This window comes from Epinephelus moara, chromosome 16, assembly GCF_006386435.1.
Source record: "Epinephelus moara isolate mb chromosome 16, YSFRI_EMoa_1.0, whole genome shotgun sequence".
NCBI lineage: Eukaryota > Metazoa > Chordata > Actinopteri > Perciformes > Serranidae > Epinephelus > Epinephelus moara.
Window position 1 is genome coordinate 10759008 of NC_065521.1, and position 135111 is coordinate 10894118.

Below are 135111 nucleotides of genomic sequence, written 5' to 3' on the forward strand. Positions count from 1 at the left end.
GGAGGTGGAGGGGGGGCTAAAGAAAGGCCTTGCAGACTGCGGGGGAGACAAGAGGCCTCTTCTGCAGTGCTGGGTGATGGAGTGGGGGCTGGGGGGGGGGGGGCACAGACACAGCAGAGGGGGAGGATTGAGAGGGGTGGACTTGAGAGGGAGACTGAGAACAGAGAGATGGTTGCAGACCTATGCCACCACTAGCGCCTCCTGCAGTTAGAATGGCCTTGCTACACACATGTGCACGCTGCAAATGATTCATGGGATGCATATGATGAAATTGAATGATTCAGTGGGAAGTGAAAAGCAAGGCACTGAAAAGAAAGGGGGGGGGGGGAGAAAAAGAGCAAAAACCTGTGGCCAATTGTAAAAGAGAATTTGTGATGGCGGTGAGACAGGGGGTCAAGACAAGAAGACGAGAGGTGAGATGGCTCAAGCATAAGGATGAGACATGAAGGAGGAGAGGAAGTCACAAAAGGGAGAGAGAGGTCAGGGTTGGGGGTCAGAACAATCAGTTTGGAGTGATTACTTGCACCCTCTGAAGTTAACTCTGATTAACACCATCCATCCATCATCTATAACCGCTTATCCTAAGAGAGAGGGTCATGGGAGCCAATTCCAGCTGACATCGGGCAAGAGGGGGGACCCTGGACAGTCAACTGCATGTGTTTGGACTGTGGGAGGACCCACACAGCATGCAAATTTCTCATAGAAGGACCATGAGGCAACTGCTAACCACTGTACCACTAGGCCGCCCAAATATTTTGGCTTGTGACACCTAAAAATGAGGCGATAGCCACTTGTGACACCTCACTACAGGTTATAGACTGGTGTGGTCAAGGACATTTAGAGGTTAAAGTACCCAGTATCACTTATTTCAGAGGTTCTGTATGTGACATTTAGAGCATTAATATAGCAGCAAACCAGTATTTGGTATATGGAGTAATGGCATCCTGAGCAGAGAATGAACTCACTCTACCTCTACGAGTTGTAATCCAAGGCTCTCTGTTCTTTGTTGTGGTAGCTGGTCCGGCCGCTCATGCATGTTAGGGCATGTGAGTCCATGCATGTGTATCCCACTGACTAGCTCATTGCCCCCGCTTTCCACTGCACTCATACGGCCATTACTGCTGATATCACGATGGCGTCATCCCAGAAGCCTAGTGCTGACCCTTTAGTTCTATGGTGAACATCATAGACTATATATAAAGATGGCTGACGCATCTCCACTTAACCCCACTGTACAAAAATTAAGCCATGATATCCCGGATACGGCAGCTGTCATCTTGCGCTCATTTGGAGTCAGAGTCTGAGAAAAATAATTTGAGGCGTACTTTGAGTTTTTAATTGGCCCAAGTCCCATCCACAAACATGGAGGGGGTGGGGGTTTATGACCTATACTGCAGCCAGCCACCAGGGGAGCTGTTATGTTATCCATCTTTTTTTATACAGTCTGTGGTTAACACTGTTATCTCTGTTAGCACTTGTCATTGTTTAGTGCTGTTTTTGAATTTAAGCTGCGTTACATTTACCTCAGAAGTTGGAGGTCATTGCTGGGAATGGCATCACATCTGAGTTGATCGCTTTCCAGCACAACAACTTTGAAAACCAAGCCAGGCTAGCCATTGTTAGCAATACCAGTTGTTATGTCAATGTGCTGCAATGTGGCAGCATGTCCACAGATTGAAGTTGGACACATTAAAGTGCTAATTAATAGTATATTATGGCAACTCTCACTGCTGGTGATGTGTGGTGCAGACATGGTGGATTTTGAGGTCAGGGGTTTCAGAGTCCGACTTCAAGGGGGTGTTCCAGTTGAAATTTCCAACTGGAAACTCGGAAATTTCGACTTCCCAGTGCAAATGGAATACACCATTAGCACCGTTAGTTGTTAGCCATCTGGTCAGCCACCTCCATGTTGAAAACCACGTTCAGACAACTCATATGTGCTGAATTTCTCATAGAGCCCCTTTAAAAGAATAGTTTGACATTTTAAGAAATGTGGTTATTCACTTTCTCGCTGAGTGTTAAATGAGAAACATTTGCTACACATATGAAGCTACCACCAGCAGCTGGTTAACTTAGCTTAGGACAAAGACTGGAAGCAGGTGGAAACAGCTAGAAAAGCTGGAAAATGCAACCTAGTTCTGCCAGCCAGCACCTAAAAACATGCTTTCAGACAGTGAGCGGCTGCCCCCTTGGCCTCTGCAAAGCAAGTTTTGCTAACTACGGTATTAGCCTGAACTGGATAATCAATCTTTGAAGCTGATGCCTTGGTTAGATTGAAAAAAATGGAGGTGGCAACGGTAACAACTGTCACAAACTGGCTCAGTGAATGTGACAAGAAGGGGGTCCACACAAAAGACTTACTTAAAACAAGACAAATTTATTAAACTAAAATGAACTTAAATGATCAATGGACTGTGTAGGTCAGCAAAGTCAGTTATGAAAGCCATGCATGGGTGTGTGTCAGGAGCGCTGTGGAAGTGTTGAAGGTGCAAACCAAAACCAATGATGCTAAGTGGATGTCAGCTGAAGGAAGGGAGAGACCAAGTGAACAGAGGAGGCAGCTTTTATAGCCTGGAAGCCCGGATGAGCCTAATCAAGGCAACGACCCTTCCATGTCAGCCAACTTCCTGATGAGGCTGGCTGGAACATTGTCCCAGACAGTGGGAGGGGCATCACACCACTCACAAAAAGACAAGTTGTACTTCTGTAAAATAATTTTTCTTTATATTTTGACCTCGCAGTTTTATCTTGAGACCTCATGGGGGGTCCCAACACCTAGGTATGGACCCACTGATCTACATCATCACAGTCATTTTATAAAGATGAAACCAGTTCACAGTGCATAGTGAAAACTGTGCCCAAAGGTTACACTTTTTCACTCATGATGGAGAACACAAAAGACTAAAAACTTATTTTACATTGGATCCATCTAGATCCTCCAACCTAAAAAAGTAGCCGCAATGTTACATTACAGACACACACATATCCTGCATCAGAACTGCAGACAGCTCTGCAGATAAACTTCCAGCCCAGTTAGTTCAATGTGACTTGATTAGAGTGAATGATTTTTTTCTCCATATCAGGGATGGAGGAAATGCTCTGCTGTAGGCAGCTGGGCAGATTAGGGTGGCTAATTTTTTTCTTACCTTAACTAAGAGCCGACACATGTTGCAAGTAGATTTCAATTTGCCTTTCAAAATGTGAATCAAACTTTCCAGGATGCTGCATGAATAGAGCTGCAGAAACTCAGCTGGTGACATCATCATCATCTCACTGGAGAGAGAGACAGAGAGCGATCCAAAGAGACTGAGGGCCTCTGCAACAGTGAGTGCACTGAAGGTAGGAGGAGGAAAGAGAGTAAGAATATGTCCAGAATAAGTGTGTGTGTGCGTGTGTCTCAATGGGGGACCTACAGTAATATTTCCATGGAGAGGACAAGGCAGCTACTGGCACCCCTTGTAGGTGGAAAGAGGACGATTGCTGCATCACATCTCACATATTGCAGAGGGGTTGGTGGGAGGGAGTGAGACACAGGGGAGGGAGGAAGTCCGCTGGGAGGTCAGACATTTTATCTATAGAGCTGTTTACACAGCAGGTGGGGGAGAGGGAGACCAAAAATGAGGGGGGTGAGAAGGAATGTGGTAAATAACAACAACTACTGGTGAGTGTGTAGGAAGTGATGTGTCCATCATTAGTTGGTGAATATAAAAAAATAAAAGTTTTTCTGGAATTGTAAAGATTAGACATTCATTTTTTGGCTTGATAAAAAAAAACATGTATTTACTGTAGTTTAAATACATGGATTTTAAAAAGTACCAGCAGTCAGAGGTCATGTTTTGATACAAAACAGCAGCTTGAGTGCAGAGTCTTCTTCAAGAACATTTCAGGTAGATAAATGTCTGCAACCATTGCACCTGAGCCTGTCCTGTCCAGTTTAAGGACAGCATCCTTAGTCATCATATGACCCTGCTGCTATGAAAATATATTTTTAGTACAAAAGGAATCTGTTCTTTGCCCTTGGTTTTGTTTTCTGAGCTCTTTCAGGGTAACTGGGAATTCTGTATCACAGCCTCAATCTCCTGAACAACCTGTACTTTGTGATATTTATACATTTAGTGATTTGTATTCCAAATGTTCGCAAAGTACACACTAAATTACTACAGTATAATGCAACTTTGACAAGAATTAAAGCAGATGTGATGTTTTCTGTGTTGGATCTCAAGCAACATTCGAATCTTAAGAGCCTCTAGGCTTCAGGGCTTTGCAATTTGATTCACATATTTATGGAAAGCAGTGTCTGTTGTCTGGGAAGGGGAAAAACAACAACAAAAAATCTTATTCAAAAGTAAAATGAAATGAACTATATGGTGTGCTTTAGAATGTAGTTGAGAGTGATCTAATGCAGCGAGTACATTGTTGTGATGGATTTGAAGTCACATTTGGAAGAACAAAAGAATATTACTTTGCTCTCCTGCAAAATTATTTTTGCTTTAAACCAGACTTACAGCTCATTGTTTTGGTTTTCCGTTGTGCAACGTTACTATTTTGGTTCACTCTCACTGCTTTCATATTATTGTCTTTGGCAGCAGCAGGCAGCAGAAAGTGAAAACCCCATTGCATGCTACCTGTTTAGCACCAAACAGCAGACACAGGTGGTAACTAGCTGGTGAAGAAAGCGGAGCATTTAGCAGTGAAAGAGTTGCTGGAATGCTAATGTTGCTCCCTCTCTGCTGGACGTGTAAATTAGAAATTGTTTGCTATGCTAAGTTTTCCATGTCAGCCTAAAAAGTGAGATTAATTGTGTGTCTTTGTTTTTTTCACAGCTTGTTTCTGCTGTCCCCAAGTGGCCAAAAAAAGTGTGTGTTAGTGAAGGTATAGAACGGTGTGTAAGGCTGGGGGGATTTAGTGGCATCTAGCAGTGAGGACTGCAGATTGCAACCAGCTGAAACTTTTCCCAGTTAAAATTCCCTCAGTGTTTGTTGTTCAGGAGGTTTTTACTGGGAGCCAAATTATCCGCAGAGGTCTCTTCCTCTTTAAACTCTGGTAGAAACACTCTAAACAGCAGTTTCATGTAAAAAAAAAAACAAAAAACAAAAAAAACCCAGTGTTTTTTGGACACATATTGCTGCGTAGAGGTTTCTAACTACGGCGACCGATGTGAAAACATAAATGACCCTATTTAGAGCCAGTGTTTGGTTTGTCCATTCTGGGCTACTGTAGAAACATGGTGGTGCAAAATAGTGATGTCCACAGACAAGGACCCACTCCCTATGTAGATATGAACAGCTCATTCTATGGTAACAAAAACACAACAATTCTATACTCTGATTATATACCAAAGAAAATATACTTATTAAATTATATTGCATTTCTGCCAATATATCCCCCTAAATCATACACACTGGACCCACTTGTGCTCTACAGCAGCTGACTCAAGAGAATCTTGGGAAATTAAGGCAAATTTCAGTGTGCCATTATCTTGTAATCTCCACTTGCAGCTACAGAAACAAAGGTTAAATAGTCATCTGTTAATGGAAATAGCATTTTTCACTGTTTCTGTGCTAGTCTTAATATAGCATTGTTTTCTGCTAGCATGCTTTATTAGCATATGCGACTGAAATCTGGGTAGGATTAAGACTTCAGAGAATCATATGACCCTGAAAACCATTCTCTTCCTGCTCTTTTTACTGAGGAACCCTTAATCCTCTCTAATACTCTTCCAGAGTCCTAAATGGATATTATTAAATATGTATGATTTGGCTTTCTAATAATATTACCTACCTGGCCTTTCATTGTCCTAAAAAAGTGACTATAATTACCATGCAGCTTTGCTCAGACTTAATGTGGCATTTGATAGTGAGTTATTGATTGTTTTATCTTCTGTGTTAACCAATCTTTTAGAAGTAGTTTTGCGGTGATATTTGTAAAATGTTGTGTTACGTGGTGAAACCATGTGTACTTTATTTTTAGGTGGCTCAGAGGAGATGGTGGACACAAACTGGAAGACATCACTGTACTTTGTATGCTACTGCAGAGAGGCCAGCACAGATGTACCCACTGATTGACCTTCACATGTGAATCTCCCTTGGGCTGGCTCCTCCTTACCAGTGTACATATATATGTGGAAATCAAGACCAATATGCCCTGCATCCTTACATTGTTATACAAGTATTGCTACCCCAAGTGCATTTAGCAACTTTTTTTTTTTAATTTGCTGCCCTTCTTTCTCTTAGCCTGTTTATTTATTGCTGTAACAGTGTTTTAATGCTGCTCTCTTGACCGTGTGTCTCATGAAATATATATATTCATCTCAGACCCTTACCCTTTTGAGTGACTAAAAAAGGAAATTAAAACATTTCTGGTGGAGGAGTTCAATAGGCCAGAGACAGACCTTTTTCACAGCAGCCATTTTGTCTTGTCATAGTATGAAAAGCACAGTTGTTACTAACAACATTAACAATGGCTCTGTTCTTCAAGTGTCCCAGTAAGCCATGACAATGTAACAGCGAGCCAGCCTGCACAACACCAGGAGCCTTAAATCAAAGCAACTCAATGGAACTCAGCCATTGGTAATTTAATTTTATTACATTTATTTTGTTGTACTGGAGCAAGTCAAAATGCCCTCTGTGAAAACAGTCTATGACTCCTGGTGATTCAGTTGGAGCAAATATTACAGAAACGGTGCACTAACTCCATCAAGAACTTAATGCCATCATGTTTTTTCACAAAACTGTTGGTTTCAGCTTTTCGCCAAGTATATGACCTGTTATTAAGTTGTCACTTAACAACAAGCTCTGTTAGCTTGGAGGATCCACCATGTTAACGGTTTCTTTCCACTGTGGAACAATGCTAATAACACAGTTCATAATAAGTAAAAATAAAGGAGCGGCTGTGACTCAGGAGGTAGATTAGGTCATCCATTAATCACGAGGTTGGCTTGATCATCAGCAAAACAAGACACTGAGCTTCAAGTTGCTCCAGATGGGCAGGCTTGCACCTTGCATGGCAGCTCTGCCACCATCAGTGTGTGCGCATGGGTGCATTATGAGACAATGGAGACCTGGGCACAGTTATGCAGAGGGCCTCACCACCTCCTCTACAAAGGAGCAAGACATGCAGATTTGTGGTAGTTTTGCATCTTTTCGTTGTTGTTTTGCATCTCTTTTTAGTTATGCATTTTTGAGGTTTTCTTTCTCTTTTTGGTAGTTTTATGTCTTCGTGTGGTTGTTTAGCCCCTTTTGTAGTTATTTTATGTCTCTTTGCAGCTTTGCATGTCTTTGTCATCATTTTGAGTCTCTTCCTAGTTGGTAGGTGTTCATTTGACTGACATTTTGCATATTTTTGTAATGTTATGATTCAGGTTATTTATATGCATCATATCAATACATACACATTTGAATTACCCATTTCTTTTAGAGAATTTAAGTGGTTTGTGGTACCTTGTTGAATCCTATCTTTGATTTAAAGAGACATGTTCACTAAACCAATTTAAGGAAGTGTTCACCTAACCCATAGGAAATACAGCAATATATTTGGACGTGACCTTTGTTAGAATCAAACCAAAGTTGTTCCAAAAGGGAATTTTACTTCGTCTCACTCACTAATAAGATATATTGTAAAAATGCTGAGTGTGTGGACCCTTGATCGTGTGAACACTGACTTTTGCATTTAGCCTACTGTAATCAGCAAAGAGTTCATTTGCTTAGTTCTGTATGTGGTACAGATGTTCTGACAAGGGCTTGCTTCCCACATTTTTAGTTTCATAAATGCTTCTTTTACCTTTTCTTTAAATTACAACATAGTATTTTTAATGATTATTTTCTACATATGTTTATTGTGGGTTTTTTTCTCTATCTCTGTCTCTCTCTGATCAACTGTATGTCCTTTCATTGTAATTCCTGGATTACTGTAATGTCAAGCTCTTGTTGTCTTTTCTATACTGTATTCAATATTTTATTTTATTTTTTTGTTCTCAATATTAGGTTTTACAGATAAAACTGATAAAAGAAGACAGCGAGGGAGATGTCAGTCAAGCACAGTTTGAGGTCTAATCAGGCAGATAAGTGAAAACAACTGTGGGTTGACTCTTAATTCACTTTCCTACGATGTTGCCTAATAAAACAAGAATAGCCTTTCATCATATGTCTCTGTGCCTGAGTATCACGCTCGATGAAATGTTACAAATTAGGCTGTGTTCAGTAGATAACCAGGTTTGAACCCAGCTGCACGACTCAGAGACAAGCATGTGATGTAAAGGTTGATGTGGTCAATAACAGTACAAAGTCAAAACCAGGCAGGCAGATCAAAACAGGCAAATTTCTCTGAAAAGGGGTCAGGCAGAGAGGCACGAGTCCAAGGGACAGGTAGGAAGAACAAAAGGCTGGAAAGCAATCTGTCAGAGAATGAGTGAAAATGGGCTGGTGTATATACTGCAGGGCTGGTGGGGGAAAGTGGGACAGGTGAGACGAAGGTCAGGGGAAAGGGGTTACTGCAGGGCAGGAGGGAGTGGCTGGGTCTGAAATGAGAGGAGAGTTTGTATGTGGCAGGGGAAAACAGAGCAGACGAGAATGAATTACGAGGAGTTGGCTGGAGTGTCATCCTCATAATGTTACTGGCCCTGACGTGACTTTTGGGAACGCTGGCTGCCAAAATAAATAGGTTATGATAATCATCTTGTTTTAACCATAAACCTATTCACCTGCTTTTGACTAGCTGGCATCAATCTAAGTCATTTTACAGTAAGATATGAAACACTGGTCTAATTTACTGTGGTATTTTGTTGAAGGAAAATAAGACATTCATCCACTGAACTGATTTTTATTGATACTGGTGTTTTTTGATGACCACTGACTGGAGGACATATCTACATATCTAAAACATCTTTAGGTGTGCCACTGTATCACTTAATATAATGCTGGGACATAGGCTAGTGTATTAGTAACGTTATTGTATATTCAGTATGAGTCTGTGCAGCTACAGCAGCAGTCGGCCTGTATGGCTTTTGGCCAGAAGATGTCACTATACAATAAGAAATACATTGCAGTCATCTATAACATTTACTACCTCATAAATATTATTTCTGTATCTTACATCATAAAGATTAATGGATACCACACAGGGTATAATATAATGCCATATTAATTTTTGTTGCAATGTTAAATTTTTTTTTTTTACACGACTACTGCTATAGTTTGTTGTGAGCCCAAACAACTTTCTGGGGGAGATCATAGTATTTACACATGCCCACACACACACACACACACACACACACACACATTTTCTTACTGATATATATTTTTAATCGCAGCCCAGGAGGTAATAATTTTTATTATTGTAATTATTATTTTTGGGATATTTTCCCTTTATTGATTGTACAGCTTAAGACAGAAAGAAGAGGTCTGAGAGAGAGGGGGTTCATATACAGCAAAGGGCCACAGGTCGGACTCGAGCCCCAGCTGCTGCAACGCATTTGGGGCACACACTCTACTAGGTGAGCTTGAGGACGCCCCAGAGGGTAATACTTTAACTGTTTGGGGAATGTTTTCTACCAGGGACATCAAAAGGGGTCTTCAGGTTCTCCAGTAAAACAGGGATTGCTCAGTTTTCATCATGTCATAATCATTTTGCTAACGCTTAAAGGTCCAGTGTGCAGAATTTAGTGGCATCTAGCGGTGAGGTTGCGGAACTGAAGCTCGTGTTCTCTCGTGTACCAAGTGTGTAGGAGAACTACGGTGAATGAAACGCAAAAAATGCCAATGGCCGTATTCAGAGCCAGTGTCTGGTTTGTCTGTTCTGGCCTACTGTAGGACAGTAGTCCATGGGAGAAGACCTGCTCCATATGTAGAAACAGCTCATTCTAAGATAATGAAAATACCACGATTCCTATTTTCAGGTGATTATAGACTAATGAAAACATAGATCTGAATATTATATTCCATTTCTGCCAAGAGATGCCCCTAAATCCTACACACGGGACCTTCAACACAGTGACGACATATCACTGATGGAGGTATTATTATTTCCCACTCAGATGAGGTTTGCTGGATAAATTATTATTAATGTAAAACATTTAAATTAGGGTTTCCTGGTGCTGATCTGGTAATCTGAAGCTAGGTGGAGACCCTCTGCCAGGACAATAGAGGGCTCTTATTGTGAAGTCAAGGTTGAGCGAGAGACGGTCTTTTATTTTGAAGTCTCATGTCTCCAGCTCTCCAGGCACACACACACACACACACACATAGAAAGAGGTAGTCATTAGGCTGAGGTAGCCCCATAGACACAGTGTATAATAGTGGTGTAGCTACATTGGCAGCAGCAACTATGAGAGGAGATAAGTTTACAGGTTGAGCTAGGCTGGTTGGCAGCCTTTGTCGCATTCTTGGAGGAACAACACGAACCGTGGGACGTCGAAGAGTCGTGGGACAGTCCGTGTAACTGGAACAATAAGTGGTGGATACATACGGTTTTTGGACGGAGAGCAGCGGCGGCGGCAGCAGGAGCAGGGCGAGTGTGTGAGTGCTTTGGCGGCGGTCCCGCTGCTAGCGAAACATGAACAAAAACCACCGAGTGCCGAGCAACCGTTCTCTGAGTGCCGTGGAGGTGAAGAGCAAGGTACATATAGAGACTCCTCTGTCTGTTTGTTTACCCGCTATTTGTACTCTTAGCTCTCTTCGTGATGATTACTGAGGCTAATTTACGCTAGCCTGCTAACGTTAAGTGGCTTGATAGCAAGTTATGATGTCGCTCAAATTACACAGATAGAAGCTAAAGCTAAACTCGCCAACACAGGTTTTATCACTCTGACTAGCTCGCTATACATAAAAATGTGACGTTAACCGTGTCGCAGTTTGATTGTAAGTTAATTTGAGTAAGTTTGAAGGTGGAGGTTATCGTCAGCTGACGCCGCAGTGAGCCAGTGTCACCTGTCACAGCCTCCTCCGCCGCTCCTCCCTGCTCATGTACCAAATATTGACTTAAAGTTTGAGGCAAGTTTTCGTTTCAGAATAACCCCATGGGAAGTTTACACAAGTTGCAAGACGTTTATGTGAATTTAGCCCGGTATGAAATGCTAATACCTGGTTGTTATGTCATTCACCTGCGCGTATAGGTGTCATACGGCCTGCGACAGGCTCATTGCTCCTACCGCGACAGTCAGTGTCCTCAGTCTTCCAGCCTGTGGCATGATGACACACACATGCAGAGGAATGGGACCTCAGGGCGCTTTTTACTGCTCAAAACTAGTTTTTAGGAACTGCGTATGTTGACACAGACTGTGAACTATTTGTGTGTGTCACTACCTGTATAGTTAACAATAACAAAGTACGTTTCCCCACGTAGCTACACAAAGTAATAAAATACTTTTTTCAGCTCCTTCCCAAAGCGAGGAGTCCAGGGTCAATTAAAATGTTTTGTCTACTGTTATCCTAATGTGGCTACTTACCAGAAACAGGCCTGGGACCTGTTTAGTCTCCCAGCCTATAGTTAATATAATTCTGCTGATGCATAAGATGACAAGTGTCCAGATTGGCAGTGAGTTGTAGATCATCTTTTGTCAGCGCTGGGCAACAGTAACCACAACACTTGGTACTTCTCATCAACACCACCGATGGGACATTGGACTCTATCTCAGCCAAACAGTTGCCTTAAGATCAGGCACCTGCAGCCATCTTCTGTCAGATGGCTTGACTAGACAGGCAGTCTTGAATATACTGCATACATAAACACAGATACATAGAGATACGCACACATCAGAGTCCACATTAATAATTCATCACATGTGGTGTGTTAGCATGTCCACATGGATAACAGACTCTTGCATACAGCCTACGGTGGTTTTGAAATAAGCTAGGCTACCAGAACAGTGTGTGCTTATCAGACACAGCCCCAAATCTCAGACCCTTAAAGGAAATGGTTGCTAGCATTTTAGATTTCAGCTATCTTCCTGTTTATTTGCCCCTTAATTAATCAGTTCCTCAATCTCTCGCATGTGTGTTTGTATAATTGTGTTCATGCTCCATCCCAGTTTGGTGCAGAGTTTCGTCGGTTCTCGCTGGATCGGTCGAAGCCGGGCCGCTTTGATGAGTTCTATGGCCTCCTGCAGCACGTGCATCGCATCCCCAATGTGGAGTTGTTGGTGGGCTATGCTGACATTCACGGCGACCTACTGCCCATCAACAATGATGATAACTACCACAAAGCCATCTCCACTGCCAGCCCTCTACTCAGACTGTTCCTGCAGAGGAAAGGTAAGCACAGAAGAAGTGTTTGATCAAAGAGTCTCAGTTTCCACCTGTTTGTTGGGTCATATCTTCGGAGTCCATCTTTCCTATGGAAATACAAACACAATGTGAGAGCTGTAAATATTAGAAATATGGGATATACTGTTGAACAGAAACAGACAGTTATAACAGCCAACAGTATCACCTTACCTTGTCAGTTTTTCCGGCTGTATGGTGCTTAAGTATTTGTCCTGATTGAACTGTCAGTTCAAGCAAACAGCTCAACTCCCTTGTTCTCGAGCTATGTCCTTTAGTGTCCCTTTCTGACCCACATAGCTAAAGGTCAGTGACCTTGCTGAGAAGCAGTGTGTTCCCAAAGGCAATCTGTCTGCAAGGGCTGAACAAAGCTAAAAAAAAAGGTCAACATAAAGAGCAATGAAGGGTAGATTATTTGCTGTTTTTTCCACTTCTCTCAAACCATCATCTGTCAAACTGCCCAGGGGTAACTTGTTCGATTAGGATATCCTGTTTCTTTGGCACGGCAGTCACACACAGTAAAAACACACTGTGAACGTGTGACTGCCGACAAGTTCAACACAAACACTTTTTGTCTACAATACTGCTGCTGATTATTACTTCCTTGCTGGCTCTGGTGTAACCACTACCAATAACTATTATAATTCTTGTCCTGTTAATACAGTAGGCTATAGGGTATCACAGGCAATTCCTTTGTGTTTTCAGATGCTGGGGGAAGTAGTTAGTTGTAGCTCCGAGAAGTTTCTGTAATGTTTGCTCATGAATGTAGTTTGCACATGTCTAGGGATTAGCATAAAGCAGTTTTTGTCAGACTACATGTATAAAATCTTGATTGGATTAATTTTTAAAGTGCATCCTTGCTAATGAGTAGCTGAGTGTGACCTGTTGCATGCAGGGAGGAACCCCGGGGTCTGTGGGCCGGGGTAGGTCGGGCCGCGCGCTCTGTTGTGTTTAAGCTGTCTCGCTGTGCCATATGACCCTATAGAAGCTAAGCCACTTTGTCAGGAGGAGATTAGTGGGGTCACTGTGTAGCGCTGCATGGGACTGTGTTTCAATTACACGCCCCAGACACTAGCCCCACGCTGAGCTTACTGCTGCTCACACACACAAAAACACAGGAAAACACAGTCATGCAGGCAAGCAGGCATCACGCATCACGCATCAGTCATGCACTCACACGCGCACACTGCCTTGAAAAAAAGACAAGGCTAAGACACACTAATGCAGCCACAACCCCCTGTAGACCCCGGGTTTCCCTCCTAATTTTGTCTACCCCCCTTCACCTTACTGCTAAGCACCAGTTGGTTCCAGCTTAAAAGGCTCTGCAGTGTGTGGATGCAGCAAATTTCCAGATATAGATCATTTATTATATATCTGCAGACAGTAGTTATTATCTCTAGTGATGGCTCTACAGTGAGTATAGGCTTCTCAGTGTTGAGGAGGAGAGGTATGTCAGGCCAAGGGCCAACTCAGAACCTTTTAAACACTGAATGCTGTGCCCTGTTTGTTTATGTGGAAGTATCTCACATCTTTGAAAGCTGCTCTCTTGGCAACATGATGCCAAACTGACAGAGGATGACAAAGGATTTTTGGAGTTTTTGAGAAATTGTTGTAATGATAATAAGTCCTTCATGGTCCTGTATGTTGTTATGGTGGTATCAGCACAAATGACCCCACACCTGAAGGAGATGATCCTTTTCTAAGATCCTCCTTTAATCAGGCGAGTCAAGTCCAAACTCTTTAATGTTATCAGCAGCACAGGTGGAAGGTCATAGTGCAAGTGCATGGGGTCATAGTGGGAGGGTCACACTTAGGCTGCATCCACACTTATATGTTTTCGTTTTAAACACATGACTTTTGTCACCTTTACACTTAGTGTCCACTAGGCTTCAGCGGTATCTGTTTTTTCATACCTTCCTGAAATTTCACCTGAGTATCCAGTATATAATGGTATTTGTGTGTGGCGCTACCCTCCCATTAATAAATAAACAATATAAACTCACAAAATGTTGAGAACGGTTATACCCTTACACCAGTTTCAGAGAGATACAACCATGCACCTTCTGACAACCATGCACCTTCTGACAACCATGCACCTTCTGAATACAAGTTTCTCTCTTAAACTGAACTGAACTGAAGACCAATGTTAACATAAGTGACTTGTTAACTTATCATAAACCAGACAATATTTAAACTCGCCAGAAACAAAATTAAACTCACCAAAGCCCTCTGTTTTCTTGTTTGTCCTTTAGTTAGTTAGTCCAATGATTCAACAATCACCAACCATCAGAGTTAGATGTGATGATATGCTGTTTTTCCCCACGGTCTCTCTCTGTTGTTGCTCGGTGACTGAATGTCCCACCTGTGGAGAATGACCTCTGACGACGAGTGACGTTCACTATGCAAGCCTAGTGTCCACACAACTCTGACTTTTAAAAAACTCTCAAAAGGAGACCTTTGAAAATGCTGCTGAACCAGTTGTAGTGGGAAAATTTGGGGTTTGCTTTTTTCAGTTGGATGGGTAGAAAGCGAGACTTTTGAAAATAATAATGCAGGCACCCATGTTCGCTTTCTGATTGGGTCTCATCAGTCACAGTGTGTCAAGAAAAATCGTTAGAGCTAGGCTTAACATCATATACCTTTCGGGATTTTGTCTATGATGGATAATGCCCCCGGTACCACTCTAATATCTCGCCCAATTTGCTTTGCAACGACTGCCAATCTATTTTCTGCCGCCTTGACTGCCTTTGACTTATGTGTGACTTTCAGTAACGGCTCCACACTATTGTGGGTCCAAGCAAAGAAATCTCTCGTCTTACTTTTCGTCATTGCTGTTCTTCCTATTTTTTTTGTAACTAAGCACCCAACCACAGAGTAGACAATCTGCTTCCTGTTTACACCAGCACAAACATGCCCAGTGTAAGTGAATGGTCATGTGATATGCATTTGCAGTGTTAGTATGGATGGAGATTATTTCTGAAACATGCTAAAATGCTCAAGTGTGAGGAGATTGTTTTATTTAAAGTGCTGTTTTAAACTGAAAAAGTTTTAGTCATACAGTCACAAAGTGGCTTATAATGCCATTCGACTGCTACTTTGTCCTTTGAAACTGTGACTGAGCGATTATGTAAATGTCTTAGATGGTCAGTGGTCAGACGTGATGTGATTGGTCATTATTGCATAAGAGCAGGACTTCAGACAAGGCAGCAGTATGTGAGCTAAAGTTTGTCACAACTTGGCCTTCATGGAATACAGCAGTGAAAGCTTATAACAGATATCTGAGAAATTTGTTCACAGCTAATGAAAACAACACTTAATCTCCTGTCTCATTGATTGTAAACAGGTTTCCGACAGACAATTTCCGTTAACATAATTTGTGTGTGTCTTGTCGCGGCACAGTTCAGACCATGTGTGTCATTTGAGTTTATTTTTGGCGGAGTGTTTTATTTGTCTGGAAGACTAAATCCTACATGTATCCAAGGCTAGGTGCTCTGAGTGTTGTTCATTCATTGATGGGCAGATGGTTTGATGGATGGATAGAGGGGCGGATGTTAAGCTGTGAGTGTCTGTTGTTGTATTGTTGTGGTCTGGTTCTTGAATAATGCTCACATTGTTGTTGTTTATGCATCAACGCTACATCACTGACCAGCCATTAACGTCGTATTGTTTCACTGCTGAAAAATGGGCTAAGTGTTTGTGTCTGTGTGTGGACGACTGGACTCTTGTCTATGCCGGTCATTTTTAAAACTGCTTCAACACACACCAATATAACTCAACAGCACCAGGGATCCCCTACACCCCGCCCCCCTAACCCTGAACAATGTGTTGATGATTATTGAGCTGGCAGTGAGGTGTCCACTGTTTACTGGTTGTCATGGCAGCAATGAAGAGGCCCGTTCATAGGTGGATTAACAGAGCTTGAGTCTCTATAAGCTCTGTGTAAATGGGCAGTGTTGTGGTCATTTAGTAATGTTGAAGACAAAACAGTCCACTCAGTAATACGTATGACATAGTAATATTTTTTGTGCTTGTTGTCATATCAGTGGCTGTTGTTTTAGGTGCTGACAAAGAGCAGCTTTTGCCAACTTTGGAGACGAGGCTGTTTCACATCTGTTTTTTTGCAAGCCCTCAGTCAGTCTGTCAGTTGATGTTTGTCAGAAATCCTTGTCGAGAGCTGCAATGATAAGGTAAATGAAGCTGTGGCTGATAGTTTTATAAAGTGCTTTTTGTAATATTTGTAATGTCACACAGAACTACATGATAGATGATCTGTGAAAAAATCATGTTCCTTTGCCCTCTTGAACTACTTCTTATGACCTTACTACACATGAATGAAAACAACCAACCAGAGCCGAGGAGTCTCTAATGCAGCTGTCAATCATGTCAATCACTGCTCGTCAACTGTGGTCAAACTAGACAGCACTGATCAAATATGAATCAAGATTCTGTCACTGTCTATTTCTCGCCTCAGATGTTTTCACAAACATATTTTAGTGTACTGTTTAGCTGTAAAATGAAAAAGTTTGTGACCCAGCTGCTATGTTTAAAACAAACTGGCCCACCAGCCAGAGCAAATATTCTCATTTTACAGCTAATCAGTGCACTAAAATATGTTTGTGAAAATCTTGATTAATGTTTGATCAGGGCTGCCCAGTTTGACAGTTTGACTGCAGTTTACAGGCAGTGATTGACATGATTGACAACTGCGTTAGAACCTTGGCTCTGATTGGTTCATCTCTGTGAGCCACGGTAGATTATATCAAATGCCATTAGAGGAAATATGAAGAGGAGGATCGGCATGTTTTTTTTCCACACACTATTTACCTCATATAATACTGTGTGGATGTAGTGACACTTTAAGCAAAAAATTGGCAACTTTTAATCGATTGTTTTAGTAAACAAATAAAGCCAAACATTTGCTGGTTTCATGCTTCTTAATTGTGAGGATTTGATACTTTTCTTTGACAGACATGTAGCTTTGGATAAAACATATCATTTGAAGATGTCACTGTGGGTTTTAGGAAATTACACAGGGCATGTTTCACTAATTTGTGACAATGTATTGACCAAAAGATTCATCAAGAAAATAATGAATAGATTAATCGATAAACAGAATAATTGTTAGCTGCAGCTGTATATATGTTAATGAAAACCAAACACAAATAGTTATAGTTTATGATCCAAGCAAAACTGACACTGGAGAAACTGTGAGTCACACCCAGGTTTATGTTGATTGGCTGTACTCATGGTAGTCAGAAGAGATTGAGTGACGCCATGTTTGCTGGTATCAGTCATCCAGAACGTTTGCACACACACAACATACACAGCGTTTCTAGGTTGTCATCATTGTAGTGGGAGCAGGTATCCCTTTCAGGGCGTGGGTTTGTTTGATGACGTTGCTCATAACTCACACAGTTTCAGTCCTGAATGGCCTGTAACTCTTATCCAGTAAGGTAGAGGACAAAGGTATGAAGGGGGGCAGGAATGCTTGTATTTGCGTATCCCAGCTGGGACTGCCTTAGCAATTAGTAACCAGTGGCCCATGAATCATCCCGTCAGAGAAAAGGAAATGTACAGTGTGAAAGTACAACATGGACAAAGTCTACCCACCCTGCAAAGCAAGCGTTATAGCAGGATAACAACAGCAGCTCTGAGTGTGATAAGCAATGCACCGAGTCTAGTATGTGAGCCGCAGTAGCTCAGTCCAGGGATTTGGGTTGGGAACCAGAGGGTCGCCTGTTCCAGTCCCCGTCCGGACCAGATATGGAGCGTGGACTGGTGGCTCCTGCCAGTTCACCTCCTGGGCACTGCCGAGGTGCCCTTGAGCAAGGCACCGAACCCCATAACCGCCCAGGGTGCCTGACCAAGGCAGCCCCCTCACTCTGACATCTCTCCACTTTGTGCATGTATAGGGCCTGTTTGTGCATGTGTGTGTCTTTCGGACCTGTGTGTTAATGTCAAAAAAAGTTAAAAAATTGAATTTCCCCTCAGGGGGATTAATAAAGTATATAAAATAAAAAAAAAAAAAAAAAAAAAAAATTAATTAATGAAAGAGAGACGCTGTAGGTGCATGGTGGAAGAGATGGGGCGAGAATGTGACAGTCACACAGAGCCAGATAGAACAAGGAAGACAGTGTGGTGGAGAAAACGATTTGGGCGAAAGAGACATAGCATAAAAAGTCAGAGTAAGTGAAGACACCACAGCATGTAAGGAGGGAGAGAGTTATACTGTGAGCTTGAGATGAAAGGATTAAAGTGAGAGAGACAAAGCGCTGGCAGGTGTAATGGATAAAACACAGGAGAGGGGCAGCTGTAAAAAATAATAGAAATCAGCCACCCCTGCTTTGGATCTCAAGTTTGCCACAGAGCATTAATTATTCCCCAGGATGCTGCATGTAATGAGTGAGAGAATGATGGATTCACTGGAGGAGGAATGCGTGGAGGAGGGACATATCTTAGACCTAATAAGAGAGATGGAAGGATGAAAGGGAGACAGAGTAAACAGTATTAAAGAGGGAGTAATGTATAAGGCATTGTTTAGGCAAGGCATGTAATTAGAGATGTGGGGAAAGGAGAGGGAGTAGTGTAAGTGTGATAGGAATGCAGCAAGAGGGAGAGAGAGAGGAGGATAGTGGGAATAGTATTAGTGAGGGAGGAATGCAGAGTGAGGCCCAAGCTGGGGAGGGTGGGAGAGAGAGAAAGAAATAAAGAGGGAGAGAGATGGAGGAAGAAAGAAGGGAGGGAGGGGGGCATTTTGGGTGGAATGTGGCCAGCCTCTGATCACGTCTGCTGGCTAGATTAGTCAGGACAGGAGGCCAGACTGGACCCTCGGCTCCAGAGCCTGGCTCCGTCAACAGGGGGTAAAGATGGACAGAGAAAGAGATGGTGAACAGTCCAAGGAGAATGAGGGAAAGAAAGCGGAGAGCCAGAGAACATTTTGAAACAAGAGAGAGCGCACAGCCTGGCACGCTAAAACCTTACTCTGTACCCTTTGAAACCTGGCTGGATGAGACTTTATGCAGGCTGCAATACGATGGAGGGAGGGTGGCTGAGATGGAAGAAGAGAGGGGGGAGACAATGGGAGCCCAGGCTCTCTGTTATAGAGACTGTCAGAATTTCTCAGCTCAGAGTTGGTAAGGGAAGATGAATGAATAGACGGAGGGAAGGAAACAGGGGCAGCCTCAGACTGGATGAGAAAGGAAGGAAAAGCAGCACTTTGGACCAATGCGACAGGGAGAGGTGAAAGGGAGGGTGAGGGTGAGGCAGTGGGCAAACTGGCAAAATGTAAGCAAGAAAGAAAGTGGACTCTTAACCACTGCATAGCACCATAAGAGAGAGACTGAAAAACAAGAAAGACGGTGGGGGGATGGAGGGTGGGAAAGGTAGGGAGTGAGCTGTACAAATGCAGCTATGGAACAGGAAGGAGTGTATACCCCGGGCTCCAGGCTAGGACCTGTTAAAATTTCATGTGGTTGGCTTCATGCAAGTGCATGATCATCATTATCATTGGTGCCCCTCTGGCACTTTGCGTCCTGTGCACAGTGTGTGATGTGCATGTACATGGTGGTGGCAAACTTTAAGAAGCAAGAAAGGAGAAAGCTGGTGAAAAGGGAGAGACAACATCAAGTTCTGATTCAGATGCCACTGCAGGCAGGGAGAGACTGACTGAGCCAGTGAAGAAGAAAAATGATCAATGTCAACCACAGTGGCTAAACGTGATTGTGGTACGAGGGGTGGGATGTTAGGACAGGTCTGCACACTGATACTGTGGAGGACCTCATTCAAATCAGTGCTGAGGGACAGAGCTGATGAACTATGATGCAAGGCAGGATGTTGAGCTGTGGCTCTTCCAGGGAAAGAGGGTCAGGGGTCCCAAATTTAAGCGCTGGCCCCTCTGCTTTGCATTGCAGGGGGTGAAGGAATGCTGCTGCTTTTGCTTTCATTAGATATGGATTAACCAGCTGCGACAGTGTCACACGACTAACTTGTTTTTACTTAGTGTATCTGCGTGTGTGTGCATGTGTATGACATCATGTGACAATGTGGTTCTTGTGGCAGCTATTGTAGCGGGAACTACCATGGAAACCGTTTAGAGTATTTTGCCAGGTGTTAATATGCCTGTCTGTTGGTCTGTCTGTGGACAGATTCTGTCAAGATTTTGAGTTGCAACTGTGCCAAATACAGTCACGAAACATTACAGGTGTGTGGTTGAGATCAAAGTGAAAGTCAAGTTTGAAAGTGGGTGTGGTCTGAGCAAGGGGGCTGGAAGTAGGGGGGTAGGAAGTAGAGAAGGGACTATTGCCCCCTAGCCCACATTTGTTTTAAGTTGCTGATCACTGTTGCAAGATGGTCTATAGTTATGTTTTCTTTAAAAAAATTATATAATAGAACATAACCTATTATGTCAGCCGCTGCTCATGACAGAAAAAACTTGAAACTTAGATTGAATTATTTACAAATACTAAGTCAAGTCATGTTGTACCAAAAGGGCTGCGACCAAATCAAGTGCTGGTGTGACTAACTGAAGAGTTGGTTGCCTTGATACTGATTGTGTCAGGTGAATGTGTGACGTGCTGTTACAGAGATTGTTGAACTTTGTCAGCTTGGGCCTCTGTCATAAATGCCAGCCAATATATTGCTCTTTATACTTCCTCATAGCTGAAACAAAGAGCCTTATGTCACTGGGTTTGAAATTGCTGTGCAAGAACAAGGATGGTAGATTTTTCTGAACAAAGAAAGGAGTCCTGTATTTGTATTTAAAATGAAAATCCTGAAGACCTAGACTGAAAGGTGTTCATACAAATGAAAATCACCAGAGACTGGTGTTGGTTTCCACCCACACGTGAAGTTGCATTAGATATACATCAGTAATTAGAGGTATCTTTTCATTTTGGCTTGCGAGCAGGCAGACGTATTTCTTCCTGATTTTTAATTAAAAAGCGTTCTTTCTGTCCCCTGGGCTTGGTGCTACAGCGATATTGATATGAAGTGAGATAACTGATATGCTTATCTGTGAATTTCTTTCAGCACACCATTCCAGCATATTTGCCCTGGCTAGCTGAGCACCACAGTCAGCAGGCTCTGACATGCAGCTCCCAAACACTGCTGCCTAACTACTGTCACTGTTTGGAGTTTATTTGCTCGTTTACCATTTTATATTAAAACTGTTCGTATGGTTTTTTACACTGGTGTATTTTCTCAAATGTGCAACATCGCTTTAGCTACAGTGCGGCTCAAAGTTTATCTGGGCACTGAGGGATCTGCCTCAGTGGCCTGATCTAACTGCAGGTTGGCTGTGTTGTCTTGCAGAGCCAGATGTTGGAGGCAGGACAGAGCCAGAAGCACACAGTCCACCTGCTTGTCCCTCCCCTGTAAAGTCCCTATTTAGACAAATGAGCGACAGGGTTCTGAGACTAGACTTGGGTCCCCCCTGCCCACGTGCCTGCTCCTCCCTCCCGTCCTCTCCTCTATCCTCCCCAACATCTAGTCCTTCCTCTCCCTTGTCCTCCTGGAGGCGACATATAGCTGGACTGCGTAGAAGGCTGGGTTTATCAGACACAGATCTAGCCACCTCATCCGAGACTCACCCCCCTCCCTGTAACACGGTTCTGAAACATACACCCCAAAGTGACCTGCCCCTGACCTCGACCCCACCCTGTCCAAAGCTCAAATACAGCCTCAGCCCGCGGCACATCCCTGCTTCAGTCTACATGCCCCACGCTGACTCCTAGCATGTCTCAGTCCCTCATCAAATCCATACTTGTCCTACCAGTCCTGGTCATCCAGCCACAGTCCTAGACTAACCCTCATGTCCAGATGCTACATCTACTGTCCCAACACTAGCCTCAAAGGGTCACTGAGTCCTGTGCTTGATATACCATCATTAGTAGCAGCAGTAGCTTTAATAATGACAGCTTTAAGAGAGAGAAGATTTCAGCTGGACAGCTATAAAGAAAGGGAATGATAACAGAGGCAGAAAGAGGAGAATCTGCAAGACCAAGAGGGATGGACAGCTCCTAAGAGATGGACAACACAGACTGAGGGACAGATTGAGTGAAGGACACAGGGGAGAAAAGTGGGAGGGTGAGGAGGAGAGGAGGCACTGCAGGAAGGAGAGAGGTGTCTATGTCAGCACAAAAGAAACTGATGGAATTGCTTCATAATGCAGACGAGAAGCAAACACACACACACACACACAGAAAAGTGCTGTACATGAGTGTAGACTGGCAAATAAAATGTATTAATTCTGCATCAACCCCAATCGTAAGCTGTGTTTTGTAAACAGCAAACTGCTACATTAAAGCTGGTTTCCTTCTACAGTGTAGATTTTAGTTTCGGTATGTTTTGATAAATGGCTGCTGTCAAGACAGAGGAATAAAGCAGTACTGATGAGCGTAATAGAGAATTCATGAGTTAGATTATATGAGGAGGCCTAGAAGCAGGCTAATGTTCATGACTGAAGTCTTTTGAATTATGGATTTAATAAGTAATTCCTCAAACTGTCAGCTCAGTTACATATCAAGTCTTCGCTCCAGCTTGCCTCACACCTCTGCAGGACTCGACAGCATCTTTCTTCCCCAAACACCTCGACATGTCTGTGTAGTCTTCTTCTCTGTTTCCTTGCCTGTTACTGTTGCGTCCTTTCCTCTCAGCACTCTCCCTTTGACCTGCCTCCTTCTATTTCTTTCTCTCTGTCTTATCAGCAGCATTAAGGCACTTTTATCTGGGCTGTGCCAGGGAGGTATGCTCACCGCACCAGGAATAGTAACCCTCCGGGAATTTACTCCTTTGAAAGTTTCTTATCACCTCCTCCTCCTCCTCCTCTTTTCCTTTCTTCTCTCTCTCTCTCTCTCTCTTTCTCTCTCTCTCTCTCTCTCTCTCTCTCTCTCTCTCTTTCTCTCTCTCTTTTTCTGCAGTGTGTATTTGCTGTATTTCTCTCTCTCCTGCCTGTTTTCAGTCTTCTATTTTACACCACCCCTGGTTTTTCTCTTCAACACAAGTTCACTTTGACACACACGTACACTCCCCCTCCTCCTCCTCCTCCTCTTGTATCGTTCTGTGTCAGGAACACCGTGGCACCGGCTGTGTGGTGAACGTCCAGGCTTGTCATCAACAAACCTGACTGTTTCCAGCACAGCACAACCTTCAACGGCTTGATGTTTTCTCTGTGTTTTACATTCTGAGATTCTTGAGATATGTGTTATGTTTGGATACAGAAGATGGGTTTCATGGACAGCACTTATTCATTTTAAACAGATAAAGACTCGTCCTTTGCTTCTATCTAGAGTATAAGTTATGCATAGGGCTGTGTAGCATTTTAAAATTACAATACCACTACCAATATCTGTACTCTTAAAGTGATACCAATAGCGTACTTCATTTGATACCTTTTTTTTCTACTTCATTCGGTACCCATCATGTGAATGGAAGAATTCAGTCAACTACTTTAATTACTTTAATTTATTTCAAATGTTTTGGTTGCATCTCGGCATGCTGAACCGCCAGCCGTTAAATACACTGCACTCAACTTCACCACACTACAGACTGTATGAACTGTAGCTGCTGCTGCAGTGGGTAACCACTCGTCACATTAAATGGAAGAAGGCCTGCAGTGATTGGCTGCGAGCAAAACCATACAAATAATGTAGAAGTTACATTTCGACTGGTCAAATCTGATTTATAGATATTTGATTTAATTATAGGTAGCAATAATGATTACAGATATCTTCAATTAAATTTCCACGTGTTGAAAAAGGATTGGGGCTATTGGAAAAGTAGATTTCCCATTTCAGATATCAACATTTGCATTCGATATGTTCAACATATCACCAAACCATTTTGGATATGTGGGCATCATATCATCAAAGTACTTCAAAGTACATTTCACATATGTAGACCAAATTAGCATATTCATTTTGGATATGTACGTACGTCATTGACGATCTCTAAAATGACATTTTGACAGGTGGGAATTCCTGTTTTGATATCTGAAATTCAATTCTGACTAGAAAAGGAACCTCAAATTTAATTGTAACTAGTATTAATATAATTTTCAGTGGTTAAAATTGTATTTCAGATTTCTCAAATGTAATTCTAGATACATTCTTACTAGTTTCAGTTCTATGCCCACATATCAATGATTTGATTTTGCTTAGTCAGAATTTCATTTTAGGTAACTAGAATTCCATGTATAATATCTTAAATGTAAGAACATTGCCAGTAAGAATTAAATTGTTGATATCAACAATTGACATTTCCACCAGTGAGAATTGAGTTGTAGATATCATTAATTAGAACTGCAACTAGTCAAAATGACATTATGGATATGTGAACTTGAAATTATAACATGTCAAAATTAAATCATACATATCTGTAATTGAGTTTGTCAGTGGTTAAAGTTGAAAAAGTGTAATTAAGTTACAGATATCTACAAAGAACATTTCCACTTGTAAGAACTGAATTGTTGATATCAAGAATTACCATTTTGACAAGTGAGATATGAATTGTAGATATCTTTCATTAGAATTGCTACTAGTCTGAATAAAATTATGGATGTATAGGCTTGAAATTCTAATTCCAATTCTAATTCTTCTTGTCTAAAAGCAATTGTTGATATGTACAATTAGTACTGTCACTACTGATTAAATGTCCAAAGGGCTTCCCATATTGTTTGACTGGAGAAGTTTCGACACTACTTGGTACTGGGTTATGTTGGTTGATACCTTAGTGGTATCAAGTACCGAGTACCCAGCCCTATTTATGCATGTCTCTGGTCAAAATATTAAACCATTTATTTCAGAGATGAATGTATCAGTATGTGCTGAGACCTTGTTCGTAGTGCTCCACAAGCACTATTGTTTATTATACAGGTTTAATAATAACTACAGTAGTGGTGAGTTATGTGCCATAAAATGAAAGGTTGTACTACTTAGTCAGAGAACTAGTAGCATTCGTAGTAGTGATGGTGGTAGTACCTAATGCCTGTCATGTAGCTCCTTCCTGATTGTGTTGTCTCATCTGGACACGGTATCAGGTTTCCCTGACGCAGCGCCGGGCGACAAGTACCAGGAAGTAATGGGTTGTTGGTGTCACTGTTGTCGTCAGGAAGATTATGTTACGAGGAAAGCCAAGGCCTTGTCATCCTGCATCATCGTAATTGTAATGCTAGGTAACCATGAATGTAGCTGTCACTGAAGAAGTGGGTGTAATGAGAGTGTAAGAGCAGGTGCATGCATGAGTGGTTCTAGAGAAGGAACTGATGTCCACTGAAAAAAGTGTGGCTCAAAAGATGCACACTTGTGCCATGTTATATATTTGATTTTTAAAGCATACACAAATTATTCTTATGAGTAAGAAAACATGTCTGTAATATTTTCTTGTTCAAGATAAGTAGTTAGTGTCACAGACAGAGATAATAGTGTGGTTAGCTGTGGCGTGTTCCGAATGGCTGCAAATACCACTTATTCTGAGCCATTTACGTTGGCTCCTTTAAAGCCAAAGTCTAGAGTTGAAGCATGATGCATCCAGAGAGTGTGAAGAATAAAGCACTGAGGAAGATGACGCGTTCAACCAATGAATGCCATTTCGCACAAGTGCTTTCCTCTCCTTAGGCTGAGTTGTCGCAGTCTCTTCAATGTCAGGATAGAGATGCATTAGTTGTTCACTCTGTGTGTGCTTGTGCGTGTGTGTTCGTTACATACTACAGAGAGGAATGACTAAGCATCACTGCATGTGTCCTCGCTTGTGACGGTGCGTGTTGGGTTGTCATTTTCTCCTCCATTGCTTTGCTTCCTTTGCTCCTCACTGACTCCATTCAAAGTGTGGGAAATCAAAGCAGCCCCTGCATAGTTGGAATACCTAACCTGTGCCGAGCCATGGCAAGCGCAGGGCTGGGGATTATGTTTTTATTCAGGGTTTGTGAATCATGCCTTAAGTATGATGCTGACTGATACACTGCAGCTGTACCTTCTATCATAGTTATGGTCTGAGGAGATAAGCTTTGACAGAGGTAACTAACAGAGCTACTTTAAGGCATATTTAACGTGGGTTGGTGACCAAAAAAGACCAAAATCAAGGCAGCAGAGGCTGAGATACACAGACTTTGCAGTATGGGTCAACTCTAAAAACACTAAATCCTACATTTCCCCCATCTTTTTATCAGACACTCTTTGTATGGTAAAACTCCCATGCCTTTCAGGTAGCATGCCCCCAGTTTATATCACACACTTTGCGTGAGATTTTCTAGTCTCCAAGCCCAAACTGAGTTTAAGCAGAGGTCATCACTGTGACATAATCGGGTCATTTTCTCAGACTCGACAGAGCTCCTCCAACGCCACAGGGCTACAAACAGTAGCATAGCGCAGTTTACCTCCTACAGTAGTCACCTCACCCAGTGTTACTTACAAAGCCAACAAGCATTTATACTACATCATAATACTTCAGTACAGGCTACATAAAAAAATCCTGCCATAATAGCACATCCACTGTGTATTTGCACACTGTGTCAAAGCTTGGATGCTACTATATCAGAGTCTAGGGTGACTTAAAAGAAGAATTAAAGAGTCACTCAATCAGTCAGCTGATGTTAGGTTAATAAGCTAGCTACCCACAGCAGGTAAAATTTGTTCGTGACAGTTGTAGTTTCAGTGATCAAACCAATGGTTGCAAGCTAGAAATAAGAAGCCTGCTTTTGTTTACTTTTGTTTGAAATCAAGCACCAATTATTCAAAAAAACTATGTATTTTTTTTATTTGCCTTTGTTATTATTATAACCTGTATATGGCAAGTGAGAATGGGGAGCTTTGCAGGTGAAGCAACAGTAACTAAGGGTGGGTGGAGCTAAACAAATGGTCAACTGATCTGTATCTCTTAAATGGGTGGAGTACCCCTTTATTGGACAGAGAAATGGCATCTTTGTTTGCTAAGGAAAAGTGGAACTAGTGCATGGTGAAAGAGGACACTATAACAAGTTCTTCATGCCTGCAATGATTTGTTGCAAACTTGTCCATAAACAGCCCTCTCAAATCTTAGCATTATGAAACCCTCATAGTTGGTCTCTGATTTCATTCAATTAATCATTAGCTAAACCACCTGCAGCATACCTCAGTCATGCCTCATGTATTTACAGAACACAAGGGATTAAAGGTGAAGTTATATGTGCAGTACAGATGCAACCTTTCAACTGCCTAAATAATGACATTAGCCAAACAGCTTTCTCAGTGGCTCATGTTCAGATATGTTGGCTTGCTAAGATCAGGGTTGTCCAGTTAAAACCCACATTCCAAAGTCTGGTAGCGGGTTGTTGCCTGTTTGCTATAATCGACCACAAGCACCATTCTGTGCTAGCCAACTGTGATTATTGCACTGTTGGCTTTATTGATAGACCACTGATGGTGCTCAGATATTCCTATAATGCAGCGGAGGTCAAGCAGTTGTGTATGTATCAGTACAATGATGTCAAATATAATATATTTTTATAAATAATAAGTGCCATCCATGATAAGATATATCATGGATGGCACGGTGGTGTAGTTGTTTGCACTGTCGCCTAACAGCAATTTCAAACCTGTCGGCAAACTCCTACGTGGAGTATTGGTGTTCTCCCTGTGTCTGCGATGTTTTTTTTTTTCCATTGTGCATGTCAGCCTTGTGATAGTCAGACATCCTTTCCAGGGTGTGCCCCAACCCTCGTCCAAAGTGAACTGGGATAGGCTCCAACACCTCTGCGACCCTCAATAGGATAAGTGGCTGTGGATAGTGACTGAATAAAAACAAACATATATAGGTTACCCATTTACTGTATGTACATATATATATATATATTTGAAGTAAATTTAAAAAAAAAAAAGGAACAAGTGAGTGGAGACACATGCAAAATGATAATGTAGGTGACCACCATCATATTTCCAAAAATAGATTTATATGAAATTAAATGTTACGGTTATTTGACTGCAAAGATTAACAGGGTAAGCAGCCGAGAGAATGGATGGAGGTCAATTACATGACTCCGAAGTTTACTGTTGATGGTTTTTGGTGGCTTTCCCTTCTTAATATAATATTAAATTAGAAATTTGAAACATTTGATGGTAGATTTTCACACAACATGTTTTGGAGCTTTGTATGGATTATATCAGTCAGCAATTAATACCATTAATTACTTCAGTGCTTGCTAGCTAAATTAGTTCATTTTCTATGATATATGAGTTCCAAGTCTTAAGGCCAAAACACACCGGCGGCGTCATTGACGCGAGTCAAGTGCCGCCCCAAACACACACAAAAAGCATCGCGCTGCGGGGCGTCAACCGGATTTCTATTGCACTCTCCAGTCCGCTAGGCTGGGAAGTACAAAATATCGCTTTTTCAAGGGCAGTGACGCTGGAAAAATAGGACAAGTGTAATGTTACTGGTCCAGAAGTTCTCTGTTAAGTATTTGTGTGTGCCATGTACCAGCCATTTACTGCTCATTTAGTTGTCTTTATGCAAACAAAAGTTTGAGAGTTTGTTATATCATCCAGCATTTTATTTTTAGTGTCACTGGGACAACTGGGAAAGTATTATTCTCAGCTCTGTGTGTAAATAAAACAGTGGAAACAAAATCAGGTCATTTGTTCTTTAACAAATGAGAAACATTGAGTATTTATATTGTGCCTTGCCTATAGGCCTCTGTAGCCAATTAGACGAGAAAGATAGAGAGCTGTGCGTCTGTGCTCTAATGAGCTATAATGTAGCTAGGGTTTTTCTGGGTATTGGGTCTCACAGTGCTGCTGTTCATTAGTATGAACTAATTTCATACTAACTTAGGCATCATCACTAACCATGGATAATCCTTATAGATGCATTTGTAATTTGTGTGTAAATGAACACCTGCTCCTGTGTGCTTACATATGTTGTTTTGCTGAGTGGGCTCGTAAACGCTGTGGTCAGGAAGCTGCATGCTTATACCATTTGCCACCAGAACAGCATCTCTTTGTGGTGTGTGTGCGCCTGTGAGTGGCCCTGAGGGACCGTCTTGTTCTCTTTGCTCAACTATAACTCGGTTGTCGTGTCTGGCCTTTCATATGCTGGAGATGGAGGGATGGTTTAGGTGAAAAGAGGTCTAGAAAGAGTGAAATAAGATGTAGAGCATCGCTTCCTCCTATGCGAGACTGCACTGCAAGAACAACCCTTGTGTCAGCGATAGAGGCGTGTGTGTGTGTGTGTGTGTGTGTGTGTGTGTGAGAAAGTGCTTTGAAGCATCCACCTGTATGCCCTTTTTGCATAATGTTCCTCTTTATGGCAGTGTTTATGTGCATGGCAGGAGCAAGGCATTCAGAAAGTGCAGTTTGAACATGAACAGATTCTGAAACTTTTGTTAGCATTTTGACCTCACAGACTCTTACTAAAGCTATTGTTGATTAGATTTTCTCATTGGGAGTTGGCCCCTAAATTCAGAGCTGGCAAAGATAGAGAAAGTGTGTATACACTAGACTCGTGCCTCATGGGAGCTGAAACGCGAGACTGCCGCTCTTTCTCGAGACAGTTGATCCTTTGTTTTGGTTTTAGAGATGGAGAGGGGAGTGGTGGGGTGCGTACCTGTCAGAACCTGAGAGCCTGAATCTTTATCAGCCACCTGAATGGATATTTGCCCAGATTACTCTCTCACACACACACACACACACACACACACACACACACAAACACACATTCATACTCAAAGAAAGAGACACACAGGCAGGGGAGAAGTATTCAGTGTAAGAATGCCAGCGCTTTATTTATAGAGCACTTTCATCTAAAAACAGAGTTTTACAAAGTGCTGTAAAAACATCAGAAAGTGAGGAATGCAATAAAGGTGAAAAAGTTGAAGACATATTCAAAAGAAAGATGTTGAAAAATAACACCGCAAATAGACAAAAACCTGGATAAGGGACTGACAAGAAAGAGAATGAAAGTCACAAAGATGTTAATGTTTAGCTGTTTGTATTATGCTGGTTAACTATTAGGGAGCCAAGGTCTAGTTTTTCCCTCCCTTACCTGGCCAGCCCTTGGTCTCTAGTGTTACAATCCGCCATATCAGGTTAAAGTCTATAGCAGTGTACACACTTCCTCCAAAAAATGTACATAAAAAAGGCCGGGTTTCAAGGCATCCCGGTGACTCATGCACCTAAAATGTGACCATTATATGCTTCAATCAATTGCAAGTCAGAAGTTGATCATTCCAAGTCAGTATTCCCGACTTCTGATCTAAATGCATCCCAGTGCATTTCATTCAAATTCTCATTCAAATAACATACAACAACTCACAATTGTGTAAACGGGTGCCGAGTGTAATAGTGTTAACCACCACAACCAGTAGCATCAGACATCAGGTGTGTTTATGCCAATGAACTCTGGTTAGATGGACCTTGCCCGAGTTTCCGACTTGAATGACCGCTCCGTTTCACTTTTACATGTTCAAGGTAGTTTTTTCCAAGTTCTGGGTACAATGCATTAAACCATGGATTGGTTCATCATGTGACATTTTTTTGTTATTTCAAACCTACTCTGTTTCTTATTTGAAACAGAAATGCCAAAAAAACTTAACAGGAAGTTTGACTTTTTGAGAAATATGCAAATTTGCCTTCTAGCTGAGCATTAGATGAGAAGATCAGTACCACTCTCACATCTGTCTGTTAGATATAAAGCTACACCCGGGAGATGGTTAGCTTAGCTTAGCATAAGGACTGAAACAAGGAAACAGTTAGTCTAACTCCCTCCTCTCCTCTCCTCTCAACTAACACATTACCATATGTTAGTTATTTGTCAAAAAGTGCCGATGAAGGGCTGTGAGTAAGACTGAGCATCCGTCTGGCTGCTGTGGCATTTTGCATCAGTAAGACCTGAGGGGAGTTCTGAGGATCAGCGTCTTGTGTGTGTTCAGCACAGACACCCTGCAGCGGTGCCTCAGGCTAAGAGCTGCTCTGTTACAAAGCATTATTCACTCCTGAAGCTACGTGATGCAACAGAGTGTCAGCCTGAATACCCTGATGTGTAATTAGCGTAGTATGATGATAATGGAAAATTAATCAGATTTTGTTAATGTTTGTCCTCTTTGTTTCTCTCTTCCCTTTCTTTCTTCTCCATGCCACATCTTCCTCCTCTGTACTTCTCTGTCTCCACTTCCTCTATCTTTTGTTTTGCAGAGGAAGCTGATTACACAACGTTTGGTACGGACTCGCTGACCAGGAAGAAGAACACAGTGCTTTCAGCGGTTCTTCTACGGCCTGACACCAACAGGAAAAAACCACCAGTGATCATCAGCCTGCCAAGGGACTTCCGCCCCGTCTCCTCCATCATCGATGTGGACATCCTTCCTGAGACACACCGACGCGTTCGCCTGTACAAACATGGTCAGGAAAAACCGTTGGGCTTCTACATCCGTGATGGCTCCAGTGTGCGGGTCACTCCACAGGGCCTGGAGAAGGTCCCAGGCATATTCATCTCTCGCATGGTGCCTGGTGGGCTCGCGGAGAGCACTGGCCTATTGGCAGTCAACGATGAGGTGCTGGAAGTTAACGGTATCGAGGTAGCTGGAAAATCTTTGGACCAGGTGACGGACATGATGATTGCTAACAGTCACAACCTCATCATCACCGTCAAGCCTGCCAACCAGCGGAACAATGTTGTTCGCAGTGGAGGAGGAGGAGGAGGCACGGCATCCGGTAGCTCGGGACGCTCGTCAGACAGCGGTGCCAGCTACTACGGCTACTCATCGCACAGTGGGGTTGGTGCTGCGGCCTCCATGCCATCACACATCATCCAGAACTTCCCAGTTGGGGAGTTGGAGAGCGACGAGGACGACGAGGACCTGGTGATCGAGGCAGGGGGTGAGGCTGAGCCCATCAGACGCGCCCCCTCCAACTATAGCATGCCCTCGCTGCCTCGCTACGAGCCGCACCTCAACCTCCGCACTGCCACCACCTCAGCCTCTGCCCTCTCTTTCAACGCCAATGGAACCCTGCCAGCCAGCGGCAGCAGCGGATCACTAAGCAACGCCAATGCCACTTCGACCACACCGTCCCCAGACAGAGCAAATGAGAGGCGGAGTCTTGAGGAGGAGGGCACTGTTATAACTCTGTAGGCATTCACACGCTAAACACTGGAAACCAGAGAGAGACAAAAAACTCATACTTTTATTCACACTTGTGGGAGTCATGGATCAGCTGATCAAACACGGGAATATCCTGCACCATCATACAGCGACTGTACCTGAGAAGCACAATGAAAAGTGTACATATTAAATCACAATGTACATCCTAACATTTACCCATCAAACACTGCACTCCATACTTTACATGCCAATGACCACGTGTGTGTGCCATAGTGGTGACGCCCCCCTCCCACCTCGCCAGTACACAGAAAGTGTAGTATGATTTTTATGCCTTCCACTTCATCTCTAAACCACTACATGCACCTGTTTTAAACCTGGAAAATGTTTTTACGCTGAGCTTCCACAAGAGAGCAGAGATGAGACTCCCAATCATCAATCCCATGAATAGATGAAGATTGAAGTCCTGTGAACAAGTTAATTCCACCCAGTGGCGTCCTCAAGGGGGGCCATGGCCCCCCAATATAGTTGCTCCTCCCCCTCACTGGCCCCCCTGTGAAAATAATTGGAGGCCAACACTACTGTCTTAAAGAAGCTGTGGAAGCTGCGTGAAGGTAGTACTATCTTGTAGGCAAAGAGCCAGTATACTTCAACAGCATAATTGCATTTCTGACTTTCAGGCTTTTGGTTTTAGTTTGCCACCCCAATATTTTCAGTGGCCCCATCTGGCCGGCCCTATGAAAAATTTTTGGGGGTGCCACTTAGTCCACCCCACCATTACAAACAGACATTGAAGCTCAAGCATTTGTTGACAATCTGTGGTTGTTTTTTGCCTCGTCACCCCACCCCTGCACCACACTCTGACCGCCTCCCTTTCCCCAGGTGACCACAGCATTCTTTTAGTAAACGGTTGCGGTACTTTCCACACAATTCAATACTGCAACAGTCGACCAAGTGCTGAGATCTGCAATAATACTGTATTTTTTTTTTTTTTAATTGAGGAGAAACCACCGAAAAAACAAGTCTGGGTTCTTTGTGTTGACTCAGATGCTTTTAACCATGGTTGTTAGCGGTTCTTCTTCTTTTTACCTGCTGTGTTAATGACTGATAATGAAAGATTGATGAATTTGGTAATTTTTGGGAGCAAGTTTTAAATATCCCTTTACCACCAGGCCTGTGTTTTATATTATTTGAATGTTTCGGTTTCTTTTTTTAACAGTACTTGTACCTCACAGATGACTGTATGACCAGTTTCCATCCGACCTATTGGAGGTTTCGAGTCACTCCAGAAAAATTGCTCCTAACAGGAAATGAAACATACTAGAATTAATTTCGTATTTCCTTCATATTGCACTCCCTCTCCCTTCCATGACAAGGGCTATTTCCCCTGCTGCATGTGTACAAATGACAAAATGTGAATGTGATTTAATATGTTTTGTTTGTTTATTTTCTCCCTCTTCATTCTTTCTGGACCGTGACTCAATATATCGTATCTCAGTGCTGTACAATATATTCATCTCTGTAGTTTTCTAGCCAGAAGTTCACTTGGATGTGTCCTGAGACATTCACATATGAAAAGTGTTCTCTCCAGTATTTCTGCACCATTAACTTTTTTGTATTTTCATTCTCATTGAATTAAATTAATGGTGTACTAGGAGAGAATATAATGCAACAACTGTGTTCAGAATGCTACCAAATGACTTTGGGCCTAAATGGCAGATTGATAGCTGGACTGTAACACTGTTAGCAAGTAGAGCTGCAAAAAAAGAGTTTAAATGAGTGATACAGTTACGAGAGAGAAACCACCTGTATCTCAAAAATAAGCCCTGGTTAGATTGAGTCATATTTAAACAAACACACATTGCAGGTACACTGGGCACAAACTGATTCACGTAGTGTATTTAATAAAGGTGAGGCAGGTCTGTGTTATGTACAGTATGTTGGCATTTCCATTGCAGCTGTTCCCCTGAGCAAAAAAAAAAAAAAAGACTGCCTGATTAGGCCTAAATTTGAAAATTCAAATATCCATTTTTGTGTTTTCTTGAAAGCTGCACTTAAGAAAAAAAAAACCTCATAAGCCTTTTGACACTTATTTGTGACTCTGGGCAGTATAAATATGATTGACTTTGCTTAAATGATTTTTTGGCTGTGGACCTAGTCAACCTGGACCCTTTTTTCCCACGTTTGTGTTTTTAAATTGTCAACATGGGCGGATTATGACACAATGGGCCCCTGGGCCTGGACACGTAAAAGGCCCCCCTACACTCCCCCAGGCAGGCACAACATGCTGTTGTTTGTCCCTGCAAAGTCCAAGTCCTTTTGATGAACTGCAGGGATTTACACTCACTTGAAATGTATCATGATGGGGTTTTTTTTCTTGTGACATTTTTCAAGTAAATGTATAGACTATTCCTTCATCATTTTTGGGACTTTTGGGGCTCTGTTATTGAATGACCAAGCCATTTGACAAGAAATGCAAAGTTAATAACAGTGACTTTTTGCAGAAGCTACACCCATGACTATCAAGAGAGACCGCTCCAGTCACAGCAGCAAAACAGGCTGCAATGTAATTCCTATGGACAATTGTGTGCTCAATTTACATAGATTAAAGTGCTTGTTTTTGGCACTGACAGGTTCAGATTGTTATAATAAGTGTCTGACAACATTACGGGAAAGTCCTTACAAGTCCTTTTGCCGGTCTGTGTGTTAGTGGGTGCGGTTACGTGATGGCTTCTCATTCGGAAATAAAGTTTTTCAAGGTAGTTTACATGGGAAATATCCATTCGGAATGAGGGTTTACATGGGAGATCAGTTTAATCGCCTTCATTTGGGTCTGCGCAAGGTTTGGGGCAGGGAAGGTTTCTGATTGGATAGGGGCGGGGCGGATGTTACGTGTACCGGAAGAAAACACTGTAGTCCTTGCTCTGGATAACAAGATGCTTGACGACGCTATTCTTAGTGCCTTTTTCGGGCTTGTTTTGCTTATATTCTTGAAGCAGCAGTACGACAACAACCATGTTCTGCTAATACGTCGTTTGTTAAGGAGGAGAAGAGAGGTAGAAGGTCAAAGAAGGGAGATAGAGGACCGTGCTGTGGCGAATGGAAACCAGTGAGTGCAACGAGTCCGACTGCTCAATCTCAGCCCGTTGCTATGCGCGCTGTATACATCATCGCGCCAGAAGGGCAAGGAAACGAGCATGCGCAGAAAGAACGGAATGGCCGGAATCGGGTAGGAGGTGTATACAAGACAGAAAAATTCTTCCATTCGGGTTCTGAAAAGGAATATTCCACCCCTGTGCACCCGATTTAGATTTTCTTTAGGGTTGGCTGTTTTCATTCGGGTTGAGGTGTTTACAAGGAGCATTTCTATTCGGGTAGGGCTTCCAACCTGAATGCAAAAGGAATACATGGCTCCATGTAAACGCACGTATTGTGACCAAGTCTTGCTCAAGAAGATTCCTTGTTCTGAAATCTTGCGAGAGGTGGCGTTTTGCAAGAAACACAACAGTGGAAATGTTAGTGAGAGCTGGAGAGAAACAGCAGTTTCTTGTGTTGGAGAACAGAAAGTGTAGGTTAGTATTATCTACAAGATGTTCATTGTCATGGCTGAATATTTGACTGGACAACATGAAAAAATCCCTGAGATTTCAGAACAAGAATTCTTGAGCGAGACTTGGTAACGCACACCAACAAACAGACCGAATCATTGAAAGGTAAAGAAAAACATTTCATTCCTCTCTAATAATAACAGTCACATCCTGTCAGTGGCAAAACAAGCACTGTTGATGGACTTAAATTGATGGTGCACAAATGCCTGTAGGGATTACATTGCAGCCTGTTTAGCTGCTGTGGCTGCAGCTGTGTCTCTCAATACTGCACCAATTTTGAAAAATAGTTGTTTCCATTAGTCATTTAAACCCTGTTCCCCTGGGACTAGTATTACCTGGGGACCTCTGCTAACTTCTAATAATTGCGGAGGTTATCTGTAATCTTAATCCCGTGTGAATCTGCCATGTCTGTAAATTGTCAAGTAAAAATTCCACTGCAAATTATCTACCATATTTTGCCAAACACAGAGGTCATGTGATGCTGTTATTCCTGTGCGAATGCCCCACACCAAACACGGATGTAGGGGGGTGTAATCTCTAAATCTCATGTGGTCCCCAGGTAATACTAGTCCCATGCAATTATTGCTTTAGACACAAAAACATGGGAAAATAAGGTCCAGGTTCAAAAATAACGTTTTCATTTGATCTGAATTCACCAACAAGTTTTCATAGAGCAGCTTTAAATTGTAGTTGAGGGTTTTTGCGCTTAAATCCAATTAATTTGCTGATGAAATCCCTCAGAAAGGTGTGCTCTGATCACATGCCATGAAAACTTTGTCCACAGAAAGAAGTAAATCTGGTACTTTCAGTACCTGTTCTTGAAGCGGATCCATAACATTTATTCGAAGTATGTACATGCTGCTGCTAACCGCCTCCCTGAAGTGAGAGCACATGTCTGTTATTTCTCTTATTGATTTTCAGCATTTGCTCTCTTGCTAAAAGTGATACCACTGACTTCAGCACAGATTTTATCTCACTGGCGAAAACATGGTGGACACACACACACACACACACACACACAAAGGCACTCTCAGTAATGTCTAATGGCTTCATCGGAACCTACATGCACTTGTTATGAAATACAGTACATTCATACAGCTCACCATCACACTAATGTTCATCCTTTGTAGTTCTATTTGTTTGAATATCTGATGAGCCTATCAGGCAGTGAATATCTATGACTGGAAACCAACACACAGGTCATGTGTGTACATCCACTGTTGTATTTCAAGCTCTATGTATAAGGTACTGTCTTTTTGGCCTTTTATGGTACACAGAGTGCTGGTGGGATCCTGTCGTCTTTCATTCCCAACATGAAACAGTAATGAATGGTACTCTGAATGGAAGACTTTTAGAAATCAATGTTAATTTATTTTCTTAATTTCTAACTTTACCACAGGACACTGGGATTGTAACCACAGCGACATTATTTATTCTCTAATCATGTGTCTGCATATTTTCTTCCTTTGTACACATTTTATGACTTTATTTTTTATAACTGATATGTTTTTGTTTATCCGTGATTGTTGTTTTGGTCCTAAATCTCATGGTAGATGTTTTTGCCCAATAGGAGATGATTTCAGTGATTTTACTGTTCTGGCTGAAGCAACAGGAGAATCTGTGCAAGACGTGACACTATTATTTTTTTTTTCATACTGTGAATTATCAATATTATTTTGTGGAAGAGGAACAGTTGTGTTGGCACAACCTCAAAACATGCTACTTTGCTTTGAGTCAGATTTTTTTTTAAGTGATCGAGCAATGATTTTTGCTTGCCAGATAAATCTTATCGTATAGATTTGTAATGCAGATTGTCAGTATTTTCATATCGATGCTATATATGATGTACATTTTTATCACATTTAATGAAAAATGTTTTAAGATTCAACTGGAGATGTATGAGTAAATAGATGTAAACCTGTAATTGCTGATTGGAAGAGCTGGATAAAATAAACTAATATGTAGCAATCTTCATTATTTGTTGTCTGTCAATGTATAGAAACAGCTGAGAATGAAAATGTCAGTGCTGAACCTGCTCTTCGGTAGCACATGAAGTATTATAGGAAAAACGGGGTTGGTCGTCAAGCTCTTTATTTTTATTTGAACCCCTCAGGTGGGAGTGGAGTGGCCTTTTTCTCCTTAAAAGCTTATTCTGATTAAAATATATGAACTGTCAAATATGTCTTGTACACTTGTGACATTATCTAGTCTTTAAAACGAATTTAAGAATTTTATTTTGTCAAAATGTTATATTGCATTGCAGCAATCTAACCAACTCATGCATCAGGAGACATTAGCAGGAAAAATCCCCCCTATAAGTGCATTTGTCATCCTGCATTAATAACAAATGAAACAATACATGTGACGACTAATGCTGAAGAGAAATTATGACAAGCACCCCTACCTGTGATTTTTTTTTTTTTTTTTTTTGCCAGCAGCTAAGCTAACAACCACATGTTGTAGCCTAAGAAATTATAGCTCTCCCTTCATATTGTTTAATGGTAATGATTATTTTATGATAAACCCATTGTGTAAAAACCTAGAGGAGAAACACAGAGGAGCTGGATATTAGCATTTTGACATAAAAAACACTTAAGATATTTGTTCCAACACCCATACTACCATACTATATAGTATCCCAGAAAAAGACTTTTGGAGTATGCAAGCCAGCATGCTTTTCTGGCTATTCTGACCCACAATCCTCTGCACAACAGATGATGCATCACATCGACTGAGCTGCAAACAGCTGTTCCACATGTTAGAATCTACAATCTATGCAGTTCTGACTTTAAAGTTAAACTACATAAATTGCAAAGTAACAACAGCAGAGCTCTCCTGGTTGATCTCCGTCTCTCTCTCTCACTCAGTAAGTGGCATTTGTTTTATCTCCAAGGTAATGAATATAAAAGCAAGAGGGCAAGAAGTTCAGGGTGTAATGTTATGAGAAAGAAGTATGTCCAGATTGTGTGTGTACATAGGGTAGCTGCAGCACCTACTGAAAGTAAAAAAGTATGGGATGCGAAATGCACCCTATAAGTCCTCTCACCTCAATGTCATGTGTCCTACTCCTGAAATGATCCTGTAGGTGACCTCTGACGCCACTTTTGAAAATTTCAGTACCAACATTTTTTAACAGTATCCTCTAGGAAGTGAGCTTTAATGAATGTGACAACCAACCCCGTTCTCCCCTACAGACGTGGTAGATAAACTGGCCAGTTGTTCCTGTAACTTCATTGTGGTGTTTTAGTGCCACCTGCAGGACATGTCAGAGACAGCGTTTCTCTTCTTAGGGAGCGCTTGATTTGCCACAGCGGTGAAAACTGCGAACTTTTGCTCAACTCACGTAACGTGGGCACGTTTGCGCACTTCTACGCTATATTTAAGCGGACACGTTTTTACAATGTTGAGTTGAGACGGTGTATACATTTTCCATGAGTTCACTGCGGGACCCTTGAACCCCAATTTGGAGGTAACCCACTGCTCGGGGTGCTGTTGTCAAACCCCAGACAGCTGAGAATCACGTGACATGACGTGTCGACAGCATGGCGGCGCTGAGCTGAGGTAGCGACTCGACTGGACTGACACCGATAGCCTGGCTTTCGTTAGCTTTCCTTGACACCTGCTCACTCGCAGGGCCAGGCCGAAAATGACGGCCTGAGAGAGAAGCTGTAACAAGACCAAGAGATGCAGCAGCAACAACAACAGCGGCCACCACAGCAGCAGCAGCACTCACAGTCGAAGGCAGAAAACAGTAAAACCAAGAGCATGTTTCTGTCCAGGGCGCTGGAGAAAATCCTCTCGGATAAGGAGGTGAAGAGGAGCCAGAACAGCCAGCTGCGCAAAGCCTGTCAGGTGGCGCTCGGTACGTGGGTTTGTTTTGTGTACTGGTTTGCCTTGCCCCGTGTTTTATGCAGTGCTTCACTGAAACATTTCGGTCGTGTCTGGCTAATTTGAGTGACAGGGGGAGCTACCCAGTTAGCTAGCGCTAGCGTTAGCATCTGAATGGCCTTCATCGTCTTTTCAGCTGTCGGTTGACGTTTAGAGGTAGCGTCAGTTAATTGTGTGTTGGCGTCGCTTTCACATTATATTGTTAAGTCAGTTAACATCCTGCCTTCACGCTGCACCATCACCACTGTCAACGTCGGCAGGTAAACAAGCTAATAGGTAGCTGTGGTTAGCTAGTTGAAGCTAGGTTAGCTAGCTAAACAGACCAATCCCTGTGTTGTACGTAGCACTGTCACCCAGCCAGACAACCCAGTCCTGCTCTGCACCCAGACACACAGGCTACCTAACTCCAGGATCCTCTGACGCCCGTGCTTTTCCATTCAACACAATCACGGATAGTGTTACACACAGCAGGCTCCTCACTTCATTGTGATATTGCTGTTTTTATTTCAGCTCAAGCTGCACCCACCTTCCTGTCATACTGTTGTTGTAACAACTCAAGATAATTGGTACAAAGCTTGTGATTCTCAGACAGTGGACCGGTACCGAACAGATACAATTACTTTGTATTTCAGGGTTGTTTTTGCCCAGTGCTTCTCATGGGCTCAGTGCAGGTGGTTGCATGCAATAAGTAGTTTACAGGAAGGTACTGTGCAGCACCACAGGGTTGACTGCAAAGAAATAAATGTCACTGAGAGGTGGGCAAACAGGTTGGTGTGTTTGAGCTGCTTTGTCTGCTCTCTGTCCCTGTCTGCCTGTGACACTCTCTCATTATTCATGATACAACACACCTATTGGACTCCTCACACTGCTGATGTCGGCTGTGTTGCTTGGTCATTCTGACTGTTTGGTGTTTTGGTGAACTCTGTGCAAGCATCACAAACATATCATCTCTTCCAGTGCTCTTCTGTTTAACTATCGAAGTTGTAATGCTGTGGATTGCAGGCCTTTGCATCTATTGCTTCCATGATTAAATAGGTGCACTGCAGAAAGAGAGATTAGTTGTTAATGGCTGTTTTTAAGTGAAACACCAGAGCTCAGCCAGATGACTAAATAAAAAGAGTGTGAGTGTTACGAATAACTTGTCTATATTTAGGTCCAGCACTAATTTGTACGCCATGGAGAAAGGGGCTGAGCTCACATTTTTATCACATGAAATGACAGGTCATGCATTTCTGGTAGTTAATTGAAAAATATCTTTACCACAAAAACGGTTGTGACATTTGTGGTGAGTGTTGCTCGAGCTAACTTCCTTTGTGTAGGTCTGTGAGTTTGGTAGTATTCGCCACTACAGTGTTTTGTAATTGATTTGGTTGCTCACAGTCTGGCCAATTGCACCCAGTTACTTGCTGTTCACAGCTGCAACACAGGGTAGCTGAGTAGAGCTGCAACAATGAATGGATTAGTTGTTAGCTATTAAATAAATTGCCAGCTAATTTGATAATAGATTCAATGGTTTGAGTGGGTTGTTGTTGTTTTTTTAAGAAAAAAAAGTTAAAATTCTCTCGTTCCAGCTTCTTAAATGTGAATTCTTTCAGGTTTCTTTACTCCTCTGTGACAGTAAACTGAATAGCTGTGGGTTGTGGGCAAAACAAGACATTTGAGGAGGAAGTCATCTTGTGCTTTGGGAAACACTAATCGACAATTTTCACCATTTTCTGATATCTTTAAGATCAAACAACTAATCAGTTAATTCAGAAAATAATTGACAGATAAGTCAGCAATGAAATTAATAATTAGTTTTAGCCCTGTAGCTGAGTAATGTGTGTGAAATGCGTCTGTAAAAGTATGAGGAAGAGAAAATGGATTTAAGGAGAGAGGATAGCAACAGATGGTGATGCAAGGGTTAAGAGAAAGACCAAAGATCTGATAGAGGCTGGTCAGTTGAATCAAATGTGATTGGCAGTAAAATATAGGGGCACTCTCAAATTAAATCCTGCTTAATACACAATAGTGTATTTTGACCAAACACATTTGTTGTCTACCAGTTAATATGCAACAAAACAAAATGTGCCCTGCTGCAGTCAGATTTGTGACTGGCTCAGTGACCCCCAGATCTAGATGTGACGCTCAAAGGGTCAAAGTTGAGACATTAGTAACATTTAATCTCCTGTGTCTCCCTCCACAGATGAAATCAAGGCAGAGCTTGAAAAACAAAAGTAAGTATCGTTATGCATCCTTCTCCCTAAATGAATGAATGAATGAATGAAAGCACAGCAGCAGTGGGCTCTTTTCCTTTCCTTCTTGTCACGTGAGACAAGAAGAAGTCGAGTGAAGGTTTGCCCTGAAGCAGTCTGCAGTAAACCCCACTGCTCACTGTGATTTGTGACTAAGGTGATTTGCTGCTTTTCTAACTGCTACTTTGGAGTATATCAGCAGCACTTCAGACAGCCTTCAGGTAATATATCCGCTGCTAAAGGCAAGCCGTTATTTAACAATATGCCGTTATGCTTTTTTTAGAGGTTTAAATGCTCTACAAAATTCTACACCATGAAAGTATAAATGTACAGTTTAATGTTTTACACCGCACTTTATCTGTTCACATCATCTACAGAAGGTGCCATTAAGTGTCAGTGGGACTGTGTTTGTAGCTCACACTGCTGTTTGCTGTCCTCTTCCCTGTAGGGATGGCACAGTGGTTCCACCCAGAGCCAACTACATCGAGGCTGACAAATATGTGCTGCCCTTTGAGTTGGCCTGTCAGTCAAAGTCCCCCCGGATAGTTAGCACCTCTTTGGACTGTCTGCAGGTTAATATTCACTGCCACACACACATACACACACACACACACACACACACACACTGGCCTGTGCACATAAATACAGTTAAACATTTCTGCTCCCTTCTTGACTCTTTCACTTTCTCACAGCAGGTATTTATTGGTTGTATTACCCATCTGGTGGCTGCAGGGGGGTGAAATCTTGTTCCACCTGTTTTATACCTCTGACGTTCACTTGGAACAATGGCTCTACATTCCACATTTCATACAAGCACACAATCCATCCTTTAATGTGTGCTAGCTTTTCATAGTAGCTACACTCTGTGTATTTATGGGTTTTTTTTCTGCATATGAGTTTGAAAGACGTGGGCATTTATAGTACCAGGCAGGGAGCATCTAGTGAAGGATGCTAGAGGATCAGCAATGTACTGCTGTGCACCTAAAAAAATTAATTTTAGTTTAAGTGTATGCTATATTATATTTTTTTTCACTGCTTTATCTTGCCATCAATCACGTTTTTTTGATATGGAACTGAAACGAATATCACTCTCTTCAAAGCCAGTCTCCACTGAGAAAAACAGTAATTTAACGTCACTGAACACAGGAATTGCTGCTCTGCTGCTGCTTCGATCAGTTAGTTTGTTTATTTTTATGTGGTACTTTGGTGTTTAAAAATGTCAGTTTGAATTCCCCAATAATAGGAACTAGCTAACTGACAGAAGCAACAGTAGACCATTAGACCTCTGGAGTTCAGCTAGCCAAAGTTGCTGTTTTTATCAATGGAGTCCGGTGTCTTCGAAAAGAGCATAGATGTCTGAAGGTAAGGTAAACTATTCTAAAGTATTCTTAATATAGTGTCTGTTTGAACTGATGTTGATTTTTCTAGGTGGAACTTCTTTCAGGTGGCTGAAATTCATTTTGTTGCTGCCCCCTGTCACAGCAGTACATTGCTTAGCTCCTGTCAGCAATCCTGCTGCCTCTCTACACTGGGGGCAACTTACTGCATCAGCTGGGCATCAACTGTATGTAATACACTGACTGTGGATAGGTACCTCATGCAACCCCACTTCAAAAGATCCAAACTATCCCTATAAGACCAAAGACACACAAAAATGAACCCTGAATTTCTCTGTTTCTCACAAGCTCACAATTGAGCAAAACAAACATACAAGTGCCACTAAAATAAACACTAAACTCACACACGTACACCTCAGTACAAACGCAGAGTCACACGCTTGCAGGAAATTTTGTGCAGCACACCCCACAAAATCACTTTTGAATAACACAGAGACACCAAGTTACTCCTAACCTAACCCGTGCACTGTTACCACACTGTAGAAGCTGATCGCGTACGGCCACATCACAGGCAATGCCCCGGACAGCCGAACCCCAGGCAAGAGGCTGATCGACCGGCTGATGGAAACCGTCTGCAACTGCTTCCAGGGCCCGCAGACCGATGAGGGAGTCCAGCTACAGATCATTAAGGTATACCCAGAGCCTCTCTGCACATCTGGCAGCCTTCAGATCCTCCAGCTGTCACTGTTGTTGTTTATTTGAGACCCAGTCAAAGCTGTCAGGACTGAGGCACTTAAGTCCTCCATTCTAAAGAGTTTAATCATTAATACTTGTTTCCTATAATCACACAACAAATCCAGTCAAAGAGTTTCATGTTGCAGTATTTTCCTTAGAATAGATTTGAAGGGTTTATAGACCGACAACCTTCATTTGTTATACCTTTAAATGAATCTGAAGAGCAGAACAGCTGCATGTGTTTATTTAACTCTTCCTCGAAGTTTCTGAACAGGTTACTCTGTTTTTAAGTGTCCATCATCCACTGTTGTCATTTTTGGATTTGTGAGAAGGGACCAAAGTTTAGTTTGTAATGTTGTGTTGTGATACATCCTAATTAGTGCATACTTTGCCATCTTTGTCAGACTTTTTATCACATTTATTTTCATTTGCTTGTCCCTGCTTTGGCTTGATAACCTGCCTTGTGTTTGCACAGTAGGTATGATTCATAACTGCCGCTGACTGAAATTTCCTCCTACTGAATGAAATACACATCCTGGTTGTTTGGAAAGGGCAAAGTCTCTCCTGTTGTACGAAGCACACAGTTTAATCACTGTTGACAAAAGATTTACAGCAGATTATCCGTAACCGTTTGGCTTAAATTCACCACTGAATGAGACCTGAGTGTCAGTGCAGTCTATCTAGATGGACTAAAACAAGCTTGAATATGTTTTCTAGATTTTAAAAAAAAGTATCTCTTGAGTAACATCAAAATGAAAACAAACTTGAGCCATATTCTGCACCAACCATATTGTAGTATGACAACTATGTGGTTTTAACATGCTACACAAGTAGGGAAGTCAAGTGGTGATTCAGCAGGTGTAACAGCAGCATCTTCTGAACAAGACATCCTGTCTGATAACTCTTCACTTCCTTTTTTCTGCGTCCAGGCCCTGCTGACGGCAGTGACCTCCCCGCACATAGAGATTCACGAGGGTACCGTGCTCCTTACCGTCAGAACCTGCTACAACATCTACCTGGCCAGCCGCAACCTCATCAACCAGACCACCGCTAAGGCCACACTCACACAGATGCTCAATGTTATCTTCACACGCATGGAAAACCAGGCTGTGAGTGCATTTAACACGTTTACTCAGTCCATACAACTGATGACACTTTTTGGCAACACATGGGAAAATTATTGTGTTCTCCTTTGCACTCTCTTTTTAAAATGACACTGTAAAAAGGGACTTAAGTGCATTAGAACTTTGTTTAAAGTGATTTAAAAAAAACAGCATTTCTTGTAACCAAAACAAAGAGATATCTTGGTTGCATAGAAGTAGCAACAACAGGAGGAGGAGGGCCAGGCATTGACTGTAGCTGTGGTTACTGCTGTGGATGTGACTGTAACCGGCTGGCTGCTCTTTACACCACCTAAGATAGTAACATTTACCAGCAGCCTTTGGGGCTGCTATCAGATATGACGGATGTGTTACAGTTTACACTACAGTTCTCCACAATGCTCAACTCAGCCTTTGCAAATTATCTTAAAGGGACAGTTCAGATTTTTTGAAGTGGAGTTGTATGGGGTACATATCCACAGTCAATGGCAGTCGGCACACCCTCAGTTTGGAAAAGTGGCAGAAGTACCAACACGGAAGTTTTAATTAAAATGTTGTGGAATCACAGGCTGGTTTTGATGTGAATCAGCTGGTCACACCTAAGCAATAATCTGTTCAATAATTTGCATTTCATTTTTTTTTTTTAATCCAACAGTGATTTAAATCCTGCCTCATTTGTGTTAGTAATGGTCACATCCACATTCCCTTGTATTAAACAATTCCCTAACATGGCTCCTCTCCTCCTTCCACTGCCTCCACAGGCTCTGGAGGCTCAGGAGCAGGAGAAGGAACGGCTTCGTCTGCCTCAGCAGAACCCGTCCCCAGTCCCAGGTAATCGGAGGTCCGGCTCCCCCCGGTCTGACCGGACACCCACTCCGGAACCCCAGAACTCCCCGTCCCCAGCAGCCAGTTCTCCAGACCTCACTACCACCAACACCACCAGCTCCACGCCCCCACCTCCAGCCCCTGACGTGGACCAGGACCAAGCACCAGACACACCATCAATCAATGGAGAACCTGAGGGCGGCAACGCTCCGATGAATGGAGGAGAGGAACAGATCACACCATCAAGAGGTGTGTGTCAGCTTTCAGTTTGAAGTTTCAGTTCATTTGAAGTTTGAAAATATTTGTAGTTGTTTTTCCTTTACCTCTTTTAGGGAAATCCGCAGCTTTTCTATACTGTTTACCTTAATCCTCATGACTCTTCATACTCTTTGTTATTTGTTCACATCAGATTCTGTTTTTGAAGATGAAGGTGTAGAGACACCTCCTACAGCAGCTGAGCCAGCTGAGGAAGGGGACAAACCAGAGAGCAATCCAAATCCAGCAGCAACTGAAGGGGAGGAGGGAGAACAACAAGGAACAGGTCAGAACTTACTGTGCTATTTTTATTTTGGTTATCCCCTCTTATGTCTTATGTTTCCTTTGTTCTTGATAAATGTAGATACACTTGTCAGAGTCAGTGTTTTTCCTTCCTGGTCATGACCTGAAAATGTCCATTTGGGCCTCTCTTCCAGGAGGTGAGCACCACCCTGTTGATGAGCAGACTGAAGTGGCTCCCCCCAGAGTCAGAACAGAGGGTCAGCAGATGAACGGCATCATTGAGGACCGCTCTTCTGTTTCCTCCACAGATATGCTGGTGAGCAGTGTTAATACACTTAGTTATTAATCAGTAGTGTGCTGAGAGGAAACACATTAAAAGTAACAACCTCTAAAAAGATTAAGTTCATCTTGAAGTGAGTGTGGATTATTTGTTCTGCTGTTGTAAATAAATTGTTTATTTGATGGTTAAACGTGTGTATGGCATTTCTACATTAGCGCCCTGATGTGACTGTGTCATGCCTTCACCTCAGCTAAAAGAGTAAGGAAAAATAAAGGTAGTTAGCCACAGCAAAGTAATGACGTAGAGACCAAGTCTCAGAATCATACTGATCATATTGTTTATCCTAAACTGCTGTAATGATATCCACTTAAGTTTCAGAGTAAAGTTGAGGAATATGACTCAGGATTGGGAGTGTTTTATGCTTGTATGTTGTATGCATGCAGACCCGCCTACAGAAAGTGTGTCTCGCGCATGTGAAATATTGCCAGAAAATGTATTTCCTCTATTTAAAAATGTTTTACTCCTTTGATTTTTATCAAGCAAAATGGAGCAGCAGCAGCACTTTCGTTCCTCTCATCAGTCACACTTGTGCAAGATGAATATTTGTAATGGTTTGAGAGAATGCCAACTCCAGTTCTGTGAATATGATGAAAAGAAGTAGTGAAATGTATCTCTGCCAGAACAGCTACCAGAATTTGATAAGTAAAAGTAAAATGAGAAATGTTTTAAGGCAGCATGTTTGCCCTGTTGGTAAGATTCTCGACTCCAACCTCAGGACACAAATCAGAGCTGTTGCTTTCCTTTGTTTTGATGTAGACGTGTTGTTTGCGTTAACAGATTTTTTTTATCTGTCTCAGGATGCTGAGACTCTGCAGGGACCCCACAGTGCCGCCCGATTCTCTCACATCCTGCAGAAAGATGCCTTTCTGGTGTTCCGCTCTCTGTGCAAACTCTCCATGAAGCCTCTTGCTGATGGACCTCCAGACCCAAAGTCAGTGTTTTTTTTTTATATGATGATTCCTAACCTCTAAAAACATAAAACTGGTATAACCAGACTCCTTAAAGGCCCAGACACACCAAACCGACCACAAAGAACTAGTGGTGACGAAAACCGACTGTTGCAACACCTGAAGTGGCCTTTGTCTTGGCCAAAAAGTTGCACTTGAACACACATCAAAGACTACAGCTATTGGCCAGCTAGCATATACATGCTGTGCTTTTGTGAGAGGAGACAGTCAGCTTGGTGTGTCAGCGTCCTAAGTCTTAACTTGTCTCAGTTGGCTACATTTCTATTTACGTCACAACATGAACATGTCTTTTATACATTTAAAGTAACATCCTGATTTAGAATCATTTCATATGATGACTACCTCTGTGGTAACACTGAACATGCATCTTAAAGATGCAATAATATTTCAACATTAAAATGTCTAAAATAACTAGACCTAGTTTGTCAAGTTGAGATCTTAGATTATCCTGAATGTTTCCAGTGATGTTCACGTCAGATAGATTTCAGCAGTGGTGGTTATTTAACAATGAATAATCTCACCTTACAACGTCAAAGTCTGTCTTTTGTTATTGTTTTGATAGAGAAAACCCTAGTGGCAGAAATTACATACAGTGTGTTTAAATCTTTTAAGTCTTTTATGTGGCAACTTTTTTTTGTCATGATACAGTTTGCCAAATGAATATAGATGCCTTTGGCTTCCACGCACCGCTTCATCTCAGTCTCCACAGGTTAACTTGCCCTTTTCCATCCTTGTGTGGCCCTGCCATCTCTAGTTACTGTAACATTAGACCCTGAGCCAGTCAGTGTGAATAGGCCAGAGTAAACTGAGCCCGGAAGGAACTCACAAAGAAGTCAGTCTGGCCTACATTTAATAAATACTGTGATGAAACACTATTATATCTCAGTATCTTGTGTTACCTTCAATTTGGAGTAAAATGGAACACCATTTATTGATGGGACATAAAAGCACATCTGTGTCTACTGAGCAGGTTGCTGTATGTGTCTTTTCAGTGTCTGTGTCTGTTTCCTTAATATGTAAACTTAAAGAATACAGTATAACACTCCCTCTCCGCTGCAGGTCCCATGAGTTGCGGTCCAAGATCGTCTCCCTGCAGCTGCTGCTCTCTGTGCTGCAGGGCGCCGGGCCCGTGTTCCGCACTCACGAGATGTTCGTCAACGCTATCAAACAGTATCTGTGTGTGGCACTGTCCAAAAATGGCGTCTCCTCTGTGCCTGAGGTCTTTGAGCTTTCACTGGCAATCTTCCTCACCTTGCTCTCCCACTTCAAGGTCCACCTGAAGATGCAGATTGAGGTACCGTTGCAGCGTGACAGTAATAGACATTTGTGCCGCGTTAGCTTGTCTGGCATGCCTTAGATTGAGGAGTGAAATGTACCTGTTGTTATATTAAACTTTTTAACTTTCATGTTGGTGCAGTTTGTGTGATCACAGAGTCACACTGAAGCTTACTCTCCTGACTTCTGTCTCCTCTTGTCCACGTTGCCTCAGGTGTTTTTCCGGGAGATTTTCCTGACCATCCTGGAGACATCGACCAGCTCCTTCGAGCACAAGTGGATGGTTATCCAGACACTAACACGCATCTGTGCAGGTGCAAATCCACTGACACAAGCTTTTCTCATCCTATAACCAAAAATGGGGCGGGGCAGGGCGGCGGGGCGGCGAGCGGCTAGCGGCTGAGGGGGCAGAGTGAAGATTGTCCCTCGCTGCGGGGAGAGGAGAGAGGGCTTTTCATTGTGCCGATGGTGGCTTGGAAACCCCCCCCCTAACTGTGTCACACGGGCAGAAGGGAAGGCAGCCTGAGCTCAGCCGGTCCCCTTCTCCACACTTTGACTTATTTTATCCTACTTGGTTCTATTTCTCCCTCTCTGGGAGCCTGGGCTCACCGCGCAGTAGCCCACCGCATCCATCCACCCCTCCCTCCCTCGCGGCCCCGCACATATACTCCCGAGCCTCTGCGCCTCTCCTTGACCAACTAACCTAAATCCTATAAACACACTACTAACTGTAAACCTACACTAAAATACACTATGCTAACAATACAATTCGACAAATTACTAGCTATTCTCTCTGCTCCGATCCAACCTACTCGCTATCAGTTTGATAACTGCGGACAGAATGGTTTTATAGTAAGGGGAGGAGTAAAGGGAGGGGGGCAGGCTTTAGCGTGGACGGTTAGTAACGTCATTCGCCCCGAAAAAGAGTCATTCACCTCCAATGTAATGTAATGTAAATTCAAATGTAGTAACCAAGTTTCAAGCTGTAGAGGGCACTCCATACCACATTTTTAAAATAAAATGTAGATTTTCAACAGTTTTACAACCAGAAACAATGATTATCAGCTGAAAAAAATGGTTTTAGGGTTTAGTTACTCTTTAATGTTACTTATGGCCTTATTTAGACATGACATTTATGGAAAAAGCCAAATGCTTGTGTGATATTTGGCATCAGGGGCCTCATTACAGAAAAATATCCTCACTGCTTGTCCTATTTTAACTTAAATTTCAAAGATAGAAAGAAATCCTATCTTCCCATAATAGAAGCAATTCCTTAACTTATGGCTAAGTCCTGTCCCATCTCAGACCTCCTATCTTATTTGAACTTAAGAAATCCTCACTATAACTGTAAATTCTTCAATCGGCACTCATCCTGTCATGCCTGTATCTATGTTTAGAACGTACACAGACTGCCTGTACATTTGATTATAATATACTGGTCAGCTATTAGAGGTCAACACGGCTCTCACTTAGCACTGGCGAGCTAGCTTGCGTCGTGGTACACAAGAGACAGGCATTCAGTTTTAGCTTTGAGTTGGAGGCACTAATTGTGAAGTTTTCTTCAAAATTATTTGAATTACGTATTAATTCAAATGAATTAATTAATCAATTAATTTGAAATTTTTATTGAAATTTAAAGCATCATCACACGATTTCAGCAGCCTTTCAGTCATTAAATTTTGATGTTCATGTTGTTCCCCATTGTCATTGTCATTGCTGTAGATACACATTTTTGTCAGTTATTTTGAATTATTGACGGGGTCCATACCCTATATCCTAACTGAGGATTCCTACCTTGGTAAATAACTAAGTTAGAATGGTTCTGTAATAGCTAAATCCTTATGCTAAGGTAGGATTTCTTTTTCTAAATGCAGTTCGGATACATGTTTCTGTAATACCAAAAATCCTCAATGTCATTCTAAACTAAGATGAAATAGGATTTCTGACTTAAGAAGTTTCTCTAAGGAGGCCCCTGGTGTGCGAGAGGAGCCGAAATTTTGTGATGTGATGGAAGAAAGCTGATTTTGTTTTTAAGCTTGCCTCTTCTGTGAATCAAAAAATGTTTCATGTCAGTTTATCATTACGTACTGTAGATAGAGAAATCTGCTGCCTGTGTTATAATGTCCGACAGTGCACACGTTTAGAATACTGTGACGCTGGGACTCATTTATTCATCCATGCAATTTGCATGACTCCAAGTTGTAAACATGAGGGGGGAGACATCTGGTCTGATGATTACTGTGTTTGTACACAAGTGCTATTTTTAACATCCCCCCCCCTTACACGGCAGGAGTTAATGACTCTTTTTATACACTGATCTGACATGAACATAATCTCAACAGCTTAAAATTTGCTCATTCGGTTGTTTTTAATACTTAATTAAACAGATTTTGTTTTCTTTCAGCAAAGGAGATGATAGTTATGTAAGAATTTTATTCCAATTTCTTAACAAGGTGGAACAAGGTATGCATTTAATCTAATTCTATAAACTTGTTCTACTTCAGCTTTTATGTGAATCAGACAGCATTAGATTCAGACTTAATGGTAGTTGAAGTCTAAGAGGAATTACAGGACAGACATACTTCAAGTGCTGTTGGATCTTTAACATTGAAGTGACTTGGGCATTTATTCAGACATGTAACATGTTAAATTGCCATGCCATTTACATAACAAGGTGCATGACTGACAGGGTCTTGACCCTCCTGGTTGTGACTGCTTCTCATATCATCCCATGACTTCGCTGTAGTTGCCGTCATTGCTAGAATTGATTAAAAATTCTTGTGCTCGGGTAGCATGAGCCATATTCACACCACCAGCACAGCAGTGTTGGTAGTTGTTTGTGAGCATCATCCAATGTTGTCATCTTTTCTTCTCATGCAGCTCTAGAGTGATTCTACTGTTACCTCATTTGGCACAGATGCACTTAACACAAAGACCTTGAAATAAAATTTATTGTCAGGTTTTGGTTAAAGGGGCCCAGCGTTCCAGTCATTACAGTTTTCACTGATCACTTCAGCCAACAGTGCAGTATCTCCATGTTGACTCTTAAGAAAGGTATTTAATTGATATAAATTAAAAGTTTTTGTAAAACATTTCTTTCCCCTGCAGATGCCCAGTGCGTGGTTGACATTTACGTGAACTATGACTGTGACTTGAATGCAGCCAACATCTTTGAGCGCCTTGTCAATGACCTGTCTAAGATCGCTCAGGGCAGAAGTGGTCAGGAGCTCGGGATGACTCCACTGCAGGTACACTATTATCTATTATCTATTAATGTATTAAAAGCAGGCACACAAACAAACACCCCAAACTGATCAACCATGCCCACCAGTTAAACATCCATCATTGTATTGAGTTCACATCAAAAATGGAGAGAGATTGTCCAGCAGGGTCTATCATCTTGAGGTGGTTCGGTTTAGGAGGGCAGATGTAAAACTCAAACTAGCCTCGACCTTGTTTTGTGGTACGTTAATATACAAGGCATTACAGTGAGAGAGTTTAAGAACAGACTTCAAAATAAAAGCCACCTTCTGGTGAACATGTTAGGCAATTTCACATTCAGTCAATAAGTCAGTCAGTCTATCTATCAATAATAAAAAGAAATAAAAAAATACTAATGCATACATGTATACATAATAAATAAACACAATTAATAAACATAAATTAATTGAATGATCATTTAAAAGGACAATTACTGCCTGCAAACTATATTTTAGAAAAAAAAAAATAGAATTTTAATTGTGTGAATAATTGGTGAAACTTAACAATAAACAATAGATTTCCAAAGACCTAGACTTCAGAATGATAGCAGACCACCTCTGCGTGTCACTCAGACGATAACTGGACATTCTGTTGTGGAATTTCAAAATTAAAGCCCTTTGTGTTTCCTCAAAATTCGGATTAGTTTACTTGAATGTTCACAGTGGTATGATCATATAATTTAAAGGTTTAAATCAAACTGATATGTAAATGTAGAGAAAATATGAAAAACAAACAAGAAATAAATTGCATAACGCGACATACCCTAAAAATATCAAGATATTATTTTTTAGCATGTGTGAGTGTGTAAATGACCTTTGGTGGCTCTATGATATCCACAGGAGCTGAGCCTACGAAAGAAGGGTTTGGAGTGTCTGGTGTCCATCCTTAAATGTATGGTGGAGTGGAGCAAAGACATGTATGTCAACCCAAACCTTCAAGCTAACCTGGGTAAGTTTGTAGTCTACAGTGAATATCTAAACACTGCACAGACGGAGAGTGGGACCAAAACATATAATTGTTGTGTGTGCGCGTGTGCAGGCCAGGAGCATCCATCTGACAGTGAGGGAGGAGAGCTGAAGCTCCCAGAGCAGCTGGTGGGACGTCGAGACAGTATCAGCTCTCTAGACTCAACTGTCTCCTCCAGCGTCACGGTTTCCCAGGCGGACCATCCGGAGCAGTATGAGGTCATCAAACAGCAGAAGGACATTATTGAGCACGGCATCGAACTGTGAGTCCTTGTTTCTCAGCCTGTTTGGGATTTACATTAAGATTACAGAGTGTGGAATATTTTAACCTTTATACTTTTTGTTCTTGTTTAGAGAAGATGAGTGATGATGTTTTCCTCCGTTCTCTTCCCAGTTTCAACAAGAAGCCAAAGCGAGGCGTCCAGTACCTGCAGGACCAGGGCATGCTGGGTTCCACAGCTGAGGACATCGCCCAGTTCCTACACCAGGAGGATAGACTGGACACTGTGAGACATTACACACTTGTTGTATTCTCAAACAACAAAGCTGTTTATTCAAGTTAGTAATTGCCCCCCAACTGCTTTATTTCTGTATCCACAGACCCAGGTGGGAGAATTCCTGGGCGAGAACATCAAGTTCAACAAAGAGGTGATGTACTGCTACGTGGACCAGCTGGACTTTTGTGGGCGGGACTTTGTCTCGGCACTAAGAGCGTTCCTGGAAGGCTTCAGGCTGCCTGGTGAGGCCCAGAAGATTGACAGGCTGATGGAAAAGTTTGCTGCTCGATACCTAGAGTGCAACCAGGGGTAAGGCCCACCTTAGATTTCCTATTAAAATGTAAAGACTAAAATATTTGTGCGCGTCACATTGCACCAAAGTGAATTTTTTGAATATATATTTTTAGTCACAAGAGTTCATATTTGAATAAAACAAATACAAAGTACTAACTGTTGCGCTGATATGTGTCCTCTTTTGCAGACAGACTCTGTTTGCCAGTGCAGACACTGCCTACGTGCTGGCATACTCAATCATTATGCTCACCACTGACCTGCACAGTCCTCAGGTGAGAACTGTAGATTGTTTTATGTCTTGTCACTATCATCCCCATGATCTCCGTATGTAGGCCTTTTATTCACCCTGGATGCAACTGTGTCGCCACTCTCTGTGGAATATTTATTAAGGATTGGTGGCTTTTCTTCAGGCTCACAATGCGTTTGTTGTTATTTACTGAAAAATTACACCAAGGTGCAATTTGTATTTGCAAGCATTCAGCCTTTATTGGACAGAACAGCTTTTGCGTGAAAGGGGAAGAAAGAGAAGGGATCACAGGCAGGTTGGAATGGAACCTGCAGCTGCTGCGGCAAGAACATAGCCTTTGTACGTGAGACGCCCTGTGTTTAAAAAAACTAAAAGGGAGTGCTTTGGTAGGGCTGTGTTGTTTTGATGACTCAAAGGAAATGAAGTCCAGTTTAAGTAACAGGTCCATGAGCTTGAAGGCTTATCAGACACCAAAATTCGTTGCATTAGTTCACAACACTCAGGATGATTATCACAGTGGCAATTGTTTCATTTTTTGGCACTCCAACTGCAAGATAAACAAGGCACAAAGTAATCTAGCTCGCATGTATTAGATTGGACAAAGCGGTGCCTTGCTGGCTGACTTTGCGTTCAATTCTGGCAAAAGCCCAAAAAGGCTCAATGTTTTTGCTGGACGACCCTGCGTTTATTCACCAGAGTCCGGGGCCCATATATCTGTGGCAGCGCGGCCTTCTACAAATAGCTGCTGCACCTGATTTATTGCTGCAGACACACCACCGTGACAGAGGAAATTTCATCTGAAATTTAAAGTCTGAGAAAAGCAGGTGTGAATTATGGCACACTGTGACACACACACAGAAAGACTATAGCCAGGGGGGAAAAGAGAGAGACGATGAGACAATGTCAGACAATGAAATCACTTTATTGAACGCAGTTAAGACCGCTGCAGTAAATTAAAAGTTCAAGTATTCTCTATACAGCACAGCACATCACAAACCAGCAGCAACAACACTGTTTTTATCTCCTGCAATTTTACCTTACTGTTTCTCTCAGTGTCTTTCTGCTTGAATATGTTTTTAAGCCATGGTGCCACGTGTCGGTGACAACCAGGGGTGGGAGGCATTATGTTTTGGGGTTGTCGGTCCCGTTCTCGTGATTCTGTTACCTCAGGAACGACTTGAGGGAATCTGTTCAAAATTGGCACAAACGGTACCTTGGACTCCAGAATAAACTTGATAGAATTTGGTGGTCAAAGGTCATCTTCACAGTGACATCATAATGCTCTGCATAAACACATCTCTAGCCATTACTAAATGTCATATCTTAGGAACAGAAAGGAAGACATTTGGTCAGATACTGAACTGACGACACTAATCTCTGGTGTCCATCTTGAAACTGTGCTGATTGTATAGATCTTCTGAGCTGCTGGGTTGAAGATGTTTGTGAGGCATCCCAATTTTGTAGCTTGCTTTGTTGCGGCAACATTTGAAGCATTGTCAGCTGTGATGGCTACACATGAGTCTTGGCAGACATGCATGTGAACTGTAACTGCAACTTCACTGGTTCGCAGAGACATACAACTTGACCTAATAACTGATCCAGACCAGTGTTGGCCTCATATTTTTCCACAGAAATAATCAAGTCAAAGGAGTTACAAACCACAGTCCACCACACTACACTTTGTTTTAGCTCCCTAACTTTGCAGATGTGCAGTGCACATCAAAACAGCAAAGCAGAACTGTGGATTTCCTCCATTTTAATCACTCCACCTGCCTCTCTCGATCTTTTTCGTTTATGTAGGTGAAAAACAAGATGACAAAGGAGCAGTACATCAAGATGAATCGTGGTATTAATGACAGTAAGGACCTGCCTGAAGAGTATTTATCCTCCATATACGATGAGATTGCAGGCAAGAAGATCGCCATGAAGGAGAGCAAAGAGTTCTCAATCACTCCAAAGTCCACCAAGCAGAGTGAGTCTGAATGTTTTTTTTACCAGCCAGCATGTGACAAAAAGACAACAGACTAGTGATGTATCAATATGGTGTCGTCTACGTTCAGGATCTCCCTGACACTATTTACTGTTTGCTAAAAAACAAGAGAAAGATTTCTGTCCTCCTCCGTTCAGGTGTAGCCAGTGAAAAGCAGCGGCGTCTGCTGTACAACATGGAGATGGAGCAGATGGCGAAGACTGCCAAAGCTCTGATGGAGGCTGTGAGCCACGCTCAGGCCCCTTTCTTCAGCGCTACACACCTGGAGCATGTGAGACCCATGTTCAAGGTATTACCTCTCTTTTTTAATTTAACATTCCAGATTAGATTGAACCACATCTTTAAACAGTGGGATGTTACACCAATACAACAGTTTGTGAACATAGTAGAAATGTACGCTGTATGTTGCAGCTGGCTTGGACGCCCTTGCTGGCAGCGTTCAGTGTGGGCCTGCAGGACTGTGACGACCCAGAGGTGGCGTCACTGTGTCTGGAGGGCATTCGATGCGCCATCAGGATCGCCTGCATCTTCAACATGCAGGTCTGCTGATCTTTGACACACACATTGAGCCAAATATTTATGCGTGTTTTTTTTTCAGCTGGTCACATTACCTGTCAGTAATGTTTTATTTTAAAAGTGGCTCTGTCTTCTTCAACTGTAACTGTGTAGTAACTGGCCTTCCTGTCCGTAGTTGGAGCGAGACGCTTATGTCCAAGCCTTGGCCAGATTCACCCTGCTGACAGCCAGTTCCAGTATCACAGAGATGAAGCAGAAGAACATTGACACCATCAAGACCCTGATCACAGTGGCACACACTGACGGAAACTACCTGGGAAACTCTTGGCACGAGGTGACTCCCTACCAACAGGATTTATTAAGAATAGTCGCAAAGAGATAAACTGTTACTGATTCTCAGAAATTACTTCTGTAAAGACTGATAGAATTCAGATAAATTGCAAATACACGCAGTTGCCAGTTTATTAGGTACACCTAGATACTACTTGCAGTGCAGTCTAATACAACAGCACTACAATAAAACCTGCAGCCTTCATGGATGCTCCCCTTTTAATTGAAACAGTTTTCAAGATGTGTTGGTTTAAATGTAAGGCCATTTAGAAGGCTGTAGTTAGTAGTTTACTTGAATTGTATTGTGCAGACAAGATATGAGAAACACACTCAATATAATCTCAGTGTCATGTAATACAATTCAACAACACCACAGACTACAGCTTTGTAACAGTGACAATTTGGGTTCGTTTGTCAGAACCAATAGCTTCTTCTCACATGTTTTAGTCAGGAACACTCGTCATACAGAGGCATATTTAACCACTTTCTGCAACAAATGGAAATACAGTTATGCTTGGTACTGATGGCTCCACTCTTAAGATGCTCCCTGGAGTAGCGTAGCAGCAGGTTAGCCAAACAAGGAGCACAATGGAGAAAATTCCCCATGGCTATACAAGAGTGGGTACGGACATCAAGACGTTGAATGTAATTTTAACCTTTAAACTATATTAATACTATGAACTAGAATGGTGGAGGCTGTGGTGAAACAAAGCTTTGCCAGCAGCAGCAGTGGTGAGAGCGGCAGCATGCATGTAGCAGGGATCAGTGAGGAGGGAGTCATTTAAATGGACTGCCTTGTTTCGATAGTGGGCTTTGATTGGTGTGTGACTGACAAGAAACCATGATTCAGTCAGCAGCTGTCAGCTGATTGCAGCTGGGGCGTATGACTTCCGTGTCCTGCATAAACTAACGCAATGCTTCAAATATATATTTTTTGTTGAAGCGTTAACTTAGAGCCAGTATTGTAGTCAGGACCACCTCAACGGAGACTTAGATTAGAGACAAGATTTAGAAGGGTCAAGACCAAGTCAAGACAAAGACCAAGGCAAGACGAGATTGAGTCACGGCCAGACCAGTGCGACTCCCACACTGTATGACACACTTAATCTAAAATGTGAAACATGCAAACCACCGGCACTCCTCAAATTGATCTGAAAGATCCACATTCTCATAAAAACAACCTCTGAAAACAAATGAAGATTCCTCTTCATTACTGTTACACTGTCTATATGTGTGAATTCATAAGTGTGCCATGAGAAATGTCTGGATAAAAAAAATCTAAAGGCATTGCAGAGGTGAATTTTGTAATTTTCCTCTGTTTTCTGTGAGCAAACAAACACCAAGGAGCTGACAACAATTTAACCATGTCTTTTCAACACTTCTTTTTTTCACAGCAATTTAGTGATATCCCTGCAGTTGTAGTCTTGTATGGTCTCAATAAATCCTGAGGCCTCTTTTTCCGCAACAAGACAAGAATTGGTCTCGAGACCAAGATCGATTAGAGTACTACAACATTGCTTACAGCCTACTGCAAATGGATTATTGGCAAATATGATAATGACCTGAAAATATTGATTTATTTTGTCTTATTTTCTCATATACATAACCTAGAGAGCATAGTTGTTTTTTTTAACACTAAATATTTCAAAATGCCAAGGACAGAGAACTACAGAACATGACCGGGATTTCTACTTTGCTGCTGAGTGTCTGAAAATAATGATTCCCGACTAGGAGTAGTCAGGAATGTACGAAGCATTGTAAGTTACTTTGAATACCTATCCTGAAGTTGGAGAACTTTTAATCTTTGGTGAACTTTTAGTGCAATTTCTAGGACAGATCCTGAAATGACTGATTCATAGGATCCCTGGTAAATTATGTTCTTGCCACCCAAGGAATATTCCCTCAACCGTTTTAAAATTATTTGTTATGATTACCAAGGATATATTTTTCATTTATATACTGGATCCAAACTGTCCCCAGCTCATCATAGCTATTCTAAAATGAATAAAACAAACAACAGTTACAAGTTATTTGTTGTGTATGTGTGTTATAGATCCTGAGGTGTATCAGTCAGCTGGAGCTTGCTCAGTTGATCGGCACAGGGGTAAAGACACGCTACATCTCGGGGGTGGTCCGGGACAGGGACGTCAGCATCAAGGGCTTACCCTCCGGAACAGAGGAGTTCATGCCCCTGGGGCTGGGTAAGACACACACAATAAGGCGTCTTAATTACATATAATAGCACACATAAATTGTGCATTTTTTCCTCTTTGCTTTGAAAAGTCACATACATTTGCTGTCAGTGTCTGATGCCCGACTGTATACTTTAGCTTGTGTATAATGTGTTTGCTGTTGCAGGTAACTTGGTGGGAAGTCAGGACAAGAGACAGATGGCTCACATCCAGGAGTCAGTAGGAGAGACCAGCTCTCAGAGTGTTGTGGTAGCTGTGGACAGGTAAGACAAAATACCCATAAAAGTACTCAGATAAAGGATATTAATGACGTAATAATCTATATCAGTCCTTTATGATGATTTAGTTTCCCCACAAATATGAATGCTGCTTATATTTTTGCAGGATCTTCACTGGTTCCACCAGACTAGATGGAAATGCCATTGGTGAGTGTTCTGTACAGTATCTCTGTTTGTGGTCGTTACAAAGAAAGAGAAGGTATTCATTCATCGTGTGATGCTGTTTTAATCATTTCCAGTGGACTTTGTGCGGTGGCTGTGCGCGGTGTCCATGGACGAGCTGGCCTCAGCACACCAGCCGAGGATGTTCAGCTTGCAAAAGATTGTGGAAATCTCATACTATAACATGAACCGCATCAGGCTTCAGTGGTCTCGCATTTGGCAGGTCATAGGAGACCACTTCAACAAGGTCAGTGGATTAAAGGTTTTGCAAAGTTCTAAAAAATGTGTCGCCTAAAGAATATAAGCTCCTGTTAATAAGAGGTATGAGCTCCTGTGTTTAAGATGTGTGGCAGGCAGCAGTGAGATGACACAGTGTTCCTTTGGTTATAATGGGTGCAACAGTGGATCAGTAAAGCCATTTTAGAGCTGTCACTATATGATTATTTTATCAAATCAGAGTGAATATTGGACTTGCATTTGCCAAGTTGCCAGAAACACAACTCTAAATGAATGTTTATGTTCTGCTGGTTGAGTAAATAAGCAACTGTTTGCCATATCAACTAAACAGTTTAAAATGCACCGTTTTTTAACATGTACGCATCAACGTGTACTGTCAAGATAAATCCTTCACGCTCTGTGTACAGTATACGGATATATGTATGCACATACAGTGCACAATCATCCAGTCCATGTATATTCATTCAGTATTTATTTCTTTGCACTATTTGTATAGTTTGCAACTTAAAATATGACTCCTTTTTTTTTTTTAATTTTTGTTGTTGGTCATTGGTGCCTATATATATCTATATACACATATTCATTCACGTACTTGAGTTAATAATAGTCTTGTCTATTTCTTACCTTGTCCAGCTTTGTTGTCCTAGTTCTTGGCTGTTATGCATATGTCTGTGTATTTTGAGTACATTGAGTACGAAACCATCCAATTCCTTTTCCTTGTTCGCATACTTGACTATGACAGCTGATTCTGAGAAAGTGATAATATGTCATCGTTATGTTTAAAGCTGGCTGCATTGCCCGCAAGTGGATAAAAAAATAAATCAATAAATGTTAATTAATTAAATTAAGTTTGAGTATACAATACACATTTCAGACTAAAGAAACAATTCATCATGATTTTTTTTTTTTTAATAAACCAGAGGAAACTAGATTCACTTCTGAGCTCCACTGATGACTGTTGTGTCTTCCTCTAGGTGGGCTGTAACCCCAATGAGGATGTAGCCATCTTTGCTGTGGACTCACTGAGGCAGCTCTCCATGAAGTTCTTGGAGAAAGGAGAGCTGGCCAACTTCCGCTTCCAGAAAGACTTCCTCAGGCCTTTTGAGCACATCATGAAGAAGAACAGGTAGAGGATATTGTTATACTGTGTTTCCATGGTCATGAAATTCCTGGAAAAGTATTGAGATTAGAAAAACTGCTTTCCAGGCCTAGAAATGGTTTGGAATTAACACAGTGTTTTGGAAAGGTTTTGAATATACTGTATATATAATGTTTTGGCTGTTGGTAAAAATATGTTCATAAAAATCCCAAAACATATCTAACGTTACACAAATTCTGTTCCTCTTAATACTATCTTAAAATCTAGTGCTGCATTGCATAACCGCTGTAGCCTTGGCAATGATAATGACAATGACAATGACACTTGGCAAAAGGGTGTGTACACCCTTTTGGGGAAAGAAATGCGCTGTCACATTAAGAGAGGAACAGGAAAACACGGAAAAGCTTCTGTGTAGCGTGTTAGCCAAACGCTTAGGCTTTCACACTGAGATTTGAGGCACATAAGATGCAGAATATTCACAGACAGTGTGATAAATATTTAAATGCTCCTGGTTACAGTTATTAATGATGGACAGGTTAAGGTTAGCTTAAGTGGGAATCTGTTGCAGTGCAGTCAGACAGCATAGCCAGACCATCATCTCCAACTAAACCTCAGCCTCGATCCAACAGCTGGCATGATCCAGGCATCTATACATGTATAGATAAATATATACAGATCAGAGAAAAGTAATATTACATCGTGTGTTCTGAAGACAGAAAAGTAAACAGCGTTTTGGTTTTTTTTTCTCGACTTCTCATACACTCCATTTACACACACACATGCACACAAACATACATATAGTCATTAACACATCCACCGAATTTTCATCCCAGCTATCATTACTTGTTAATTGCTGTTAATTTTTTTTTCTTACGGAACATTCACAAACACATGCACATAAACACAGACATACATATATTTACTAACACATTGACATCACTGATTCACTACTGTGGCACAGATAGGTTATGTAGATAGATACTTTTTCACAGTAAAATATCAGATGCAGTGTATATATAGGGTGTTTTATGTGTTTGATGATATTTTAAGTCTTAAAGCAACCCAGTATTGCACCATAGTAACCCCCTCCCCTCCCCCCAGGTCCCCCACTATCAGAGACATGGTGATCAGGTGTGTGGCTCAGATGGTGAACTCTCAGGCGGCCAACATTCGTTCAGGTTGGAAGAACATCTTCTCAGTGTTTCATCAGGCAGCCTCCGACCACGATGAGACCATAGTGGAGCTTGCCTTCCAGACCACTGGGCACATTGTCAGTAAGTATGACTGCAGCTCTTTGCTCAGGGCGGCCATTTTGGCTCAGGTGATTTCAAAATAAATAAGTGACAGAGGTTGTGTTGTGTCAAACCGCTCAGCTGACAGTGAGACAGATCCTCAGTCCTGAATCAGCTTTTATAAGATTGTGAATTAATGACAGGAAAGATTTAAGATCTCATAAACAAATCAAGTTATTCTTGTTTTTTAATTTTCTTTCCCTGTCTTCATCCCTCTTCCTTTAGTGAACACCTTCCAGCAGCACTTTGCAGCTGCTATTGATTCGTTCCAAGATGCAGTGAAGTGCCTGTCGGAGTTTGTGTGCAACGCAGCTTTTCCTGACACCAGCATGGAGGCTATCAGACTCATACGACACTGCGCTAAATACGTCTCAGAAAGGCCACAGGTGGGAACAACTGAGTCGTGACTATACCGCTTTAATAAGAAAGGTTATTGTGTGACAAAGTAGTGATATTTTTTATCATGTGTAAATAGCACTATGTGGTTTCTTCAAAATGAATCATGTAATGTTTAACTTGGTGTGTCTCTCTCCAGGCCCTGAGGGAATACACCAGTGATGACATGAATGTTGCCCCTGGAGATCGGGTGTGGGTTCGTGGCTGGTTTCCTATTCTCTTTGAGCTCTCTTGTATCATCAACCGCTGCAAGCTGGACGTCCGGACCAGGTAGACAAACAGCTCCGCATCATTTCACTCTAGGGACATGGTTCAACTTGTAGCACACTTTTAACTACACCATTCAGCTTTAGCAATGTGTCCTCCAAAACTTGTTGTCGCCCCTGGTGCTTGGCCTTCCCCTAGTTGTTGCAAAGACAAAAAAATATACAGGGTGTCTACAGGTCCTCAAAATGTCTTACAGTCAAATCTTTATTTATTAGGCCTTTAAATTATTAGATAGCCTTAAATTTGAATTTGTGAAGTCTTAATTTGAACTTATTTCATGGCTAAGAAAAATATAATTGGTCCAAAAATCAGTCTTACATTTGGTTAAAAATCTTTTTGAAAGGATCTTAAGAAGCATTAAATGTCAATGTCAGATACCTCTAGACACCCTGATAGAAAAAGAAATAGAAGTAAACAAACGTCATAGGATCCAACACAAAGTGTCAAAGCATGACTGGATAAAAACACTGAACGTTAAACAGGACTAATTTCCATAGTGGTCCTGGCTGCAGTCATTACTGTAGCTCTTTGAAACTAACCTTCACTTTTCAGAAACACACGCGCAAGGTCATCCAGTCATGTTGCTACCATCTGAAAAATATTGCTAGCTGAGGATCAATGCTGAATTTAATGACTCTCATACCATCATACATGCTTTTATTTCCTCACAGTTGGACTAATTTAATGAGCTCTTAAAGGGTATAAATCAGAAATTGATTACTAGACTGAAAATTGTGCAAAATGCGGTAGCGAGACTCCTACCAAAAACCAGTTTTAATGACCTTACACTTAAGTGTTTTACATATAAAGCTCTTCATGGCCTGGCCCCAGAATATATATCGGACCTGCTGTCCCTTTACCAACCAGTGGGCAACCTGACATCCTCAAGCAGGAAGCTGCTGACTGTTCCCACCTCACACTTACAGACTAAAGGGGGCTGAGCATTTGCTGTTCGGGCTCCTCAGCTGTCAGAGGAACTCTGGCTTTCTACATCAGTATCTACTTTTAATTTCCCACTCACACCGACTAACATCTGTCTTTTGTATTTAATGGGAAAAGTTACAATTGGCATTCATTCCCAGGACAAATATCTCTATGGTGGTCACAGGTATTTATTGGCTGCAGCACCAATAGCAGTGATGGAAGCATGACACCTGATTGGACGCACTAATTTTCACCCTTTTGCGGCGCGGTGCACCACCACCAAAACCACCCGTCTCCGTCCAAGAGACGCTCAGAACATTGTTTAAATTAGTCTGCATTGATTTTGAAAGAGACTGAATAAGTGACAGGTATAAAACAAAGTACCAAATGTAACATTTTCTACTAACACCCAGTAACATTTGGCTTTTTGGCTTTAATAGGAAAGGTTACAGTTATCTTTATAAAAAGGCTTTCTTATCATTTCTCCTTTAATTTTTAGCATTATTTCTATTCTTAATTATTGAGATAGACTGCACTTTATTCTTGATGTTGCACTTATGCAATGCGCTGCTCTATCTCAAGTTTTAATTAATTCACCAATTGTGTTTCGATTTTTTTCCTCAGTGTTATATGATCTTTTTTTATCATCTAGTGTTTTGATTTTTTCCTCTCTTTTCCTGGTACCTGCCTTGTGGTAAAACATTACCTTTTATTTTATTGTTGTGTTTTATATGGTAATTGTAAAGCCCTTTGTAATGCTGATGTTAATAAATGCTATATAAATATGTTATTATTATTATTATTATCATAAATACACCTGAGCATTTGCTACATTACAGATTTTAGTGAAAGTTGACATGCAGAGTTAATAATCGTAGGTATTCTAACCCTTTATTAGTGTTTAAACAAGCATGGAGGACTAATAGACATCATGACAGTGGAGAGAAGCAGGACTAAAGCCTCTCACTCACGTTGTTGTGCTCGTGATTGCACATTGTGCCCTCCTTCTTCTTGCTGGTTGCAACAAGACTGACATGTCAGCTGTTTGTCTTTCCTTCTCACAGAGGTCTCACAGTCATGTTTGAGATCATGAAGAGCTACGGTCACACCTTCGAGAAGCACTGGTGGCACGACCTCTTCAGAATCGTCTTCCGCATCTTTGACAACATGAAGCTCCCCGAGCAGCAGACAGAGGTCAGAGGTCACTGCCAGCAGGCCGTCAAGTCCCATGGCTGTTTATGTTTTGACATGGATGTCCTCTTTAGTGTTTTGGAGAGGCAGAAGACCTTAAAACCTGTTACGTCTGCTTTGCCCCCAGAAAACCGAGTGGATGACGACAACATGTAACCACGCTCTGTATGCCATCTGTGACGTGTTCACCCAGTTTTATGAGCCTCTCAGTGAAATCCTGCTGGCTGACATTTTCACACAGCTACAGTGGTGTGTCAGGCAAGGTGGGTGTTCAAATTCATGTAGACAGGTAAAGCAGAACACTCATCACTGCTCATCTTGAGGCCGAGAGGTCAACACTCACTGTGCTTTGTAATATTTTACAGATTAGATGTTTTGGTGCTGTGCCAGTCTGACTCACTAGATGTAGACTGTAGCTATAAGCCTGCCATTGGCCAGCTATTTAGGCTGAACAGCTAGCTTCTAGTTAGGGACATCAGTGAGGGACTAACAAAAATTACTGGGGAAAGAAGGGGGGCTGAAACATGTTTCAACTTTTTTAAAAAAAACAAAAAACACTGAATTGCTACAATTGACTACAAGTAAGGAGAAGCTTATGAATAATTTAAAGGTCCAGTGCGTAGGATTTATGGGCATCGATTGGCATAAATGGAATTTTTTAGTTCTCCAGCACACTTTGCACACAGGGGAAGTTTCAGTTGGGTGCAATTTGCAACCTCACCACTAGATACCACTAAATCCTACGCACTAGACCTTTATCCAAACAGTCAGCAACTGTAACAAGATTCTTTCATCCAAAGCTTTCAGTCCCTGACAGGTGAAACCTCAGTGAAGTTAATAACATTTGTATGTGTCAGATGTGCTCTGAAGTCATTACCTTCCTTCTACAGACAACGAGCAGCTGGCTCGATCAGGGACAAACTGTCTGGAGAACCTGGTGATTCTTAATGGGGAGAAGTTCAGCCCTGAGGTCTGGAACATCACCTGCTCCTGTATGCTGGAGATCTTCCAAAACACCAGCCCTCATGCGTAAGTCCTGAACCACTGCACTTTCAGCCAGAGATCAAGTCAATTTAGTTTCAATTCACTCAGCTGAGAAATGTTGATGAAACTGCACATGAACTCCTCGATGGTAGTGTTGATTCAGTTAGTTAATTAACGGTTTTGAAGACAAAAAACACAGCTGTCCAGTCAAAGAAAGCACTCCAGGAGGTAGTTACTAGTCACATTAAGACTGGGGCAAATGGGGTTAATGCCAGGTACACACTGCACAATAATTAAGCTGATTTTGGGTCAGATTTCCCCCTCACAACATTTGTCAGCAAAGCCCTGATTTTTTTGATGGTTCTAAAGATCATCCACCGATTTCACATCACAAATATTCAACATGTTCAGCATCTACAATCTGATATCCTGTTATGAGGGGGGACCCCTGAGGATCACCTGTGGTCCTGAAGGTGTCAGAGGGTGTTATAACTGTAGTTGGTAACGTTTATGAAAATAACTTTTTTTGTCACATTTGCTGAAACTGTCACTCCATCCACACAGTATGAGTACATGAGACCAATAGTCTGTTAAAAAATCACGTTCCTTCCCTTTCCTCCAAGTGCTTCTAATTACATTTGCTAGAGTCTACTGTGGCTGAAGGAAAACAACCAATCAGAGTCAAGGAGTCTCTAATGCAGTTGTCAGTCATGTCAATCACAGCGGTCAAATTAGGCAGCGCTCTTCAAATATGAATCAAGATTCTGTTATTGTATTGGCAATGTCTCATCTCAAACATTTTCAGAAATATATTTTAGTTTCTCTTTAGGTGTTAAAGAGCAAAGTTTGTATCCCCGGTCGCCATATTTAAAACAGATGAGCCAAAACAAAGCACCAAAAAACAGAACCAAAAAAAAAACACTTGAGGTGAGAAATAGACAATACAGTAACAGAATCTTGTTTCATATTTGATCAGTGTTGCCTAGTGTGACTGTTTGTTCCCAGTTCACAAGCAGTGACTGACATGATTGACAGCTGTGTTAGAGACTCCTTGGCTCTGATTGGTTTTCATTCAGCCACGGTGGATTCTTGCAAATGCCATTAGAAGCACTACGAGGAGGCAGAGGAACATGATTTTTTTTCCACAGACTATCTGTCTCATGTACTACTATGTGGATGTAGTGACAGTTTCGGCAAATACGACAAAAATTATTTAATAAAAATGACAAACTTCAGTGTTAACACAATATGAAATGGAATTTAACTCAATTTACCCAGCTCCAGCTTGCACTGGGATATGTATAGTCCATGTTTATGCTGTCCCCATGACTTTGTCTATGTTTCTTTCTTTTTTCTTGATGAAATTTCTAGAAATGGCAGTGCAAAAACGACCTCGTCTGTTGCCCGCCATGTTTGTTTACCCTAAGGTCACTGTTTGATTGCAAGAGATTTATGAAATTTGCAGTTTTGAAAGTCAGGACTCTGATTGTTTGTGAATGGAATCTGTTAGTGTGTGGCTGTTTTGGCCAAATTGTTGCTCTCCACACAGTATAGCAACAAAACTACTACATCGATTATTACATGTTCTTATGTGTGGGGTCTCACAATTTCAACATCTGTTAAGATATGAAAAGTCTTTTAGCGCGGGCCAGCCTTAAAAACGTTATTGTGCTTCTGTGACAGGATGTTATCACAACACCTGATTTCTGATCTGTCATTTTGTTTGCTTTTCAGTTTGTTGACTTGGCGACCGGCTGGACAAGAAGAAGAAACCACAGATGGCAAGCATTTTGTAAGCAAAAAATCCCCAATTACACTCATATAACTTCAAAACATTTACGGTGTTTAAAACAGCAGATGCTTTATACTTGGTCTGAAACATGATGAGTACCTGTACTGTTATATTTCCTTCTAACCTTCCCGTCACATCAGAAGTGTGACACTAACCTGTGATGTCCATATTTTTTGTTTTTGTCCAATTCCAGGATGCTGATTTTGACAGCCTGTCCCAGAGCAGCTACGACAGAGCTCTATCTGAGAGAGGACACAGCCAGATGTCCAGCGACGACACCTGGAAGAGCAAGTCCAATGCTAGTGAGTACACAGCATTCACACAGTCGTACCCTGTCGCTGACTGTCACTGTAACATTGGACTGCCATTGTCAGTCTTGTCCCTCATAAATGCTCACATCTCTACACCACTTGTTTTTTTTCTGTTCTCCAGGAGTTTCAGACCAGAAGCTGTTTGCAGGCCTGCTGATCAAATGCGTGGTACAGCTTGAACTAATCCAGACAATAGACAACATTGTCTTTTACCCAGCAACCAGCAAGAAGGAGGATGCTGAGAACATGGCTGCTGCGCAAGTACGTTACAACAGCTACCATATGGATAGATTTTACCCCAACATTGCCCTTTTGTCATCACTTTTTTTAATATATTTGAGGAAACTGTTGCAGTTGAAATGGTGAAAGAGAGGAACAAAGGGTTGTGAAAGCTCATATATTACTCCTGACCTTCTATGAAATGCTGCGCACTAATCTGAACTATAGGAGGAAGTGATCAACTGTCAGATCAGACCTACGCACACACACAAAATCTTAATAGTACAACCCTGTATGATCTTAAATTGTCAGATATATTTTGTTAAAGTCTCAAACTGTCCTCTCATTAGCGAGATGCTCTGGAAGAATCGGAGGCTGAGGGAGTCTACGCAGGCTCAGAACAGGGTATGTACAGACACATGACCTCTGCGCACCTCTTCAAGCTGCTGGATTGTCTGCTTGAGTCGCACACCTTCGCCAAGGACTTCAACTCCAACAACGAACAGAGGACAGCACTCTGGAGGGCAGGTGAATAGAAAGGAAAAGTCCTCCATGATATTAATTTATGACAAAATTCATAAAATTGTATCTTTATCCTTTGCACTTCTTCTGTTTAGTGTTACTTAGAGTAGAATGTCTTTGAAACATGTCATGGAAAGTCCGTCTGTTATAAGACGATGTCTTAAATATATTTTCTAAGCTCCTTGCCTTAAAGAGGCAGTTCATCCCCAAAATCAAAAATTTTGGCGATCATGACGTGGTTACTCTACACCCACCAATCATTTTACTGCACAGAAGGAAGCATGCATCTAGTTATGGCTGAGAGAAAGATGTAAACATTAATGGTGTCCTCCTCAGCTTAGCTGTAACGATAGCTAGCTCCTTCTGCACGGTGATACAGTTGGCAGGTGTAGACATCTCGATGGCTAAAATTTCCAGCACTCATCAACTCACACCAAAACAATTTAGACTGATAAATAGCACTACAGGTAAGAGAATAAATATGTATTTTTGATTTTGGGGTGAACTGTCCCTTTAAAAAATCTCAACTGAAGCATAACATGTTAGTGTAGTTCTAAGGTTTTTACAGTTTACAAAGTAATGTTAAACTTTATAGCCAGTGCAAAGTCTGATTCATAAACATTCAGGAGGATGCTGTGTTTTTGCCTCAGATGAACCTGTAAACTTTATATTGTTGGATGACCTCTCTGCTGAGAGAATGATTTCTTTGTGCTTTGAGTATTAAGGCCACGCTGAAAATATTTTGAAAGTTTTCATTCTTACCAGAAACCTACGGACCTCTTGTTACCTCTTGGGGGATTTTTCTGCCTTTATTAGAGAGTTGATGACAGAGATATGACAATGTCTTAAGGAGAGGCAGAGAGAATAATATGTAACCAAGGTCCCGGGCCAAACTTGGATCAGAGACATTGTCATTCCTTGCCAGGGCCTTAAACCCTAAGGCCAGACAGGCCTTTATTTAATGGACATTAGAGATACAGAGAGGAAATTAAAGGAGAGAGGTATGACATCCAACAAAGGCCAGATTTTAACGAGGGATGTTGCATTATGTCCTAACCACTAGGCCCTGCAAATCCCTCTGGTGATGTTTTTTAACCAGTGATTGTCTCTGTCTTGCCCTCAGGCTTTAAAGGGAAATCTAAGCCCAACTTGTTGAAGCAGGAGACCAGCAGTCTTGCCTGCAGCCTGAGGATCTTGTTCAGGATGTACTCTGACCTGCAGCTGCAGGACTCCTGGCCTGACATCCAGACACGCCTGCTGCTGTGAGTACAACTGACGACAATAGCGTCAGTCCTTTTGTGGGAATTGTTGACAATAAAACAACACAGCATCACCAGACTTGTCCTTAAATTTTTTTTATATTTTCCTTTTTTTTCCAATCTAATAGACTGAAAATGCATTTAAGAAAATACATTTGATGTCCACTCCTTCAGCAAGTCACCAGGTTGTTGTTGCCTGGTTAAACGTTGAACTGTAGATAAATAATCTGTGTAACTTTTTTTTTTTTTTTTTAAATTATTTTTTAGGGCATTTTTTGCCTTTAATTGACAGGACAGTGAAGTGTGAAGGGGGGGAGAGAGAGAGGGGGAGAGACATGCAGCAAAGGGCCACAGGCTGGACTCGAACCCGACCGCTGCGGCAACAGCCTTGTACATGGGGCGCCTGCTCTATCCACTAAGCCACCGACGCCCCATAATCTGTGTCACTTGCAGAAAAGTGCAGTACTGATGTTTGTTACTTGTTGTGTGAGCTGTTTTGACACATGGCTCATACCTCATAATATATTTATGAACTGTACACTGTGTGTGGATTTTGTAGAATATATTGGCGTGCTAGAGCCTGGTACAAATCACCTTTTGTTTTTCACTGAGCAGCTGCACCGGAGCAGTTGACTCATGTATTACATCAAGAATACGTATGTGTGGTGTTATTCATTTAATAACTGTTTTTTGTGCTTTAGTAGTGTTGGTCTGCTCTCCTATGATAACAATAATAAAAAAAAAAAATAATTGTACTGTAGTAGTTCTGGTAGTTGGAGATGCACTACATCAGTGTTGTGTTGGTTATAATCCTCTATATATATGTTGCATTGTCTTTCTCAGCGTGTGTAGTGAAGCTCTGGCCTACTTCATCAGTCTGACCTCAGAGAGCCACAGAGAGGCTTGGAACAGCCTGCTGATGTTACTGCTCACCAGGACGCTACGGCTGCCCGATGACAAGGCAGGAACACAAACACACACATGCACAGAGCAAACTTCCAAATCTAAACCTATTTTTGCAAACATTATTGAGCTCTAAATCTGAACCAGGATCAGAAATTAAAGACAGGCCGGGGTCAAAAATACTTAAAAAGCTGATATAACATCCATTAATGAAAAAGGATAGAAGCCAATAATGTGTGTGACTCCTTTTATATTACCTTTTTTATTTATTTAATATTTTTGTAATTATAAACACTTTTGTGAGTTGTCACCTATGAATCATGCACTCTTAGTGTGAGTGCATGATTCACTGATGACTCATGGGAGCCCATGACTCAGGGTGTCTTTTCAGGGCATTTTAGACCCAAACTATATCAGTTTTTACTTATGAAAACAACCTATCATGCATCTCCAAGCAGCAAGAAATGTTGGCGCCATGCAGCCAACTTTGGAAGAAAAAAAGCCAATACCACACAAACCACTGCATCAACAAAAAATACTACAGTATTGTTAAAGTGGACAGGCTGGCACCGGCCTCTTGTGCAAGGCCTGCTGTGAATTTTAAGTTGGTAAAACAAATCTTAGTACTAAATATTGTGTTTATTTGCCTGAATGTTATTTCGTAATTCAATGAAATTGCCATTAAAAGAAGCAAAGTACAGCAAAAACATGCATCAGCGAAGACAGAAATGGCCTCTCAGCATATTAATTCAACGCCCTGCTGTGAACTCTGTGGCCTCCCAGCAGTGCCCACACAACACAAGGCAACCGCCCTTCCTCTCTCTGCTGTGGATATTCTAAAGACTTCCAAATACACTGTCAGTGTGTATGGCTGGACCCAAATACTCAACTATTTGGATACCTGTTCGTTGGGGAGGTATTCAGTTTTCAAGTTTGGGATTTGGATATTTTTGTTTTGTTTTATTTAAGAATATTATTATGTATATATTATAAAATATCAGTGTTTCCAATACAATCATTGATTTGTGGTGGCCTGCACAATGTCAACATCGACCACCACACATTGATTTTAACTTTTTATTTATTTTTTTATTTTATTTTAAATGGATGAAATCTTATTTAACTGTAGACCTGGGTGGTGCGTATTGGAGACTGTTGCTGCGGGAAGTTGGTGAGAAACGAGCTGTTTCGCTGTTGGTGTGAGTTTGTTGGGAACAGCTGCTGCTGTGTTAGCTCGTGCTAACCGGGCAGGCGTAGAAATAACCATTTGCTGGGAGGACAGCAGCTCTGGATCTGGACCGATCCCGATGCTGTGGCTTTGAGTATCGGCCGATCCCCGATACCAATCTGATACCACGGTTGACCTAAAAAGCTATATACCTTTACATGTAGAACAGAAAAGACTAGAGGCATCAGGCATTGATGACTACACAGTTCTTTCCTAAGATAAAATGAAACCGATTAATGGAATGATGAACTATTTATTTTTAACAAAAATAAACAATTGTGCAACAGCAGTTGAAATAGTGTGAAATACCTCCACACAGCAGATTCTCTCCTTCACTCCATGACGTATGACGTAGCTCGCGTCGCAATAGATTTAAAGGGAAAGGATCGCCTCAGGTATAGGTTGCGTTTTCCGATACCCGATCCATCTCTTCGGGGCCAGTATTCGATCCACATATCAGATCGGTGCATCCCTATCCGTCAGTGCTGCATCTAATTTGTGTGTGCTGCGTCATGTTCAGTTCAGGTTTTAACAGAAAGAAAATAAGTGCCCTTCTTTCTTAGATTCTTGCTGGAGAGAGACTTGACATACTTAAGCCACAACTGTCTCGGGGCAAATATTGCACACAGCTTTGTCCATGTTTGCTGGCTCACCTTTATCATTGGAACTAAATCCAAAATACTCCCAAACAGGGACAGAGACATATTTCTTTTTATTTTAAGTCCTGTAACATTATCCCCACCACTCACAGTCACCATTTTTCTCAGCAAACTGTTCCACCAGTAAAATCGGAAACAGGAGTGTCTGTTATTTTTTTTTACTGTATTGCTAATCATATTCCCGGGATTACCCTATTATACCTTAATAGCTTAATACTGCCCCAAGCCAAGGGGATAGCCCTGGGTACGTCTTTGGTAATTCCTTTGGTTAGCAGGGATTTAAAGCACGTATAGAATGTCACTTGGTTGAATTGTGGTGCTAATTAATATTTTCTCTCTTCTTCTTTTTCAGTTCAAGCCCCATGCCTCCTGCTACTACCCCCAACTGTGTGAAATGATGCAGTTTGACCTGATCCCCGAGCTGCGAGCAGTCCTCAGGCGCTTCTTCCTGCGCATCGGCCTCGTCTTCCACATCGCTGCTCCCGAGGTGGCGCCCGCCAGAACTCCCACATCCTAGAATGAGTGGGTGCAGAGTTGGGTGGAGGGACAGATGGAGAAACGGAGATGACACTGATGAGTAGATCACAGGTGGACACATAAGAGACTTTCCCCCTCTTCTAGACTGGAACAGATTACGGAGGGGCTGCAATGGCAGGAGGGAGACGACCAAGACTGTAGCTTTTCTGTCTCAGTTCAGGAGTTTGCATTAAAGTGTTCGGCTTTTCTACTGCACTCAGCTTGTAGAAAAGTTTCACCCTGTCCTTCCTCCCTTTTTTCTCTCGGGGATGAACAGCACTGTGACCGGCACTCTCTGCTGACTGTTGTCATTCATCATCCCCCTGACTCTCATCTCAAACTGTAATGACAAGAAAAGAACTGTAAACAAATAATTTATTGATATTGTACCTGATTTTGATGGTTTGTTTTTTCTGTTTTGTTTTGTTTTTTTTTTTAACAAAAAAAGTGTCTCTACATGCTGAAAGCAAATGAACGAAAGCATTGAATTTGAGGAACCTTACATTTGCCCTTTGTGAAAAATCCCTTTTGGCCGCCTGTGCCTGTTATAAAATTATAACATCATCAGTTTCGCCCTCATAGTGAGTTTGGTGATCTAATCAAAATATCTTGTGATATCTCACATGTTGATGCCCATCGCAAAGTAGTGTTTGCCACTTTAATGTTTATGTTCCTTTTTATGTCTGCATTGTTTGGTAGTGGGCTCAAGAGGCTGAAACTCTCAGCTGCGGGAGAAAACAATCTGCATCTCTTACAACACTATGGGAGATGTAATGCGGCTTTGTTTGTGACGCGTCCGCTCTCTGTGACACAACCGTCCTGTCATCTTTATAATTCCTTACCTGTAAAAGAGATTTTACTTATTTATTTTGCTCACTTGCTTTAATTTCTTTTATGATTACTTTTCAGCATGATTGCTGGTTTACAATGAAAGGTTGGTTGAAAGACTTGCTACTTCCCTCTACCATGCATTCCTCTGTGTTGACCCAGTAAGCCTTACACTGAAGGACTTAACATGGAGTCAACTCCTCTTGGCTTTAGAATTATAGCTGGCTCATAAAACCCCCCACTAATCCATCAGTTGGCCCTGTAAGGTGACACAGTGGTTGTCCATTTCCCACAGTCTTTTGCACATCCGTTGCCGACAGTTTTCTCATGTATTAATACCACCCAGTGCATCACCTTGCTCTGGATGGTTGGAACGCCTGTCAGTGTTGTCACATTCAACAGTAGAGTTTAACCACAGAAAGGTTCAGGAACAGAGCGAAACCAAAACACACATCTACAGAGACACTCTGTAACTCTGGATCCCTCATAGGTTATTCCATGCCTTTTTTAAAAAAGAAGGATGTATGTAATTATTTAAAGTGCATTTAAATATTTTTTGAGAAGCATTCCTTCCCTCGCAACTATGGATGTCTACTTTTCTTCCCTAATGCTAGGGAATATATAAATATATATATATACAGTAAATGAAAAAAAGCAGACTGTAAAGTTTTCAATGTAAGATACATAGAAATGAAAGTGCTATACGGTTCTATACATAATATTGTGATGTAATCTTCCAAACATTTGGTGAAGTAATCAATAAACCCGAATTCTGATCCACTCTAGTGACTATTGATTCAGTTTGAAAGTGCTTTAGAGCTTTCTCACATAAACCTTTTCCACCAAATCAGCTCTGAATCTTGAACCGGTTGTGTTCAGGCCTCTTGGAAACTTGGTGCTTTCCAGCGAAGCAGATCAGAGCCAATGTAATCAAGGATTTGTCATCAGTGGAGGGCGTTGCACAATGCACAATGGATGCAAACAGTAGTAGCAAGACGGCAGATCACATAGATTGCCCGTGAACTTTTGTTCTGCAATTATAGATACTTGTTTTTAACCAAAAATAAAATGGACCGCCTATTAATGAGACCACTGCAAGCTCTTTTTCTGATGATTTCTCACTCGATTTCTTAATTATTGCCTTTTCCATCCTCTCCATCCAACCTGTAGAATATGATGTGCCCACTGATGTCGTCACAGTTCGGCTTCAGGTGAAGGAAAACCTGCTCGTTTTTTGGTTCCACCTGGGAACCAACTTTTCAGGTCCTGAACCAATTTATTTTTGGTCAGAATACTCAGAATGGATTCAAATTGGATGTGGGAACTGAAACTTGAGTTTAACTTAACTTTGAGTTTCAAGTCCTAAACAAGCCATTACACACTCTTTGCCCAATTAAATGTCATTCAATTAAGTAATAAGATTAAATTTACAACAAAAAAAATTAGAATGTGTTTAAAAAATTGTATTTATTTGTTAAACAAGTACACCTGAAGCTACTCTGAAAAAAGGGCCAATGCACTTTCATATAGCATCATTAACCAATAACTCAACAGACCGAATTGCATCTGTTTCTGTCCTGTCTTGCTGTATTTAACTTATCTCATATTGGAGAGGTGTATTTAACTTTTTCTCCCTAGATTGGTTTGGCGGAAGGTTTCAAGTATTTTCAAGTCAAAATGCCCAAGTCCAAGTGAAGTCAGGACTCATTTGTGTTTAAGGTCTAATCGTGTTGCAAGTCTTACTTGGTTTTGTCAAGTCGAGTCTAAAGTCATGAAATTTGTGACTCAAGTCTGACTCGAATTCATTCGTGAATCGAGTCCACACCTCTGCTGGCTGGTATAGCTTAAAGGAATACACCCACAAAACTATTTGTAAATCAGTTTTTCATGCTGTTTCCTTGAATTCACATTCAAAACATTGTTCTTTACTTCCCAAACACATGTATTTTCAAAAAAACCATAGTATTTAAAACTGAACTGAATGTAAAACTTATCTATGCTCTCTTCAAAGCCAGACAAAATGCATGTGTTTGAGATGTACTGAGCATATGACTGGATAAATGAGACTTAGATTATACTGCATGAGTTGTGTAAGAGCTTGTAAACAGATGTTTCATACAGTTTTGCTTTAAACTTGGTCCCCAATCACTAAATCAATATGTTTGCTGTCTTCCTGGAGGCATGTGAGAAAAACTTTTCTTCAGAATTAAAGGAAACACGGCATGACCAATTGATCTACAAATGGTCATATTGTGGGTGAAGTAGTCTAACTGAACAGAATGGAGCTGTCATTAATGTTAGTAGTTAGACCTGTGTTTTCCTGCTATGAGGAGACTAAATATGATTTGCTCAAGGGCACTGAAGTTTCAGTTTTAGCCCTGCATGTTTGCTTGATACGTCATTAAGTTAGTTTTTAGTTAATTTTATGAGAGTTGAAAGCACGGAACAGGGATTTCCAGCGTTTCTGTATAAAGATGTCCACAGGGTGGCACTGTGCTCAAACTGGTAGTCGGCCTGAAGTGCGCTACATTTTGGGGTAACAAAGGTTACCATGGAGACCCCTCACATCCTTTGTTTTAGCAAGGAAAGCGGAAAGCTACCTAACAGCTGCTACATGGAGCCCTACTAAGGAAACCCTCATGTTATTTATTCTTAAACCAGTAACTAGAGAGGCAAACAATGAGGAGTGTTGCGCCCAACTATCAAGTTTCATAACTCACGTAGGGGTCAGACGCCCCAACGAACATAAACTAGCACAGCTTTAGCTAGTTCGTGCTAACGGTAGCTAGGACTTTCTTGCTGCTAGCCGGTTCAGCTAGCCCTCACATAAAGTCGGGAAAGTGACTCGTAAATACCACTCTCCGTTGAGAGGAGTACATTTTGCATCCTAATACAATTGTTGCATTCTCTTGAGATGAAGCTGCCACTACCTGGCTGGACTGAACAGAGGCAGGCTGGCATGAAGTTACGTAGAGAGCGTAGCTGTGGGCGGATCTGTGGTAGCCAGTAGCTGGCTACGAGATCTCCGTCGGCGACGTTAGCCAGACGGGCTAGCGATGACGGATAGGATTACTCCTGCCGGGGTCTGGATTGTGAGCCACCAGACATGATTTTATGGAGACCACCCTACAAGTAAGAGTTTCTACTCAAGCGACAAATGTAATTTTAACGACTGCGGTAGTTGTGTGGCGAAATTATGAAGGAAAGCCCAGTAAAGAGGGTGGATTTTCCTCTCTGAATGCAGATACTTAGAGGAAGGAGGTCGACAGATTTAGAAGAATGCGTAACCATCATTTTGTTTCCTGCTAGCTTTTCCCGTCAAATCTCATTCAGTTGAATGCAAAGTATACTTGCAAACTGTAGTGAACGATTTATCACTGTAAATACACATTTTGGGTTTACGGTCTACGAATGTGCGACTACACCAAGACTGTGTATATGACAGTGACAGCCATCTTCAGTAGCCTACATGTTCAGTAGCTGCCTACAGTATCGTTAGTACAGGCGGAGCTGTGTGTGTGTGTATGTGTGTGTCTGTAATGCTTTGCTTAAGAATTAGTTTTGTAATGATTGCTGGTGTGGTGAAGTCTATTTAGAGCTGGGACAGAGGGTGGTGTCGCAAAGAGGCATTTTTATGTGTTGCGATTAAAGGTCCAAGCCCAGTGTTTATGACGGGAGAATGGAATGGCCTGTGGTGCCTTCAGGGACTCCCACTAAACCTGGTCATCCGTCAGTAAAATCAGTTTTTAAAAGTGTGCCTTTAATTGGAAACGCCAAAATATTTGTTGAACAACGCAATAATATGTAGTTCACTTTATCTGCAGTGACCAGAGGGCTAGAAAAGAGAAGTGCATTAGTCTCGTCATTTATATTTCAGTTAATACAATGAACACAATAAGCTTTAGCAGATAAAACATTAACGGCGAGTGACATACGAGACATATGAGGTTTTATCATATGAGTATTCTTGGGTGTAAAGGCCATTATACACGACTATTCTCGGCATGATCGTGATCCAGATATTCAGACATCTCTGAAGGCGTCGTGTTACGTAATAGAGGAGGGCTGGGCATGTAGAGAGTGGAGGGGGAGTCGTAGGAGGATGCGTGCAAACACACACGCTCCCTCGCAGTGGCATTTTTACATTCTTGGATTTTGACAGCTTTTGTACAGACAGACTGATTGACAGAGTCGGGACGTTTTGACAGAGAGAAACACGCAACGAACCGAGGACAACTCAATTTGATTCACTACTGCTGGTAAGACGCTAATGTTAGTCTCTGTATCTTATATGAAGTCTTCATATCTGAGACTGCGATCGAAATATGAATTAATGTTTAATCTGGACATTTACATCGAAACACACACGGGGCTCGCACAACAAGCACACGCAGCCTACAGAGGCAGAACAGTATCGCTAACATGTCCTGGTGGGTTTATCTGTAAGTTACAGTCCAGATTCCACCGTAATAAACACGGACTCAGCCTCCGGTTTGCTTTATGTGAGTTAATATGTAAGCGATTGTCATCACAAATGTTGCATTCAGGTGCAACATTTCGCTGCTACTCGTTGGTATTCCTGTAGGAGCTGCGTGGTGTTTACATCAGTGCTGGACTATTAAAACCCGAGCCACGTGCTGCTGGTAGCTTGGGACCATGTGGCCGTTGTAAACACTGCTGCCTTGTGCTTCTTTATCTGCGTTAACAGGCAGTTTCTGTTTCTTTGACTACTAATTATGGTCCAAACAGTCTGCTGGACGTGTGTTTGTGAGAAGTTGGAGTTTTGGGGCTTGATTAAACCACAGCACTTTGCCTGTTTGGCCAGGAACTAGTAGAGACTGTGTGGGGCTTCCATTGTGCTGGTAGGAAGAGTAGAGTATTTTATGTATTATGTAATGTCACCAGCATTATTTGCATGGAGCTCCCCTTCCATCCGCCTCATACAGTAATTATTAGGTCCAAACACTTATCAGCTAAAATGTCAATATTGTTATGAGAAAGGTCAGGTTCCCACATGATAAGCAGCAGCCGTTTGGGATCATCAGGAGGTCATGTTCCTCCCACATCTTTTTGTGTGCCTGTATACACCAGTTAATAGGATAGCGACAGCAGAAGATGAGGCAACGGCTTTGTCAAACAGTTCCTCTGTCAGATTGTCTTTTGTTTCAGGGATATAGGAGCACTTAGACTCAATTTACTGGCTGCAGGATATTGACATAAATTTCTATACACCCTATCAGTAATATTAGGCTGTGTGAAAATACGTTCTATAGCACCGTCACCAAAGCTAACAATAGTGCACCGAGTTTTTATCAATAACTGTAACACTGGACTCAACAACAGGATATTTGTGACAGTGTCAGAAGCCAGGCGGGAGCATTGTGTTGACGGACACAGATTGCATGTGACTCCTCAGTAATATACATAAGCTGTTTGTAATTTTCTGCCTGTCTCTTTTTAACATAGGAACCAGGGCTGCAACTCACAGTTCTGTTCATATTCAATTAATCTATAAAGATTATTTTCTTGATTAAATGTTTTGTCAGAACTGTCAGAAAATAGTTAGGGATGCACGATATTGGATTCTTGCCGATGTACGACATGCCAGTACTCATTTTGGATGACACTAATATATGCACATGTGTTTTTCCACCTAATTGCAGAGAACATCAAGTCTCTCCTGTAGTGGAATTAACATATTATTGTGATGGCCCACTGGTGGAAGACGTAGACATAAAACATAATGCTTTTCAGAATGTACACATTCTTTGGGCAAAAAAAAGAAAAAGAAAAATACTTCAATTTAGGTTACATGTTAAGCTTGTCAGATATATTTTATGTTTACATTTTCAAACAAACTGCAAAAACTTTCACAGGCTTGGATGATGCTCTCCCTTAGACATTAGCCAAAACCAGGCCAAATTTGACCAACTTCGACTACCTACAGTTGCAGAATTAAAGGGCCATCTTATCGCCCTGTGATATTGGCTCAAATGTTTATTTCAGGCTGATATTTCATTTTAAAGGTGTTATGCCTTTGCTGATATTATCATTCATCCCTGAATATAGTTTTAAAGAAATGGCTGTCATAATTCTCCCCATCGCAAGAAGATATATTCAGATTTCTTGTTTTATTTGACCAACATTTCAAACCCCAAGGACGTTCACTTCAATATTATATATGCAAAGGTATAGGTTTTGTGTCAGCTCGGGCTTTGAGGTCCTCCCCGATTAAAGTTTGAGCATCAAACAACTTATTTCCTGCATTCTGGTGAATTATTTATCCACCAATTTTTGCCTTTTCAGTGTCAATTTGTTGTGGAAATGTATTTAATTTCACCAAAATAAAAGTCCTCAGCTACTTAATGTTTTCATTGGGTGGGACAAATGCACATGTTCTTAATACTGAGGGAGATGTGTTCCCTGCATCCCTACAGAAATTTACACCTGTGCATATATGACAAAGAAAAGCATCAAATGCTCACAGTTGAAAAGCTGGAACCAGAGAATGTTTGTCATTTTTGTGTGAGAAATGACTGACACAGTTAATCAGAAATCAGGCTAGTTGCCAATTTAATTTTCTGTCAATCAACAAGCAATTAATCGATTAATCATTGCAGCCCTAATATAAATTTGTTTGTATATATAGCAATGAAGAGGACAGTTCATCTCAAAATCAAAAAAACATATTTTTCCTCTTACCTGTAGTGCTGTTTATCTGCCCAAATTGTTTTGTTGTGAGTCGCCGAGTGTTGGAGATATCGGCTGTAGAGATGTCTACCTTCTCTCCAGTATAATGGAACTTGATCTCACTCTGCTTGTGGTGTGCCAAAAAATACATTTGAAAAACTCAACAGCAATGTCTTGTTCCAGAAATCATGACCCCATTATTCAGGATAATCCTCAGACCTTGTTGTGAGCAGTTTCATCTAGGAACTGTTTCATCTAGGAACTGTTTTCCTTTGGCTCAACTACACCTGCCAAGTGTATCACTACGCAGAACGAAGCTGCATCTACTTATAGACAAGAGGCTGGTAATCTGGTAATGACAGTGCTAGATGTAAACATTAATGGCGTCTTCTTCACATGAGCTGTAACGTTAGCTCGCTCAGTGGTGCTAGGTGAGCCAGCAGGAGATGTATGCTTCCCTCTGCGTGGTGATGCAGTTGGCAGGTGTAGTTCGCAAGGAAGAAAATAGTTCCTACATGAAACTGCTCACAACAAGGGCTGATGATTATCTTGAGTAATTGGATTATGATTTCTATAAAGAGACATTGTGCTTGAGTTTTTCAAATTGTTTTTTTTGTGTGTGTGTGTGTGTGTGTGTGTGTGTGTGTGTGCGCCTTGAGCACCACAAGCCAAGTGCCATCTAGCTTCATTACACTGGAGAGAGGACAGACATCTTTATGGCCAATATATCCAACACTGGGCAACTCACACCAAAACAATCTAGATTGATAAATAGCACTTCAGGTAGGGGGTGTATATTGTGGATTTTGGGGTGAATTGTCCCTTTAAGCATTTTTACCATCATAACTCACCTGTTGTTAAGCAGCCACATATTTTGTAATGCTTTTACATTTGAACAGTTGTAGTATAACCGTGATTTTATTTACATTATCATTAGAGGAGCTCCCATATGTTTAACAATAGTACCAAACACTTGCTCAACCTGTATTTTACAGACACACAGTGTTAATTCCTGTATTTCACTCTTAACACATGAGTGCAATTGTAGTTTCGTACATCAATGGTAAACACAGATTTACTCAGGACATTGTAAAATATGTTTGCTAATAGAGTTCCCGACTTTGAGTTCATTCAGAGTGGACCTCATTGCGCTCACTGGAAATCCAATGATATTGTAAGGAAAACAGTTTAACTTAACTGGATTATTTTATTTGGTAATGGAAACATAATTCAACAACTTGTTACAGTCAGGTACATTTATAGTTAAGAATGCCATCAGTGGCAGCCAGCCTCTACTGTTAACGTAATCTTATAATGTGTGTTGTATTTCAGACACCTGTGCTTTCATACTAAAGCAGAGTGGTGTCAGGCTGGTATTAAACCCAGAGTAGAAGAAGCAGTGATATAAAGCCAGCATGGATGATGTCTCTTTATGCATTCAGACCAACATCCAGCGCTGATAATGAGGTAATGACTTATTGGACGCTGGATGTATCGGGGTAAAGTTGTATGGAGATTCAAGGGCATGCGTAAGTGTGACAGTATGCAGATCAGCATGTACGTAGCAGATAGTCTGGAGCTGAGACAAACAAAGTGCCTAAAAGCTCAGTCTGAAGGTCGGAGGTCACTGATTAAGAGATGGCGACTGTCTCCGTAGACCCTCAAGCCAGACTGTGTCCCTCTGATCTCTCCTCACCTAAAGCTCACCCTCCTCACACCACCCCCTCCCTTTGTCTCTTTCACTATCTCTCGTCCTCTCGCTCTCACAATCACACACATACACACATTCGCTCTACTATTGTCTCATTAATATCATTGCCATCTGCTCCATATGTAACAGGCCAATTAGAGAGATGCACTTTGACCCTACCTGTCCACATTTAATTTGAAAGTCTACAGCCATCCCCGCACACTCCTCTTTCCTCACACACACAAACACATATAATCGCAGCATGCTTATAGGCTATCCAGACTTTGACCTTTCATTGTTGTCTCTCTACAGGGCCTGAGCTGATTTGTCAGCCTTGTGTAGGTTTGGTTTTCACCCCCCAAGTGTCCTCTGGATATCAGCTGACCATGGTGGTCTGAACAGAGGAAAGCCTGGCACAGTGTGTGTTCACTCTAACACGGCAAGGCTCGACCGAGAGAGGAGCAGGAGAGGAGACGGACAGGAGCAAAGAGAAAAAGCATATTTAAACACAACATGTCTCAAAACAGAGAACTGGTGGTTTTCTACATAAACTATAAACTCACCCAGAGAAACTATCCTCTCAACCACATGGGACTCATAGAGCCTCCAAACAGGACTGATGGGGGGGAGGCAGGGTTAGGTGAGGAGCAGCGGGTAGCGACACACGCCAACGGGACTTTTAACGGCATGAGTCCCGGGACCCCGCCAGCATCCCCGCTGCGGCAGCAACAGTTGCCATCAACGACGAGCCTGGACGCGGTGAAAGAGGCCCTCCGGGACTCAGCCAACGAGTTTGAGCTGCGATACGCCCGCGCCTTCAGCGATCTGCACCACCAACTGCACATCACGCCGGCAACAGCCTACCAAAGCTTCGAGAACGTGATGGATGAGGTGTTCCGGGACGGAGTCAACTGGGGCCGCATCGTAGGGCTTTTCGCTTTCGGCGGGGCGCTGTGCGTGGAGTGCGTCGAGAAGGAGATGAGTCCGTTGGTGGGCAGGATCATAGAGTGGATGACGGTCTATCTGGACAACCACATTCAGCCCTGGATCCAGAGCCAAGGAGGATGGGTGAGTCTCTCACACACACAGAATCACAAAAACATACACAGAGACAAGTCTGTTTAGGAGCTTGTGGTATGACGCTGTGTGCTTGTACTGTGTAGCCTCTTCCATACTCTTCAACATAACTGGCTACAATTATATGGATAAGGTAAGCTGAGGTCGCCTGTATGGAAAGAGTCCATGTTGACACTTTTTCGACACACCACTGCTGGCAGCAACACTGGGGAATAGCAGTCAGTTGGGAAATAAATAAAGATAAATCATGTCCTTATTTTTTCCAACTAGCCCTGGAAAATATGTATGGAAGCCAATGGCTTTTGTTGAAGATATACTGTGAAGAATTTTCCTAAAAAACATAGACTCATACAGAAGTAATCCCTCACAATCATATCTTATCACCTTCAAGAAGTATGTGGTGGTATATATTTTCTGGAGAGACTCTGTCCTCTGCCTGTATTTTCTTGATTTCTTATTATTTTGCTGTGTTTGCTCATGTATGGGCGTGTATCCTCACAGCACTCATGTGAGGTCGGGGCTCTATAAAAAGGTAGGGAGCAGCAGGCATCCAAAAGACACAGCGCCCAAAAAAACAAATATGGTGTGGCAAAACGCCAAATGACTGAATCTAGGGTTGGCTTTCACTTTTACTTTCATTGGCACATGTGTTTACAAACAGTAAATAACAATCCTCCAGAGTACACCTTTAAAATGAAAGCATTTGGGGTGTATGTGCTGTTTCACATGTGGCTCTCTGTTAAATATTTAAAGGACAGGATTAAGTGTGTTGTATGCATCATTTGCCAGTTGGTCAGCTGTGTGTTTAATCTGCCTGGCCTGACCTTCAGTGACAATATATTATTGGGGTGAGCTGAGAAAGACAAACCAGAACATTGTTTTTTTTGTTGTCCATTCTACATGTTGAGACTTATCTCATGCAGATGCGCCAGATAAGCCAGCTTGCAAACATTTCAAATGTATCTGCCTCCATGAGATTGTGACATGGCACAGGGGTGGGGTTGACTCTGTGGCCATTGCAGAAGAAAAGACTTCAGATTAGATGAAACAGAGAAGACCAAAACAACAGGCAGCACTCTCAAGGTATAAAAAACCATCTGTGCTTAAAAACAGTAAAAACAGAATGTTTGTGTGGTCAGCAGCTGGTTCAGCTGTTCTCTAATTGATCAGCAGCACGGGGCTCAATGAGCTGAATCGAAGTGGGAGCTTAACAGGCTACATCAGGGCTTTGTAGCTCTCTGCAGCCTCTCTGCCTTGGGATCGAAGTTCTCTCATCACAGGGTGGGATGAAGTCCAGGGCTTTTACAGATAGCCCTTTGTTTTACTCCGGTCAGTTGATTGGCTCTGTGCTTTGTTTTTTTTTCTTTCTTCTTCCACTATCTGTTCATTTTTCTCCCCTGCCCTGTCCTCTCTTCTCTTATGTTCTTCAGCAAGACAGCTGCATGCAGATGAAAGCTTGTTTTTTCTGGGGTTAGATGGAAAGTAGTGTTGTCCCGGTACTGAAAATCTCAGTGTTTGTGTTTGTGTGTGTGTGGTGAACATCCCAGTTAAGGTCAGCTCTTTTCCTTTGTGCTGGCCATTTGATGGTATGAAGGAGAGTGGGGTGAGGGGAGGGGCTGTTTATATTTACTCCAGCGCTGTAGAACTCCAGGTTGAAGGTCGATCCTATGGAAACTGACATCAGCGTACCTAGAAGAAAATCCCATTGGGCAGACAGTGGCTTTGCTGTTCTTTGCACTGCAGACCCAGAATGTCTTTATTTATTTCAGTGTTGGACTAGATATAACATAGGTAACAGGGATAGCAAGGATGTGCCTGATGATATGGAAACAGGTGACAGGATATTATATGTGAAAGTAAAGGCTAAAGCTTTGCAACATACTAGTGGTAATTGTTCCTTTGTTGAAGAGATTCTGCAGCATCCTCCATAGCAGCTCCCAGAGGTCTGCTCACCTAAATGTACAACTACCCCACTACTGTAGCTCATGTTTTTAGCCATGCTAACAGCTTTTTAAGGGTTTCTTTAATGTTGCGCTGTCAGTTACCCCTTTCCACCGACATGGAACCAGTTCTGTACTGGTTACCGCACTTAATTTTGAACCATTCAGAGCATGATAACCAAAAATTAATTGGTTCAGAACCTGAAAAGTGGGTGTGTCTAGAGGAAAGAGAGGATGGAGAAGTCAACGATGGAGAAGTTGAGTGAGAAATCGTCAGAAAAAAAGAGTGCAATGGTCTTTGTTCATGAGGTGATTTTGGCGGGGTAAAAACAAAAGTTTGTAATAAAGCAAAAGTTTGCAGGTAACCAATGTAATTGGCGATTTTGTTTCTACTGTTTACTTCTGCTATGCATTTTGCAGCGCCCTGCATTGATTACAGTAGTTCTGCTCAGAACTGGTGAAAACGCAGGTTGTTTTGCCAGATAGCACCAAGGTTCCAGGACCCATGAATGGAACCAGTTCGAGAACCAGAGCTAATTTGGTGGAAAAGGGGTAGGTCTGTCAATCCACCATTTTACTTCAGACTGAAATATCTCATCAGCTCCAGGATGGATTGTCATTAAATTTTGAGCAAACGCCTATGTTCCCCTGAGGATGAATCCTATGACTTTGGTGATCCCTTGACTTTTCTTCTAGCAACATCATCAAGTTGACATTTTTGGTTCAGAGAAAAATGTTACGACAACTATTGGATGGGTTGCAATGGTAGTTTGTACATGCATTCATATCCCTTTCAGGGTGAATTATAGTCACATTCATGAGCCCTGACTTTTCGTCTTGCAGCACCACAACTTCAAAATATTAACTGTCCTTTACTTTGGTTTATGACCAAACACAAAGCCTCAGCTGTACTTGCTAACTGGCAAATGTTGCGTGCTAACACGCTAAACTGAGATGGTGACCACAATGAACATCACAGGCTTACTATCCTCATGTTAGCATTGAATTGTGAGAATGCTCAAAGCACCGCAGTGCTTCAGTACAGCCTCACAGAGCAGCTGTAGACTTCCAGTCTTGTTGGTTCTGTGTATGATGGCAGGTTCCTAGGAGACAGTCAGTATGGCAAAAGAATAATTATTTGTTTATTTGATTATTATTGTGTTGTTATCCTTTGTTCTGATACCTAAACAGCTGTTTGTAGAGTTACAGTAAGCACTCACAAACTAGAGGCACACTCAGGATGAAAATAGATCAACCATGAAGAGTTTGGTCTAATGGCTTATCTAGTTTTTCCTCCTGATTACTCATAAATATTTTCACCACCGCTGTTGTCAGCACAGTGTAATCGACACATCTGTCATCTGTGGTTGGTCTCTATGATCTCATGTAGTCAAAATCATCCAAGCACCCACACACACTCGCTCAAACACATAAACACAATTCATACAAGACAGTTTGCTTGGCAACAAGTGTAACTAATGACATCAGTTTGCTTTAGCTGCATGCTGTAGCTGACTTGCAACATGTCACTTTAACCTTGACTTAGAGAAGTGAATGACTTCATCTGAAATGCTGAATGGAACGTTGTGTTGAGAGTATCCACTGGTATGGTTTCACTTCTCCTGCTGCCGGATAACATTGTCTCAAACACATGATGCCACTTCCTTCCCGTCTTAGCTGTGCATAATTCACTTTTATTCTGTTTTTTTATTGCCTGGTGCTGGGGAGAGAGCGTTGGCTTGATATGTGTCCCATGTTAGTTATTCACAAGTAGATACACTTGCCTCAGGGATAGTCCCAAGCTGCACTGGCAAACGAAAATACACAATTCAGTAGGTGGTTTACCGTCACAGTCATATCATTTCTTCTAATCACTCTATAGCTTTTTCACTCTTTGTCACAATTTCATTACGTTCTCTTTTTGTGGTTTGTCTGTTCAAAGTCAACCTACACTTTCCCTGAAATGTACCAGAGTCTCAGAGTAAACCCACGTGAGACTTTGTTTTTCTTTCTTTCTGTCTTTTATTTCCCTCTTTCTTCCTCCCTTCCCTCCCCTGACACCTCCTCACAGGGATGAAGCATGAAGCTGTTGGCAGATGTGGGAACCTGAGTATAGCTGTGAGGCAGGTGTGCCCTGAGTGTTAGCTGATGAAATATTAGTCTGCTCTAAGCAGGCACAAGGTCACTTTCACTCAGTTGCTCGATCACTCTGTCTCATAATCTTATTGTTGCCTATCAAATCTCTTAATATTTCCTGTTTGCAAGGATTGTGATAGAGAAAGTAGAGGGGAAAAAATGAGAGGAAATGTACAGTTTGTGTGTAGGTGATGCTCACACAATAGAAAATATGATGTAAATGGATGATATAAATCAGTCTTTTGGAGTCAATCTTGAGGTAAAGTAATTAGTGTTTACATAATTTGGTTATTTCAGTTCAGGAGTGTTTCCAAAAAGTTGTGAATTTACTGTTTTTGTGGTCATCTAAACTCCATAATCTGACATTTGAGAATAGACTCAAAGACAGCATTACATTCACAAGCCAACACTTTATTCAGGTTTCCTACAGATCCAAGTCTTAAAATGCATTGAACTTCTTAATCCAAAAATAAGGCCATAATTGGTATTAAAATGTCTCAAGTTAATTTTTCAAAAGTCTTGAAAATGCGACGACATGGGAAGTAGGATTTTATCTTTTTGACATTGCATTGTAAAACATCAGAAAAATTGATATCAGTGCCTCTTTACGTAAACATCACACAGATTAGGATAGCAGAGCCAACAACACTCAAATTTTGTTTCCAGCTGGGATGCCCAGAGAGGATTCACTTTCTGTAAGCTAGCTGTTACTGTACCCCAGATCAATTGAGGATGTGTAAATTCAACACAACCAAGATTTTGGGGTATGGCTTACACTGCTACAAGGCAATGCATACGACAGTCAGTGTGTTTATGCAAAAAGTCTTTCAAACTCAGGATGATAACGAGAGTTAAGGCAGTGGAATCCTACAGAAACCCCACCATCAAACACCAGGCAATCTGCAAAAAAAAAAATAATCATGTTTTATGTTACCAAAAACATTTGGCCAAAATTGTTCCTGATGGTGGTTTTATTTTTATTTGATTTTTTCTTTTTTATAATTTGGTTATTGTAAAATTGGTCTTAAATCAAATTCCTCCTTAAAAACGTTACATTTAACTTGCATCAAGCTCCAGGAACCCTGTTATTAGAGAAGATATATTTTTTCTTAATAATACTGCAGATGAGTGCCCCATTCTGTTTAGAGCTGAGACAATTAGGTGATTAATTGATGAGTAGATAAAGCAAATTGGCGAACATTTTCTTGGTGTTAGCTTCTCAGATGTGAAGATTTGATGTTTGTCTTTGTCATATATGATAGTAAACGCCACCTCTTTGGGTTTTTGGTTAGATAAACAAGCTATTTACAGTAAATACATCTCCATTAGGGCTGAACAATTAATTGAAATTTTATTGAATTATATTAATATTTATTAAAGGCAAAACTTGTGTCAAAATACAATTGAATATTGTCGTGCTGCAGAGATGTCCTGGCTTAGACATAATTTTCTACAGTACAGATCCCCGCAAAAATCACACCATAACCATATCAATATGTTTTTTAATGAAAATGAGAATAATGATGTAAAAATAATCTTTCCCTTTAATATGTCAAATCATTTTGCTATTGCAGTCTCAGTCAAAATAATTGCTATTAGATATTTTTCAGAACAGTTTAGGCCTAGGCTGTGGGAAAATTTTATGAACATTTTTTTAATATTTTCTAACATTTCATAGATAAAAATTGAAAGTAACCATAACTTGTAGCCCAGATTCTGCCTTTTCACATCAATTTTCAATGCAGAATTACAAAGAAACAGTGAAACAGTCTCTTGAACTGGTGAAATAGTTGAGGTGACAGTTGCATATTGAAAAGTGAAAGGTGTTTTGCACAACAGAGCAAACCTCGCTGTCAGAAAAACTGATAGAGCCTCAGCCTAAATGATCCCGCCGGAGCTTATTTTGGAGCCTCCGCTGTCCAGGATGCTGAGATATTTGATAGCAGCTCGGGATGTGAGATAAATACGCTCAGCCAGATTCTCCCTCCACAGCCTGTGGTGTTAAAAGAAGCGCAGGAGTATAAGCCATATATTGTCAGATAATAAACCTTGGCAGGCAGCAGAGGTAGAGACAGTGCCATCGACCTAATAATGCTGTTTCCAGCAGAGCAGGCGATGGCAGTGATTACTCAGTGGAGATTGAGCCGCCTCGGGGTGGGGGTACGGGGTTATTACCAATTATAGATGAATAATATCTCGACCTGCTACTGGGGGAAACAATGTTTTTTTCCCTCTGACAGACTAATAAAGGCTAAACTCATTTAAAAGAACCACACTGCCACGGTCTGGGGATGCTTGGCTGGAGCTGGATGGGGATGGGGGGGGGGTTCCAGTAGAGAAACGAGTGAAAAAAACAAACCATTATCCCAGTTGTTCTGCTTTGTGCTGTCGACGGTCTCGGTAAGGTCAAGGAAAAGTTAACTACAAGAAAAATGTCCTCTAGCAGTAAAGTCTGTCTATAGCCTACTGCCTATATTTCTTCGCTTTTTTTTTTTTAAATCACCTCTGCCACTTATGGCTGCATACAGTACATGCTGTTTTGCTCTTTAATGATATACTAAACTTTTTTTTCAGTGATGTTTACTAGACACAACAGTGCCTGGCTGTTTCAGGGAATTACTAGGTTTGCATGATATCAAGAAAATATGCGATAATATTGAATATTGCGATAACAATATTATTTACGATAACTAAACAGGTATTAAAGTGTACTCAGTTCTGTCCTTCTGCTACTTTCAGCCAAGACTGCTGCAAAAATACCACAAATTGCTTGTTGAATAAAAAAAAGTTAAAGTACTAATAAAGCCACTGGTATCTGACAGGCTGTGTGCAGTTTACTGCTGAGCTGAGCACTGGCGACTCAGAGGAGATCAAATTTCAGGAAAGGTGTGAGGGGGGAAGAGCGTCACACGTTGTGTTTGTTTACTAGAAAGTTTATGTGTTTTTTTTTTAAGGGTGACAAGACAAGACATGACAGTCTCTCAAAAAAAACTTAAACTGCACCATTATGGCAACATTTTGGATTTGAAGCTAATAAAAGAGGTATCCAACTGGCCGCGAATGATGCAGTGAGCCATTCAGAGCTGAACTTTTGTTGGACACCCTGTTTTTATTTATTCTTGTCACTTGCATTGAAAGCACTGTAGTGGACAAGGAACTACTGATTTATGAAGTTTAAATGAGGAATCATCTACATGATAGCTCCTTAATTCACAACAAGTAGCAAAATGAGGGCTGGAGGGAGATCACCAGGGAGTTAAATGTTTCTGGTAAAAGACCGTCGCTAATAACAACCTACTGTTGGCTATATAGTATGTCATTTCCAGAGGCCTAAATATCACAATGTTTGTTTTCTGTTTAAAAAGAAGCATACAAACCTGGGAAAGTAGCAATATAGTAGCTATATATATATATATATATATATATATATATATATACACATGAGCAGAAGATCTTTTGGCTGAGAGACACAGAAGTAGTGAGCAGGGAAGATGGAGAATACTGAGAGATGGCGTGACATCTCTGTTTCAGCCACTTCATGGGAGTTGTTGGCAAAACTAAAGATTTACAACATTTTAAACAGTATGTTTATCTATATATGTGATTGTAAATATATGCAGGCCGGCTGCACTGTAAAGTGGGTTAGACACACTGAGGCTGTAATTAAAAGCCCATGGAGGGTGACTCCATTGACTTGTTTTGACAAGGGAAACACCTGAGCTTCCTTTGTGCCATTCTCCTTGACAGGCTTATTTTCTCTTTCTCTCTCCCTCTCTCTGTCTCTCCTTCTCTCTGTCTCCCTCTCTCTCTCTCTCTCTCTCTCTCTCTCTCTCTCTCTCTCTCTNTCTCTCTCTCTCTCTCTCTCTCTCTCTCTCTCTCTCTCTCTCTCTCTCTCTCTCTCTGTAATTAACATGCACATAAGATAGGCAGTTAGATCCACAGAGTCGTCTGTCAGACTACCCTACCGGAGAAGAGAAGGAAATCTCCCCCTTGGGACCTATCCAGCCCGCCTCCATCTCTCTCTCCCTCTCATACCCACCCCCCTCACTTCATCTTCTATACATCTTTCCTTCTTTTTCTCTCCCATGTCCTTCCACCTCCTCTATACACACCCCTCCCACTGCCGCCAATCGATTTTTGTCCCTTATTTTTCTATCTGCACCTCCCTTCCTCCTGCCCCCTCCTCCTCTATTCATCATTTTTGAGCTCCTTTATTTCCACCCTTGTCTGCCCTTCCTCCCCTTTCCCTTCTCCTCCTCTACATCCATCTATCTCCCGTCTACCTTACAGACCACAGTGGCTAAACATGTTTTAGAGCGGACATGCTTCCACACGCCTCGTCAATCTCGCCGTTAACCCTGTCTGTCCATGTTCTGCTGCTTTTTCCCACGTTTGTCAGTTTGTTTACCAAAAACACACACATTGCCCGTAACACTGGCATCACTGCTATTGATTCCCTCTGACTTGATCCCTGCTCACTACGCCGGCACCTCCACCCCCCACCTATGCAGCTGCCACCATCCCTTCATCTTTCCCTTCATCCCACTTTTACATCCTATCCTCCTCCTCCTCCTCCTCCCTTTATCGCTAATGGCTCACGTGTGGCTAATTAGGAGAGATGGGGTTTTTTTTCGTATCTCTCTGGGTTTCGTTTTGAAGACAGTGTCTTGCTCATTGAGGAAAGTTTCCACGAACTGATTTTATTTTTGTAATCACACACGTGCCGCGGGTTGTTGTTGTCGTCTAACACATTTGAGCATTTTATTGTATGGTGGCTCGCTGCAGAGGGGAGGGGACGGCGCCAAGTCAGACTGGTCATGTGACTACCTCAAACAAAGGACCTGTGGCCACATACACACACACAGGAATTTGCCTCACTGGCTTTTTAGTTGTGCCCACAGGTGTGTCGCTGCTTTGCAGATAAAGCTGTCGCTGAAAAGGATACCACTGATTCAAAAGCGACTTTGTCATTGTGTCATTTAACTTGGGATGCATATTGAATCCACACACACACACACACACACACACACACGCGCGCGCGCATGCGCACACACACACAGACACACAGACACACACACACACACACACACACACACACACGCACACAGACAATGCTCCTGAAAAGCTTTTTGCATTGGATCAATGGCGGCCACTTTTGTTCAAGCGCCGTCAATAAACGCCTCCGTGCGGTGGGCGGTTCTATGCAGATTGATCTCTGAATGTTTTCATATGAATGTAGCTGCTCAGCCATGGATGTGTCTCTGTTGTTTTTGTATGCATGGGTTTAAGCTCAGGCATTAGTTTTACATGATCTGTGAGATTTGGCATTGTGTATGTGAATGTATGTATGTATGTATGTATGTATGCGTGTGTGTGTGTGTGTGTGTGTTGGTACTCAGTGTTGTGTATCAGAGTCACAGCTTGAAAATGGCAGCAAACAGATTGCACGATTCAGTTGCCTGCAGCTCCATGAAGAGAACATCAGGGACATGTCACATGTTTTTAGGTGCGCTTTGGTTGTGTTTATGTGAGTATGTGAAGATATAGACACTTGCGTTTGCCTTTAAGGAGAGAGACTCAGCCAAGCCATTTGGTGTGGTTGCAGAAGGCGGCTATATGCTCACAAAATTGGACTGTACCATTCCCGCAGGATCTTTCAGTCTGCCTTTCGCTCTACTTTAGATGTGACAAACTGGTGCAAAGGGTGTTAGAACAAATGCACACACGACAAAACTTCAGATGTGGATGGATTGTCGTGAGACTTTGTAATCACATCACTGTGATAGTTATTAAAGAAGCAGTGTGTAAGATTCAAGGGAATATAATGGCATTTAGTGGTAAGGATTGCAACCAGCTGAGACATCTCCCAGTTAGGTTTCCTTCAGTGCTCATTGTTGAGGAGCTTTTTACTGGAGCTGGATTATCTGTAGAGGTCTCTTCCTCTCCGAAACAAACCGACCTGGTGATTAAAACCAGTAAAAACACTGAATAGGGCAGTATCACGTCACAAATCTGTGTTTCTCTGACATTGTTGAGCTCGTCACAGATTGGCCGCTAGCCCGGCACCTGCTAGAGTGTGCTCATCTATTTTCTCTTATAACTTAAGATCCAGACGTTCAGGAGGTTTTGACTGGGAGCTGAATTATCCAAAATTTTCTCCTCCTTTCCAAAACAAACAGACCAGGTGATTTAAACCGCTGAAAAACGTTGAATAAAGCAGTTTCACATCAGAAAGTCAGTATTTTTATGACCCAGTTTGTAAGGGAGGGGCTGCTTACTATGATTGCGGAAGCATTATTGTAAATGGTTTCATCAAGTTTAGTTTGTCTGTTCTGGGCTACTGTAGAAACATGGAGGTGCAACGTAACCATCTTTATAGATGAAGACCCGCTCCCCATGTAGATATAAATGGGCCAAGCTAATGAAAACCTGATTCATATTTTCAAGTGGTTATACACTAAAGAAAACATACCTATTATATTCAGTTTCTGCCAATATATCCCCCTAAATCCTACACACTGGACCTTCAGAAAAGAACTTTGTATTTTAAATGGTAGAGGTTTTTTTAGCTCATGGAAAAAAGCAATCAGAGACTTAGTAAACTGGTAATCAGTCATCTGATCAGTTCTATATAAGTAATTGGTGTTAGAGCAGGTCTGTAGACAACAGCTCCCCTCTGTGTGTGTGTGTTTACAGCTTCTGTCAGAACATCAGTTGGTCATGTGAAAGACGAGACCTGTAGCCCTTGAGCATCACACACACCCAGAGAAACAGTGAGACATCAATACAGCTGCTAATGACTACATTTGCTGCATTTAGACTGCACCAGAATCTCTCCTCTTCCTGTCATTTAGAAACACACAGTGGTGTCACAGCAGCGAGGCGCACGTATGTTCCATATCCAGACGCTGTTTATGTATAAAGGACAGATATCCAGCTGTGTAATAGATGAGTGTGTGCGTGTCTATACTGCCAGCACACTGCAGTGCGTGCAGCTATTAGAGCGGCTTTGCCAGACTGGTAGACATCAGACTACCACTGACTGTAGTGCACCATTATGTGCCGCCCCCCCTGGAAGTGTCTGGCAACGTGTGGCAGCCAAACGAAGACGACGAGGGGTAGAGAGAGGCATATGCAGATGGCAAGGAAGGCAAACGGGGAGGAAGACGAGGCTAGTGACTCAGCTAAGTGAGGATGCAGTATGTAGGTTAATAGGTTACACTGCATGTATGGTGCAGTTTGTGTGTGGTGTACATTTCTATATGTGCAGCTCATATGTTGAGCAGAACAGCTGGATGTGTGGAGACATTGGTTTGCCTGTGTGCTGCTCCACTTCTCGGAGGCTTAGTGGGGAAATCAGGTCACAAGCAAGTCTTTCCCCCCTCCTTCCATCTTCCTCTCCCTTCTCCCCTCTCCTCCTGTCTGCTTGCCCCCTCGTTTTTTTTTTTTTACCTCTCTGCTCCAGCCCACATCCTTACCCTCTCTCCTGCGACAGATTCTTCTTAATTTTTTCTGTCTTCATGCAGCCGAGTGCAAAGCAGATGCATCTGCATCCCTCTCCTCTCTGATTGCATTTCATCCCACTCCATCCTTCTCTCTCTATCTGTCTTTTCCCTGCTCTCCCCTCTCTGTTTGTCTCTCTATGCTCATATCTGTGATCAGATTATGAAGCATATCATGGGATTAGTCAGTCTCATGGCATGTATTAAAGTGGGAGAGCTGAAGAATGGATGGTGAGGGTTGATGAGTATTTCATGGTAATGCGGCACCCGATCTCATATAGCACTAGGACTAAATGATGATAAAGAGCATCAATGCCATCGTCGCTATATTCATCATGGGCTTGTTTGAATGGCCAAGGGGGTTAAGCAATAAAGACAAAAGCTATCTTCAGTGGCACTGCAATAAGAGAGAGGAGATAATAGAAAGAGAACAAGAAGGACTTGGGGAATCAGTTTCTTTCATGTCGTTGAACTTTGTGAAAATGTACAGGAAGTAATGGGAAATCTCAGTGAGCCTCTCTGCTGCCACTTGCTTCTCTCTCCACATACTTTTCTTCTCGTGGGTTTTCCCCTTTTTCAGTTTCTAGTCGTTTTCATCAGCCTTTTTTTCCCCTGCAGCTCTCTTCACACTTGTTCTTTTGTTCTAGTGTCGTCTCACTTTCCTGTCTTACTCCCTGCCTCTCTTTGTGTCTTTCGTTCGGTCTCAGTCTCACTGTTTCATCTTTTAATTTCTGTTTCTCTGTCTTCAGGACAGATGGCAGGTCTCAGGGTCACGGTGAGGTGTTAGGGTGGGGTGATGGCCTACAGGGTGGAGGGTTTTACTGCGGAAGACATCCAGTCAGAGAGAATCCCCATCTTCTTTGCTCTAGCTTCCTCTCTCTCTCTGTTCTCCTTCTCTGTGTTTACGCTTTCCTAAACATGTGCTCTCTCTGCCAGAGGTACACACACAGTCCTGAGTCCTTGGCCTACCTGCTGTGCCTCAGCGGTGTATACATATGTGTGTGTGTGTGTGTGTGTGTGTGTGTGTGTGTGTGTGTGTGTGTGTGTGTGTGTGTGTGTGTGTGTGTTTGCTGACAGAATGGGGTTTTGTGGAGAGAGACAGCCCCCAGAGTGGGGCAGGGAACAGATTGGAGTCTGAGCCTCCATGTCCTGACTCATTAATCTCCTCTTTAATTCATGGTCTCACCGCCGGCTCACAACGTAATACACACACTTTGGTACATCGACACACACAGAGCCAGCTTCAAGGTCCAAAAGGAGACCAAAGAGTACATACAGACACAGTGACGCTGGCACAAACTCCAGCAAGTGTCACAACTGAGGGGAGGCTTAATGATTCAGTTTCCTCATGTTTCTTGCTTCCTTTCAACTGCTTGGAAATGATTCATTACACGTCAAATCAGTTCTGTTGTCCCACCTTCCACCACCCCCACCAATGCCACCATTGATCTCATGCTTAGGTGGTAGTAATCTAGCCAAAACGTGAAGTCAACAAGAGTGTAAAATAGCTCAGCGACTGATAACCTACCATGCAGGTAACTGTTGTGCTGTGAAGCTGCTCATCCTCGTTCCTTTCCTGCTCTTTGGATGAACTCTAGTTTTCCATGAGGTCCATACAAAAGAATTGAGAAGGGTTGACAATCACACCACTTTCTTTAAACTCGTTTCAAAGCTGTCAAAGTTGGGTCCTTTGTTTAAAATGTCATGTTTTGTTGTTCCTATCAGTGCATCAGAAAAACAAGTAGAGGGGAACCACATCCAGTGTAAAAGGACCCTTTTTATACAGGCTTAAATATAGAATAGCTACATAAGCAATGGAAGAGGTCATTTGAAACATGCACATTTTAAGCAACACGATTCGAATGGATGCGCTCCTCTTCAGGCATCAGCAAGTGTTATATGTATTTTTCATATTTTCCTCTCATAGGGGGTGCATTTTCATCTTTTTGGCTGTTAGCTTGAGCAGGCTGTCTTTTTGGATTGCCCTTAATTCCAATTTTCCCTGTATTATGCCTCGACTTTGCCCTTAGTATTATCCAGCGTCTGCTCTTGTCACTTGCCGAAGTAGAATCCTGAAACCACAAGTTACCCTACTTGCTCATAAAAGGGCATCAGCTTAATGCTTGAGTTGTAAGATCCGACTTTGCTGCGGGTTTCTCTGCCTAGTGCTCAGCTCCACAGTAATTCCTACCTTTTATCGGATCACACAGGGTCTTTGGCAGCTGGCCTAGCTGCCTTGAAAGGGTAAAAAAAAAAGGGCCGGAAAGCCTTGAGGAGGAGCAGGAAGAGATGGAACTCGTGGAGATGATGAGAACTTTGATAAGGAAGGAGGAACAGTCACTCACATTGTTGGCTTTTTTTTTTTTTTAGCTGAACACAGATTTGATGCTCTAAAGATTGAAACTGACATCATGCAATCACAAGGACACTAGAATGATAGAAGTACAAATGGGAATAATGAATACAATGATTATAATCATATGATGATGACACTCTTGATAAGCATGAGGGTTAAGAGGTTATGCTGCATCAAAACTTTGAGAACGTAAATTTTTTAATTGTGATACTGAACGAAACTTAGGCTGTGTTGAGACTGACATAAGCACTTTGTGACAAAGGGTAGCCCCTTCATTAATTATCTGTCTCAAAGAATCACAAACTTTCAGCCGAAATTCCACTTTCAGGCCTTCTCGGGTAAGTACAGGCTTTGTGCACCTGGACTTGGGCAGTTACTGTCATTCTTCTTGGGACATCTTCTTAAACTCAGTCAAATTGGTTCGGGAGAGTCTGAAATAGGGCTAGGTATCATTTCTCAATACCTTTTAAGGTATCACCTGAAAGAAAAACAGCACAGAGAGGTAATGAAACGTCGCAAGTCAAACGATAACTGCATTCAATCCTTTTTTTGTGCTGTGGGTCTGATCCCAGATCACCCTGACCCCCAGCTGGATCAGAAAACTTGCTGTTGCGGCTGTCTCTGGAGCTGCTCTCCTCGGCGAACGGTTAGTTCAATGCCTGCCCGTTTAGCACAAGCTAACACAGTAGCAGCTCTAACGTCTGGCACTACAAACTAACGGCAACACCAAACGGCTCGACTCCGTCATTGAACCTGTCAGTAACTGTTAAAGAACATTTGCAATGTGATGCTAATAGTTAGCCCTGTTCTGCATGGCAGACTCTCCCAACTGTGTATTTGACGGATTAGGCAGTCCAGTGTGTTGATTTGCTACCAAGTTGTTCAATATGGCTACATTTCACGCCATTCTAGTCACATAATGAGTATAGAATTAAGTATTCTGTTGGTATCTATATCACTTTAATGGTACTGGTATTGGCACTGGTATCACAATTTTTTAAACAGTACCTAGCCCTAGTCTAAACTGACATCATCAGGTCACTCCACGGGTGTTCTCCAGGGTTCAAGTCCAGGCTTTGGCTAGGCCATTCAAGGTTTTCAGAAACATATCCCTAAGCCACTCAAGCGCCTGCTCGGCCATATACTTTTGGTAATTGTTGTGCTAGGTGTCAACGGTCGGTCCAGTTTGAGGTCTTGTGTAGGCTGAGGCAGCTTTTACTTCTCAATGCCCTGTCCCTGCCACTAAGAAGCATCCCCACCATGCTTCACTGTACCAGTCAGAGAGCAGACCATGGATTTTGCCACACGTAGCTCTTAGGCCAGACTGTTCAGTTGTTTGCCTGATCGGATCAGAGAATCATTTCCATGCTCTCAGAGTCCTTTAACTGGCTTTTGGACTCTTAGTGTGCAGTCATGTGCCTTTTACTCAGGATTGAATTCTGAGCCACTCTAACAAAATGGCTTATTGACAGTGCTTCATCCCAGCAGGTTTTCCCACTCCTCTAAAGAGGAGTTCTGAAGCTCTGTCACAGTGGCCTTGGTTTAATGGTCACCACGCTGACAGAGGCTCCTGTTGCCTGGTCACTGAGTTTGGCTGGACGTTCAGCTCGTTGAAGAGCTCGGGTGGTTCCCAATGCAGTAATGGACTAACATTCTGGAGGCACTTAAAGCTTCAGAAATAGTTAGAAATAGATATATGCCCTGACACAGTTTGATAGCAGAGCTCTATGGAGATTTTCTTCAACTTCAAAGCTTGGTTTTCAGTCTGACAAGCACTTTGAATTGTGGGAACTTTAATATGCAAGTGTGTCTTTGTAAATCAGGTCCAATTAAATGAATATGCCACAGGTGGACTTCAGTCAGATTTTAGAGATATTTCAAAATAATAAAAGCAAACAGGATGCACCTGAACTGAATCTGAAGTATCAGCGTACAGTGTCTGAATAGTTATGTAAATACAGTATATATTAGAACAATATACACTTTCCAGAAAGGCAATTAATGTCATTGTTAGTGTTTAAATGAGGATGATGTGATTGAATTAATCATCTGAAATACAGTACATCAGTCAGACATTTTTACAGTGTGTATCTGTATTTCCTCAGGTGGTTTATCTGCTGTTTCTTTTGATCTTGCCAAGTCACTGTGATCTCATGATCTGCTCATGGACTGGTAATCACAGTGTGAGGCAGAGGTCAGCACACACAACACATTCACTCACTGTACTTTGAACTCTATACACGTTTTCTTCTTATGACATCACCTTGATTCAGCAGCCAGAACATCATATCACCTCTGTGTTGTTCCCAGTGTTTCATCAGTCACATGAACGCAGCAGTAACTTTACTCAATAAACAAAAACACGTTTGTTACATTCCACACTGCACTTCAGGCCCAGGGCCACCGCCGTTTAGATCTGTGTGTGCACAAGGCCACGCGGTATTTGCGTGTACACATCCCAAGTGTTGCAACTCGCAGGAAGTGTTGCTCAGCTACAGCCAGGACAGCTGACTTTTAAAGTGTATTAAGAGGCAGCTTCTTAAACTTGTGACTCTCAGGGACCATCAGGCTTTGGGTCACTGGCTTCTTGTAAACTCCTGAACTCTCTTTTTCTATCATGTGTTTAGATCCTACTAAATTATACTGTGTGAGAGTTTGTAGTGTGTTTTAATGAATTTTTTGCTGTTGTTAAACACAGACCCCTATGGTTTCAATTCATCAAATATGTTCTCTGTTTTCTGAGTCTGCCGTCACCGTAGATGCATGCAAGAAAAACAGTTTTCTTCAAAAACTCAATGTAACACGGGGTGTGTACATGATAAACACATTTTCATTTGGTGGTGAAATATTCCTTTAAGGAATCCACATTTCTATAATACTGTCTTTAGTTGTAGACAGCCCACTAAAAGGCATGGAAATAGACTTGATGTTATGTCTGCGTTACACTATAAAATGTTGTTAGTTAGAACATCTGCCTTAGCATTAGTCTCGAAGAGAAACAGAGAACAAAAACTCTCCCGTTGCTTACATTCCTTTCTGGCCATTCAGTGATTGACTGCGGATATGCCCTTTTTTCATGACTCATCACATTCTGCTCAATTATGCACTTGTGCACACGCACACAGATATACAGATATGCCCCTCCTAACATAAGAATAGGGAATTCGAAGCATGCCTATGGTAGCTTGGAGTTGTGTGTGTGTATATCAGATCACTAAAATTGTCACAGGGTTGGTGTTTGGTATTGAGAACGGGTTCTGAATCAAATCCCAATTATATTAGATAACTGAAGATTCCATTGAAAAACTATTTGCTTCTGCTTATCAGATTAAGTCAAGCATCAAATGTTTTTTTCAAAGCTAAAAATGCCAAACCCTACCCACATCCTTCTGTTTTATCATGCCGCCATTATTGATTTTTATTTATTTGTTTTTCTCTTTCCCATAATGCGCCCCCTATAGTTCCAGTAACTTTCCACTTTACCTCATGTGCTCATTCGTCCCCTCTCTCTGGATGGGACTGGTTCAAAGCTGGTCGAGCTAGATTGTTTTTGTGGAGTCATAGCTTTTCAGCGGGAGTGTTGGACACATTCAAAGCCGCTCTTATGTGTGAGAGTGCATATATGTGTCCATGGGAATGAGCCTTTGTCAGCTCTCTGTCACAGCAGAGAAGTTTTCAATTAGCAACACTGAACCCTCTGGATTCATCTCTGCAATGTGAATGAGACCTTCGGCTTTGTTTGTTGCGTCAGCACAGTTTTGTCACAGACTTAATGTCTGCGTCTTTTAACCAGTTTCCGGCCGCCGCTTGTGGCCAGCATGGCCTGAACGTCATGTGCTCTGAGGGTTGCTAGAAAGCGGGCCTTGTCTGTTGAAAGCGAGCTGTCTAGGTCAGATGTTGAGACAGATAGACTGTCACAGTTTAAAAGAAACTAGTTTGTGTGCTTTAGTTGCTAACCCACTGACATAAATAGAACTGCAACTAATGCTTATTCTCCTTTGTAATAAAGTTGTTGTCTTTTTTTTATGAAACAGATAACGTCTAAGTCTTTAAAATGGCAAAGAAAATGGTAAATGCCAACACAATTTCTTAGAAACATCAAGCCTGATACTGTTTTTTTGCATTAGAACAATTATCACAATAGCATCACAACAATCTTTAGCTATGACCTGATACTTTAAACTGTATAGACCTTTGAAAGCACACATTATACACATAGTTATTGTGTAAAAAGAAATCCTTGTATAATATTTTTTTTACAGAGATGCATCAGAAACCCCCATACAGTGTTTCTCTACCCCTTTGTATTACTGGCCAGGAGATTTGTCAAAGGTCACCTTAGCTCCATAAATGTGTTGTCATTCCCTTTTATTTTATCACTTAGCCTTCCCATAGGAAAAACCTTCTCTGTACCATCGTGTTTCAAAAGGAGGTTTTTCATAGCTCCAGTTTAGTAGTACACATTGTTTGCTGACCTTCTGTCAGCAAACAGTGCGTACTACTAAAGAGTTTAAACTAAAGAGTTTAAGCTCTAAGGTTCCGCTCAGCTCTCACATCAGTAATGTTGTTCCATACCTGAAAACACTTGCCTGATTATCTACATGGCATTTTTGTTGTGCGACAGTGCAGAAAAGGGTACCACTCTTGGCTAGAGGAGGAGCCACTGCTGTCCAACTGCAGGTCAGAGGCGAGAGCAAAGCCAGATCTGGGTCTCTTTGCAGCGGGCTGTGCTGCCGCCTGATCAGTATTAAATTGAGATTGTTTTATAACCGGCGAAAAATTGTTTGTAGTTGCGTTATATAGCAGTTCACGTCTGTGTAATGGTACAGTTGGTGTTCACACCTGATTTGTACCATACCGGAGTACACATGAACCACACTCAAGACCGCCTTTTCAAGTGGACTCAAGTGACCACTTGAAAATGCGGTCTTGAGTGTGGTTCATGTGTAACTGGACTTTGGGGTAAAGTGTACTTGGATGCGGGCCAGAAACCCTGATGTGAAAGTCTCCTTAGACAGTTTTTTGTCAGGCAATATAGCTTCAAGAAGCAGACAGCAAGGAGATCAGTAGTCAATGGAAGATGATATATTGACAATGCTAGACGTTGTGTATGTATAAATATAAAACACCAAAGTAACTTTGAGGCGGTATGTAGCCTATAAACAAAGGAACGTTAGCCTTGATCTTTTCTAGCAAATGATTATTCATGTCATCATAAGAAATATACCAGCACCCAAACTGTCTGTCTTTTTACAAATTTCTCAAACATTAGCACAGAAGTAAGGAGGAAGCAAATCTCGCTGATGTTGCTTGGGTTTTGCTAACATCAACTGACTTCAGATGTGACTATATGCGACAAAATGTTTTTTTGAAGATTGTGACACCTATGTTATGTGTTGTGTCACTTTCACATTCCCCTGAGTCACATCTTTCAACCATCTTCAAATTCTTTTCATCAAAGATAAGCCTAGCACATAGCTTATCCAGCCAACAGGAAAGCGGAAAGTTGACTGAGGCTTTACTGGGTTCCAAACTTGCTCAATTGTTACTGAAGCACAGAATCAAAAGGGGTGGGACTTAGGAAGGGTCAGTTATCAAAATAGTTGTTGGCTAATTTTGTCAGTTAGTCAGCCAACTGTTAAAGCATTTATAAATGCTACCAATCACTGAAAATAGTTTGTGGTGTGTTAACATTTGGTTTTTAATTTTCTCAAATACTCAAACAGATTTCACTGTATCTGCTCACATAGCCTGTTAGTGTCATCAGCTTGACATCATGATTGCACATATGATTGCTTATATTAACGCAGTAGGATTTTCCAAAGTGTCCCCAAGTTATTGAATTTCAATTCATCTCTAGCCCCAATTTGCCTATAAGGAACAGGATGTGATGTGATGTGTTCATGTCTGTGCGCTTGTGTGTGTCATGGTCAGGGGGTTTCGCCATCAGGGGATTTGTGTGTTGCAGCTTGTTATGGTGCAACACAAGAGCAACCGACAAGTCAGAGCTGATGAATAGGAAGCTGCTGCTAATGATCGTTAAAATGCTCCTTTCTCCACATGTAGTATCGGGCCATTTATCAGCCACAGAGATGGACCTACAGGCCCAGACACACTCGCACACATCACACACACTAATCATCTGCTTTCTGGTAGCCGTGGCAACCAACTGCAGAATCTCCTTTCCTGTGCCCCTTCACTGTTTCTCTCCCTTTCTCTCTCTTATATCCAACCTTTTGCTTTCATGAGCTAATCCTTCCCTCATCCTTTTTCTTCTCCCCAGCTAACGAAGAAAGAGAAAGTTAGACATGGAAGAGCATGGAAAAAAACAGAGACAAGGCCTGAAAGCACTCTGCAGGCCGCTGCCTAGCACCTGATTTCCTCTGGGAACGGAACCGAGATAAAGAAATAAAGGCGTGACCGTGTGAAAGGGAAAGGCAGAGAGCAGATAAAGACTGGGTTTACCTGCCAGGTGGGACTAGGAGAGCATATCAAACCAACAGCACTGCCTTGACATGTGCATAGCGAGGTGACTGGTAATGCTAGTAAAGAAAAAAACAGGGGCCCCTCAGGCAGGCTTACTGTTGATGGTATATTGAAACTACAAGGAAGACACTTTTTCTGATTCCCAAGTGAAGAAATTAAAGTGGAAACAGACAACTTTTCAACTCTCCTCCCTCCCGAAGAAAATTAGATCACTTTACGTTTTTCTCAGAGCCAAGCAACTACCAGTCTCTAGCTACTTTGGTTGTTCCACAGTCCGCCATTTTCAGTACTAGGGATAGTAACTGCAGACAGTGTCCACTCAGACTCTTTGGTTACTGGAGATACCTACTCACAGCTACCGGGGAAAAACAAGATTGCTATCCTCCTCCTGTTTGGGTTGAGCAATGGTTGACTCACTTCCACGTGCTGGAAATTGAACCTTCACTTTCCCAGAAGATCATACCAGGTGGCAGACAGAATTGCATAGTGAAAGTGGGACTTATAGGAATCCAATCTAAATGCTGATGGTGACATATTCTATAGCCATTACATTGTGCAATCAACATTTACTTCATAAGTCAAAGCAGAAAACTTTACTCTATTTCCACTTTGAGTTTATAGGCAGAGGTAATAAAATAGCTGACAGAAAAGCCATTCTATTTTGAATGATGTGTGTAAATACTCAATAGTGGAAAAATGAAACACTGTAACTGATGGTGCTGAGGCAAAGGTGGAGAGCCAGATTTACAGACACAAGAGTAGGCACTGTCACTTAAGTGAAGAGACAGTTTACATTTAGTTTTTAAATAATGGTATGACGTGTGACCACAGTGTATCCTGGTAACATCGATGACACCAGTGGAAAGGTTGAGTTGCGGTGTTTGATTTATTTCCTCTTTCAAATCATGTGATTTGTGCATAACACAAAGGTTAAAAACCCTCTCAGTCTCTTAGGATTGTTTGTCACATTCAACACAGGTTGTTGCACTGGGTGACAGTTTCTGTCATTAATATGAAGACATACACTGGAGTTTATTTTGACTCAATCCCACATACACTTTCCTGCTGCACGAAATACTGACTAGAACATCAAATATGTATAAAACCACAGCTGAAAATAGTCCCTAAAAGGTGCACTGTTTTCTCCTGTTTGAGAAGCATTTGCAAAAAAAAAAAAAAAAAAACAGTACCCAACTTTTTTTAGAAATTTATTTAGCTCTTTTTTAAAATGAATATATAGCAGTGACCTGTTTTTAAAGATTTACATAACAGACGAACACATTGTTGATGTGGTGATCTGTAGTGAGAGCAGGGAGCAGGTGGAGGAAAATCTGGAAAGGTGGAGTTATGCCCTGGAAAGGAGAGGAATGAAGGTTAGCTGTAGCAAGACAGAATACATGTGTGTGAATGAGAAGGACCCAAGTGGAACGGTGAGGTTACAGGGAGTAGAAATAAAGACGCTGGAGGATTTTAAGTACTTGGGGTCAACAGTACAGACCAATGGAGAGTGTGGAAAAGAGGTGAAGAAACGTGTGCAAGCAGGTTGGAACAGGTGGAGAAAAGTGTCAGGTATGATGTGTGATAGAAGATTAAAAGGAAAGGTGAACAAGACGGTGGTGAGACCAGCAATGTTGTTTGGTTTAGAGACAGTGGCATTGAGGAAAAGACAGAGGCAGAGATAGAGGTAGCAGAGATGAAGATGTTGAGGTTCTCTTTGGGAGTGATGAGGATGATAGGATCAGGAATGAGTACATCAGAGGGACAGCTCATGTTAGATGTTTTGGAGATAAAGTCAGAGAGGCCAGACTGAGATGGTTTGGACATGTTCAGAGGAGGGATAGTGACTATATCGGTTGAAGGATGCTGAGGTTGCAACTGCCAGGCAAGAGGCCTACAGGAAGACCAAAGAGGAGGTTTATGGATGTTGTGAAAGAGGACATAAACTCAGTTGGTGTGGTGAGGATGCAGAGGATAGGGTTAGTTGGAGGCAGATGATTCACTGTGGCGACCCCTAAAGGGAAAAGCCGCAATAAGAAGAAGACATTGTTGGTTTGAGCTTTACGATGTGACCAGCCTTATCCTTCAAGCCATTATGTACCCTCTAGGTCTATGTGGGCTCTTCCAATTACACAAATGAGCCTGGCTACTGTAAACCTCTAAGTGCCCAAACTCTGCTTCAGTAAGCCATTAGAGGATACATGGGAGAAATTATAGTAGGTTGTTTTAACCACTCTGTAGACTGTGCCGTTGCGCTATCAACAAAAAACGCTTCAGTTTAGACAACTGGCAATTGATTTGTGTCTTTGATTAAACCAAATCTACCAGAGTGGAAGCTAGACAATGTACTGCTGTAGCCGGGGGCCAAAGTGGCTTTGAGATAACTGCTTCAGTTCTGATGGCAAGGTGAAGTGAACACTTGGGCCTGTTTTTAAGTGGCTGAAAACTAACCAAGCGAGGCAGCGTTTTCCTAGTACTGGGTGGTGTTATGCATGTGATGCTGGGATTTTCTAGCCTGCAGGTACTGTTAACAAACATTGTGATTCGGTCTGTACATTTTTTCAGTAGCATGTTCATGTTTGAATATTTTTATGAAGAGTCTTGGTCTTGCATACAGTAATTGCAGACTTTTACTGTTGAGCTAAAAGTGCATGCAAGCGAATCGAGAACATTTTCTGCAGTTGAAGGAGAACAGTTAATTATTGATCATTGAAGCTGCTATAACAATTTTTATCTAATAAGTAGAAAATTAACATCAGACAGAAGAGGACTATTGACACATTAGGATCATTGTGAGTGTGCTGGTGTCTATATCACGACATGAGAGGGGACATAGATATATGTACACAAATGCAAACAAGTAACGTTGCAACATTCTACAATGTACAAGGAGCTCTTCTTTTCACTACAGCATCATAAGATCAGATTGTTTAATGATTTAATTCCTGCCCACTGAATGAGAACATGTCTTCACATGTCCGTTTTACAGGTGACAGTCACCATCACAGGGTGCTGTAGTTGGTTCTCTACACCCACATTCCTCCAGTGTTGTTCTGAAGGATTTCACAGGAAGGGATAGGCAGTACAGACTGGCCCTTTTATTGAAGATTAAAAAAGGCCGCAGTAAAACATTGACTCATATTTCATGATGTACAGTACTGTGTAATCACGTTACGTCATTATTTACTTAAGTACCATTTATCAATCCCTTGGGGCTAATTCCAATTGCTTTACTTTAATGCGGCTCAGTCATCACGAGGTTTAAGAGCAACTGCTCCAGTGCATATTTCAACTCAGCCTCTTGTCTCTCACACACACACACACACACACACACACACACACACACACACACAGTGGTCTGTTTTGGCTCACTTTGACTCTTGTATATCTGTCCATGTTGTTATTTGTGTCATAAGTAACAAGGATAGTTCATTTTGGTTTTATGGCAAGCAAGAAGGCCAGTTTATCTTTTTGAAAACATTCATGCGCTGTATCAAGGCCTATCGGAAGTCAAGGTGAGGTTGCACACAAATATTTATTCCTCCTTGGCAGCTTCATCACATGCAGACTGGCCTTGGCAGAGCGGGTTACAGGAATGCTGTCCGTTGAAGGTTAAAGTTTCACCTTGAGTGAACCTTGTATGAGAGGCAGAGTGGCCTCCAGTGAAACTTCCAAACCTGCTCTTGTGTTGCGCTCAGTTACATATTCACAAATTCCTCCGATCCTACTCATTGACTGGGAACCCTGACCAAAAGCTCCTCCGGAATGTTTGCTCACTGAGTTTCTTTTTTACTGTAGAAGTGTGTGCATGTGCGTGTATGTTTATTTAGAGCTAAACCATGAATGAAAAGAGCTACTGTGAAAGCAGCTTGGCCCCTTTAGAGCTGATAAACTGCCCCTCAGATCCAAAGAGCAGTGACTGCTTTAGGCAGTGTTCTCAGCAACACTTTGGCAGTGAACAAATATGGATGGTGTTTCTTTCTCTTTCAGTTTTGGTTGCATTTTTGGCAAAATCTTACTGTCAAATGAAAGACAGAAGCCCTTTTTAAACAGGAATTGTGCAAATTTTCCCCAGTTGCTCATCTTTACAGTGTCTTTCAGGTTTGTGTTTCCCTCTTGCTACTAGCTGCTCGCTAATTCCTGCTAACAGTTGTATCACCTGTTTATCCACCGCCAGTGGGTTGCACGTGCGGCGTCATCAGCAGCTCCTCCCACAAGTCTTCAACAGCCCCTCCCGTTGCGGAAGGCCGCCTCGGCCTTTTTAAACTAAAAGGGTTCCGCCAATATGACTACCCTACGAGGCGGAAAATTGGGCGCCTCGGATCAACTCGACACCCGGCTCTGTGTGTCTAAACGCTCGCAGGTTGCTGGCAAAATGGCCCAACATTCGTGGAAAATCTGGCAGTGTAAAAGGGGCTAGAGGCTACATTCAGACTGCAGGCAAATCAGATTCATCTCTCAAATCAGATCTTTAAGACAAGACTGTTCGCAATTTTATTTCCTACCAGATTGGATTTGTGTATACAGACATTTGGAACCTGTCTGCATGGGTTGCTGTGGTAACAACGTAGGCATCAGTAACTACGCAGCTATGTCAGTGGCACAGCTTTCCAACATGGAAGCATAAGAAATGTAGGTCCATCATTTTGTCCTCCAAACTGTACGATTGTTTGGAGGTGCCTCCAAAGTGCTATCAGACAGTTTATTTAGGCATCTGTTGTTCTCAATGTTGTCCTCCATAGTGCCTTGCTAGTAGCAGCATGCATTCTGCTAAGAACTTCCATCACTCTGGATTTTACGCAAAAAACTCCTTAAAATCCAGTATGAGTGGCCAGACTGAGACGCATATGTGGAAATACGCATTTCACATTTCAGTCTACCCACAAATGTGATTTGGATCTGATCTGCTGAAGTTGCAGTTCAGAGTTCAGTTCTTTGCTGTCCAGACTTTAGCAATCATTCAGAATACAATGTGGATATGCCAAAAATGGATTTTGGCTCGCAAAGTTAACAAGGCCCTAGTTATAACCTTTTGAATTTTGAAACAAACAAGACCAGCGTATCTTCTTTGAGTTGTCTTTGTGTGCGGTATTACATCATTGTGTATTCTGGTGAATTTATCAATTTCATAGCTAGGCTTGCCCTCCATAAAGTCCCTTTAAAGATCTGTTTGCCATAGTTTTACATTTTTATAGTCAGCAAAGCTTATCTCCATCTGACACCCAACCCTGTCTATGACGCTCAGCGTCAAGACCATTGGTTCCTACGAAAGACTCTTTGAATATGGCCATGATTAATATAGTTTGACATTTAAAAAAGGCCCAGTACTTTTCCAAAACAGCTGAGCATTGTAGTTATTAACAAATGTTACCCAAACAAAAGAAAAGTGTGATTTTATTGGGGACTTTTTTTTTGGTGTCCCAGTAAGTATTTTCAGCGACAGGACTTTGTATTTCATTACTGGTTTTGACATATACAAATCATCTTATTACCACTTAACACCATTGTATATATAAATGTACTGTTGCGATGACACATATATTGAGCTGCTAGTCACTTTCTAGGTAGGGGTGTTGCGCACACGACAGAAGTGACGTCATCACCACACCATCTCCCCTTATCTTCCACCAGCACATCCATACCCTACGTATTCTCAGAAATATTTGCCACAAAGCCAAGATTCCTTTCCTCAGAATCAGCCCTACTCAGCATTACACTGCAACAGATATGATGAAGTGTTCCACATAGTCTCATTGTTTCTGTGTTTCCTGAGAACATTCAGTTTCATTGTTCAGGTTTTAGTCTGTACTTCCAGTGGCCCACGATGATGTCACCACAGCAGGCAGCAAGAGAGGCATGGGGCGTGAAAGAAACTAGACTCCACAGTTCTGTTATCAAACAAACACTGGAATGACTTAAAACTCTTGGAATGACACCCCTACGCCTTCTCACTCCCTCTGCGTCTCAGAAGCAGTGTCTCTCTGTGAACCGCCTCTTAATTGTTGCTGTCACTCCCCCTTCTTGGTATTAGGGATGGGCAACACAAGCAAAAACACTATTCGAAAATCGTGGCAAGTATTCGACAATTTTTCGAATAATCGCGAATAATGTCCGCCTGGGGTCCATTCCAGAAAGTGAGTGAGTTTGTAACCATGAGTTGAGGGAAACTCGTTTTCAGTTCAAGAAACAGAAATCACTAAACTCTGGGTCAGTCAACAAATAACATGTCTTACTGGCAGGTTTTCTTCAACAGATCTTGAGTCTCTGAGCATCCCCTCCCCGACAGCCCAGCTTTAAGGAGCTGTTGGACACACCGTTTCATTTCCTTGCTGATCCAGTTGATATCGAAGCTCATTAATTTTGCAGAGATTCATGTTGGGAGAGGAAGATCAAAATCCTGCCTGGGTATTTGATCGTTCCCTGAGGACTATCTTTACTTACGTTATCACTTTTATGCGCAATCAGTGATCTCATATTCCAATAGTACGCATTATGGATTCACCCTCAGCTCAGAATAACTCTGTGCACATTAAGGCAACAGTCAGATCATCAGTATAGTCCCCTGTACTGAAATGTGTATTACAAATTACCGTAGTAAGCTCCAGCGTGAAGCACACATAGCCACACTGCTCAGTGAATAACAATCTCATATTTTTCATGGTGTGATTGATCACAGTGATGGAACATTTCTGTCATAGATATATCATAGTGGAGATCATATGAATATTCCTGAACTTTGAACACTGAATACTAATGTAGCTGCAATAAGCCAATCCTATAATGGCCTAGCTGATTTATCCATCTAGCTTTTGTTTCTACCAACATTTCAGTGACTATATTCAAATCATTTGGGGACTACAACCAATGAATATTTTTTTAATTTATTTAATCTGCCAGTTGTTGTTAAGATAAGTCAATCATTTTGTCAGTGAAATGTAATGTTGGAGCCAACCAATACTACTTAACAATGTGATAAAGTTTTGCAGAGGTCACTTTGATAATGGTCGCCTGTGGGGAAAATGCTTTAGGGCTGCAGGGGCTTTAGTTCACTTTTGTTCCTGCTTCAAAAACAAACACGTCTGATCTCTCTCTGGTCGAAAATCAAGCTGTTCCAGTTGCGCTCCCCCCTGGAGGCCTGGAGGGCGTCTCTGGTGTTGACTGGATATGCAAAAAAATTAGATTTTTTTTTCTTTTTTTTCTTTTTAATTTAAATTTAAATTTGCAATGTTTCCATTGTTGTATTTGTTTTGCATTTTCATTTGTGTTAGCATGTTCCTCATAATGGAAATGTTTGGGCCATTGTTGCATGTTTGTACTTGTCGGCCACCGTGGAAAATGACCTAAATCACTATTACAGGATGAGTCATAGCTCTGAAAGGAAATATCTCGGAAATATGTCTCACCTGTCAAATGCATTGTTTTGTATTTCATCTTGCTGCCACCTGCGTTTTGTCCCTTTCAGATTATTGCTAAATATATTTAAAACTCTGATGTATAATATACAGTCAGATTTAACCACTTTATCATCCATTAAGGAAATCCAACTCTGGTAAATGATGTATGAGTGGACTTTATTGAATAAAATGTAAGTGTTATTATTATTAACTCTTTTCTCCATTCCTACAGCAGTTTTTTTGCTGCTGCTTGAATGTATTTATACAGATATCTATTATGCATATGCACACATTAATATTTCCAGCTCCACTGGATTAAAATGGAGGCTGTGCCCTGCATTTACCCGTTGCTGTGGTGAATTGTGTCATTGGAGCTGATTTGATGAAGGCTTTTCTCAGTCACCATCCATGTGGTTAAGTCAGGGTGAGGAGTTTTGTTTCCCATCTCAGGATTAGTCCAGGGTCATATCCTCTACTTCTCTTATTTATTACTCTCTGCTTCCAGCGACAATGCCCCGCCCCTGGCATTCCCTCCGATAACCCACAGATTACGTCTGTGTCCTTTCACTCTCCTCCTCCTGTCTCCTTCCTCTGCAGTTTCCAGTTACAACCCCCCTCCATAAAAGACCTTCTGTCCCGCCTGTTGAGTCCACCTCTGACTAAGAATCAGACATCTGAATTAGTCATTTTCACATTTATCCAGATGATTTGCTCTTGAGAAGGAGCTTTAGCCTCACAAATTATGTTTACTGAGGTGAAGCACTGACACTTCTAAGGTGTGAACAACATGAGCATCATCAGTAGTGACTCAGTGAGTGGGTAATGTCCACCTCAGCTGATCTACTCCTGCTTGTAATTGAGATTTGAGCCTGGCTGGCACCTCCCTGTGGCCAGACATTAAAACTGCATGCTCTGCAGCTCATTTCCAGGAAATGATTTCAGTGGGCGGCAATGTAGGCTTGGCAATCAGAGGACAACGGTGGGAAAGAATGTCAGCAACAACAACGATTCTGCAGGGATCTGCTGCAGAATTGATGGGATGGGGAGGGAGGGAGGGGGTGGAAATTTTTAAAGCAAGAGTTGTCGTGACCGAATCCTGACTCTGAATGTAATGATGTGGATTTTTTTCCTTTTAATCAATGAGATCTTGTTATTACTGTGCACAGCATCGATGCAGGTGGCTTTTGGGGCTTTTTGCTGGCTGTGATGTTGCCTTACCTGTATGATTGCTGCAGTGGATGGAAATTTCCACGTTACTATGTGGGTTCTGACAGTCATACGGATACCCAGCTGTGGGTGGCTCAGCAGTACTCTGCTTGTTTTAGGCCCAGAGACCTTTACAAAGGGAATCTACCTGACCCTCTAAACCTGCCTGTGGCTTTTCTTTTTTTAAAATGGGTAGTTTCAGGAAGTGTGCATGCATGTGGGTTTTTTCAGATTTGAATACATGTCACATATCCAGAAGCAAAAACCCCGGTGTTAACCCTTTCCTATCCCTTTTTATGCCTACGCAACGGCGATAGTAGTGGCCAGAGGCATTTTGTTTTTCCAGGTTGTCCGTCCATACGTCCCATTCTCCTGAAAGCAATATCTCAAGAATGCTTTGAGGGAATTTCTTCAGATTTGGCACAAACATCCAGTTGGACTCAACAATGAACTGATCCGATTTTGATGGTCAAAGGTCACTGTCACTCTGACCTATCTGAACATGATATCTCAAGAACACCTTGAGGGAATTTTTTTAAAATTTGGCACAAACATCTACTTGGACTCACTGATGCATCCCTCTGATTCACGTGAATGCAATATCTCAAGAAGGCCTTGAGGAGGAGATTCCTCAACTTTGGCACAAACGTCAACTTGGACTCAATGATGAACTGATTAGAATTTGGTGGTCAGTAGCCAAAGGTCACCATGACCCCACAAAATATGTTTTCCACCATAACTCAAGAATTCATACGCTAATCATGACAAAATTTCACATAAATGTCTACTATTATATATCGTTCAAGTGATGACGTTCTATATCGAAAAGGTCAAAGGTCAACTTCACTATGACATCATAATAATCTGCAAAAACACGGAACAGAAGACATTTGTCAGATACTGAATTGGTGACACTAATCTTGAAACTGCTCGTTGTATAAATCATCTCTGCTGTCGAGGGGATTGTGTGTGAAGCATCCATGTTTTCACAGACAAGGATGTAAACTGTAAGTGCAACTTGACTGGTGTTTTGGAGGTGTACAACCACATGATGGTAATTCTAGTGTTCTGTTTTTTTTGTTTGTTTGTTTGTTTGTTTTGTAGGAGCGCTTCGCCGAAATCTTCGGGCAGGACGCGGCGGCAGAGAGCAGGAGGTCTCAGGAGAGTTTCAAAAAGTGGCTGCTGGCGGGGATGACCCTGGTGACCGGAGTCGTGGTGGGCTCACTCATCGCCCAGAAACGCCTGTGAAGGGAGAACCGCAACAACCCTTCCTAACGCTCATGATCCTCTCCACCTGCCTCCGTCACTACCCTCAACCTACACACCACGGAAGTTAAAATGAAGGTCCCGTTTGTGTCGTCAGAACTGCTGATGATGTTTACTATTCCCCCTCCCCCTCACACATCCCACAGTGGACTAAGAATCCTCACATGTTGTTGAACTGAGAAAAAGACAGAAAAGAGGATGAGTTACTAGTATTCATGTGTTCACCTTATTCCACCTTGATGAAAAATGTGCGGTTATACAGAGACAGACATGTTATGCTTTCATTCACTGAAGCGATTGTTCCTGCTATTCCTTCCTCCACTGGTTATTACTTTATGTTTGTACACATTAGTTTTAACAAATTTTGTTTTCCCATGTTTGTCCTCAAAAGAGGCTAAAACTGACTCCAGTCCTCACAGTTAACCCAAACCTGTGTGATATTAAGAGTCAGTTTGTTGTGGGGCCTGGGCTGCTCTACACGTCTCTGTCTTGAAGCTTGTTTTGTTGCCCATCCTCACAGACGCCTCTACGATAGGTTTGTGTGTGCCATATGGAGAGTGAAAGCAGGGGAGGATGTAGCACCTGCCCCTGAACAACTTCTGTAGTTCCCATTTCCTGCCAGCCATCCTGATCACCTGCACATAACAGTATAACATCACATAACATGTGTGACTTCACACACCGATTGTTTTGTTTCGCCCTGTTCTTCATGCTTATTGGTTTTGTATAAATGATGAATAAGAAAGAGTCAATCTGATTTTAGTTAACAAAACATGGGAGTCTTAAAGTTAAAACCTAATAGGAAACTATCTCCTCTGCTTGTTTGTGTTTGTTGGTGCGTTTTGGTTTTTGGATTTGTGAACCATTAAAACCCCACTGCTCTCGCCGATCTGTGCTTCATGGTCATACTTGGCCTTGATTGGATCCTATTTGTGTTTAGTCAGCCTGCCGAGTGCCAGACCACTGTGTGTGGCAAGTTCTCAGAATCAGTGCAACTGCAGTTCATACGAGCAGGGCGCCATGGCTCACACCCTCCATGTTTACTACACAGTAGCTGAGGAATGCAGCAAATACTGTAGCAAGACAAATAACAGATAGAGCGGCACTGCTCACAGCGACACTCAGACAGCATGACAGACTCTTAAAGGTCAGATATTTGGGTGTAACGTTTTTATTTTGGTAACACTTTATTTTAACCCCCCTATTTAGCATTTATAAGCAGTATATAAACATTTAATAAATGGCTTATAAAACACTATAATAGTTTTTATTAATGCATTTGTCAACAATTATAACTTATGATGCATCCATAACTGGTGTGTAAACAGTTAATGAATGATGGATAAGATAACAGTTGTATTAATCACATGGATGTAGATTTTGGGGGGTTGCAGGGGACAAGTCCCCATCTATACCCCCTAACCACCACCATATAAGAACATAAAGGTCACAGAGGACTTCTGTTGAAAATGAAAGACATATACACCATAAATTGATGCAGAAAGGGCAAAAACTGGTGCACTGAATTCACCAGAATGCAGCAAATGATGCTTTTTGTTTGTTTCCCCCCAATGTTGAAATGAAATCTTTGACCTTGATTGATCATATTTAATGAACTATTATTACACACATAAACCACTCAGTATGATTTATTTATATTTATCAACTGTTTATACACTTGAACCGATCATTTACAGGCAGGTTTAATGAAGACACATTGAGCTTGAAATTTCATTCTTGACTTCACAAATAGTAAATTCTTTAGTTCCATGAACTTAAGGGTTTTAGTTGATTAATATAATAAAGAAATATGCCTTATTTCATGTTTATTTGAAATATAACAACTACAACACAGCTGATATTAATATGGATATTTGAAGTTTGTAAAATAAGATAATTATATTGGCTGATAGCTATAACAAACAAAATTTTGATTTGGATATGGATTTTTCATTTAATTCTTTCATGTGAACAAGATACATAGTGGGACATTTTACAGGGTAAATATCAGCTTGTCAGCGCTCTCTGGTGGACAAACTGAAATGGTAACAAACCTACTTTGGCATTTCTGTTCTGCAATTTGTTGTTACGTGTCAGCCGATATACACTGATAGAGCTATATCTTCGATAAGCTAATATCAGCCAATATATCGTCTTGGCCATTTAATTCACAAGAAATATTGTCATTCAGTCATTATCTGTTCATAGTCCAATTATAGATGCCAAGTTATAATGTTTGAAAAAATACATTAACAAACACTTGAAATATCCTTACATCAGTTTACAACATTACAGTGTGTTATAAACAATGTATTGTTTATAGAGCTGCGAACAATTAGCCAATTGATCAATAAGTCACCGGCAACAGTTTTGCTAACTGATTAATAATTATTAAGCAGAAATGACAAATACACTGGATTCAGCTCCTTGAATGTGAGGATTTGCTGCTTTTCTCTCATTTCATCTTATATTGTTGTAAATAAATATCTTTGGGTTTTGGTCTGATAAAACAAGACATGTGAGGACTTCATCTCGGGCACTGGGACATTGTGACAGACATGTTTCACTATGTCTGTGGAGCCTGTAAAGTCCTGAAATTAATTGACATGACAGTAACCCCTTAGTCACAGCCATAGTTGTCTATACTGCTCAGTAGGGTTAAAATAAAGTGTTTGAGTGATTTCTGTGCTAATTTTGCAATAAAATCCAAATCATGTGCTGCTGTGCTCAGACAGGAGACTATATTTCCTCTGTGCTAATTCAATAACCATTCCTTAGTTTTGAACCATTAATCAAATCTTACATTTATCAATGACACAGTTATGCTTCATGTTATCACCACAGTGAACATCATAGCCTTTTGAAGATTTATGTAGCAAACTGGCGAGGCAGCTGTCTTCGTGGAGACAAAGCAGTTCTGCATCAGATGTTATTTGAGTTAACTTTGATTAGAAATGTGTCAAAATGTGTCTGTTTACCATCAGCAACTGTCAGTGGCTGTAGGACCGTAAAAGTAGACACTGGAACCTTCACATCTCATCTCACACACATTCACTCCAAGTTATCCATGCATTGCTTTCACAGTGCACCCCCACCCAAACTTCTCCTCCTCCATCCTCCCCAGACGCCTCAAATCTGTCAAATCTCCATCCGTCTCTCCTCCTCTTCCCCTCTCCATCCAGCTCCACCTCTTCCTCTGCGATCCCCCAGGCTGTCACTGCGCCTAGTCACGTGTGTCAGTCACAGCTGGCCCACCTGCTGCTCCGCACATACACAACTCGGTACGCACACCCGAATGTAACGTACACACCTGCCAGTCACATGGAGTCCATGAGAGATGGAGAGAAGGAGACCTTGTCTTTGTTTCGGAGAATCCTTCCATCTTTAATTTAAAGCTGAAGTCGGAGGAGTGTTTGTCGCCTGGCGTTTCACGCACCAACAACTGGCAGCTCGATTAATTTACTGGGAAGGGAGGGAAGGTGGGGGGTATTCCTTCCTGTTCCCAGTATCACCCCCCCCCCCAGTGCTTTAATCTTGATCTTATTCCAAATACTGTCTCCAGCGAGCAACAATATGTCCTTGGTTCTTTTCATGTGTTCTAGCAGCTCAATAAAGCACAATACATGACAGGTCAGGTGTCACTTTCTCATCACAGAAGGGGTCGGCACTAGATTCAGCCGTGTGCAGCCACAGAGCGTAAACATTAAAGAAGGGGACTGTAAAAAAAAAAAAATCTGGATTCATACATGAAACATCCATCACTGTATTGTCAGTGCAAGTTGTGCCTCCATCTTTAAAGCAGGACTCGTCTCTTTTCACCAGTTGACTTTTGCTCCTTTTCACGCTCATACAGCATCATGTACATCTGCAAACAATTAAAGTACACACACAGATTTCTCTTTCTAAACTGATTGTTATCCTTGAAACAAATATTTCAGCCAATAAAAACAAACCTACATTGACTATTGATGAGTATCATCCTCTAAATGCTTGTGTCCTGAGCATCTTATTAGCCAAGGTCTGCTCTCATACATTCCAGTACAGTATATATATATTTTTCTAGTGTATGCCCCACCAAGAAGCTGCTCGCAGGCTTTTATCTGCCGTCCTGGCCCTCACTGAAACAAGTCCCCTTCCTACACATATGTGAGTGTGTATGTGTGTGTGAGAGTGTACATGTATGTATGGACCCCACAATTGGGCAAAAAAGTTGTGGTCCCCTCAAGGGAGGAAAATGAGTATGTGTGTGTGCATGAATTTCTGAGTGGCAAAAATGTTCTTGAAGGAGGCACAAATGAAGGAAGTGTGACAGCATTGGCACGACCCTATATATATATATATGCTAGTTATTTAAACGGATTAGAATAGTGCATTAGCGTAGTAACATATTTAAGAAAATCGGAACTGATGGCTTTTAAACATTATTTATATTTGGTGTAAAAAGCATAATTGTGCCCCTTCAAATGGCCTTAAACTCCATCTTTGCATTGATGTGCATTGTCATTTGCTGTGTTTTTTTGTTTTTCATTTTTTTGGATTATTGGACTGCCACTAAATGCAAACGAAGTAAAAGGATATTTTCAAAAGTAAGGTCTCTGGTGCATTCTTGCTGGCCATAAAGAGTACACAAAATTGAAAGATTGCAACCATGTCCAATGGTCTGTTTGTATGTCTTAGAATGCTGTTGTAAAATCTTAAATTGCATTGAACCTAATAAAGCCCATGTTGGAAGATGTGCTGAGTCTGCCGTGTCTTTTCCAAAGTCTTGAATAGTGGGTGGGTGTGTTAAAGCATTCATGCATGAAGAGATGCTCATTAGGACATGCTGTTAAATATTCAAGGTATTTCCAGAGGAAGAAATCAGACTGAAGAAAGTCGTTTTTATGCCCATGTGCCTGCTCAATGATCTGAAGGAAATGGGAATTGTGCCTGTAAAAAAAGGTTTACTATTACAACTAATGTGAAGAGAGACTCTCTCTGAACAGTAATCATTTCACACATTTAGTTAGATTAGTTACAAGTTCCAAGAATATGTTCTAAACCCTGATTCAGTGTTTCTTAAACTTTTTACATGAAGTACCATGTCATAAAATTTTAGGCTCTCCAAGTTCCAAAACTACGACCGACACTAAAATACAGTAGTTTAGGCCTACCCTATTAAGCTACAGACAGTACAGGTAGGAAGCAGATTTATTCCTAATCAAAGATAATTTATCATCGTTAGCAACACTGTATAAAGGATAAACACTATTGCAAGTGAATTCTTCCACACAACTTATCAGGTGCTGTGGAAGCTTAACTGACGCTGCTTCAGTAGCCACTATAGCACTTGGGCTCAAATGATTGTCGTCCACTTCCGTTTCAACAGGGCGTCTGGAAATATCCCCCTCCTGATCTGCACTTTTCCTCCTAATAGTGCCGTTTGGGGCCACAAATGCAGTGATGTTAAATCAGTCATTTTACTTCCACTTACTATCTTGACATCACAGTTAAGCTTGTAAATAATAATAAATGTATGCGTGTGCTACATTCATGAACGTGACAACGCAGCAGGCTGATATCAAAACAAAAATATTACAGAAAAGGGAAAACTTATTTTAAATTATATTTCAGGGATCTCATTTATCTTATTTGATATGTTGTAGTATTTTTTGTATTATATATACTTAAAGTTACTTTTATTACTTCTAATATATATGTATATTTCAGAGATTCCTCTGTGTACCAGTAAAGGGAGCTTGTGTACCACCAGTGTACTCAATTGTAGTTTCGGAATCAGTGCCCTAATAAAGTTAACACCCATTTTCTTCTATTTAAGGGGAACTATGCCTATTTTCAAAATACATGCATGTTATTCCTATTGTCTAAGACATTTCAAAAATATTAAGTAAAAATGAGCAACTCTCTCACAAATCCAAATGCTAGAGTGCTAAAACTCAGCTTTGTGATGTCACAGCAGGGTATAAAGTCTGGAGCTGCTCCACAGACAATGAGTTGGGAAAGATGTTACAGACCATTTTAGAGCATTTTAAATAAAAAATGTTAGATCAGGGGTTCTTATAGTATTGATAACTGAGTGGCATTTTAGGGCACCAGCATATCATTTAGGCCTGCACAGGAAAAGTGCACATTCTACGACTTTTTTATTACCAAAACATGTATTATTTACAAAAACTATCAGTTATTACATTACAAAATAAATGTAATCATAATCAGTTACAATTACTAGGAAAAAAAATGTTATTAAATTACAGTTACATGTTCTTTTCAGTAAAGTGTTAATATGTAGATTATAACTTTCATCCATCTTTTTGCCACACAAGAATGACGGACATTTTTCAGCATTATTGCCCAGTTTAAAACATTTGTCAGAAAAGTTATTAAATTAATTATTACTTTGATGAAGTACTTAAATACTTAGATTACACATTACATTTTTAACAAGGTAACTTGTAATCTGTAACCTATTACATTTCAAAAGTAACCTTCCCAATACTGAAAACGTAACACTCATTCTAGTTTTCTACTTTTTAATACATTTGAAAGCAATAAAATAGAGACACTACAGTATTTAACACTGATTGTAGCACAGTCGATTGTGCATCACTTGAGCAACAGCTTCTGCGGGGTACAGCAACACAACTTGCACAAACCACACGCAGAACTGCAGTAACCTGTAATGCTTGAACCAGTAGTAATAATAATGGCAATTTGTTTATGATTATTATTACATTTTGACATGGTTGCCTTTTGTAGTGCAGCATTTTTTTTTCTTTATGCATGTCATCAATATACTGGGGAAGACATTTTGAGCACCCCAAATATATTTAAAGCTGTATTTGTACTGCTGTCTGGTGTGTTCACTTTGTATGTGCTTATTAATATGCAATTGTTTCTTCCTTATATCATTATTTAATGTAGTTAAAAAGATTTTATTATTTTGCATTTTACCTGTATATGTTGAAGCATATTTATCTGTACATTTATCTATATACACATTTGTATATTTTCTTTTCCTCTTTCCTTTTCGTTTTTTTAATGGAAAACTTTATGGATCTTGTAGTTGCACTGTAAACTGAGCATTATGTTTTTTATTTTAAAAATATATATATGTATATATATATATATATATATCTGAAATGTAATGTAGTGGTAGGAAGCCTTGTGTGTGTGTGTGTGTGTGTGTGTGTGTGTGTGTGTGCGTGCGTGCGACCCTTGCATATGCTTTTCCCACATTTGTAATGAGTTGTCCCTTTTTTTCTTGTCCTTAAGTCATGAAATGGCAGCTCAGGTATATTTTGGTCTTATGACCAGATCTTGCAACAGTGTCAAGGCACCTTCTGCTGACCTCTGTTCCTTATGTGCACTGTATATGATCATTCCTGTGCTATTTTACTCTTTCACAGGTTCCAGATTCCCTCAGAGACACTTCAGAGACCAACAGGTGCCTGTCTAAGTCACTTTAGGAAAGTAATCAAATTTCAGGCTAAAACAATGGCGTTTAGGTTGTTTTTACTGCTGTCAAGCTTCAAAACAGGTCAAATTTGACCCAAACAGTATGGAGGGGTTAAGTTACTTTCTACCACTTGTGACATGTAAAGACTTGTCATGAAACTGATGGTCAGATTCTCAGTTTTGATGAGTGTTTGTGCTCTGCTTTGCATTTGAAACAAGCAAATTAGCAGTTGAGCAGGAGCCTACTCCAGATAATAAAATGAGTTGGACAGAGGCATAAGCAAAACTTTATTATCATTATTAGGTTTCAACAGGACGGACACAGATATCACCATAACAGAAGAAGTATTTGGAGAAGAGGCCTCTGACTGAGAGCCAGAGGTGGTACAGAGTAAAAAATGACCCCAGAGAAGCTGACAGTTGGATACGCTCCATCTGTCTAGTAGTTTTGACATTCAGAATGCAACATTCAAATTGAGACTGACGTCAACAGCTGCTTCACAGTGTGAAGCAAAACTCTGAGGTGACAGGTCCGGACGCTGTGCCACCTCAGCCACAGTCCAGCCATGTCTTTACTTCCACTGGCCCTTCTCGTAGTCCCACTTGGCTGAGAAGCCCTCGATGGGGTTGACCCTCATGTCCAACATCCTCTGCAACTGTTTGGCCTGCCACTCTTCATCAAAGGTCCTGGGACGTTCAGGGTAGACTAAAGCAAAGAAGGAATCGACACATGTATAGCGCATTAATGGACTCTGTAGTGCAGTCGATGAATTAAAAAACATGCATGCATGAAGCTACAGACAAAAATATTCAAGCAGGTGATGTTTTATTCCAGTAATAGACTTTTCTCACAGCGGACATTTTAACCATTCAAACACTAACTCATAAAGCCTGACATCCATTTACAGGTCTCTGGTTTTGTACATTCTGGCTAACTGGTTTGGCTTACTAGGATACTTCAAAGCAACAGAGCCATCATTAATGTTGTTAGTTACAGCTGTGCTTTTTCTGCCATGATGAGTGAAAAAGATCTGTGTAACAGCAAGTGTGTGATGTTGAGGCAGAAAAGGTTTCCTGTCTCCTGGCAGATTTACCATAGACTCTTTGCCACCAGATGACCAGACCAGTGAAGCCTAGAAAGAGGAAGATACCCCCCACGACGGTCTTCCACTCGTCTGATCCCTGCTTCATCTCTGGGTAGGTCCGACAGAATGCGATGCGATACACTGCAGGGGGAGGGGTGAGAGAGGAAGTGAAGGACAGGAGAGGTGTGTGAGATAGAGGTCAAGAAGAGAAAATAGAGAAGAATATCAATAATAAAATATCTTTCTCTTGTCCCGTAATGTGTCACTACAGTAAGATTCCTTGATATGAACAACTACCTAAAATTTCCACTAAATGTCTTGAGTAAAACCAGATAAAGTTTGATTAATTTTGGATGTCCCTTGGCCTGGTGGCTGACATATAGCTGCGATTTCCCCGGTTCAACTTTGTTGCATGCCATGCTCTCTGTTTTTCCAAATTTCCTATCTGAACCTCAACAAAATCTGTAAAACAGGGCGTACTTCAAGTCCACATCAAGAGGTCACATGATCAAACCCCAGGTAGGGAGATCAACACAAGCGTACTTGGAAAGGAAACGCCCCCCCCCCCGCAGGTCATTCACTTCAGCTGAACAAGAGGCTCTGGGTGCTTTTCATTAAGCTAAGTATGCCTCCTTGCATCCTCTCTCCTCTCATGACTCAGAAATCGTCACCCCACCACCATCATGGAGGACCTTAAATGTGCCTTGAGGAGACAAGGTGCGAAGACAGAGGAGGCTTCTGTAGGAGTTTACAGCCAGGAAACACAACTGTATCCTACACAGAAGTCTTACATCAAGTAACGTATAAATGTCGCACCTGGTGCACGTAGCACAGTGTGTCATAAATAACTGATGTCACTTCAAGACTAAAGCTATGGAACAAAGGATTTGTCATTTCTCAGCTTGGACTCCTCCGTCCTCACATCTCCCCTCACACCTCTCTCTCTCTTATCCCTGCTGGGAAGAGCTAAAATGTGAGGAAGAGGTACGAGTGAGGGAAGCAAGGAGACACATTAGCTGCCTTCCTTCCTCTGTTATTTCTTTGACCCTAATCTGTATAAACAGATATTTGTTTATTTATGCAGAATGTGTAGGCACAAGGCAGTGAAACAAGATTTTGGTATCAGAAACATTCTGATTTCCATTTGTCGTCAGAGTAGCTTTGACCAATCATGTTGGAGCAGCAGGTAAACAGTCCATGTGGAGAGCAAAAGAGGCAGAAAGCATAGAGTAGTGCAGGAATAGGTTCTAAATCCAAGGAAAGTATAAAAAAGGAAAGGATATGACGTCAGTGACGGCATTTGAAAATTGTACTGGAGCCTGAGTTTGGCGTCAGTTCTGTTGAAGTCAATATGGCGGGCATGGCAAATCACACTATAACTAATCACGGCTTTGTTGTTTCACCTTTGACTGAAAAATCTTTCCACCAGATTAAAAAGCACACATTACGTGATGCATTAGGCTACGTGTTTTTTCCTTGTTCCTTGTTCCTTGGTCTCCAACCAGATCATGGCTCTGCCCATCAGCTGCGTCTCAAGCCCCTGTTGGGTCCAAGATAGCTAACCTAGCTGCTGTTAGCAGGTAGTACTGTAGGTTATGTATTAGATTATCAATAACTAACCAACCTTCAAACGGAGGGCTGGTGTTAGTTAATGTTTTCTATTATTGCAGAAGATGGCACTAATTGCCAAATATTATAAATCTGGATGTTTATCAGTTGCTGGTATTTGTTACTTTGTCAGTGAACTAAATTAGCATTTACACTTTGTTAAGCTAACTTTAACCAGCAGTCAACCTACATTCATTTGGAGATAACACCGTCACTGTCAGTAAGAAATAATCCTTGTGAAGGCGTCAAAGACACAGATAGGAAGCTGCTGTGTCAGTGAGTGACAGTATATGTTACAGCCTCCCAAGATTAATTGTTGTTATGACTTACGTGTGTGCTAGCTAATAGTATAGGCTAACGTTAAATAACTAACATTAGTATGAATGGGGTAAATGGCGAGGCATTGGTGTCTACAGTCAAGTCCTAGTTTGCTGGATTTTTACCAAACCCTTGACTCCAGCCAGAATTATAGCCAGATCAGAAACTGACCTGATCCGATCATCACACATCATGATGCAGCAAACAGGGGCTTTAACTGAGTTATGCAGCTAATGGACAGAGCCATGATCTGTTTGAAGACTTGAAGCTCTGTTCTCCTTGAATAACAAGGAAAACAAACGTGCAAATTTAGATAAAAAAACATAAGTCAACATCACGTAATGTGTGTTGTTTTTTTTTAATCTGGTGGAAGGATTTTTCAGTCAAAGGTGAAACAACAAAGACATGATGGGTTAAAGTGTGATTTGCCGTGCCTGCACCGCTGACTTCAATAGAACTGACATCAAACTCAGGCTCCAATGCAAAAGTTGAACACTGTTACTGAAGTCATGTCTTTTCCTTCTTTTATAGTTTCCTTGCCTAAAACCAGGACATGAGTTAGCATATCTGCACTTCCAGTTGCCTTGTCTTGAAGTGAATGGGTTTTTAGTTAGATGCCTGAAATAAGGTCCGTGGTTAAAACAAGCTTAAGAGACTTTCACGTTTTGTTGTATGACATAAAATACGTCAGTATACCCACTTGTAAATTTTGAAGCTTATTTTGTGATTACAGAACGTCAACACAGCGAACATGGCTTTACTGTTTTTGTTCCGTGTAGGTTAGTTTTTTGTGTTATATTTACTTAGTGTGTTTTTGCTATTTATTATTATGTTTGATTAGCTTAACTGTCTTTTTTTTTTTTCTCTTTATTTTGTTTTTTCTTGTTCATATAGTTTTCTATCTTAAGTTGAGGGGAGGTCCGTTGTATAAGCTTATAGCTTCTTGACCTCTCCTGTCACATCCTTATTTTTTTTTCTATTATTTATCTGGATTCTATGTTGTTTTTTACTATGTGTGCAAATAAAAAGGTAAAAGATAGCCATGCTGTGGGGTGACGCTTAAGTCATACAAAGTGGTGTAGTTCGTTTATAGCCTAGCGTTAGCTTTATACTTCTGCTGATTGCATTTATGCTTTAAAAACCATAAACTGGTGTTCATTTGTAAAAAAATTACCTTGCCGAACAACGTGTGTGAGTATTATAAACGTTTGTTTACCAAAGAGCTTATTTTCTGCAATAATCCTATATGCAATGGAAAAATCCCATAACTTTTTGATGAGGGAACCATGGCGAAATTAAGTAAAGGTACACAAGTATTATCGGTACGATGTACTTTTAGTATCAAAAGTAAAAGTAGGCCTACTCACTAGACAAGCAAATGGCCCTTCACAATTTTATAATTAGATAGAACTGATTATTGTAACTGCTTTAATTGACTGCATAACAAATAATTGTGAACTCAACTGAAGTGTAGGAGTAGAAGTATAGTATATGAGTCCCTTTTGCTTTTTAAGGATTTGTGGTCTATGAATATTGATTGTACATATTGATTTCAGATGTGTTTTTAAACTGGTTGTGATGTGTGTTTTTGACTGTACTGTGTGCCACCTCAGCAGCTCGACAGGGTCATTCTGCGAGTAGAGAAGAACCTACAGGCAATCTTCTCCTCTTTGGACAGCTGTCCCCAGGGTCCCATCTCTTTCTTCTTCAGGCTCTGGTCAGCAGAAGTCAGGACATCTTTGAAGGGTTTGTCAGGCAGGGGGGTGTCCAGACGGTCAACATACATTGGCTGAGACATGTCTACGGACGGTGCCACCTCTGGATGGACAGAGACAGAAAGTGTCACTCCAGAACCAACAATGTACAATCAAGGGGAGATTTTAAAACCCTGGTTTAGAAAATGGTAACGTGTCCTACATTTGATCAAACACAATAGCCCAAAGGACCATCTGTCTACATGGATACCTAGTAATGATGGTACAGCAGCACCATCTGCTGGTTTAAGGCCACCTTAGACTAAGGCCCTGCTCTTTTATATCAAGACTTCTGAACGATGGGGAAAAGTTACATGACATGAAAACACTACACACATCTATAAACTATGGAGGCACCAGTTTTGTTAATAGCTGCTATCAAAATAAAGTATGCAGTGGTGGAGGAAGTATTCAGATCATTTACTTCCTTACTAAAAGTACTGATATCACAATGTAAGAATACTCTGTTACAAATAAAAGTCCTGCATTGAAAATGTTACTTAGGTAAAAGTATGTTGTATAATCAGGAAAATGAAAGTAGGGTGAAGTCAGCTAACATGGGACACTTTTTGGTTGATTACCAAGAAAACCACCTCAAATTCTGAAGACTATATTAAGTGGTACTTTTAGAATTTGTTATGCATTTATGTTATATTTCTGTGAAGAAAATATGTTGCCAAGCCAAATACTTTAGAAACTTTTAAGTACCCCTACCAAGTGAAGTAAAATGGGACAGTCATGTTTGTTTGTTTACTAAATGGTTAAATGCATTTATCTGTTCAGTCATTAATTCATTAATGCAACTCAAGTATTTATTATAAAAGGATCATCCAACTTTTTTTTGCCTTGCTTTCCCTGCTCTTTTCCTTTTGCTGCATGTGCCCATGTGCCATATTGTCTACAATGGACGTGTGTGTGTGTGTGTGTGTGTGTGTGTGTGTGTGTGTGTGTGACACAATTAGTGCTAATTTTGGACTACTGTGGCTGACATGGACTCACTCAGTGACAAAAACACTAAAAACGTCTGTTATATGACAGGTTGGCACACAGTAGCATATTTTCTCCATCATAATAATTGCCAGTTACTTTGATTATTGATTAATAGTTTCAGCTGTACTTCTTTAAACTGTTGGAGTGGAATTTATGACATATTTAAGCTCTTTGTATGTTTTCTATTTAATCCACAAAATAGGCTAGCCACTAGCTAAAGCTGTCAAATTGTGAAAAGAAAAATATTTCCTTCTAAAAATGTTGTGGAGTAAAAGAAAAGACTCAAGGTACATGTTGGCTACCTTATATTGGTATTTAAGTACATGTAGGCTACTTTCAACTACTGAAAGTATGAGGGAATAAAAAGATACGAACGTTCATGGCAATATGGCCGCCATTTCTGCACTGGTCCCTGAATCTGATGGGTCACAGAATTTGGTATAACACCTGTACACACGCCAGCTCGTGAACTTTGACCATATGAGACGTTTAAAAAACATCCTGACCACTCGTTCTTTCACACCTTATCCAGAAAAGACTGACTTTCTTACTTGACAAGTTTATACTCTTATATTCTAGAGGCAGTAGGCTACATTAAATGGCGGATGTCATTAAGCACATTGTGTCATCACAGGTGTCATGTTACCGTGACCGTGGCTCGCGCTCGCCATCCTCGCGCTGTTGGTTGTCAGGGCCACCGTCGCGCGCCGGGCCATGATGCTGCCCAGGCGCCCTGCAGTCAGGTGGAACATCTGAAAACAGGTCAGTAAAAGAAAAGGACAAATTCATTTCTTTATTCCAACAACAACACGGCATAACTTTAAAATTTCGACCGTTAACAATCTTATAAACTACTGTAAACTACTACAGCCAATTATCATCTGGGTTTAAACACGCGAGGTAGGTCACCGTATCAGTAGCCTAATAAATACACTGTGGAATGTGCTCATTTCAATCATCTGAGGTGAATGGAGGAAAACTAGAGGGGTGACATACTTTTTAGATCAGCGTGACAAATTAGGTTGTAAAGATTTCCAAGAGACAGTCATATGAACCTTCCTGTAAAATATTTTTGAAATGTGTTTATAGATATTTTTTGTCAAAAAACATTTTCAATGTGTTTAGACTAACTAGGTTATTAAATGTAGCTGTTGTAGTTGTTGCAGGTGACACTAATGCTGCCTTCAGGTGCTGTTTGAAACAATTTTAAAAGTAATATTGTAGCTCCTACATTCATCCATGATATGAACCCAGTGTTGTAAATTGTATTTAGGGATTCTGTTTTAAGGGCAAAATCCCCATTATTCCAAATGAAGGTAGAAGTGTTTTAATTTTTCTGTTATTGATTTGGCATGTGTTTTCATCTGAAGCACTGATCCTATATAGACCATATTGTTTAAAGTATTTTTGACTGTTTTTCAGTATAACTGTTTTGTTTACATGTACAACAACTTACTATGGACAGTGCATGCCAAATCCACCTACAGTATTATTTTGTTCCAAAGTAAATTGTAATGTAAGCAGGATAGAAACACTGAAATGCACAACAAGCTGTATTTATGACTCTCAGAAGAGCACTTAAAGGTGGCAGTAACCACAACCAACAGTTCATTAAGGCAACAAAAATGACTACAAGTTATTTTTGAACCACTGTGCACACACAAATATGCACACACTCTATTTACATATAACAGTTCTTCTCTAAATATCTGTTGCCCATTATGTTTTATGGTGCAGTCGTCTGAACATTTAATTGGCCATTGATTCTCTTTTGAAAGCAAACAGTGGACACACTCATCCATCTGTGTGTTGTTATTCCCAACAGTGAATGAGAAGATCGCATTAAGTGCTTTGTAAAGGTGGCCTGGATGAATGCCAGATCTCCTGTTTGTCACTTGTCTAGCCACCTCATTAGCTTTTACTGTTAAATACATTGCAGTGTAACACATAATGAAAATCAGACACTAAAATGGAATTCAAGTGAAGTTTGTGACCTTTGATAACTTAGATATGATCTGTGAAAGTGTAAAAGTTCTTTCAAATAATATCATGTATGCAGCTCCACCATTGATGCCAATTAAAAGGGGATGGCTGTAGGTCACAATGATAGTTACCAGGTGGTTTTTTTTTTTTACAGAGATGCAGACAGCCAATCTCTCTGATTACTGGCATTACAGTAAAATCAAGCACATCAAGACATGAAAGCAAAATTATCTCAGGTGAAAGAAGGCTACCAGATGAATTTGTAAACAGACCATATTATGGCATACAATGGCGCATTCCCCCTGCATTGATTTTGGAGTGTTGTTCACAGTTTGTGATTTAGGTTTGTAAGTAATGAATACAGGAGCTGAACCAGATTTTATTTTTATTTTATATACTTTATTAATCCCCCTGAGGGGAAATTCAATTTTTTCACTCTTGCTGTCAATTACACACAGGTCAGAAAGACACACACATGCACAAACAGGACTTATACATGCACAAAGTGGAGAGATGTCAGAGTGAGGGGGCTGCCTTGGTCAGGCGCCCTGAGCGGTTGGGGGGTTCGGTGCCTTACTCAAGGGCACCTCGGCAGTGCCCAGGAGGTGAACTGGCACCTCTCCAGCCACCAGTCCACGCTCCATATTTGGTCCAGACAGGGACTCGAACAGCCAACCCATGTCCCTATGGACTGAGCTACTGCTGCCCCAGATGTCGTAAACATTCAGAAAAAGCCCAAACCAAGGGGGTTCAGGGGCATGTTCCACTTGGGAGATTTTTTTTTTCATTTAGAGCCACTATATAAATTTTTTTTAAGCTATTTGTGACAACAGGATGGCTAAAATCCTGCCCCAAAATCATTTTGCTGTAGGTGCCAAGGAAAAAAACCATCCTGTAGAGCTTTCATCCTTAAAGGCGCTGTATGTAAGAATGTGGCCAAAACGGTTACTGCACACAAATTCAAAATACTGCCACGAGCCGTGTCCGCCCCCCCTCCCCTACAGATTCCAGGTTGCTGGACAGCGGCACGCTGGAGACTGATTTGTTTGCCCACGGGCGGCTGCCGTGGCAGGGCTGCGTCGCCGCGTCCTTGATCTTCGGTTTTCCAGCGGACCGTTGGAGCAAGTCCGGCTTCTCTGCTGCAAACACTGCTNTAACTGTAACTGATGCTGTGACTCTACTGACTGTGTGACTGGTAGACGGTGGTGGGTGGCGCAACAGGCCAAAACACAAATTCAAAACATAAACATGATTTGCAGACTGCAAAATTTTTTTTTTAGATGCGAATATTCTGGCTGTACTATTGTTGTCGGCGAGATCAGTATGTTATATGAACATTATTCCTTAGTCTCTGTGACATATTAGGAGGATTTTACGACTATTTGCTTTAGATTTCTTACATAGAGCTCCTTTAATTGATCTCCAACTGTTTTCATCATTATGAAACTACAATGCAACAAATGTTGAGGATGACTGATTTTCACTGCTGCAACGTAAAAAGAGACAAATATTGTCTGTCATTATTTTTTAAAAGAACAGTGCGTAAGATTTTGGGGGATTTAGTGGCATCTAGTGGTGAGGATTTCAGATTGCAGCCAGCTGAAACTTCTCTATGTTCGTATTCCTTCAATGTTCATTGTTCAGGAGACGAATTACCTGCAGAGGTCTGTGCTGCTTCAAAACAAAAGGACCCAGTGTTTTAAACCAGTAAAAATACTGAATGAAGCAGTTTCATGTTTAAAAAATCACTGTTTTTCTGATGCTTTTGTCGCAGAGGGGCTGCTAACTACGGTGGCCTATGTGAAAACGTGAATGGCCCCATCTAGAGCCAGTGTTTGATTTGTCTGTTCTGGGCTACTTTAGCTGAAGGACCCACAATCCCGTCATTATAAAGACAATGGCCCAAAAGAAATTGCCTGACAAGTCATAGCTCTTGAGATCGGCTCTTCAGTTGAGAAATCAAATTGAATTACACATGATTTTAAGCTAATGCACAGGTGGATGAAGTACAGATATTTCAGTAAAAGTAGTAATAACTTTGCGTGGTCATCTGTAGACAAGCTGCAGCGCGGCACATCCAGTGTGTGCTAGGGGTGGCACTTGACACGCGCCACATGAGCACCACGTTGGCGCCAGTGTGTTTTCAGCATAAAATAACAAAAACACAACAATTCTTATTTTCAGGTGACTATACATTTAAAACACATACCTATTGTATCATATTCCGTTTCTGCCAATATATAGCTCCCTAAATCCTACACACTGGAATTTTAAATTACATAACAGGCAGGGAAGGAATTTAGCCTCAACAGCATTTCTAATCTTGAAACCCTTTTTTTGTTATAGGATGCTCAGTAGAGTTCACAGAATAGATGTTTAGCTGACAAATCTGATACATTTGAATCCATCCCATAATAATCTGATTCCAACTCAATGACCCCCAACAATGCCAAGTCAATGTGGTCTTCAATACACTGTATTGAATATTAGTCCAACAGACGATTGTTTACTCAGTTATATCAGATTTCTTTAGGGAATTTCATTGTAAGATAAACAACATGGGCATATATTATTAACTGAATGACACAATGTTGAAGTTATTTTTTTAAAAAAAACTTAAATACTGGGTGCTTTTGGTGAAACATTTGGGGCTGGAGTCCCAGAAGCAACACCCCCAGAATGAATAATGTTTAAATTATGCTTAATTATGGTGTTTCTCTAATATTGCTTGTTTGTTTCTGCCTTTCACCTGTCTTTCTGTGGCTTATCACACACACACACACACACACACACACACACACACACGCACACGCATATGCACACAGCAAATGAAAATGGCGGAAGTTGGCATTTAGTCAATTTAAGAGTCCGAGCTGACCTTCTGAGAGGGGCAGAGGTAAACAGAATCATTTAACCTGTTTTACTAACACACATTGAAATAAAAATAGGTGACTTACTGAAGGCCATATAGTCTCTGATTAAAAGACTTTAAATCCTTTTTGTAAAAAATGACATAATAGAAGTTACTGGAAAGAGCAATGTTTACTCTTACAAAGGAGGAAAAGGTTTTTTTTCCTGCAGGATCAAAAAATGGCATGAAATTGTATGTAGCAATCAGTTGAAGTTCTCATTTTGGTATAAATATAGCGCCATCAGGTTTGACACACTTCACTGTATCTCGAAAGCAGTTTTTAGCTTCCTGTACGAACACAGCTGATGCACAATTATGCAGTTCTACAGATCTCTCAGTCCGATCTGTGTCATTGTTTGCTGTCTTGTCTGCACGTCCGCCACTCTCCCTAGCTGCATGGGGTAAGGGGAGGGTGGGAGTCTATCCCTCTGTCATCCCCTTCAAGTAACCCTTGCCAGACCCCAATTTAGTCTGTTTACTTGATTCGGCAAAGACAGATACTCACGGTAGTTGTAAGAGAGTGAAACTGCAGGATTAGAAGACGCAACAGCAAAAGACCAAATCTTGAGAGAAAAGGGCTGTTAAGGCCGTCTTTCCCGTTTCGTCTCTGCTCTTATCGCCACACAACACTAAGCAGGAACCAACTGGTGGGCGGGTGAGAGAGGCTGGATGGAAGAGAGAAAGAGAGAGGGAGGGAGTTTAGAAAGGAGAGAGACCAAACCAGTACAAGTAAACAAGCTGGCAGAGTGTGTGTTAGGACTGGCAGAGCGAGAAAGAGAAGGTAGTTTGAGTTTGGCCACAAATCACAAAGAAGGAACAGCTCTTATTTCCCTCTCATTCACACTTCTCTTGCTCTCTTTACAGCTCCGTAGCAGACAGAGCAGAGACCATGGGGTTGCTTTAGGTGAGGTTATATCAGGACACAGTGGGAACCATATTTTACAGTGGGCGTGAAAAGGGAGAGTGTGCGCATGTGTGTGATGAGACGGAGGTATGTGAAGAGAGAGAAAAGAAAGGCAGACACAACGAGAGATAAGTTGCAACCTTTTACCCCAACTAATCACTCCGCAAGTGCAGGTTGGCACTTAGCCACCATTATCCCATAGTTGTTTGGCGGTGAGCCCAGGGGCTGACTGCAAGTAGCTGGTATGTGGTGCACAAGGCAGCCAGCAGTCACCAGCCAAAAAGTAGAGACAGGAGGAAAAGGGGAGGAGAGTCTTGGGTCGAGTAAGGACAGACTTGTTCATTGAAACCTAACCCACTGCTTGGCTGTGTGAGCTTCCCAATACACTGACCCAAAAGCTTAGGTAGTATTAAAATTTACACTTAACCCACATAGTAGTAGTACTTTTTTCTAGCTTGCAGTCTCTGACATGCTTAAACTTCATGCCTGGGTAAAGCAAAATTAAATGTGTTTTGAGTTTGTAACACCACAGAAAAATGTGATATTAACCACCAAGCCAAATTTGAACAATTAAAATAAATCACCAAGTATATGAAATTAGGTTTCAAAGTCATGAAAAAAATAATCAGTATTTTATGCTCTGAGACACTGGGTGAGTGTCCGTTGAGAGGGTGAGCCAAAGAACGAGCTGGGTTTTGCAGCAAAAAAATCCCCTGCATTCCAAAATGTATTTTTCCCACATAAAAGAGACATCTGTAAAACTGTTGACAGGACACCTCGAGCTGCAAACAAAGTAAATTATGACTCTTTATATTATGAATTTTTGAACCATGGAGGTTTTATACTTGTAAAACTTTCTTTGAGCCGTGAAAAGTGATTTAAAAATCTGTGATGTCATCACAGTGTAAAGTCTATGAGTTGAGCGGGAACTGGCGGGTGAAGCCAGCAGGAGAAACATTACTGCACATATTCACGGAGCCACATACCACAAAAGTAAACCCAAAAGCTAGAGAACTTTTTTGGCGTATACTCCAGGCAAGCAACTTGAAATGAATAGGCGCCATTTTGAGGTTCAGTATCTTGTTATTATCAAAATATATGGAAGCGACAGACTCTCATTAGCAGCTAACAAAGTAGTACTAAGCCCATGCACTCCCTGAGCCGAAGAACGAGCCTCTGTAAAGTGACAGACTCAGGTTAGCAGCTTACCTTCTGAAGGCATTTGGTGCTTAGTTCATCATCTCCACATGGCGGCCGGATCACAAACTTTCTCATTTTACATCTAAACAGTACACTAATATGTTAATGAAAACATTTGAGGAGAGGAAAAGGCAATACAGTAACAGAATCTTGATTCATATTTGATCAGCACTGCCTAGTTTGACAGTTTGACCACAGTTCACTAGCAGTAATTGACAACTTAAACAGAGACTTTTCTATGGGGTGCCGTTTGTAAAGTGTCTCACGCTGAAAATAACATGAACATTTTGCCACATTTAGCTTCAAACAATGTTTAAAAAAGTGTTATGAATTTTTTAATGTCACCTTTTACCACATTTACAGCAATATTTGTTAACTTAGAAATATATTAAATAGTTAAATCTAAATATTAAATGTGGCAGCTAAATGTTAAATGTTAAATCTAAATGTTAAATCTAAATCTAAATCTAAATGCTAAATCTAAATCTAAATATTAAATCTAAATGCTGAATCTAAATCTAAATGCTAAATCTAAATCTAAATGTTAAATCTAAATCTAAATGTTAAATCTAAATATTAAATATAAATATAAATGCTAAATCTAAATCTAAATGTTAAATGTTAAATCTAAATGTTCTGGGTGAAACTAAATATTTAGCTAATATGCAAATTCACACTGC

The 135111-nt window shown here is 41.4% G+C and overlaps 4 protein-coding genes across 5 annotated transcripts; 3 read left to right on the forward strand and 1 right to left on the reverse strand.

The window, feature by feature from the left end:
- The first annotated feature begins 10252 nt into the window (after positions 1–10252).
- pard6b (par-6 partitioning defective 6 homolog beta (C. elegans)) lies at positions 10253–37898 on the forward strand. The gene is made up of 3 exons (XM_050065059.1): positions 10253–10611; positions 12023–12245; positions 31412–37898. The coding sequence occupies exons 1-3, from the start codon at positions 10549–10551 to the stop codon at positions 32347–32349; spliced, it is 1224 nt and encodes a 407-aa protein (XP_049921016.1). The 5' UTR covers positions 10253–10548; the 3' UTR covers positions 32350–37898.
- A 1450-nt stretch (positions 37899–39348) lies between these two features.
- On the forward strand, positions 39349–75263 carry arfgef2 (ADP-ribosylation factor guanine nucleotide-exchange factor 2 (brefeldin A-inhibited)). 2 transcript variants are annotated; one of them, XM_050064534.1, is made up of 39 exons: positions 39349–39786; positions 41998–42028; positions 42495–42618; positions 43927–44073; positions 45048–45227; positions 45980–46292; positions 46468–46584; positions 46736–46857; positions 47679–47812; positions 48909–49143; positions 49339–49438; positions 52233–52372; positions 53225–53333; positions 53424–53613; positions 53745–53856; positions 53951–54156; positions 54329–54413; positions 56189–56360; positions 56516–56667; positions 56790–56918; positions 57070–57228; positions 59278–59425; positions 59583–59679; positions 59801–59841; positions 59934–60103; positions 61068–61219; positions 62294–62466; positions 62710–62870; positions 63020–63150; positions 65136–65265; positions 65390–65525; positions 66153–66291; positions 67981–68038; positions 68232–68340; positions 68471–68610; positions 68919–69096; positions 70214–70352; positions 71193–71310; positions 73492–75263. In XM_050064534.1, exons 1-39 carry the CDS (start codon positions 39609–39611, stop codon positions 73654–73656), a joined length of 5520 nt encoding a protein of 1839 aa, XP_049920491.1. In that variant the 5' UTR covers positions 39349–39608; the 3' UTR covers positions 73657–75263. The 2 variants fall into 2 exon arrangements, with proteins under 2 accessions (XP_049920491.1, XP_049920490.1); XM_050064533.1 differs by having other exon boundaries at positions 39350–39786; positions 46453–46584.
- Positions 75264–77458: 2195 nt separating this feature from the next.
- Positions 77459–118805, forward strand: bcl2l1 (BCL2 like 1). Its single transcript, XM_050063905.1, has 3 exons — positions 77459–77615; positions 83176–83931; positions 114062–118805. The coding sequence occupies exons 2-3, from the start codon at positions 83377–83379 to the stop codon at positions 114203–114205; spliced, it is 699 nt and encodes a 232-aa protein (XP_049919862.1). The 5' UTR covers positions 77459–77615; positions 83176–83376; the 3' UTR covers positions 114206–118805.
- Positions 118806–121953: 3148 nt separating this feature from the next.
- Positions 121954–132991, reverse strand: LOC126403135 (cytochrome c oxidase subunit 4 isoform 2, mitochondrial). The gene is made up of 5 exons (XM_050065617.1): positions 132833–132991; positions 128080–128185; positions 126343–126507; positions 122773–122904; positions 121954–122384 (listed from the first exon to the last, which is right to left on the reverse strand). The coding sequence occupies exons 2-5, from the start codon at positions 128183–128185 to the stop codon at positions 122251–122253; spliced, it is 537 nt and encodes a 178-aa protein (XP_049921574.1). The 5' UTR covers positions 132833–132991; the 3' UTR covers positions 121954–122250.
- Positions 132992–135111: the final 2120 nt, after the last annotated feature.

Coding starts and splice junctions, on each gene's coding strand:
- LOC126403135 (XM_050065617.1), bottom strand. CDS start 128,185: ATGTTCCACCTGACTGCAGGGCGCCTGGGCAGCATCATGGCCCGGCGC. Junction 122,905..126,342: donor CAAAGAGGAGAAGATTGCCT/GTAGGTTCTTCT, acceptor CTCCCCCTGCAG/TGTATCGCATCGCATTCTGT. Junction 122,385..122,772: donor CTGGTGGCAAAGAGTCTATG/GTAAATCTGCCA, acceptor TCTTTGCTTTAG/TCTACCCTGAACGTCCCAGG.
- arfgef2 (XM_050064533.1), top strand. CDS start 39,609: ATGCAGCAGCAACAACAACAGCGGCCACCACAGCAGCAGCAGCACTCA. Junction 42,029..42,494: donor GCAGAGCTTGAAAAACAAAA/GTAAGTATCGTT, acceptor TCTTCCCTGTAG/GGATGGCACAGTGGTTCCAC. Junction 53,857..53,950: donor AGGAGGATAGACTGGACACT/GTGAGACATTAC, acceptor CTGTATCCACAG/ACCCAGGTGGGAGAATTCCT.
- pard6b (XM_050065059.1), top strand. CDS start 10,549: ATGAACAAAAACCACCGAGTGCCGAGCAACCGTTCTCTGAGTGCCGTG. Junction 10,612..12,022: donor CCGTGGAGGTGAAGAGCAAG/GTACATATAGAG, acceptor GCTCCATCCCAG/TTTGGTGCAGAGTTTCGTCG. Junction 12,246..31,411: donor ACTGTTCCTGCAGAGGAAAG/GTAAGCACAGAA, acceptor TTTGTTTTGCAG/AGGAAGCTGATTACACAACG.
- bcl2l1 (XM_050063905.1), top strand. CDS start 83,377: ATGTCTCAAAACAGAGAACTGGTGGTTTTCTACATAAACTATAAACTC. Junction 83,932..114,061: donor TCCAGAGCCAAGGAGGATGG/GTGAGTCTCTCA, acceptor TTTGTTTTGTAG/GAGCGCTTCGCCGAAATCTT.